This window comes from Tasmannia lanceolata, unplaced genomic scaffold (assembly GCF_043159265.1).
Source record: "Tasmannia lanceolata isolate RefF3 unplaced genomic scaffold, GAP_Taslan_0.1 ptg000013l, whole genome shotgun sequence".
Classification (NCBI taxonomy): domain Eukaryota; kingdom Viridiplantae; phylum Streptophyta; class Magnoliopsida; order Canellales; family Winteraceae; genus Tasmannia; species Tasmannia lanceolata.
Window position 1 is genome coordinate 45,544,938 of NW_027518690.1, and position 144,179 is coordinate 45,689,116.

The 144,179-nt window shown below is 39.1% G+C and overlaps 3 protein-coding genes, 1 long non-coding RNA gene and 2 pseudogenes across 6 annotated transcripts; 3 read left to right on the forward strand and 3 right to left on the reverse strand.

Annotated features, from left to right (window-relative positions):
- Positions 1–15,057: 15,057 nt before the first annotated feature.
- Positions 15,058–17,352, forward strand: LOC143889251 (gibberellin 2-beta-dioxygenase 1-like). The gene is made up of 3 exons (XM_077393425.1): positions 15,058–15,521; positions 15,914–16,259; positions 16,898–17,352. The coding sequence occupies exons 1-3, from the start codon at positions 15,124–15,126 to the stop codon at positions 17,141–17,143; spliced, it is 990 nt and encodes a 329-aa protein (XP_077249540.1). The 5' UTR covers positions 15,058–15,123; the 3' UTR covers positions 17,144–17,352.
- A 33,847-nt stretch (positions 17,353–51,199) lies between these two features.
- LOC143890278 (uncharacterized) lies at positions 51,200–72,276 on the forward strand. The gene is made up of 3 exons (XR_013255151.1): positions 51,200–52,359; positions 59,561–59,769; positions 71,353–72,276. It is a non-coding gene; the product is annotated as an uncharacterized LOC143890278 (long non-coding RNA).
- Positions 72,277–74,604: 2,328 nt separating this feature from the next.
- LOC143891318 (universal stress protein PHOS32 pseudogene) lies at positions 74,605–75,354 on the reverse strand (annotated as a pseudogene).
- A 150-nt stretch (positions 75,355–75,504) lies between these two features.
- LOC143891319 (uncharacterized) lies at positions 75,505–108,400 on the forward strand (annotated as a pseudogene). Its single transcript, XR_013255290.1, has 12 exons — positions 75,505–75,660; positions 75,761–75,880; positions 99,803–99,943; positions 100,144–100,205; positions 101,250–101,315; positions 101,541–101,648; positions 102,720–102,786; positions 103,980–104,064; positions 104,546–104,705; positions 105,752–105,853; positions 106,608–106,830; positions 107,606–108,400. The product of XR_013255290.1 is annotated as an uncharacterized LOC143891319 (transcript).
- A 2,530-nt stretch (positions 108,401–110,930) lies between these two features.
- LOC143889252 (interactor of constitutive active ROPs 4-like) lies at positions 110,931–113,088 on the reverse strand. Its single transcript, XM_077393426.1, has 3 exons — positions 112,871–113,088; positions 112,146–112,302; positions 110,931–112,038 (listed from the first exon to the last, which is right to left on the reverse strand). Exons 1-3 carry the CDS (start codon positions 112,882–112,884, stop codon positions 111,181–111,183), a joined length of 1,029 nt encoding a protein of 342 aa, XP_077249541.1. The 5' UTR covers positions 112,885–113,088; the 3' UTR covers positions 110,931–111,180.
- An 8,204-nt stretch (positions 113,089–121,292) lies between these two features.
- LOC143890279 (E3 ubiquitin-protein ligase GW2-like) lies at positions 121,293–140,412 on the reverse strand. 2 transcript variants are annotated; one of them, XM_077394910.1, is made up of 10 exons: positions 140,144–140,412; positions 139,438–139,972; positions 138,674–138,725; positions 138,529–138,574; positions 138,315–138,396; positions 138,038–138,197; positions 137,844–137,946; positions 131,722–131,788; positions 122,274–122,823; positions 121,293–121,432 (listed from the first exon to the last, which is right to left on the reverse strand). In XM_077394910.1, the coding sequence occupies exons 2-9, from the start codon at positions 139,627–139,629 to the stop codon at positions 122,287–122,289; spliced, it is 1,239 nt and encodes a 412-aa protein (XP_077251025.1). In that variant the 5' UTR covers positions 139,630–139,972; positions 140,144–140,412; the 3' UTR covers positions 121,293–121,432; positions 122,274–122,286. The 2 variants fall into 2 exon arrangements, with proteins under 2 accessions (XP_077251025.1, XP_077251024.1); XM_077394909.1 differs by lacking the exon at positions 121,293–121,432 and having other exon boundaries at positions 121,935–122,823.
- Between the last annotated feature and the right edge of the window lie 3,767 nt (positions 140,413–144,179).

Below are 144,179 nucleotides of genomic sequence, written 5' to 3' on the forward strand. Positions count from 1 at the left end.
TTTGGTAATTGTTATCTAGATCAAATCATTGAATTTAAATTCCTCATTTTTTGTGAGAATTGCTCAAAATAATTATTTCAAATCAGTGTATAAGAACTTAAATTTCTTATTTAAGTTTTAGATTGTATGTATTCATAATGGTGTCATTTATTAGAAGACTTGTTTGAAAATAAACGTACACATTAGAGCTCCTTTGAATTTGTTTTCTTTGAACTATGCATTGCTTATTATAGCATTTAGGGGTATCTCATTCATTTATGGTTAGAGTACTCTTAGTATGTGCTATTTAAATTAATCGAGAAGGGTTCATACTGTGTTGAAAGCTTTGCCTTACATTTATGATGGTTCAACACTCTCCTTTCAGATCTTATGTGGACTTGTGCTCTATTTTGATGGTACTAATTGAAATTTTGTATTTCATTTACTTGCTAATAAGTAGGCCTTAATATTTATTTGATTGGATGATTAACAGGGGATATTTGTAACATTGTTTTATGAGTGGTTACTTACCTTATGAATGGTTACTTACCTAATCACAAAGAGATAATTGTATGAATATATTTTGTTAGATAGAGAGTGTTAAAATAAATTTGTTAGGGACGGTTTGGATACATCCGTTAGAGCATTTTTTTTTTTTTTGGTAAGGTGTGTTTGTATTAGGATAAATGGAATTTAAATATCTTCAGTATAGAATTTCGTTTATTCGAGTATTTGCATTGAAGAAGGCACGTTTTGACATTACAACCTTGCCCTGATCACACACTGTCACTTTGTTTTACTTATTCAGTTTCGGTGTTTGCATCAGTTCATCATGCCTTGTAAATTCAGTTTATTATTATTTTTTTTTGTTGAATGAATAGCTATATAGTTATAGAGATGTTAATGTCAAAATGGTAGAAAAGAATGATAGATCTGTTCGGTGATATGCATATTTAAGACTCCTATGAGTTAAAATAATTATCCGTAGTACTTATTCCCATGTGTTGCATTGTATGTGTTTCAGACAAAGAGATGACCTCAAGCTATTGATTTATCTTACATGTTTATTCAATTGTGGATCAAATGTATTGCATGATGGCTGTATTTTATAATATTTGAAGTAATAGTAGATTGATTATGCTTTAGTGTTCGAACAACTTATTTGAAACATATAAAGTAGTACTAGGCCCAAAATTTGTGCAAGATCATTTTTTTTATCTTAACTCGTGGATCAACGGCGATGAAGGCGCTAGCCCAAGCCCATCCTTAGGGGACTTGCTCAGTCCAAGTAGCACTCTCCTCTTTCATTTAAAAGACTTGCCCAGTCTTTTAGATGTATACCCTTGAACATTAGAAACCCATTCATTGCAAGGACAATGAAAGAGTTATCTAGAACCCTCTTGTAGGAGACAAGCTATGTCTCGTGCAGAAAAGTCAACCCCCTTTTGAGACAAGTTTTGTCTCATTGGTCATAATATTCTCAGAGTTTAGGAGACTTGCCTAGTCTCGATGACACCCTTATTTGTCCTCTCTTCTACAGGAGACATGTCATATCTCATAAGCGTCAGCTGTCATTGTTCTTTTAGGAGACTAGCCTAGTCTCATTTGCACTCCCCTACTGGGGTTGTGCACTAGGAGTCTATCCTTAGCAAGAATGTCTTTTCCATTAGCATAGGAGTCTGTCCTTAGCTAGAGAGTCAGTCATTCTTTCAGGAGTCAGTCCTATCATCATAGGGGTTAGGATTCTGTCCAACCTCTCGTCAAGTCATATGATTGTATCCAGTTCTTTGCGAGGTATAGGATGCTATCCAACCCTTGCAGAGCTGTGATTCTGTTCTTTTCCCCCGCAAAGCATATGATGATGTCCAACCTTTGCGGGATATCAGGAGTCTGTCCTACCCTTATGACGATAGGATTCTGTCCTCTTAAGTCAAAAACATAAAAAACATTTCAAAAACCAAAAATCTTAAAAATCTTGAGTCATTAGGAGTAGTTAGGAAATCTGTTCCGAACTACGTTGGCTTGATCCTCTTTCACGAGGTACGTAGTGCAGCTTAGGATCTTTATCCCAAGTCCAGCCAAACCTTTAAAAATAAACATTTCAAATCTTCCAAAAATACAAAAATTCTTCAAAACCTTTTCAAAAAGATCTTCCCCTAGAGTTAGGAGTCTGTCTTAGCTGTTTTGGGTGTTTTTAGAGTTATGAGTCTGTCTTGATTTGTATTGATATGGTGTGTCCTGTCGTGTGAGTGTCCCTAGAGTTAGAAGGCCTCGAGTTGATCGGTTAGACATTTAGTCAAACCGATGGCTAGACTAGGAAGCATATAGTCAGCCCATGGTTTTCTTTAGGATGCACAGCCTAGTTACACATAGGATATATGGCTTACCTGCATTAGTTTAAGGCTAATCAACTTGCATTAGTTAGGGCATATAGAGAGTCCTAAAAATTACAATTCACATAAACTTAAGCAATTGTACAAAAAAAACTTTAAAAATCAGTCGAGTCTAGTGGATTGAGTCTAGGATAGCGGTTCTAGATTGTTAAGCATAGTAGTTTAGAATAGGGCATCGAACTACGTTGACTCCGATTCTTCCCGAGGCCGGGATACGTAGAGCAGCTGGGATGGACGGCCATCTTGGTCCGAGTCAGGTCGCATTAGAGTTAGGACTCATTTTTGTCCAGTCATGTATAGAATTGAATTGTGTTGTGTGTTTTGCTGTGTTTTCTTACTTTCATGTACAGATCCTATACCTTTAGCTGTAGCACGCATGTGTTTGCACACCAGAATTCAGACACCAATTAGGTATGACACTCATAACCTAGTTATTCTTAGGCGACACTTCTTTCATTTTTTTTATGTGTGCTTATTATTCATCTCCGAGACATGCATGATTAGATAGACGTCTTCTCGGAGATATTCGTTCCTATTTCATATGACTTTCGCCCAAAACTCTTCAAAATCAATAATAAATGGCATAAGAGACCAAGTGCTTGCACTTGGGCGGACGAGGTGCTCTTTAGACCTTCCAAATTCGTAATCAGGCACGAACCCTCTTTTTATAATCTCTGGTTATCCGTTGCAACAGAGCATAGTATGGGATCCTTGGCCCACTTCCTTGGATGACGACTCTTCTTTGTTTAAGGTACGCCTCGAATCTGGGCTAGTCCCCGAATCGAGAGGTATCTCACCTTTTATCGCCACTCATGTTATGAGGGGCACATTCTTTCGAGAATTCCCTGGTAGAGCTCTCCATTCACGTGGATGATCCATAGAGACTTCGCGCGTGGGGCACGTCCCGCCGCCTCTCTCTCGGATCGGGGTCCACACTTGGCCTTGGTAAACCTGATCGAACCCTCTCCTCTTCTCGCTGTCCTTTATATTGACTGGTCAAAGAATCTGACTTGGGTGTCGAAGTGGTCGTCCGGGACCCACCCCGGACCCCCCTGACCCCCTTTGTTTGTGATTGCAGACCCCGCGGAGGCTCTCTACCGACCGTGCGATCGCAGACCCGGATTCCGACGCCATCATTAAGAATCTAACTTCACATGCCTATTAGACATCCTTTTTATGAAAATGCGACTCTACAATTTAATAAATGCTTTGTAGCCTTCTTGACCGGCACTTGATAGATCCAAGGCTTCGTTCATCCGATCAAGGTATTCTCAACGGCATTAGGCCGCCCATATAATTTCTCTTCCTTATAATATCTGGTTCACTCATTTGGTGGGCCCACTTGTCATGTAGCTACTAAAACATACTGATGTGTTTTCTATTTGAATGTAGAACGTTGCTCATATTTGCTTTTAGGTGTCAATTTGTAATTCTTCGATTAGTATTTTTTTTTCGTTGTTCTAGCCATCATGATTTGGCCATCAAACTAAATTATTTCCATTTTAGGTGTTCTATTCATTGTGTAATTAGTTTTTTATTTTTTGTTCTGTAACTTTGGATATTCCATTTCTAGTGTATCTTCTGATTCTTTTATAAAATTTGCCATTTCAAAAAAAAAAAGAATGTTGTTAGGGTTTAGTGGGGAAATTATTTCTTTTTAATTTTTCCCTATTTCTCTTAATTTTCATTAGATAAGAGTGTTTTGGTCATTTTCATGATATAAGGGTATTTTGAGATTTTTTCTATTTTTTGGAATATTTTCTAATTTTTATTTATTTTATATTTTTAGAAATTCTTCTTCTTTTTTAAATGTTATTTCCCTCAAGATGATGTGAACAAATGAGGAAATGAAGTACGATTTCTAGACGTAACAAATCCAAGCATAAATAGAACAGATGAGGACAAGTGAAGTGCCATTTCTAGAGGTAACAAATCCAAGCATAAGTAGAAATGAGCTTAGTCGAGATTATACAGTGCTTGTGGGGTTTGTTTGAGCCTAGATAGTGACTTCTTAAGATTACAAATGTGGTAAGCAAGAATCAATGAATCCCTATGATTGCATCGTAAATATCTAATTTGTCTTATACAACGTCATACATGAAAGAATTTTATATATCAAGTTAAAAGGGAGGGCATTGATTTGATACAACTATGGACAATCATTCAAATGGTTGTGGGCTTCCCTATTGGACTACATATTCTATAGTATCTCAGGCCTTCAAGTTGATTGATGCCTTTTGGTACAAGTTGAGCCTTGTAGCGATCAATAAAGCCATTAGCATGACGTTTAATATGATAAACCTATTTACAGCTAATAAAGCTCATCCTAGGATGAAGATGAACAAGAGATCGTGGTATTTCGTTTGCGGGCGTTAAACTCATCACACGTAGCTTGGCACCATCTAATATCTTTACTAGCAATCCTAAACAAGAAGATTTAGTTTCTAAAGTTGTTTAGTAGAGCAACATTATTCAGAGGAATAGAGGATAGCAAGTTGGCACAAGTACTAAGCTTGAAGGCTCCATTTTTTTTAGCTGAGGGACCACGTTGCCACTTGGGAGGTGGTGGCGTGGTCATTTTGAGGGGGAAAGTGGGGTATTAGTAATACTAATTTAGGTTGGGTTGAGATTGGTGAGTAGAGAGCCATTCTTTAAGTTGAAGTTGGTATTTCAAAAATTGCATTTGGAAAACTTGAAACGATAGCAAAATTAGGGGAGTCTATATGGTTTTCCGGAACTATTTTGTTCAATTTTCCCCAAACATTCCACAGAACACAACCCTCTCTCAATTATCCAGGATAAAATATGTTACCCAATTCCTCTTGTTTATTTAGAATAATAAATCCGAGGTAAATTATGTTTTGGTCCCAAGTAGGGCCTGCCTAAATATGGGACTAGGTGGGACACATCCGGGTATGCGACAAGATTAAAAGTCCAGCAGAATGCATTTTATCAGAGCTTTTGGCCTATTAGTTAGGTACAAATGCGTTATCAGAGCTTATTGGTTGTTTGGGACTTGCTCACTGCCGATTAACCCCAATAGGATTTCAGTTTAGGAGCTGCCTTTCTCCAATAGCTTAAGATTTTGGAGAAGTTGGTAAGTTAACATGGTATCAGAGCCGCTTGTTGTCGTTTTTTTCCCTACTCCATCCTTTTTTTTTTGTCCTATTTTAGTTGAGGTACCTCTTCGAGGTGCATTTTTGGAGAAGTTGATAAGTTAACATGGTTTTAGAGCAAAGGTCCTAAAATCAAACCTCCTGGATGGCAAAATTTCACATGCAATGGCCAAATTCAAAAGAGGGGGTCACATGTGCCACATGTAGGCCAACCTAAGAAAGAGGGGCCACACGTGAGGGGAGTGTTAAAAGTATAAGAGTGTTAAAAGTGTAAAAGATTAAAGAAGCTTTTGGAAAAGTTGGTAAGTTAACAATGGTCAGATAGATGACAAATATTTGTTTAGATAATAAAGGTTAACTAAGATAAGGATAGCATGTTTGAAATTTCAGTTCATTTTTTATTGCTTGCTTTCAAGTCATACATCATTTCCGTTTGAAAGTAAGCAGTCAAAGTTCTAAGTGTGACCTCAATGATTATCCAATCTCATTTAACAAAGGCATTGAAATCAAGTTTATCCCTTGCCAGTGTAGCCACTACCTAGGATCCCATTCCAATCTGCCGGAGAGAGAGAGAGAGAGAGAGAGAGAGAGAGAGAGAGCCTAATAAAGCCCAAGCCTTATCCGAGGTAGATAATGATAAGCTGAACTTCTTATCAAAGTGGGACCAAAGTACATACACGGAATCTCTGGTGTAATCGCGTGGCACCGACACTTATCCTAAATGGGGTGGGTGGCCATTCTCATCTTCTGAGTTCTCACAAGTAGTCACAAGTTCACATGTGACAACAACTTCGTTATCGCAATTTGGTAAAACGTGTCTCGAAAAGAGAGAATAGTGTAACACGTGTTTGGTGACTGCTCATAATGCATGTCCATGGCAGGGTTTAAAATTTCGGTTTCGGTAACCGTTTCGGACATTCAGAAAAACCAAAATTTTGTAACGTTTTTTATTTTAGAATAAAAATTGCATTTTCTCAAAATTTCGAACCGAAATTTCGGAAAAGTGGCAAAATATTTAATTTCGCCAAATACCGGTTTCGGTCCCCACCGAAGTCCGAAATTTTGGATTTCGGTCGAAATTTAAAACCTAACCCATGGTACATAACCAGGATAATTAATACACTTTTACACCACATGTCAAAAAACCAGGGATAAACTTAAGATGGGCATGTCGAACATGGAACCCTAACCATACACGTGGCATTCGGATATTGGGATGAGGTTTTGGGTCCACCATGAGAATTTCGTGAACGTCCAAGTCCCTCCCACGGTGAACAGATCTCATCTGTTGAATGAGGACTAGAATATCAAGGGTCAATTTTCATTTGAAAAGATGTTAGGATCTAAGGAAAAGAAAATTATGGAAACAAGTTAACAATTTTCTTTGAAAAACAGAGAAAAATTATGCTTTTGGGAAAAAAATCCACGGAAAAAAGCATTTCCGAGGAAAAAAATTTCTAAGAATTTTATACCTTGTTAGAATATGTGAGATCCACCGTTGGATTAGGTGTAGATCTCACCATTAGATATTCTTGTGGGAGATTAGGTAAGTTGGCTAATGAGGCAACCCACTAGAATAGGCAGTTAGATTTAATTAGTAAGTATATTAGATTAGAATATTCCATCATTATCTCTTTCCATAGTCGCTTGATCTCTTTCTATGTTTATCATGTGTGTGCTCAATATAAGCACACCTTGAGCTCTATTGTAAATAATCCAAGACTAGTGAAAATCTCCAAAATTCTTCATGGTATCAAAGTAAGAAGATCCAATCCGGGCCTGACCACAACAGTGTTGATTTCGTTCTCCGGCGAACGGCCGCTATAGTCGTCGGTCGTCCGCCCGGTCTCGTTCGATCTCATTGATTTTTCTTTAACTTTAATTCAACCATTGCTTTATTTCTTTATTTTATCCTGCACCCCAAAACACCATCAGCCCTTGTTGACCTCAACAATTCTTCTTTGAATCCCAAACCCAGAAGAGTATGCCCACCTATTCTCTGTCTTTTAGGGCCAAGTGTTGCAAAAAAAAAAAAAAAGGAAAACAATTGATAGGACTGCCTCTCATGGGATGATCTCTTCCTTCAAGTCCATCTTTCTCCGCCACCATCATTGCAAACCCTCAATTTTTTTTTATTTTTTTTTTGAGAAATGATGATATGAGGCATGTGAAAAGAGAAGGGGATGGAGATCATTTAGATGCCTAAAAAAAAATCTGCAACTTCCCATAGAAATGAGTGGGTTTGACTGCTTGGTGATGGCACCCCATTCCTTTATCATTTACCTTTTTCCAATCCATATGATTTTGATGGTGGCACCTATTCCAATTCCATTTCTTTTTCTACTTCCCTCTTGCCTTATCATATGCAAAAAATGCATATCCCCATATTTCATATGCACACATCTTCTTGATAATAATAAAAAAAAAAAATTCCTTCCAATGTCCCAATTTTTCTTTTGCAAAGTTTCGTATTTGCCGTAAGCCATTAATTGCCACCAATCTCTTCTTCTTTTTTTCTCTTCTTTGTTGCCCATTCCAGCATTTGTCCATGGTCCAACATTAGTCCATCGTGACCCATTTCTTGCCCATTCCGGCATTGGTCCATAAGGACCCATTTCTTGCCCATTTCGGCATTGTTCTATAGTGTCCCATTTCTTGCCCATTCCGACATTGGTCCATAGTGATCCATTTCTTACCCATTCCGGCAATCTTGCCCATTCTGGCATTGGTCCATAGTGACCATTTTCTTGCCAATTCCAGCGTGGGTCCATAGTGACCCACCTTTTCTTGCCCATTCCGGCATTGGTCCATAGTGACCCACCATTTCTTCCCCATTCCGACATTGGTCCATAGTGACTCATTATTACTTGCCCATCGAGGCTTGAGGCTTCTCTAGGATCTATGATCCATTGGCTTTATAAGCCCTCTTGGCGGCATATCAACAAGCCGCGCTTCATCAACAACATCAGGATATTATAACATTAAGGGATATTCATCATCAAAATTCGTCAGCGTGCTCAAATCATAGGATTCTATTTTCCTATGGGAATTTCAAGTGGAGGTTTTTATTTTTCATATTGGGAATTTTTATTGTAATCAAACGTATATCGATTTTCAATCCATATACGTTTGAGAGGGCATGTTAGAATATGTGAGATCCACCGTTGGATTAGGTGTAGATCTCACCTTAGATCTTCTTGTGGGAGATTAGGCAAGTTGGTTAATGAGGCAACCCACTAAAATAGGCAGCTAGATTTAATTAGTAAGTAGATTAGATTAGAATATTCCATCATTATCTCTTTCCATAGTCTGCTTGATCTCTTTCTATGTTTATCATGTATGTGCTCAATATAAGCACACCTTGAACTCTACTGTAAATCATCCAAGATTAGTGAAAATCTCCAAAATTTGAAAGAATTTCTATTATTCTTGGATGCATTTACAAGAAGATCAATGTGTGCTTATATAGAGCACTTACATGATAAACATGGAATGGAATCAAGATAATTATAGAAGGAAATAATCTTAATCAAATCTACTTTCCTAATCTCTCTTGCTTGCCTCTTCTAATCCACTTGGCTAATTTATCTAATTTAGCCAACTTACCCAATTTACCTCCAAGATGATCCAACGGTGAGATCTTAACCCCATCCAACCGTTGGATCCCATATATTCTAACATACCCTAAATCCAAACAGAAGTGGGAACTGATTAATACACAATCACCTATGCCACGTGTCAATGGTTTGTGAGATTTTATCTTTTTACGTATTCCCACAGATATTCTAGCAAGTAGCAACCTTACCCTGTAATTAACATGTTGTACCGGGATTTGCTAGGGACAATCGCAGAAGGCATTTCACGGATTGGCTGTTGCATGCAAGTGCAGCCACCTTAGATGTATTAAATGAAAAAAGACAAAATTTTAGCCAATGTGACTGCACTCTCATTCTACAGCCATTCTGCAAAATGCCTTCTGCGGTGCTCCCTAGCAAATTCTTTTGCGCAAATGTACTAGTTTTAAGTTTATAGACATGGTTTTATATTTCGGTTTTGGTATGAGAAATTTAGAAATTTCGGCCCAAATCCTCTACACCATTAAAAAATAATATTTTAGTTAATTACAAATTTCTGCCAAAATTACCGAAATTTAATAATATATAATTTGAAAATTTGAGATTTTTGGGTTGAATTTCCTTAAATTTCGGACGAAATTTTGAAATTTTGGCCGAAACCCAGTAATGTTTCGGGGGTTGCCAATTTCAGTTTTGGTAGAGGTCGAAATTTAAAACCACGCTTGTAGATATATGTACAGGTTATAATTGGTGAATTTTGGGTCCCACAAAATCGAGACCCTTGGTCCTGGGGCTTTGATCATAGATCAAGGTGGGGGAGACTGCAATATGGCTTAATTAAGGCCGTCGTTTCGATCAACAGACCGATCATGTCCATGTGGCATACTTAGGCCCAAAAGTGGCTGTTACGATTTTCTTAACACCGGCCATTAATTAGATATGTATCTACCTATGTAGCTTCGTATATAACTATGGGTTTTGTTAACTAGTCGAGGCACTTATTAAGGTACATTGAAAATGTAAATCTACACATTGTTTGAGAAACAAGACTCAAAAGCCATGTAAAACACTTAATCCCATGTATAAGTAGAAGTATATATAAACGTATAAATATAAATGTGGATGGACCGAAAACTAAAAACCTGGGCCAACCTGGAGGCATGGTTTTAAATTTCGGCCGAATTTTAAAACCGAAATGAATTAAATATTCTTTTTAAATTTTAAACAAGTTTCAGCCCGAAATTTCGGATTCCGGTGGGTCCGAAATAGGTACCGAAACCGAAATTTAAAAGCTTGGTTGGAGGCCATTATTGTGCCCGCATGCAAAACTACGCCGACAAGGAAAGGAGCGAATGGGCAAGGTCCACGGCATCTAATACCCACCAAAAATTCTTGCCACGCTCTCCGTCTTCCACGTGTCCCACCAATCGCACGCGAACAACTGTATCCTCACCCACGTGTCTTGTATATATATATGGGCTGAGGAGTATAGAATAATACTACTCCTGATACCTGTGCCATAGTGTTGCTATTAGTGGGCCCCACCAATGAGTCACTCTCAACTAAAGCTTCTTGACCAATTACATCACGATGAGGCCATCAAGGTTTCATTTATAATAACTTTAAAATGGCTTATGTTTTTCAATGACCCAAGCTGTATTATTTGTTGGGCCCCACTATGAAGACCCGTATATTGTTAAAGTATAAAAGATTAAATGATCTTTTGGATTAATTGGTTGTTTCACATGTCATCAGAGCAAAGGTCCTGAGTGGAAACATCCTTGATGTCCAAAATCCTAATGCAACGGTCAACCCAATAGTGGGCCACATGTGCCATGTGTAGGCCAACCCAAAGAAAGAAGGGGCCACACGTGAGGGGGGGAGCAATTGGTTGTTTCACACATATCTCCCTTTCAAATAATCCTAGCTAGGGCTGCAACAGGGTCGGGTCGGGTTTTTCAAAACCCTAGCCCAATCCTGGATCCCATTATCTCAGGCCTGACCCGCCCTGACCCTGAGTCAGGGCCGGAAAACCTCAACCCATTACTCGCCCTACAGGGTATTGTGCTGGCCCTGGCCCGCCCTGATTGGGCAGGCCGGCCGGGCTGGGCCAGCCCTAATTGACCCTAGTGCAAATACCTGTTAAGAGTGCTAAAAATAAAGTAACCACTTATCATATGGAACAAAATGATTATTAAACAGAGAAAGGGAACAAATTAAGACAATATGAATTCAACAACATGCGGGCAACAGAGACAATTAATAATAATAATCTAAAGAAACATCAATCCAAGATAATAGAAAACATTAGCAAAAGAAACATGTACAGATGGTTTAATTCTATAATAGAAAACTCAGGGTCGGGCCGGGTCAGGGTACCCGAGGCATTAACCCAAAACCCGCCCGACCTGAGTCAGGGTGAAAAAAAAAAATGAACCCTGACCCACCCTCAAGGTTAGAAAATCCAGGGTCGGGCCGGGCCAGGGCTGACAGGGCCAAACTTGCACCCCTAATCCTAGCCCTTTGAATTGTGTACTTTAAATGGATTAAAAAGAATTTCTGTTTTTTTCTTTTTCTCCGTCCCATCTAAGCTGAGGATCGTAGCTCAATGTTAGAATTTGAGCACCTCCCAATAAAAAAATTGAGTTAGACTCTATTAAATTGTCTGATGGAAGAGAATTTTAGGGCATAACTGATCCATGATGGGCCTCATAATATTCATCTCTTTCTTTCTTTAATTATTTATACAATGATAATTTTATTATTATAACATATCCATTTTGTAGGTGAGATAATTAAATGATACGTATAATTTTTTATATAATCATGTTCTCCCATTTGTTGACAAATACTGCATCCAAGTATCGGTGGTCCAAAATTTACACTACGTATCGCTTTTCTCTCTACAAATATTTGATTCTTCAAGAGTATTCATTATCAATTATTTGTAGGGCCTTGGTATAATACAAAAGGAAATACCCCCGCAAGTCCGAAACATAACAGACACTCTAATACTCTATATAAGTGGACCTATTGTTAGTGTGATCTTGACTGTTGATCTACAAGGCCCCACCGTGGAGACCTTGATCACAGCCTAAAAGTCACTCTTCGGTAGATCCTAACTGTACGATTGAAGGGCTTGAGTCTGGATTGTTGCTCAAATTTTGATAAATTTTATACAAACTTTCCATTGGTGAGCACCTAATTAGGCAATACGGATAATTAGTAGTGAGGCCCACCAGATGAAATATCTAGATCATGTTACTATTGCATAGATGGACCCAATCACAAGTATCTCAAAATATTTATGGAGTTCGGCGGGCCACTACCAATTTAGAAATGAATAAAATAAGGCTTTTATAATTATAATACTCTATGCTTGTAATTATTGGTAGTATACTATTTTAGTTTTGGAAAAATTGCCAATGGATGACACCAAAATACGAGAATTGCCAAAGAGGGACACACTTTTGAAAAATTGTTAGAGAGGGACTAAATGGGGGTTATCGAGTCTCTAAAAGGGGGTTATCAACCTTCTAAATGGGGTTATCAAACTCTCAAAAGGGGGTTATCAACCCTCTGTAACAATTTTTCAAAATTGTGTCCCCCGTATGTGCTTTTAGCCTTTTATCATCAATGTCTTTATTGGGCCCAATACTTCAACCTTGAGCCCCTGTCCCACATAGCACACATGGATCATGGTGGACCTGGTTATAACGACATTGAAAAAATATAAAATTAAAGGAGATATAGGCCATGTTTGATAGCCATGAAATTCATTTTCATGAAATATTACATTACCTAAGGGCGATGATATTTTCACTCCCCCTCATTAACTCTTTTTTTATGTCAAATCACATTAAAAGGAGAGCGAAGGCCCTTCCCTAATGTTGAAAGAGGAATAGGGAGATTAGGTGAGTGCGAGAGCATAAGTGAGGAGACGATAAGGAACACAGAAACCTTTTTCCTTTTCCCCGTTTTTCAGTCACTTCTTAAGTCTCCTCACTCGTGCCCTGTAAATTCTCTCCCTCTCCCACTCCTTATAAACTACCATGGAAAAAACTTTCATAGCTACACAAAACATGGCCAAAAATTGCAGTTGAGTGACGTTGTTTTTTGCCGGCTTCATTTTTTTTTTTTTTTTTTTTCAAATGGTAGATAAATTCATCAGAAACAGACCGAGATGGTCAAATACATAGGAAACAAAACAAAAGAACATTGGTTTAATTGTTTGTTAGATAAGGTACTTAGTATTTACTAGTGAGGATTTGCATTTTAAGGTTTTAAATAACTTCTTTTTAGTAAGAACCTAATGTGCACAGAGATTACACTTATATGGTTTTAAATAACCTAGGTGCGTTCACATGACAACCTTATACATGTCTGCTATATAAGGTATTTAATATCTATAGATATTAATTCATTATAAAATTTTATATAACCTAGGGCCGTGGATATATACATGGTTTCAAATTTCGACCGAAATCAACCGACACCGTAACCACACAAAACCGAAATGGTCATTTATTTCGGCTGAAATTTTGGAATTTCGGTTTTTCCAAAATTTGACACAAAAAATCTGTTTTTTTAAATAATAATTTAATATTTCACCGAAATTTCGGTAATTTCTGCCAAAATTTAATAATGAATAAAATATTGTTCTTCTGTTTTGTACCAGATTTCGACCGAAATTTCGAAACCGGTACGAAACCGAAATTTTAAACTTTGGATATATATGACGATACAGAATGGGAAATGATAAATGCGCCTTGGCATACTCAGCAGCAGTGTCTCAATGACTGCAAAGGGACTTATGTACTTCACGTAAGGATTCAACGGATTATTGCCACGTATACTGCAGCTGGATGTCTCTTTGTGATGAAAAGTGGCGCATTTATCATTTCCCTACGGAATTTCACTTTTAAATACTATAGATAGATATATAGATGTACCTCAAAATGTTCAGTAGTAAATGATTTCATTGGTGCTCTGCTTCTTTTACGTAAAGTGGGCGTAAAGCGAATTTTACGCCTTTAATTTTACTTCCAAAGAAACAGAGCCTTGGTTTTTCTTAAACCTCTTTGGTAATCAAACTTATTCTTTTCTCTAAACCATTCGTTTTCTTAAACCTCTTTGGTAATCAAACTTATTCTTTTCTCTAAACCATTCTTTATTTTAAAATTCAGTGAGCCGTACTTAATACTAAGGAACTGTTTGTTTAAGATTATGACAACCGATTGTGAGTCCAAAACCAATTATAGGACTCAAATTTACATTTAAATTTGAGTCAAATAATAGGTTTAGCACCCACAATCGGTTGTCATAATCTTAAACAAATAGGGCCTAAGTATTCAGAGATTATCATTGTCATCTTCATTGGTGTTCTGTCTCTTTGGACGTAAAAGGAGTGTAAAATGAATTTTTCACCTTTGATTTTACGTCCAAAGAAAAAGAAACAGAGCCTGAGTAGCTCATACACATCTTTGCTAATAAAACTCATTCTTTTCTCTAAATTGTAATTAGTCGAACATTGTTTGTACTAAAATATTAGGGAATCTCTTGGATTGACAATTTTGCTTAAGGAAATAATTAGTTTTTTAAGCTGTTTTTAATTGATGGTTAGGGAAATTATAATTTGCCAAACATTGTTTGTACTAAAATTCAGTGGGATGTCCTTTCAAGAGAAATTCAATACAATAAAATAAAATGCTAGGGAATCTTCTTAAATTTACAATCTTGCTTAAAATGATTAATTTTTAAAGCTATTTTTAGACAAATCAATCCATCATTTTCAAACAAAGGTTCCACTTAATATTTTCTCTATCCCTTTTTCTAATCATCCTTTCTTTTTTTATTTATTAAAGGAGTAATAGTTTTCAGCAGACATATGGCCAGGTGCCTTCTCTTTATCGTTCTGCTCATGCATTGCCACCCACTCACTGCTATTTAAACACTCCATTCTCCAAAACACATCACCACAATTTCTCTATTTTCCTTCAAGAATCCTCTGTTTTCATTGAAGAGGCCTCTGTTTTTCTGTAGCTCTATTCTTAAGAAACTATGGTAGTTTTATCTGGACCCACGTTAGAGCAGATTTCCTTGATAAGAAATCACAAACCCACCTTTTGTTCTCATATTCCTACCATAGACCTCTCAAAACCAGATTCAAAAAACCTTATTGTCAAGGCTTGTGAAGAGTTTGGATTTTTCAAAGTGATCAACCATAGTATTCCATCGGAATTCATGGACAGATTGGAAACTCAAGCTACAAATTTTTTCTCTTTACCTACGGCTGAGAAAGAAAAAGTAGGCCTTGCAAGTCCATTTGGGTATGCAAATAAGAGAATTGGGCCTAATGGAGATATGGGTTGGGTTGAATATATCCTTATATCACTCAATGAGAAATTTATTTCTCAGAAATCTTTAGACTTTTTTGGAGAAAAGTCAGAAACATTTGGGTAAGAACCAATACGACCCATCTTCTTTTTCTTGCAAAAACAAACCCAATTGCATTTTTTCAGAGATTTGGATTGCAGGAAAAAAAAATTCTTGAGGAAAACTATTTCCTAGGAAATTTTTTTTCTTCAATAATTTTGATGGAAATGATAAATTTTTGGGATATCATTATAATAGGTCTCCCTAAATAAAACTTGAACTGGGGTGGTTCAATACTTCAAGTCACTTTTTTTCATGTGTAATCAAACATGGATAAGCATGAAAATTTGGAAAAAAAATCTTACAAAACTTTTTCATAACCATGTTTAGTGTTCTGTTTCTTATAAGAATATTACATGGTGGTTTGATATAATATAATGATTTTAACCTTTTCTTTTGGTGGGCTTTATTACAGGTCTTGTTTGAGCGATTACATATCGGCTGTGAAGAAATTGGCTTGTGAAGTTCTTGAGCTGTTAGCTGAAGAGTTAGAGATAAAACCAAGGAACAGTTTTAGTAAGCTTTTGATGGATGAAGAGAGTGACTCCGTATTTAGGCTTAATCACTACCAAACATGTCCAGAACTTCAAGGTCTGAATTGTAATCTGATTGGATTCGGAGAACACACTGATCCACAAGTCATTTCAGTTCTGAGATCAAATGACACAACTGGCTTACAAATCTCTCTAAGGGATGGGAGTTGGGTTTCAGTCCCACCTGACCAAAGCTCCTTTTTCATCTTTGTTGGTGATTCCTTGCAGGTAAAGTTTTTTACTAACTTATTTTCCATGGAAATGAAAAAGTGGGTCATAGCAGTTTGATATCTGGTCTTTGGAACTTATTTTCCATATAAATTTTACTTAAGCCCCTGTTTGGATTGCAAGAAAAGCATTTCTGATGGAAAAAATTTTCCCAAGAGAAAATTTTCTTCAGAACATAGAGGGAAATGATATGATTATTTAAGTAAATATTGAATATGTTTGTTTCAAATTATCTTTCTTCAGTTTGTCAAAAAAGTTGGAAATTATAGAAATGTTTTTTCTTTCCAAACTTTTCCAAAAATTTCATGCAATCCAAACAGGGCCTGGTTAATTTATCTGATGGGTTTTTTACGAAGTAATTTCACCTATGAAGTAAATTAAACTTCCAAAAGCTTTTCTTCTACATTCCTTTTTCTTTTTTTCTTTTTAGCAAAGTTACCTAAAAATCTAAAATGTACATTTAAAAAGGCCAAAAGATTTTACCACTTGCATGGCTTGGAATTTTCAATGGTTTTTTTCTCAATTTCTTTAATGAATTTATGTGGGTTTTTTTTTTTTTTTATCACTTTCTTTAATGGATTTATGTGGGTTTCTTTATATTTATCCATAACTTTATCCTCCCACGTTCTTCTCTGCAGGTTCTAACAAATGGAAGGTTCAGGAGTGTTAAGCATAGGGTTTTGACCAACAGCCATAAATCTAGGGTTTCCATGATCTATTTTGGAGCACCAGCACTGAGAGAAGAGATAGTACCTTTGCCTATGCTCATGGCAGAAGGAGAAGAAAGCTTGTACAAAGAGTTCACGTGGTGTGAATACAAGAACACTGCCTATAAATCTAGGTTGGCTGACGATAGGCTTGGTTTCTTTCTAAAACAGGGCTGATGCACTAAATATTTTACTTAGAAAGTCAAACTAGGTTGGAAAAGTTGACCAAACTAGCGCAATATTGACAGCTAAAAGGCATATATGCTTTTAGTATCAGTGTAACTAACTACCCCATAGATGGAGTGTCTCTGTCAACTATGAATGTAATATGGTGGATGTAAATCTTGCTTCTGTATGCGAGAAGGGATTATAATAAAAGAAAAGTTTGAGAAAGTCTATGAGATTGACACATTTACTTCTTTATATGCTCCATGAAGTCTGAAATAGAATGTGGAATAGTAGAGATAAGAAACAAGTCTAAGAAGAGAATGACAAATGGATGAAATAAGCACACTTAAAAAGATTGACACATTTTGAATCTCTACCTATTTTGGGAAATGTCCCTTTTTTCTTATTGGGACAGCTCCCTCTAGTGTAAAGTAGTAGTCATAAATACACTATACAAGGTTTTAAATTTCGGTTTCCAGGGTAATTTCGGTCCTCACCGAAACCGAAATTTTAGCTGAGATCCTTAAATTTCAGCTGAAATTTAGTAGTAAGGGCCCGATTGGATACCTGATATTTTGTATTTGGAATTGAGTTTTGAATACAAAATGAATAGATCGGGCTAGCTCATGTTGAAGGGGACAGAGAGGGAAGGGGGTACTTCCTACTGGAGGGGAGAGGTTGAGGAGCAAAGAGGGGAGAGGAAACTGCTAGATCAGTGGATTCCCAATTACTTATCTTCACAGCATATTTGGAAATCTGATTTTTTTCACTGTCAGTCGTTGATTTTGACATCAAAGAATTTGACATGGATCTAAATCACAACACAAAAAGGGCTGCAAATGTGACAAATCCAAATCCAAATCCAAATCTTCTCGTCATCCAAACGGGCCCTAAAGGCTCTCGAAATGTTGTTTTTTGGGCCGAAATTCGTTAAATTTTGAAAGTTTCGGTCCTCACCGAAATCCGAAAATTTGGATTTCAGCCGCAATTTAAAACCTTGTACACTAGTGGGGACTGTCCCATGTGAGAAAAGGTAGCGAATAGATCACTTCCTGCTATTTTTATAATAAATGGGACAATGCATAGAATTAAAAAAGTGTGTCTGTGTTTCGGCCGTTTGATCAAAGTCGAAAGATGGAAATATGGGAATGAAAATTTCGTACATAAGTAAGAAACCTAAAATGTACCATGCTTCTTTCTGTTTTCACAAAAAAAAAAAAAAACATAATTTGCGCCGGCGCGCGAGCACATGTGTGTGTTTCGGCCGTTTGATCAAAGTCGAATGATGCAAATGGAAGTCTGTCCTCAAAATTGAAATATGGGAATGAAAAATTGGTATTTAAGTAAGAAATCTAAAATGCATCATGCTTTTCTCTCTTTTCACAATAAAATTAAAAATAAAATAAAAAACATAAAACATAAACACATAACACAAAAGTTTATGTGGTTATGCAATGTGCCTACGCTCACAGTTAGTATGAGAAGTTTTTTACCATCTACGAAATTAGGCTTATAAGCTTTTCTGCCATCCACAACTTTCAAAACCCGAAGTTAAACATGTTTTCTTAACCCTAAAATGAAGTCCCATATTAAATTGCACAAACCTTTAAATAATAAAAGACAAGATGAGTTAGTGCAATTATCAAAATATGATAGTGCGAGCAAAAATATCCCACCCGATAGTACAGCAAATCTAGCTGTCGGCGCGGGCCCGACTAGTTTGGATAATTTGTTTGGTACAATCCTGATCCCTGACCTCCCAGTGAGAGGGTTAGTGTACAACACTGTTGATCACTGTGAGCAAATGAAAGCAAGCCATCTATCACAACACTTTGGTTTTTTTGGCCTTTAAAACAAAGTGTCCAAATTTGCTGGGACAGGTGATATGACCATTGTACCATGGCACAATAACCTATGTATGATTCCCTTAAAGGGAAATGACATTTCATGCCCTTTCCTAGCATTTCCACCCCGTGCTCTTTGTCTCTGACTTCATTTCTCAGAAAGAAAAGACGTATAAATAAGGGAGTGTAATAGTATCACCTTTAGGAAAAGGCAAACAAAAAAGGGTGGAAATATAATTTTCCACACTCAAAATACGTACGTGAAGAAATTAAGAAAGTAGCACGGTAGTAGGGGAGTGATACGGTAGTAGGGGAGTGATAAATCGACTCCCCATGTGGAGAGAGATATAGACACATGGGGAGTCGATTTATCACTCCTAACCTCAATGATAATCTCAAAAGAAAATATTATTTCTACCCCTTCATTGCATTTTAATTCCTAATCGGCCACAAATCCAATCCGGTCGTGCACAGAAAAGTAAAACTAGAATACAAGCCATAAGATGAACACCTTCGACCAAGATGACTACATCCACAGGGGAGAACACAAAGCTTGAGAAAGAAAATTACAAGGATTACGATGGATAATATTTCCAAACCCACAAGCTGGAACCCTTACCCTTTCTTCTTAACCAAGAGTGTACACAAGAGAAACCTGGGAAAAACCCAGAATATCCAAGAGAATAACCCGTGAAGAAGCTCTCTCTCTCTCTCTCTCTCTCTCTCTCTCGCCTCCTCTTTGCAGCTGCCACACAAAGAGCTTCCCACCTAGAGAAACTTTCCTCCCTCTTGTCTATTTATATCTTAGGTTTTATAAAACCTTAAAAAATCCTACTTTCAAGTTTGGCCTTCCCACCACAATTAGAAAACCTAATTATATTACGTTACTAGTGGTTGTGGAAACGGGAAAGCAAGGTAACTTTCCTAACAAAATTGTTTTCTCGAGGAAATTTAGATGGAAATGCTGTGTTCATGGATAATTTAGATAGATAATATCATAAATTGAAGGTCCCTCTGCGTATTAATTGAATAGGATTAGTTCAACTTATCTTTTTAGTGTGTAAAAAAAGGTAGGGACTTCTAAAAATATATTTCATTTCCAAACTTTTCCATAAAATACCTAGAATCCTAACTGGGATTTGCTAGTGACCATAGATGGGTGGTGCACTCTCATGCAACAGCAGCCCACGAAATGCCTTTTGCGATTGTCACTAGCAAATCCGATCCTAACAGGGCCTCAGGAAAAGATAAATAAAAGATGGTGGAAATATTATTTGCCTTGCTCAAAATAGATGTGGAAGCAGTTGGGTATTAAGCTACTATATAGCATACTGATAGTATGCTAATGTAGCAAATCGTTTTATGCTGGAATCAACCAACAAGGTATACGAGATTCTTTTAGATTGCTCTACTACATCCTTAGATAATTTTTAACTTATATTTTAGAAAGTCATCATTACCTTTAGACGGGCAATTCATCATCCATGCAAGGGCATGCATTATATTTTGGTTGAGTAATCTTATAATCATTAAAATAAGACTCTTAGATGGATGAAACAAAGGCCTACTCTTAGATGGTTGAGTAATCTTATAATCATTATACACCACAAGTACCGAGGATATTATCCTTTGCATGAAAATAGTTGACTTTTGCATATGTTGGGGCTTGATTGGCCTTTTTTTTATGGGAATTGCTAGCGTCCATCACAAAAGACATTTCGCTGCTGGTTTGTCGCATGCCAGACTAGCCACCTCGTTGTGGACCCCGATCCGAGAAAGAAGAGGAAACGAGTCTCTACATCGTCTCGATCTCCACATGAAAGAAAGCTCTACCAAGGAACTCTCGAAACGGATGCCACCCTCATAGCATAGTACGAGTGGCGATAAATGAAATACCTCTTGATCCAAGCATAAATCCCTAAACCAAGAGGTACCTGAAATAAACTCAGAGTTATCATCCATGGATAGGCCATGGAACCTCAAAATCAAATCCTCGGTGCAATGGATAACCAGAAATATATATGACCTCGTGCCTGATTACGAATGGAGAAGGTCCGAAGAGCACCCACAATTCGTCCGAGTGCAAGCACTTGGTCTCTTATGCCATTTATTATTAACCTCGAGTTTTGGGCAAAAATCATGTGAAATGAGAACAATCCTCAGGAGTCGTCTACCTAAGCATGCATTTCCTAAGGATGAATCAAAAGTGAGTACTCTAAGAGTGGCTAGCCTTACCATAATAAAATAACACATTTTATCTAAGATGGATTTTCAGCAATGGTCTGTATAGCTATCGCCTGGTGAAAAGTAGTTTCACCATGATTTTAGTTTGGGCGAAAAGTAGTTTCCCCGTTGATTTGGAAGATTGGGCGAAAAGTAGTTTCCCCGTTTGAAAGTTTGGGCGAAAAGTAGTTTCCCCTTTGATTTGAAAGATTTGGCGAAAAGTAGTTTCCCCGTTGTTTGAAAGTTTGGGCAAAAAGTAGTTTCCCCTTTAATTGGAAGATTGGGCGAGAAGTAGTTTCCCCTTTGATTGGCAGATTGGGCGAAAAGTAGTTTCCCCTTTGATTGGAAGATTGGGCGAAAAGTAGTTTCCCCATGATTTGAAAGATTGGGCGAAAAGTAGTTTCCCCGTTGATTTTAAGATTGGGCGAGAAGTAGTTTCCCTTTTGAATTGGAAGATTGGGCGAGAAGTAGTTTCCCCTTTGATTTGAAAGTTTGGGCGAAAAGTAGTTTCCCCATGATTTAAAGATTTGGCGAAAAGTAGTTTTCCCGTTCGATTGAAAGATTGGGCGAAAAGTAGTTTCCCCGTTGATTGAAAAATTGGGCGAGAAGTAGTTTCCCCATTGTTTTGAAGATTGGGCGAGAAGTAGTTTCCCCTTTGAATTGGAAGATTGAGCGAAAAGTAGTTTTCCCGTTGATCGAAAAATTGGGCGAGAAGTAGTTTCCCCATTGTTTTGAAGATTGGGCGAGAAGTAGTTTCCCCGTTGATTGAAAAAATGGGCGAGAAGTAGTTTCCCCATTGTTTGGAAGATTGGGCGAAAGTAGTTTCCCCGTGTTTGGAAGATTGGGCGAAAAGTAGTTTCCCCTTTTAATTGGAAGTTTTGGGTGAAAAGTAGTTTCCCCGTTGATTTTAAGATTGGGCGAGAAGTAGTTTCCCCTTTGAATTGGAAGATTGGGCGAAAAGTAATTTCCCCGTTGATTGAAAAATTGGGCGAAAAGTAGTTTCCCTTTTTAATTGAAAGATCGGGCGAGAAGTAGTTTTCCCGTTGACTGTAAGATTGGGCGAAAAGTAGTTTCCCCGTGATTATGAAGATTGTGAGAGAAGAGTAGTTTCTCAAAGATAGAGTTTTTGAAGAGAAAAGTAATTTCTCAATGATTTGAAGTTTTTTTGAAGAGAAAAGTAGTTTCTCGATTATTTGAAGATTTTTGGAAGAGCAAAGTAGTTTCTCAATTATTTGAAGTTTTTGGAAGAGAAAAGTAGTTTCTCAAAGGTAGAGTTTTTGAAGAGAAAAGTAGTTTCTCAATGATTTGAAGTTTTTTTGAAGAGAAAAGTAGTTTCTCGATTATTTGAAGATTTTTAGAAGAGAAAAGTAGTTTCTCAATTATTTGAAGTTTTTTGAAGAGAAAAGTAGTTTCTCAAAGGCAGAGTTTTTTTTGGAGAAAAGTAGTTTCTCAGGTATATAGAGTTTTTTTTGGAGAAAAGTAGTTTCTCAGGTATATAGAGTTTTTGGAGAAAAGTAGTTTCTCAGAGATAGAGATTTTTGGAGAAAAGTAGTTTCTCGTGTTTATGATGTTTGTTGGAAAAGTAGTTTCCTTTTGGTTTTGATTGTTTGAGAGAAGTAGTTTCTTTTGATTTAGAATGTTTATCGAAAAAGTAGTTTCCCCATTGTTTGGAATATGCGTGAAGTGGAAAGTAGTTTCACCAATATGGTTTGTTTTGCCAAGTTTAGAGTTTAAAGAGAAGCCATCTCATTGATATGTCATGATATGTTTTCTTGAGTTAAGAGTCGGAGAGAGGTTATCTCACAAATGCTTGCAGGTCTTGAGTCTTTTGAAAAGTCTTTTTGCCGGTTTACCTTTGTGTTTCAAAATCAAAACCCAAAAATTTGCTTTGTTTTGTTTTCGGGTCGGCCAAAAGGTGTTGTCTGTTCAGCTTTGCCATTCGTGTGACAAGCACACTCTGCCAAAGAGGAGCATCTGTAGACACCCCATTTTGACCGAACTCTTTTACTTTTTGTTTTAAATAATTGCCCTACTAAACTAGTGATCTAAGGTCCCAAATCGTGCCCTAGGTTAGCTTAGGGTCCCACCAAGGTCCCTATGAAATTTAGTCAAGATCCGTGCACATTTGCCTAGTGAACGAGCTAAGGCAGTGTCGTGGTGCAAGTTCAGAAGGGCGGAGGTGAAATACGTCATTTCCCATGTAAAAGAGGGCATTCTTGGGAATTTATGTTGCTTCCCTCGCAAGCAATCTTTTGTGGCCATTAGATCAGATCAGAGGGTTAGGAATCATGTATAGCTGAATGAATTTTCGCCCTGTTTTCTCATTTGGCCACCCCTGCTAACAAAAATGAATAGTTACAAATATACCAAAGGGGCTGTCTCGGAAGAAAAGAGGGGTGTAAATTTTTTATTTTCCTCATATAACCCATCGGATTAGGGTTTGAGAAGGAGGTGGCTTCCATTTTCGTCCAAGAGAGAGACTCCTCATTTGGACGAGAATCACAGAGAAAAAGAGGAGACGGGAGTGCGGCCACCATCTTCGCCCCATCTTCTCCGGGCACCCATCAGCCACCTCCACCCCCATCAGCTCCCTCCCTATTGCCATCAGCCACCATCTACACTACCACCTCCATCAAACCTTCGAAACCCCTCTTCATCGTCTCCCAAACCCACTCCGAAATCCTACCCTCATCTCCATTAACTCCGGCCGGCCACAAATTCCATCTTCTCCGGCACCGCTACAGGCCAAATCCACTTTTTCCACCTCCACCACTTCATCACCCACCTCCACTCCTCAAAACCCCCAAATCTGTTGTTACCTCCACCCTTTTCTCTTCCCACTACCCCATTCCCATTTCCAGCCACCGTCAGCCACCTCTGTTTCTACCGCCACCATCTTCAACTCCACCTAGAATTTAAACCCTATTACATCGACCACCATCGCTTCCCCATCTCAGAGACCCCATTCCCCATCTCCATTCTACCATTAGATTAAACCCATTTCCCTTTTATCCCCATCGAAACCCTCTTGCCACCATTGCAGCCGTCATCTCCCTCCATGAAACCCACTTCATTTCGTCACTTTCTAACCCTCTTCTCAGACCTCCATTTCCCCCAATAGCCAACACTCCCTAAATCCGATCATCTCCCCTATCAAACCCTATTTTGACCATTAAACCCACCTCAAACCCATCTCAGTTACCCAGCAAACCCTCCATCAACATCTTCTACATTTGTTTACGCCATTAAATCCGGTCATCCTCACCGATTCCGGCCGGAATCCGGCAAAGCCACACCACCTTCACACCCACACCGACCATAACCTTCATCTCCGACCAAATCTGCGCCACCATCTTCTTCTTCATTTTTCTCTTCTTCTCTAAAACCCACCTCAAACCCATTTTTCTTAACCCCAACCCAACCGAGCTCCACCATCCATCTCCTATCCTCAGTTCAAACCCATTCCACCAAACCCATGCCAATTTCCCCCAAACCCACTCCTCAAACCTTAAGATCTGAGAATCATTTTTCCTTGTTCGAAAATTAGGCTTCTAGATCAGAGTATATTTCCATTTCGTTTAGAAAAAAAAAGAGTGCAAGGGAGATTTCAAAGCTATGTGTTCATGGATCTTTGAGGAAAGGAGAAGCTAATTCTGTCATCATATTCCTCTCGCTGTGGATTTGTCATCGCTGCAATCACACTCGGCATTGTTTCGTATCTCTGGTTTATCATTTGCTGTCATTTAGGGGTCCAGGTAATTTACTTACCTACTTTTAGTCCGCATGCATATATAAAAGGTCAATTTCATATTCAAGCTCATAGTAAATTTCTTAATTGCCTCGGATTTAGAATTTCTTTCTATGTTTCCTCTATTAAATTCTTGAGGGCGGCTTTAAACTTAATGCTTGCCTGATAGAAGAGATAGCCTTGTGCTGTTCTTGGAGCATTATATTGCAGCCTTTGTGTGGGCATCATGTTAGATTGGATGTATGAATGACATTATGGGCTTTGTATTCATGTCCTGTACATGTACAGAGAGCATAGTTCATGTCTAAATTGTGGCCATGCTAGAAGGGATTGCTGAATTGCAAATGATTTGTGAGGATCATTTATATGGTTGCAAGCTCAGGTTGGTAAATGATTAGGTTAGGACAAGAGCTTGGTGTTTTATAGGCAGCTTTTGACTTTTTAACCTGACCGTACTGTGTTTTGGCGAATTTCAATGGTTGTGTTCGGTGGTGAATTAGGTTCCTTGTAATATTGGAAGTAAGGCCGTAGGGATATCGTATGTACAGCGAGCTGCTAGGAATTCGCATATGCATTAGTAACCAATTCATGGAAGCCATTGGTCCCAACAAACAATTTTGTTGTTGCTATTGATAATTGCTGAAATCCTTGATTCTAACTCTCATTTCCTTCAAGGTGCATTCTCCAATTGATTCCAAACAAAATTTGATTAGCATGTTGGAGTAGTCACTCTCGAGTCACTTATGTTCTAATTTTACTTCCATATATCTCTACATGGTGAATGGACATCTTATTCTTATCCTAGGATCATATTCCTTTTCATTTCCTTTTTAGGACCTCCTTCGATTTTGGGATTTACCTTGCTTTTTCGAAACTTCCATCGGTTCTCGGAGTTTCATTGATTTTTGGAAATATCTCTTGGGTTTTGGCGACGACGGAATATTTCTTGAGCCAACCCCTTGCCCTTCTTATCATTTTTCCCATCTTAGGGTCTTCACAGGGTTTGAGGGATTTCCTTTCTTTCCGGGACTATTCTTCGCACGTTCCTCGGGATCCTTTTCGAGTTTTGGGATCGCCATCGATTTTGGGAACACTTCTCTCAGGTTTAGGTGGCGACGATGGAAGTTTTTTGAGCCAATCTCTTCCCTTCCTGCCTTAGAGTCTTCGCAGTTTAATGGATTCTCCCCACTTAGAGTGTTTAGCCAGTTAGGACCCTTCCTAAGTGACTGAGTGTTTAGCAGTTTTTCTTATAGAGTTTTTGTTGGTCCCTTTTGTGTAGGAAGCTTTCCATCTATCGTTTGTTTAGGGTTTTCTCTCGCGGGTTAGATATCGTCTCCTTTGGAGATTGATTAGGGTTCGTTAGTTTCATTTTCGTCTCTTCGAGATTGTTCTTTTCTTTGGGATTTTAGTCCCCCCTGTTTTGATTTCTTTCCCCTTAGGCTTTAGGGATCTCGTTTCCCTCTAAATTACTCTAACGCGATATGGTGGGTAAGGAGGCTCTTCTATCGGATTCCCTTTAGCTAAAAGGTGTTAACACACTTTTAAACGTCAAAAATATAAAAGCACTTCAAAAAACATTTGAAAACATCAAAAACCCTTAAAAAAATCTAAAGTGTTGAGTGTTTCTTTTAGAAGCGTAGTTGGAAAGTTCGTTTCGAACTACGTTGGCTTGATCCTCTCTCACGAGGTACGTAGTGCAGCTTGGGATCTTTATCCCAAGTCCAGCCAAACTTTTGTAAATAAACTTTGAAAATCTTTCAAAAACCTTTTAAAACCTTATTTTTCAAAGATCTTCCTCTAGAGTTAGGAGTTTGTCCTAGATAGAGAGTTTTAGAGTTAGGAGTTTGTCTTTTGTTGTGTGCTTGTTGTGTATTTGTGTTAGAGTTAGGAGTTTGTCCTGGCTAGGAGCGCTTCCGTCCGGTCAGTTGGCAATTCACATCGCCGACTGATGACTAGGTCTAAGATGCGTTAGTGATCCCATTGTTTTCCTTAGGACGCACAGCCTAGTTACACATAGGTTGTAGGAACCACCTGCATTAGCTTAGGGCTAACCTGCATTTAGTTAGGGCATATAGGGTGTCCTAAAATCTACAATTCACTGGAATTTAAATAATCGTTCAAGAAGCTTTAATAATTAGTCCGGTCTTTCAGATCGAGTCTAGGATAGAGGTCTAGGTGTCTTAGGCATCATAGCTTAGAATAGGCGCGAAGAACTACGTTGCCTTGATTCTCGTGGAGGCGGGGATACGTAGGCTTCTTTGGATGAATACCAGACCATCCGAGGACTCGGGCTAAATCGTTTAGAGTTTTAGGATTTGTCGTGTTGTTATTGTATATTTCGCTATGTTTTCTTACTTTCATGCGCAGACCTTATACCTTTAGCTGTAGCATGCATGTGTTTGCCCACCAGAACTTAGACACCTATTAGGCATGTCACTCATAACCTAGTTGTCATTAGGTGACACATCTTTTATTTTATTTTGTGTGTGCTTATTATTTTATCCCCTGGTCATGCATGATTAGGTAGACGTCTTCTCAGGGATATTTTGTTCCTATTTCACATGATTTTTACCCAAACTTCTTTGGAGTTAATGAAAATGGCATAAGAGACCAAGTGTTCCCACTCGGGCGAATTGGGGGTGCTCTTCGGACCTTCCCCATTCGTCATCAGGCACGAATCTTCTGTATCTCTGGTTATCCGTTGCAGACAGAGCATTTGTTTTTAGTTTCAAGGCACATCCATGGATGGCGACTCTGAGTTATTTCCAGATATATCTTAGTTTCGAGCCCTGGCTCCGAATCAGGATGTATCTCTTTCTTTTCATATCGCCACTCATGCTATGCTGTGAGGGTGGCAACAGTTTCGAGAGTTCCGTAGTAGAGCTCTCCTTCACGTTGTGGATGATCCAGAGGGTGTTAGGGACACGTTCCCCCACCGTCCTCGGATCGGGGTCCACAAAATCTGATTCTCTCTTGCTATTTTGATGGGAATATTTGGAGAACCGGTCTTTGCAGGTCGTGTTTGCTGAATACATTTTCTTCTTTTCATTTTTCTCATTCTCCACACGTGCATGTGATGCATAATGCATGGTGTTAATCAAATCTTTTATTTTTTATTTTTTATTTTCATCATTTTATTTATAGTATTTTTTAGGTGCGTCAAAACTTGTTTATTTAGCTTGATTTTAGTGTTTTCACAAAGGTTTTTAGATTACATATCTAAAGAGCCCAAGATTACGTGAATTGGACTTGATTTGGCTAAGTTATTGGCAGTTTTAGGATATGGTAAGTATCTATTATGGAATTACTATTTTAGGATTGTCTTAGAAATATTTCTTACTTTTATTTATGTTGCTTTAGATAGAAGATAAAGAATAATTGTTAGGCAAGTATTTAGGGTTGCTATTCTTAGGTTTTGGATCTTTATATTATGTAATGGCATGAGGAAAGAAAGATATAGATTGAATAAAGTTTTTTGTGTGAATAATATTAGCAAAAGTTGTTTGTTAGCTTCTTGTATGATTAATACGATATTATCTGGGGAGTGATAAATCGATATATCTAAATCGACCCCATGTGTCTCTCTCCTCTTTCTCTCTAACCCAGAGGAGATAAATAAACACGTGGGGGGGGGTCGATTTAAGATATTTGGGAGTCAATTTATCACTGCTCTATTATTTTAGTTATATTTTGCTTAATGCTAATTTAGTCTCCATAGTTCAAAATAAATATTAGTTTCTAATTGTATTCCTCATAGTACTGCATCAATGAAAATTTTCATTTGGAAAAAAAAACTAAAATAGTAGAAAAGTCTTAGTAATTTAGAAAGGCTGCCGATATTGGCACTACCATGTTTTGCTAAATGAAAAAACTCACCTTGTCTTTTATTATTAAATCCACATTCAAAAGTTATTAACACTCCAAAAAAGCTCAATGACGGCAGTTAAATAAGAAAAGACATGGTGGGTTTGTGCAATTATCAAAACACGATAGTACCAATATTAGCAGCCCTTTCGGAAAGGCCACTGATATAATGATATTAGCACTATTATGTTTAATAATGATGCCAATTCATATCGTCTGTTATTATTGAACCTGCCGTCAAAGGGCGACGATATTTTCAAACACCCCTCCCTGCAGTGCGCACTCGCCCCCACGTCTAATTAAAACAAACAAAAAATAAGACAAGGTGAGTTTGCCTCATTATCAAGTGTTTGGAAAAATGTACTCTCGGTCCTCAATTTTGCCTATTGAAGAATGAAGTACGAGCAGTACATTGTGTCTTCAAGTGACAAAAGGGGGAGGTCGTCCTGTCATTGTCACATTTCAATGTTGCCAATTTATGCCAAAATAGGGAAATAATAAGGAAAAATTATTTAAAAAATGCAAAGTTTTGTTGAAATTACGAATCAAGGGTACACTTTTTGAAATCATGAAAGATGAGCTGTCAGGTACTTTTACAGTGGTTTTAGGACAAGAATACCCTTCTTGCTTTTCCCTCCACCTTTTAGGCTCTATTCCCAATGCACTTTTCCATTACCATGGCCATTAAAAAAAAACTCCATTGCCACTAGAAAAAAACTCCATTGCCATTGCTATTTGAAAAAAAACTCCATTGGTTCTCTTTAGTTTTTCATATTCAATGAAAACTACCCCTATAACCAATCTAATTAAACAAAATCCTACTCTAAGGAGTAATTAAGGGATGATGTCAACTTCCCCCGGGGATGCTCTTGCATCTATTTCCTATTTGACTCTCTATTAGTATCCAATACCATCATTATTGCTACTGCAGAGAATGAGGATTATAAAGGGAGGAGGCTCAAGCCTTTTTAGGTAAAGGATGGACTTGGATAGTGTGTTGATGCTTTAGGAAGGGTTTCATGTTGTAGACACCCCATTTTGACCGTGCCCTAAACCTTTCAATTTTATGCAAAACCCCATCAAATCACTGAGCTAGGGTCTCAAATTTCACTCTAGACTAGCTTAGGGTCCCATGTAGGTCCCCGTAAAATTTCGTCGAAATCCGAGCTCGTTTGCCTAGTGAACAAGCTAAGACAGTGTCGTGGTACAAGTTCAGAAAAGGGGGGTGAATTATCCTGGAGGAGGCCGACCAAGGTCCGAATAGGACACGATCTGTCCGCACACTTCATCAACTTTTTGCGCAACCGCGGGCTAATCATTTTTTGTAGTGCCAATATCAGCACTCAAAATTACCTATAAATACTTATTTAAGTCTCATTTAAAAAAAAAAAGAAAAAAAAAAGGCCGAGAGAGAAATCCCCAAAATTTTACTGTAATTTCCCTTTTTCCGATCACTCCTTATCTTCTCCGATCGCCTCTCCGGCAACTTGCCAGAGCTCCGGTCGGATATTTTTCTCCGATCGCTTCTATAAGCCTTCCTACCTTTGCTTTCTTCCTTTTCTATCATTATTTCTCCAAATTACAAACCCTAGTAGAGAGATTTTTCATTTTTGCCCAAATTTCTCAGATCTGAATGTTTTCCGGTCAGTTCTCCGGCCAGATTGTTTTTCTGGCAAGCTCAAGTTTTATTCTTTGCTTTTCTCAGTAATAGCTCCTCCTTTTAACATTTCCTAGAAACGGTTGAAACCCTAGCTTTGCTAAAATCTTAGATTCAATTCATTTCTTTAAGAAATCCTAGTCCAAAGTTCTTCGTTTATGAGATCTTTATCTTCGGCAAGTTTTTCTGAGTTTTGATCTCAAGCTATTTAGTGGACTCTTCATCAATACGTGCAGTTCTTTGTCAAGAAATTTCAGCAAAAGGTGATCTGAGACCGCTGTTTTTGGAGGAAGAAGGTGATTTCTGTTCAAGGCTCGGTATTTTCAAAAGTATTGTGAATTGATTTTATTTTATTTTTATTTTTTATTATTTTATTTTTCTTTTCTTTCTCTCTAATTAGGTACGTATCTAAGTATATACTTCAATATTTCAGAATTTTCGATTATTGTGTGTTTCTTCTATCTCACATCTGAAATTCTTAATTTTTACATATTATTGTTGTCTCATAGATTCAGATGCGATTGAATATCTAGAGTAATTTATGAGATTCACAAAGTTAATCAGAGCAAAATAAATAAATTCATGTTAAGATTATTTTAATTTTGAAATTGTCTGTTGTAGACACCCCATTTTGACAAGGCCCTAAAGTCCCCAAAATTGAATATCCAATAAAATTCCCAAATTTCGAGTCCCAAGACATCCCAAAATTAATCTCCGCAAATTCCTGGGGACTGAGCCCAAAATGAGAAGAAGGTTTGAGTCTTGGAGCATCTTATTGTGCGTATTTGTGAGTACAAACTCCCCAAGAGGTTGTTAGTATTCTCGAGAGTCCCCCGGCAAAATTTCAGGGCAATCGGGCAAAAAAATGAAGAAAAAGACAGGCGAAGTATGTGCGATAATCAAAGCTGGGTTGTAGTGGGGTGAATTATCAAAGCAATGGTTGTAGGGCGGTAAACATATCATTTTCCCTTATAAAAATTTAAAAAAAAAAAAAGAATCAGGGTGAGAAAAAGGGGGTAGGATTTTCTTTTTTTAAAAATAAAAAGAACGAAGAGATGGAGAAGGGTCAAAACCCATCTCCATCATGGGCCCCTCCCTCCCTTTTTTTCCGTCTCACACCTCCCTTTTCAACATCTTTAAAGGGATTTGTTTTTTTTTTTTTTTAAAAAGGAGAACGAATCAAAACCCATCTCCATCATGGGCCCCTCCCTCCCTTTTTTTCTTCTCCCACCTCACCATCAGCCATGATAAAAAAAAAACCGACTTCGAAACAGTGAGGGAGAGAGAGATCTTCAGAGGGGAGGGGGAGAGAGAGAGAGATCACCAGAGGGGAGAGAGAGAGAGAGAGAGAGAGAGGAGAGATCTGGAGAGAGAGAGAGAGAGGCAGAGAGAGAGAGGGGTTCTTAATCTCCTTCACCGGCGATCTTGCCGGAGATCTAACCGTCACCCTGCACCTACCTTCACATCTTCACCATTAGATCCATCTTTTTTTACAGATCTTTGAGATCATCTCCCAAAACCATTTCCTCCACCATCATTCTCCCCTATTTTCTCCACCATCATCCCCATCTCCTCCACCCCACCTCCAGCGGGCCCCACACAAGCACGACTCTGTCAACACCTTCCTGGATCTCTTGTGGCGTAAGTTCATTTTTTTTTATTTTTTTATTTTTTTAATTATTCATTCTTTGCACTACACGGGTCCCACAGCGGGTCCCACATCAGCGGGTCCCACAGCGAGTCCCATATCAGTAGGTCCCACAGCGGGTCCCACATCAGCGGGTCCCACAGCGGGTCCCACATCAGCGGGTCCCACATCGGCGGGTCCCACAGCAGGTCACACATCAGCGGGTCCCACAACAGCGGGTCCCACATCAGCGGGTCCTACTATGAATAGTAGTTTTGAATAGTACTTATAAATAGTAATTATGAATAGTAGTTTTGAATAGTACTTATAAATAGTAATTATGAATAGTAATTTTGAATAGTACCTATAAATAGTAATTATGAATAGTATTTTTGAATAGTAATCTTGTATAGTAATTATAAATAGTAATTATAACAGTCTTCAGCACAGGAGTCAGTCCTTCAGTCAGTCCAGGAATTTTTCCTGTCATCATAGGGGTTAGGATTCTGTCCATCCTCCCATCAAGTTGTGATCTTTACCCGCTCCTGCAAGGTATAGGATGCTGTCCAACCCTTGCCGAGTTATTTTCCTGTTCGTTCCCCCGCAAAGTATAGGATGATGTCCAACCTTTGCGGGATTCCAGAAGTCTCCCTACCCTTATGATGATAGGATTTTATTCTCTGATGTCAAAAAACAACAAAAAAAAAACATTTCAAAAATACTTGAAAACAACAAAAACATTCCAAAAACACTTGAAAATTCAAAAACATCTCAAAACAATTCAAAATCCAAAAACATTTTAAAAATCAAAAATCTCAAAAAATCTTGAGTTATTTGCAGAGTAGTTAGGAATTCAGTCCGAACTACGTTGGCTTGATCCCTTTCAACAGGGTACGTAGTGCAGCTTGGGATCCACATCCCAGGTCCAGCCAAACCTTTAAAAATAAACATTTCAAATATTCCAAAAAAATACAAAAAAACTTCAAAACCTTTTCAAAAAAGATCTTCCCCTAGAGTTAGGAGTCTGTCCTAGATATTTAGGGTGTTTTAGAGTTAGGAGTCGGTCCTGATTTGTATTGATATGGTGTGTCCTGTCGTGTGAGTGTCCCTAGAGTTATGAGGCCTCAAGTCGATCGGTTAGACATTTAGTCGAACCGATGGCTAGACTAGGAAGCATATAGTCAACCCATGGTTTTCCTTAGAATGCACAGCCTAGATACACATAGGATATAGGGCTCACCTGCATTAGCTTAAGGCTAATCAACTTGCATTAGTTAGGGCATATAGAGTCCTAAAAATTACAATCCACTTGAATTTAAGCAATCGCACAAAAAGCTTTAAACATCAGTCGAGTCTAGTGGATCGAGTCTAGGATAGCGGTCCTAGAGTTTTAGGCATCGTAGTTTAGAATAGGGCACCGAACTACGTTGGCTCTGATTCTTCCCGAGGCCGGGATACGTAGTGCAGCTAGGATGGATGGCCATCCTGGTCCGAGTCAAGTATTGCATTAGAGTCTAGGGTTTGTCGTGTCGGGTCATGTGTCGAGTCGTGTTGTGTTGTGTGTTTTGCTGTGTTTTCTTATTTTTATGTACAGATCCTATACCTTTAGCTGTAGCATGCATGTGCTTGTCCACCAGAACTTAGACACCAATTAGGCATGGCACTCATAACCTAGCTATTCTTAGGCGACATATCTTTCATTTCTTTTGTGTGTGCTTCTTATTCATCTCCGAGACATGCATGATTAGCTAGACGTTATCTCGGAGATATTCGTTCCCATTTCGCATGATTTTCGCCCAAAACTCTTCAAAATTAATAATAAATGGCATAAGAGACCAGGTGCTAGCACTTGGGCGAATTGGGGGCGCCTAATCCCTTCCCCATTCGTCATCAGGCACGAACCCTATTTTATATCTCTGGTTATTCGTTGCAACAGAGCACAGCATGGGATCCAGGGCCCACTTCCTTGGATGGCGACTCTTCTTTGTTTAAGGTACGCCTCGAATCTGGGCTAGTCCCCGAATCGAGAGGTATCTCACTTTACATCGCCGCTCATGCTGTGAGGGGCACTCTTTCGAGAGTTCCTTGGTGGGGCTCTCCTTCACGTGGACGATCTAGAGAGACTCGCGCGGGGGCCCGTCCTCCACGCCCGTCCCGGATCTGGTTCCACAGACTGGCGACTCTGCTGGGGATTTCTTGAAACATTGCCTAACTCTGTAAAAATGCCATTGTTACTAATTTTGAGGAAATTTGGGCTAAAATCGAGTTAAATGGGAACTTTATCGTTAGAAATCCAGGGGCACCAAGTAGGTGCGTAAATAAAACAAGGGATTCACACACTGCACATCATGCATTGTCATATTCTTTATTTCTTTCATTATTTTCCTTATTGGCCTCAGGGAATAGATATGACGCGCACCAGATGGGAGCCGTTGTATCTATTTCCTAGCTATGCGCCGGAGCTGCAGCCGTAGACACTGGGTGTGCTGGTGTTCTACAGCAGCCGATGAGCAATGAACATACTCTGTATAATGCTGGGTGTGCTGGCGTTATACATCAAGGGTATGGTCATAGGCATAGTACCCTGCAGAAATGCCTGGGCCCTACTTTCATTTCATTATATTATGTATATATATTAGTTGCTCCCTTTAGAACCAAAATTAGGGAACCCTTGCTAGGACACTATATATATGTACTCATATAGGACGAACATATGTTGCTTACACATGTGAAGCCTAGAGTTAGGAGCCTTGTCCGATTTGTAGACTAGGGTAGCTCACCTTGTGTGGCTACAGCGTTGTCTAGTACACTCACAGACATTTTTGAGTCGAGACCTCCTTGGCTCCGCTAGATTAGATTAGGGTTGGTGCCCCTGGTTAGGATGTATATATATGTATACATATTTGTTATTAGATTAGGGTTTACTTCCTAGTTAAGTTTTCCTTCATAATCTAATCAATTATTCTTCTCTATCCATTCTGTCGATTATCATCAGATGCTTGGCTCTCTTAGCCATGATCTATCTCCCATGAGTCTGATCCTTTGATTGATCCTGATCAGACCGTGTTCCACATGTCGATTGTGAGTCTATCTTGCCACTATCATTATCGGAGTGTGTGTTCTTGCTAAGGCCCCTGCTTTATCTTGACCATGACGGCATACTCTTCATATTTAGTTGCTGAGACCCTCCTAGTATGGCCGTTATGCTGCCGAATTTTCTCCAAATACCTTGAATGTGGTCATCATCCTTTTAGGCTTATTGACAAACCATGTACTTGCCGTACCACATCTTCATGTACAGTTGTTATGCTGTCGGATTTTTATCCAAGGGAAGGATGTCTTTGTGCTGCCTTTTGTCTCAACTTGCACATTACATTGCCATGCGATTTCTTCTCATTGAACCTAGTGTTTGTGATGTCCATGACAGGAATCTTATTTGTGATGTCCATGACAGGAATCTTACCCGGTTGGTTAATCATAGCTCTCGAAAGATTCACCTTTTCAAAACCCATTTGGCCTCGCCCATCTTCAAGGCTTAACCGCAATTCTGCTCCACTCATTTCACCTCTCACATTGCCCAGATGGCTGAGTATACTGAAAGTCTTGTCTTGAGAGAAATGAGAGAGATGACGATGATATCCATGACCTGATAGACAGGGATCTCCTCATTCTTCTTGAACTCAAATGCTTCCGAGAACCCTACACCTAACCGTGTTGCACCTTCTACACCCACCATGGGAACCACTCTACCCTTTCAACCCTTCATGGATCTCGCCACCTTTACCTGTACCACATCTGGGCTGAAAAATGATTGAAAAAAAAATAAAAATAAAAATAAATGTCAGAACTTGAACTCCTTGAAAACATCATACCAGAGAAAGCCTTGCCATTGTCAGGTGCTAAAGAACAATTTGAGAGGCCCTCCCTTCTGAGATTCTAACTCCAGGATTACTCTTTCCAATCATTATCGCCATTAATGAAGGCACGTTGTCCTTGAACTTTCAGCGCCAATCCGTTGCCTCCGATAAAGTGTCTCATCTTTGAAATTTGTTTTGAAGTGTGTATACCAACCCTCCTGTCAAAGTTGGTAAGTCTAACCATGTCAGTATCAATTCTAAGTATGTTGTGTTTACCGGTCTCTCTCATTGTGAGCCAATGTCCAATCTTTTGCTGAATTTGATGGAGAGCCTATCGTGGCGCATCAAAAATCATTGTATGTACTTCAAACATTCAATGAAAAGAACATTTGATTCCAGTGTCGTCAATATTCTTGTATATGTTCACTCTTGGATCTAATGTTAATAAACAAATTAAGACACCCTCCTCGAATGAGGATGCCGATGAAATTCTCCTCGAGATTTGAAAGATAATCAAACGAGAGGAAGAGCGTCGAGCAAAGCCACTTGAAGATGAAATTGATACCGTGAATAGTGGTATCGAAATCCGAAACTCGGGAAATAAGGATTGGCAAAATCTCCCGAAGAGTGCAAAGAGTCGATAAACCTATTTAGAGGGTTCAAGGAAGTGTTGCTTGGTCCTATGAGGATAAATCAGAAGCGTGCCTTGGCACTGTTCAACGTGAGTCACCCTCAGCTTCAGACATCAGGTCGAAAGAAAAAAAAATTCAAATGAAGAATACCAGACATCAAATGCAATGAATGAAAAATTGAGAGAAGACTTTCAGACAACAAAGTCATGAGCATAGAACATGAACCCCAAGAAGAATGCTTGGGCTATAAATTGTGATGGAATTTCCAGTTAAAACATTCCAGGTGTAGGGGCATTCCCCACATCCAAGCAAAAAAATTAAAATCAGAATGAACAAAGAAAAATAAGATAGAATCCAGAGAAGAAAGGAGAAGGGAGCATGCCCCACGTCAACTCCTCAAGAACGTCAGAATCGCAGGAAGCAGAGTCGATAAATGGATTGAAAATTTCAAAATCATCTTCAGCATTCATAGAAGACCCAGAGCCGTAGAATCCCGAATATCAGTGCGAGATCCCAAAGAAAAAGTGGGAATTCAATCAGTCTAGCTTGCACAGTGCAGATGAAGTCTTGCCAGGAAATGCCGCCAGACTCCTCAAAAAAAAAAGAGAAAGGAAAAAAGTTCAAAGCCATTGAACCTTAACCATTCAAGAAGCTTGTATGCCAAAACATCAGAAGGCCATCCTTGGACGCCTGAGCCTTAAACGCCAAAAATCCCAAGTTCAAAAAAAAAATCCTTTTGCGAACACCTTCGAGCCTCAACAAAATCAAACATTCTTTTCAAACACCCGCAAATTAGGGGCATTTCGGCCCGAACTACGTCTGACCTGATCCCCAACTCTTCGGGGGTACGTAGGCAACCTGATCAATTCAGGTTCGGTCAACCTTTGGGATAAAAATCAAATTATTCCCTTTCAACCTTTGGGATAAAAGTCAAATTATTCCCTTTCAACCTATGGGATAAAAGTCCATTTATTCCCTTTCAACCTTTGGGATAAAAGTCCATTTATTCCCTTTCAACCTTTGAGCTTAAAAGCCAAATCATTCTGTTCCAAATCTCAGTGAACTACGCGAACCTGATCCTCCATTATTGGGGTACTGAGGCAACCTGGCCAATCCAAGTCTAGTCGAAACTTTGAAATCCAAAAGAAATATCCAACCGTTTTGAACCCCAGCCCACTTAGAAAGTCCTTCTGGTGAACAAGCAGAGGTTCAAAGTCAAGAACAAAAAATGATGGAGTCTGAAGACCCGCTAGACTGAAAACCCGGGAGGGCAGTCTAGGCAAAATTTAGGGTCATTCACCCGCTAAGTTGACAACTGAAAAGTCAGCTTAGGCAAAAGTTAGGGTATCGAGCCCGCTGGATTGAAAACCCGAAAGGGCGAACCAGGCAAAAGTTAGGGCAAGCGGTCCGTCAGATTGAAAACCTGAAAAGGCAATCTGGTCAATGGCAATGACTTCCAGCAAAAAGTGAATCATTGAGGTGGAGAAACAGTCTTCAACCAGGGTAAAATCTCGGAGTCCAAGTAGTGCCAGCAAGCTTACTTTAACATTCCTCTAAACTGAGGGCATCGAAACCGAGCAATCCAAAAGGGATAATAACCATGACATAAACACCGAAAAAGGAGAGTTGTGCATCTTGACACGGTCTTCGAAATACTCTAAGAGTGGCTAAGCCATACCCTTAAAAAATGACACATCAGATCCAAGAGTGAGTCAAAAGCGAGTCGAGTCCTTGGAACAATGAGAATCTTCTTTGATTGAGTCCTTGGAAATCTGTTCCTCCTTCATATTTGTGTTCCCTCTCCTTGCGAAGTCCAAACTGTCAGATGCTGGAAGAATGGGAGCGTGTCATCCAAAATGCGATGAAAATTCAGAGTAAATCCTGGTTTAGGTATCAGAAGGGGCGGGAGACATCTTGTTCAAACCTACCAGAGACCTTAAGCCTCCAAAAGTGAGCAATGCGAAAGAAGGGATTTTCAGACTCAGCCATCATGGTTATTGTCCTATTCTCTCCATACAAAAGAACTTTGCATCCTTGAGCCTTCATGAAATGAAGCATCTTTTCTTCAACCATCATTGTCCTGCCTCCTTAAAACTCCTGTCATGGAAACACAATATACTAGGGGCATCTTTTATGACTTGCGTCATAAAAGATATCAAGCACAAAAGGCAATCAGTGCCAATGTCTTCAGTAAGTTGAGATAAGAGATGTACGAGTATATCTCGAGCCAAACTTCAAACTTCTCAGACAAGTGCACTCTCTGAAAGGTCAACTTCCCCAGAAAATCAATTTCCTCAGTGGAGTCTAGAATTTGCTCGCGCAGCCTTCCATCCCCGGCAAAATTCAGTTCTCTCAGAAAAAATGGTCAATACTCAAAACCTCAGCAAGTTACCTGTGTCTGGTTCTCAACAGAGATCGCACACTCCTAACGTTCTCGGCAAGAGACGATCAATCTTGTAATGGACTCGATCACAATCTCGATTTCTTGAATCAAAATTGTTCCTTCTTGAGTTTCGTGTTCTTGGTTCCTAGAGTGGTTTGATCATGATGATTGTCTAATTATACCGCTTTGTTGATCTGCCTAGATGCTGTCTTCTCAGATCCCAATTTAGGTTTGATCATGATAACTGTCTAATCATTCCGCCGTGTTGATCTGTCAAGATGCTATCTTCCCAGATCCCAATTTAGGTTTGATCATGATAACTGTCTAATCATTCCGCCGTGGTGATCTGTCAAGATGCTATCTTCCCAGATCCCAATTTAGGTTTGATCATGATAACTGTCTAATCATTCCGCCGTGTTGATCTGTCAAGATGCTATCTTCCCAGATCCCAATTTAGGTTTGATCATGATAGCTGTCTAATCATTCCGCCGTGTTGATCTGTCAAGATGCTATCTTCCCAGATCCCAATTTAGGTTTGATCATGATAGCTGTCTAATCACTCCGCCGTGTTGATCTGTCAAGATGCTATCTTCCCAGATCCCAATTTAGGTTTGATCATGATAACTGTCTAATCATTCCGCCATGTTGATCTGTCAAGATGCTATCTTCCCAGATCCCAATTTCGGTTTGATCATGATAACTGTCTAATCATTCCGCCATGTTGATCTGTCAAGATGCTATCTTCCCAGATCCCAATTTAGGTTTGATCATGATAACTGTCTAATCATTCCGCCCTGATCATCTGCCAAGATGCTATCTTCTCAGATCCCAATTTAGGTTTGATCATGATAACTGTCTAATCATTCCGCCCTGTTGATCTGTCAAGATGCTATCTTCCCAGATCCCAATTTAGGTTTGATCATGATAACTGTCTAATCATTCCGCCCTGATCATCTGCCAAGATGCTATCTTCTCAGATCCCAATTCAGGTTTGCATATCTTCGACCTTTCGGTTCATTCGCACCTAGGTCAATCCTTTGAGTTTTGACTCATTCGCAGTCTCGCTCATATCCTCGACCTTTCGGTTCATTCGCAACCAGGTCATAGGTTTGATCATGATAACTGTCTAATCATTCCGCCCTGTTCATCTGCCAAGATGCTATCTTCTCAGATCCCAATTCAGGTTTGCTTATCTTCGACCTTTCGGTTCATTCGCAGCAAGGTCAATCCTTTGAGTCTTGACTCATTCGCAGTCTCGCTCATATCCTCGACCTTTCGGTTCATTCGCAACCAGGTCATAGGTTTGATCATGATAACTGTCTAATCATTCCGCCCTGTTCATCTGCCAAGATGCTATCTTCTCAGATCCCAATTCAGGTTTGCATATCTTCGACCTTTCGGTTCATTCGCAACCAGGTCAATCCTTTGAGTTTTGACTCATTCGCAGTCTAGCTCGTATTTTCGACCTTTTGGTTCATTCGCAACCAAGTCAAAATCTTAGGCTTCCAACTCATTCGCAGTCAGGTCTATTTTCTAAACTCTTGACTCATTCGCAGTCAAATTAATCTCTTTGACTTCAGTTCGTTCGCAACCAAGTCATCATTCCGGCCTTTTTGGTTCATTCGCAATCGAGTCCAAATCTTAGACTCTTCGGCACGTTCGCTGCCAAAGTTCTCGCTGATTTCTTGATTCATTCGCAATCAAGATAATCTCCCGGACTTCGACTCCTTCGCAGTCGAGTCAATCTTTCAATTCTTAACTCATTCACAGCTAAAACCAAATTCCAGCCTTTTGGTTCATTCGCAACCAAGCTAAAATCTTAGACTCTTCGGCTCATTCGCTGCCGAGTTTCTTGCTGATTTCTTGATTCATTCGCAATCAAGCTAATCTCCCTGACTCTGACTCATTCGCAGTCGAGTCAATCCCTCACTTTATAGTTCATTCGCAACTAGGCCAGTATCCCTGATTTTGGCTCCTTTGCAGTCAAGTCAACCCTTCGCTTTTCGGTTCGCTCGCAACCAAGCAAATTTTGACCTTCCGACTCATTCGCAGTCAAGTCAATTATCGGCTTCTGGTTCAATCGCTACCAAACCAATATCTTTCCCGGCTCTCTCGCAGCCAAATCAATCCTTTAAAGTTTTGCAAGAGAGGCTATCTCATCCATATATCCACTATTGAGTTACGAGTTCAAGAGAGGCTATCTCACCAGCGTTTGTGGAGTCAGAGTCCGGTGAAAGGCTATTTCACCATGTTATCTTTGTGAGTATCATTTTCAAAAATCCAAAAAAAAAAAACAAAAACAAAAAATCCAAAATTTAAAAAAAAAAAAAAAAAAAAAAAAAACCCTCTGATTTTGGGCCAGTCAAAATGTGTTGTCTGTTCAGCTTTGACATTCGCGCGACAAGCACGCTCTGCCAAAGAGGGGCATCTGTAGACACCCCATTTTGACAAGGCCCTAAAGTCCCCAAAATTGAATATCCAATAAAATTCCCAAATTTCGAGTCCCAAGACATCCCAAAATTAATCTCCGCAAATTCCTGGGGACTGAGCCCAAAATGAGAAGAAGGTTTGAGTCTTGGAGCATCTTATTGTGCGTATTTGTGAGTACAAACTCCCCAAGAGGTTGTTAGTATTCTCGAGAGTCCCCCGGCAAAATTTCAGGGCAATCGGGCAAAAAAATGAAGAAAAAGACAGGCGAAGTATGTGCGATAATCAAAGCTGGGTTGTAGTGGGGTGAATTATCAAAGCAATGGTTGTAGGGCGGTAAACATATCATTTTCCCTTATAAAAATTTAAAAAAAAAAAAAGAATCAGGGTGAGAAAAAGGGGGTAGGATTTTCTTTTTTTTAAAAATAAAAAGAACGAAGAGATGGAGAAGGGTCAAAACCCATCTCCATCATGGGCCCCTCCCTCCCTTTTTTTCCGTCTCACACCTCCCTTTTCAACATCTTTAAAGGGATTTGTTTTTTTTTTTTTTTAAAAAGGAGAACGAATCAAAACCCATCTCCATCATGGGCCCCTCCCTCCCTTTTTTTCTTCTCCCACCTCACCATCAGCCATGATAAAAAAAAAACCGACTTCGAAACAGTGAGGGAGAGAGAGATCTTCAGAGGGGAGGGGGAGAGAGAGAGAGATCACCAGAGGGGAGAGAGAGAGAGAGAGAGAGAGAGGAGAGATCTGGAGAGAGAGAGAGAGAGGCAGAGAGAGAGAGGGGTTCTTAATCTCCTTCACCGGCGATCTTGCCGGAGATCTAACCGTCACCCTGCACCTACCTTCACATCTTCACCATTAGATCCATCTTTTTTTACAGATCTTTGAGATCATCTCCCAAAACCATTTCCTCCACCATCATTCTCCCCTATTTTCTCCACCATCATCCCCATCTCCTCCACCCCACCTCCAGCGGGCCCCACACAAGCACGACTCTGTCAACACCTTCCTGGATCTCTTGTGGCGTAAGTTCATTTTTTTTTATTTTTTTATTTTTTTAATTATTCATTCTTTGCACTACACGGGTCCCACAGCGGGTCCCACATCAGCGGGTCCCACAGCGAGTCCCATATCAGTAGGTCCCACAGCGGGTCCCACATCAGCGGGTCCCACAGCGGGTCCCACATCAGCGGGTCCCACATCGGCGGGTCCCACAGCAGGTCACACATCAGCGGGTCCCACAACAGCGGGTCCCACATCAGCGGGTCCTACTATGAATAGTAGTTTTGAATAGTACTTATAAATAGTAATTATGAATAGTAGTTTTGAATAGTACTTATAAATAGTAATTATGAATAGTAATTTTGAATAGTACCTATAAATAGTAATTATGAATAGTATTTTTGAATAGTAATCTTGTATAGTAATTATAAATAGTAATTATAACAGTCTTCAGCACAGGAGTCAGTCCTTCAGTCAGTCCAGGAATTTTTCCTGTCATCATAGGGGTTAGGATTCTGTCCATCCTCCCATCAAGTTGTGATCTTTACCCGCTCCTGCAAGGTATAGGATGCTGTCCAACCCTTGCCGAGTTATTTTCCTGTTCGTTCCCCCGCAAAGTATAGGATGATGTCCAACCTTTGCGGGATTCCAGAAGTCTCCCTACCCTTATGATGATAGGATTTTATTCTCTGATGTCAAAAAACAACAAAAAAAAAACATTTCAAAAATACTTGAAAACAACAAAAACATTCCAAAAACACTTGAAAATTCAAAAACATCTCAAAACAATTCAAAATCCAAAAACATTTTAAAAATCAAAAATCTCAAAAAATCTTGAGTTATTTGCAGAGTAGTTAGGAATTCAGTCCGAACTACGTTGGCTTGATCCCTTTCAACAGGGTACGTAGTGCAGCTTGGGATCCACATCCCAGGTCCAGCCAAACCTTTAAAAATAAACATTTCAAATATTCCAAAAAAATACAAAAAAACTTCAAAACCTTTTCAAAAAAGATCTTCCCCTAGAGTTAGGAGTCTGTCCTAGATATTTAGGGTGTTTTAGAGTTAGGAGTCGGTCCTGATTTGTATTGATATGGTGTGTCCTGTCGTGTGAGTGTCCCTAGAGTTATGAGGCCTCAAGTCGATCGGTTAGACATTTAGTCGAACCGATGGCTAGACTAGGAAGCATATAGTCAACCCATGGTTTTCCTTAGAATGCACAGCCTAGATACACATAGGATATAGGGCTCACCTGCATTAGCTTAAGGCTAATCAACTTGCATTAGTTAGGGCATATAGAGTCCTAAAAATTACAATCCACTTGAATTTAAGCAATCGCACAAAAAGCTTTAAACATCAGTCGAGTCTAGTGGATCGAGTCTAGGATAGCGGTCCTAGAGTTTTAGGCATCGTAGTTTAGAATAGGGCACCGAACTACGTTGGCTCTGATTCTTCCCGAGGCCGGGATACGTAGTGCAGCTAGGATGGATGGCCATCCTGGTCCGAGTCAAGTATTGCATTAGAGTCTAGGGTTTGTCGTGTCGGGTCATGTGTCGAGTCGTGTTGTGTTGTGTGTTTTGCTGTGTTTTCTTATTTTTATGTACAGATCCTATACCTTTAGCTGTAGCATGCATGTGCTTGTCCACCAGAACTTAGACACCAATTAGGCATGGCACTCATAACCTAGCTATTCTTAGGCGACATATCTTTCATTTCTTTTGTGTGTGCTTCTTATTCATCTCCGAGACATGCATGATTAGCTAGACGTTATCTCGGAGATATTCGTTCCCATTTCGCATGATTTTCGCCCAAAACTCTTCAAAATTAATAATAAATGGCATAAGAGACCAGGTGCTAGCACTTGGGCGAATTGGGGGCGCCTAATCCCTTCCCCATTCGTCATCAGGCACGAACCCTATTTTATATCTCTGGTTATTCGTTGCAACAGAGCACAGCATGGGATCCAGGGCCCACTTCCTTGGATGGCGACTCTTCTTTGTTTAAGGTACGCCTCGAATCTGGGCTAGTCCCCGAATCGAGAGGTATCTCACTTTACATCGCCGCTCATGCTGTGAGGGGCACTCTTTCGAGAGTTCCTTGGTGGGGCTCTCCTTCACGTGGACGATCTAGAGAGACTCGCGCGGGGGCCCGTCCTCCACGCCGCCCGTCCCGGATCGGGGTCCACATCTGTTCAAGTGATGATCTCTTTAATTTTCCCTAATTCTTTTAGTTACTCATTGTAGCCTACACTACATTTACCTTTGAATGCTTCACTGTTTATTGTGAGAACATGTTTAAGCAGTTAAAGAATGATTTTTAAGTGATAAAGATAATGATTTCAAAGGAAATTTAGAGTAGATTTTGTTACATTTGTTGATGGAATTTCAGAACGTGCTCTGTTGTATTTATTGTTGGAATTTAGACCACTTTATATTCGTTGGTAAGACTCAGAATGCATGCTGTTGTATTCTTGTATAGGATTTCAAGACATCCGTTATTGAGTCACAATTGGCTGAATGTATAAAATATGTTACTGTGCATATAGAACTAAAAAAAAAAAATGGATTGAAGTTGAATATGTGAGGGCTATCTCAAACTAGAAAATTCCTCAAGTGATGATTTCTAATGATGCTTCCAATTCTTATGGTTAGTGACTGTTACCTGAAATAATTGAGGATGAATTTCATGATAATTCCTGTGATTGCCTTCTCTTCTTGGTATGTTTGATAATGAAATTCATGTTGATTGTCAAGGAACTAATTTCTATGTTGAAAGATTTCCCTTTGGGGTTCTTACCATTGTTTGGTTCATTTATCATTTGACTTAGAGCTTCTCATATTGGATCTTTTAGATTTTTTTTTTAGGAAAGTAGGGCTATAGTTGGGCTGTTTCTGAAGTTTGTGTTATTTTTTTTTAGAAATGTTTGTGTAATCTACCATCAATACCTTTGGATCCATGTCTAGAGTAATCTGAGCCCATGGTAATCATTGCCTCATCATTACCATCTTATTTGCTATATCAGACCTCAATGTTTTATATAATAGATTAAACTTGAATCAGTGGATATGAATAGAATCAATGATTGTAGTTGCTTACAAAGTTCTTTTAGATTCTAAAGTAACCACTGTATATGATTTGTCTTGAGTGACCTCTGCATATGATTTGTTTTAAGTGGATTCAGGTATATGCTTTGGTGGTTGGATTGGCATATATGTGTTAGCCTGTTAAGATTTGGAGCTAATGTCTTGATTAATTTATCCTTGCTATTCTCTTAACTCATCTATGAGAACTGTTGGAATCCTCTATTGTGTTTGATAATAAGAACCACACCTTTATATAATATGGAGGTAAGGGTGTCTCAGGATTTGTGTCCTTATTGTTGTGGAAATTGCATCATATTTTGTATACTGGAAAAAATGTGATACTAGGGGTGTTTATTCTCTGATAAGTTGCATTTCATCTCAAGATCCCAACCATGATTTCGATTTAAATTACATGAACCAAATTCGTTTTCCTATTTCAGCAGATTTTCTTGTGGATTTCTTGTGAGAATATAGTGAATTTTTTTTTTACATTGGTGCTACATTGTTCTTGAAAATATCAAAGTTATTTTGGCACCTTTTATTTACTCAATATTCTTTCCAAGCATCAATGGTTTCATAGTCATTGGTAAGGTATGGTGGTGCCACCAAATAGCAGTATTTTACGCGCTAATAGAGAAAACCTGTAGATACAGTTACTGTATGGTCACAGAGGCATCATCTCTTGAAGTCATATGAGAGGATTGGTCTGTATATTATTATACTTTGACACGAGTATTATTACAACCAATGTGAAGTGAATTCAGTGGAGTTGGTATCAAAACGTAATAGCGCAGACCTAGGATTTATTTCTTTGGTTTCATTTACATTATGATTTTTTTTCATTTTAGATGCAGGTATTTGAACATCATGGCGTACTGACTTGATATTTTCTGTTCAAATCAAGTATCACCTTGAATGTGTGTAAACAAGTCTGCATATTTGGACAAGTATAACGTATAAACCTATAATATATGTGCATATATATTAATTTCAAGTTATGAGGAAAAATCATATTATCTGATTCATAAAGTGTAAGTTTATAATATTTAGACGATGTGAATTTCATCATGATGAGATTATTAGCAACTTGCTTTCTTCCAAGTCAATAAGAACCGATCTATAGACATGATTCTATTCCTTTTATCATATCTTGAACTCATTTCATGGAAATTATAGACATACACTTGGGGTATATGTTACTGTAAATTTAGTTTATTGCATATCCTCTCTAAAATGTAAATCCAATATTTGTTCCCTGATTGGGTTTATTTGACATTGTCTTGGTCAATTACTTCTCAATGTTCCTTTTGCTCATTTTATTCACATTTTTATTCAAGTAATATGCTTTTAATCCATTCTATTAAGATTTAGATAATTTTTAGACCTACTTGGCCTCACCTTGCTTATCTATTTCTTAGAGACTATCTAAATTATTGAGATTAGATCTCTTATCATTGCAAAAGGGCGATGAAGGCGCTAGCCCAAGCCCATCATTAGGAGACTTGCTCAGTCCAAGTAGCACTCCTCTCTTTTATTTAAAAGACTTGCTCAGTCTTTTAGATGTATATCCCTTAAGACATTAGGTTTCCCTCTATCATTGCAAGGGCAATGAAAGAGTCATCTAGAGCCCCCTTTAAGAGACAAGCTATGTCTCATGTAGAAAAGAGTTATACCCTTTTGGAGACAGGCTTTGTCTCATTAACAAGTCACATCCTTTGGAGACAAGCTTTGTCTCATTAGTAAGTCATTTATAAGAGACTATCCAAGTCTCAAGTAGAGCGCCTCCTTTAGGTTAAGGACCGACTTGGTCTGTTAGATATCTTACCCAATTTGTCATTTGCAGGGGCAGTGATAAGGTTACTTGGAGCCCCTCTCTTTTTGGAGACTTGCTTAGTCTCATTGACACCCCTCCTTGTCTCCCCTTTTCTCTAGAAGACATGCTTTGTCTATATAGCACCCCCTCTCTTAGAGTCACCAATTTATGAGTCAGTCTTAGTATAGGAGTCGGTCCTTCAGTTTCCGGAGTCAGTCCTATCATCATAGGGGTTAGGATTCTTTCCAACCTCTCATCAAATCATATGATTTTTATCCACTCTTGCAAGGTATAGGATGTTGTCCAACCCTTGCAGAGTCGTGATTCTGTCATTTTCCCCCGCAAAGCATAGGATGCTGTCCAACCTTTGCGGGATATCAGGAGTTTGTCCTACCCTTATGATGATAAGATTCTGTCCTCTTGTATAAAAAACACTTGAAAAACATATGAAAAGCCAAAAATCTCAAAAATCTTGAGTCCCTAGGAGTAGTTAGGAAATCTTTTTCCGAACTACGTTGGCTTGATCCATTTCCACAGGGTACGTAATGCAGCTTGGGATTCACATCCCAAGTCCAGCCAAACCTTTAAAAATAAACATTTCAAACCTTCCAAAAATACAAAAATTCTTCAAAACCTTTTCAAAAAAGTAAGGAATCTGTCCTAGATATTTGGGGTGTTTTAGAGTTAGGAGGCTGTCCTGATTTGTATCGATATGGTGTGTCCTGTCGTGTGAGTGTCCCTAGAGTTAGGAGGCCGCGAGTTGATCGGTTAGACATTTAGCCGAACTGATAGCTAGACTAGGAAGCATATAGTCAGCCCATGGTTTTCATTAGGATGCACAACCTATATACACATAGGATATAGGGCCCACCTGCATTAGCTTAAGGCTAATCAACTTGCATTAGTTAAGGCATATAGAGAGTCCTAAAAATTACAATTCACTTGAATTTAAGCAATCGTACAAAAAGCTTTAAAAATCAGTCGAGTCTAGTGGATCGAGTCTAGGATAGCGGTTCTAGATGGTTAGGCATCGTAGTTTAGAATAGGTCATCGAACTACGTCGACTCTGATTCTTCCCGAGGCCGGGATACGTAGAGCAGCTGGGATGGACGGCCATCTTGGTCCGAGTCAAGTCTTGCATTAGAGTTTTAGGATTCTTCTTGTCCAGTCATGTATCGAATTGAATTGTGTTGTATGTTTTGCTATGTTTTCTTACTTTCATGTACATACCCTATATCTTTAGCCGTAGCATGCATTTGCTTGCACACCAGAACTTAGACACCAATTAGGTATGGCACTCATAACCTAGCTATTCTTAGGTGACACTTATTTCATTTCTTTTATGTGTGCTTACTTTTCATCTCCGAGAGATGCATGATTAGGTAGACGTCTTCTCGGAGATATGTGTTCCCATTTCACATGACTTTCGCCCAAAACTCTTCAAAATCAATAAGTAAATGGCATAAGAGACCAGGTGTTTGCACTTGGGCGGATGAGGTGCTCTTCGGACCTTCCAAGTTCGTAACCAGGGACAAACCTTCTTTTATATCTCTAGTTATCCGTTGCAAAGCATAGTATGGGATCCAGGGCCCACTTCCTTGGATGGCGACTCTTCTTTGTTTAAGGTACGCCTCGAATCCGGGCTAGTCCCCGAATTGAGAGGTATCTCACCTTATATCGCCACTCATGCTGTGAGAGGCACTTCTTTCGAGAGTTCCTTGGTAGAGCTCTCCATTCACGTGGATGATCTGTAGAGAGATACTTCTTCGTGGGGGCTCGTCCCCCGCCTCTCTCGGATCGGGGTCCACACATGTATATAGATCATCCTACCTTCAATAGGTGTGCAACTTGGGTTAGGTCAAATCCATACATAGCCAATGAGTTTAACCCGATTTCGGCTCAGATTGGATTGACCTTCCCTTGGGTTGGTTGGGTTAAGGTTGATACCTTGGCCAACCAGACCCAACCCAACCCCGGCCATGTCCCCCTAATTTTATTATAATTTTATTGCAACCTGATCCCGACTTGGCCCCAAACCCAATGTCCATTTTTTTCTATTTTTGGCACATGCCAACTCAACCAGTTTAGAAAATTGGGTTAGACAGGTTGAGTAAGGGTTGACCCTCTTCAACCCAATGTTCAGGGTAGGGTTGAGGTAATGCAACTTCAGATTGGGTTAGGGTTGGTTTGATGCAGGTAAAGTTGTTGATTGTGTTATTTGTAGTTGTAAGAGCTAATTTGTGGGATTGGTTGCTAAACCTCTTAAGGCCCTTTGTTATCAAGTCAAATTAGACCTGAAAGTCAGATCATTTTCTCTTTACTGATCATAGTACTAATAATCATGGTTTTAAATTTCGACCGGATTTCGAATTTCGATGGAGACTGAAACCGAAATTCCATTTTTTGCCATTTACCAAATTTCGGATTGAAATTTCGATTAAATGCCATTATTTATTAAAAAAAAGTGTTACAAAATTTCGGCCGAAATTTCGAACAAATTACAAAATTTCGAACCAAAATTTTGGTTTTCGGTGGGGTTCAAAACAGTTACCGAAACCGAAATTTTAAACCATGCTAATAATAGGTACCCCTTGTATTGTATCTAGGATTAATCTATTTAAGTAGTGTCACTAGAGTGGCTTCATTAATCAAACCCGAGCTTGTGATAAACTACATACATAATCCTCCATTTTGTAATTTTTTCTAGAGGTTACTTTGGCTTCTTGATAGGCCAATGCTTAGTGGTCCGACGTATAAATAGTAGTTCCAAGTATTTACATATTGATTATGAGTGTTTAAACTACTAATGATACACTCATGATCACTTTTACAACCAATGAAATACTATTACAATGTATGAGCTACTATTTACACTCTTGGAACCATAATTTACACTCTTGGAACCACTATTTAATCAATCGAAACCACTAAATTGTGGTTCCGAGGTCTACATAATGGTTCCAATTGTATACTGTAGACACCCCATTTTGACCGGACCATTTTCTCCAAAATCGAATAAAATCCCAATCCCGAAGTTGAGTCGAGATCCCGGAACCGAATCTCAAAATTTTCGAAAAATCAAGCCCGAAAACCCTAAAAATGCCCATTTCCATATATTTTGGAAATCGTTTGAAGGCCTGGGTGATCTCTGAACCCCATTGGCATCCTCCGTTCAAATTGCCCTGATCCTCCAGCTCATTTTCGCAAAAATTTGAAAGAGTTACAAAACACTCCTGAGTTTTGGTATTGGCACCTCTCTATACAAATTTCTCAAGTGTGGATGATGCTAACTCGACCTCTCCTTGATATTTTACTAACTTACCTTGTCTCTTAGTGTTTAGACCGTGATTAAATGGGTACATTTTCGAATTAAAATTTGTCAAGGGACAAGCTGAGTTTGTGTGATTATCAAAGCGAGGGTGAGATTGTTTCATTTGCAAATGGAAGGGGGTTGATTTAAACAAGGAAGGTGTGGCAATACCAAGCCCTGGTATTAAAAGGAGAAAGATATATATATATATATATATATATTTTTTTTTTTTATTACTTGGGGCAGCCCACTCAAGTGCAAAAGGAAGAAGTAAAATACACTAGATGTGGGGCTGCCTATGAGAGAGAAGGGGGGGGCGTAATATATCATTTCCCATTTCCAAGAGGGCATTATTGGACATTTCCATTGCTTCCTATGCAAGCCACAAGCATAGGCCATTAGATTAAAGAGATGAGGTGTAGGGCTTGGATCAACTAGGCACTCTAGGTTTTAGGGTTTCTAGGATAGAATTAGGGCAAGAGGGATAAGGAATCAAGGGCCATAGGATCAAGAAAGGAAGGAAATGGATGGCTGAGATTAGAGGAGGGTGGCAACCCTAGCTATAAAAATAGCAAGTCTCGTGGGAAACAGGGGAGGAGTTTTTTCTAAAAAAAAAGAGAAAAGGGGTAGCAGAGGAGTGAAAGAGGGAGAAATAGAGAGAGAGCTGGGCAACCAAAACCCTCTTCCTTGCCTAATACCACCACCATCTTCAACCTTCTCCACCAACTCCAACAGCCACTACCCTTCTCCGACCACCAGCCACCACTGGCCACCATAACCTCATTTTCTTCCCTTGTCCAACCTCCATTTCCACCATTTATTTCACCAAGCTACCACCGGCCATCTTCTCCGGCCTCTCTTCACCTCCATCCTCAACTTCTCCACCACCATCATTCGGCACCACCATCACCATCACCTTAACCCCAAAACCCTCTCCTTAAAGCCCATCTTCTCCGGCCGTCCTTGCCGGAATCCGGCCTCAAACCCTTTACAAACCCATCTCCGGCCACTACTCCTCCAGCCGACCCCTCCCTCGGCCATCATCCACCACCACCAACCATACCTCCACCAACAGCAACCACCATCTCCTCCACCCCACCTCCAACTTCTTCTTCTTCATTTATTTTTTTAAAAAAAAAGAAAAAAAGAAAAAAACAGAGCAACAAAGAGAAAAGAGAGAGAGAGAGAGAGAGAGAGAGAGAGAGAGAGGAAGGTCAATCATCTTCCCCAACCTCCCTGTCGTCTCCACCCGGAATCCGGCCGGCCAATCTTCACCCTCACCCCCTATTTCCACCTCTGCTCACCATCTCCGATCAACCCCTTCTTCTACCCCCAAACCCTCTTCCCTCAGCCACCGTACTCCATTACCGAACCCAAACCCTCTTCCCTCAGCCACCGTGCTCCATTACCGAACCCAAAACCTCTTCCTCTTCCTCTTCCACCCTTCTCCAGCCATCATCTCCACCACCACCGTCATCCACCAACAACCCAAATCCTATCATCATCCACCCCACTCGCTGTCGAAACCCTCTCCAATTCCACCTCCACCATCGCCATTTCCACCACCGCCACCGTCCTAGCGGCCACCAACTCCCTCCCTTTCTAAATTTCAGACCCTATTGGAATCCTATTTCCGATTCATCCTTCCCTTTTACCTCGTCTCATACAGCTGTGGAAAGTTCCATTTGGGTTTTGATGTAAAAGCAGAGAGGAAGGCATTCCAACTGGATTTTAAAGGGGATTCCTTCAGCCCAGGTAATTCCAGTTAAACTTTTTTTTTCCCATGGTGGTCATGTTTTTAGTATTACATATCTTCATATTTTCTTCGATGTCCTTTCCATGATTCGAATTGGCTTCAATCGTGGTTTTGACCTTCATGATCTGTGAATGCTAGCTCATTAAGTAGTCATTCGTATTCCCTGTGCCAAGCTGATTTTCAGAAAATTGTGTGAAAATTGTGATGGCTTCTCATTCTTATCTGCTTTTCTTCCTTCATAACAATAAGAATCTGAATGGGATTGAGGCAATGATCAAATCAGGGTACTTTTAGTAGCTAATCTTAGCAATATTATGTTTTGATCATTGTACAGGATCAACCTGTTTTGATTTTTTTAATTGTTTTCTTATGGATTTCGAGAATTGAAATAGTTTTGATGATTGTTAGTCCAATGGTTTGAGCTGGGTGTAGTACAAAGAATCAATCAGAGTAATAAATCTGTTACCCCCATTCTCATAGAGGATTTGTATGCACTGTTTGCAGCATTCGACTCTTATAATGGGCAAAGGACAATGTGCGTTTGTGCCATGGGTTGAATACGATTGGGGTAATATCATTCCCTGGGCAACCAATATTTGCACTATTATCTCCTAACAATGGTACTGCTGTGGCTCTCATCCCCTACATGTAACAGTTACATTACATGCATGGAATGTTACGGGCATAATCAATTTCGATTGAATTAATGTATGACGAAGCCGGTAGCGCCGTTATTAAAATGCGATAATGCCAAAGTTGGTTTCCAATTATTGATATTGTCGCTATCCTATTTTAGCAACTGCACAAAATTATGTTGTTCTTTTTCTTATTATGTGGCTGTAATTTCTTTTGGGGCTGTGAAGATCATGGATGATAAAATTGTAGGCCCTTTCATGCAATGGGTTTGGGATCTTGGGAATTAAACTCTCTTAACTGAATAGGAAACCGAGGGCTACCAAAGGGGGCCCATCATGGATGTAATTTCCAAGATAATTTTCCTAAACTTCAGTGCCCCCCTTTTTGATTTATTGAAGGCACTCGTGTGGTTAGTCATAAGAGTAATTGGGTCATCTTGAAATCCTCAAGGGTATTGTCAAGTCATGCCGACATGGTGCTCTCATAATCAATTGATTGTTTGTAGAGTTTGAGTAAGCAATTACCCATTTCCATCTTTCCTTCTTCCTCTTCTCGAGATCTCTAAGGGGATTGAGGTTCCTTTGGTTTCTAGTTTTCGGGTCAGGCAATGACAGAATGTTTCCTGAGCCAACCCCTTTCCCTTCTTATCCCCTTTCTTGTCCTAGGATTTTCTAGAGGGTTTAGGTATTCCACCTTCTTCAGGATCATTGCTTCTTACAGGGTTAGGGGTTTCTTTCCTTTCCTCAGTTTCGGGTCTTCTCTTCATACATTCCTCGGGATTCTCTTTGCATTTCGAGATCCCATCAATTTTGGGAGTACATCGTCGGGTTGAGGCGATGACGGACGGCAACCTCTTGAGCCAAAACCCCCTTTCGATCAAAAGGGATAAAAATACATAAAAATCAAATAACAAAAATCCAAAAAAACATAAAAAACACTCAAAGGCGTATTTCGAAAAGCAATTCGAACTACGTTGGCTTGATCCCTTTCTACAGGGTACGTAGGCAGCTTGGGATCGTCATCCCAAGTTCAGTCAAACTTTTCAATAAAATCATTTAAACCCTTCAAAAACAAAAAATCATTCAAGCATCCAAAAAATATTTCAAACCTTTCACAACAATACAAAAACCAAAATGGGCAAGGATGGTGATTGCCAGGTCACTCGGAGCCTTCTTTTCATTTCGTTTTCGATTTTAATCGTGGCTTTTCGGTTTTATCGGTTTTCCGACGTTTTATCGGGCTTTGGGATGGGCGGTGACGTAGCGTGGCCCCTTCACAGGGATTGTCCTCGCTGAGCCCAACGATAGGCTATGACGATTGTGAGACTTATCCGATTTTTAGCGGATCAGGATCGCTGAGCTTGATTCATTAGAATCGCTCCCTGAGCCTATCGTACGCTCCCTTTTCTTTTTCCTGGCATTCTTAGTCCTCATGTACCGATGATTTTCCGATTCGTTTCTTTCCCTGTATCTTTTAGCTCATTGTGTGTTTATCTTTGACTTCTTATGTGCTACTGTTAGCTTGCTTACTTTCCTAGCATGAGATTGATTATTATTTTCTTAGCATTATCTCTTACATAGGCTCGCATGTTAGTGTGTTTATTCTATTGTTTCGGTAGTTTACTGCTGTGCTTGTCTGTCCTCTCACCTGCTTAGTTGTAGCATTTATTCATCTTATCTTGATTATCCGCTTAGCCGTAGCTGTGCGTGTGGATGTTACTGCTTTCCTAGATGTGATGGGTTAGGATTAGATGCGGTGAGTTAGGATTTGGATGTTTATTTTCTTTTGCCCATCCCCGGGTCATGCATGCTTAGATAGACATTTTCTCAGGGATACTCGTTCCCATTTCACATGATTTTAGCCCAAAACTCTTCAAAATTAATTAAAAATGGCATATGAGACCAGGTGCTTGCACTTGGGCGAATTGGGGGCGCTTAACACCTTCCCCATTCGTCATCAGGCACGGACTTTTGTATCTCTGGTTATCCGTTGCAACAGAGTATTTCATGGGATCCATGGCCTACTTCCCTGGATGTCGACTCTTCTTTGTTATAGGTACATCTGGGTTCTGGGCTAGTCCTTGAATCGAGAGGTATCTCATTTGTATCGCCACCCATGCTGTGAGTGGCATCATTTCGAAAGTTCCTTGGTAGAGCTCTCCTTCACATTGTGGAGATCTTGGAGGACCGGACGCGGGACCTCGTGTCCCACGCCCACATTCGTCCTCGGGATCTGGGGTCCACATATACATATTGATTATGAGTACTTAAAGCACTATTAAAACACTCATGATTACTTTTACAACCAACCAAATACTATTACAATGTATGAACCACTATTTACACTCTTGGAACCATAATTTACACTCTTAGAACCACTATTTATCAGTCGAAATCACTAAATTGTGATTCCGATGTCTACATAATGGCTCCAAGTGTATATATACTGATTATGACTACTTAAACCACTAATAATACACTCACGGTCACTTTTACAACCAATGAAATACTATTACGATGTATGAACCACTATTTACACTCTTGAACCATAATTTACACTCTTGGGACCACTATTTAATCAATTGAAACCACTAAATTGTGGTTCCGAGGTCTACATAATGGTTCCAAGTGCATACATACGGATTATTAGTACTTAAACCACTATTAATACACTCATGATCACTTTTACAACCAATGAAATAATATTGCAATATATGAACCACTATTTACACTCTTAGAAACACTATTTAATCAATCGAAACCACTAAATTATGGTTTTAAGGTCTACATAATGGTTCCAAGTGTATACATACTGATTATGAGTGTTTAAATCACTATTAATACACTCATGATCACTTTTCAACCAATAAAATACTATTACAATGTATGAACCACTATTTTCACTCTTGTAGCCATAATTTACACTCTTGGACCACTATTTAATCAATCGAAACCACTAAATTGTGGTTTCGAGATCTACATAATGGTTCCAACTGTATACATGGTTGTTCTGAGTGTTTAAATAGAGTATCTGATCTTTAATAACATTTAGAACCATTAAACTATTTAGAACCATTGAACAATTGAACCATTGAGAGAGAGAGAGAAGTCAAAACAAACATGTAACCAAACAAAGAGACCACTGTAAAGAGGATGAAAATAAACCATATCACTGTAAACAGAAAAAACATGCGAAGAAAATGTAAAACCTAAGCAAATGGAGGACAATGGACCTACCAGAGCATATGTTTATCACCTAGAGCATACTAAAGAGAACCAATGGAGTTTTTTTTTCAAATGACAATGGCAATGGAGTTTTTTTTCTAATGGCAATGGAGTTTTTTTTTTTGTAATGGCCATGGCAATGGAAATGGAGTTTTTACCATTTGGAAGGCTTAGAGAAGAAGAAGATAAAAGGAGAAAATGGTAGGTGAAATGCATTGGGAATAGAGCCTAAAAGGTGGAGGGAAAAGCAAGAAGGGTATTCTTGTCCTAAAACCACTCTAAAAGTACCTGACAACCCCTCTTTCATGATTTCAAAAAGTGTACCCTTGATTCATAATTTCAGCAAAAGTTTGCATTTTTTAAATAATTTTCCCAAATAACAAACAAATAAAGAGGAATGCTAAAGTCACAGGAGCCCTTGCAAAAAAGGGTAGAAGGGCTCTCCCCATTGGTCCTTCTACCCTTTTTCTGCGAGGGCTCTTGTGAGTCTAGCATTCCACACAAATAAAATGAAAAACTAGTAGCCAGAAGGTACAAAGCAAGCTCCTTGTAAATAATGCAGTAAAGTTGATTTTTTTTTAAGTACAAAATGATTGTTTTTTGCCTCCTCACAAAGCAAGCTCCTTGTGAGTCTAGCATTCCTCACAAATAAAATGAAAAACTAGTAGCTCCTTGTAAATAATGCAGTAAATTTGATTTTTATAAGTACAAAATGATTGTTTTTAGCCTCCTTTCCTCCTTTTGTATCAAACCCAACTTACATGTTACAGTAGCATAAGAAAAATATAGGTGACAGATAATATATTGAAATTTATTTAACTTTTATATTTTTCCAACACTTTTCTATGCACCATATGTACATACTGCCTCTCTTTGATAATTGCACTCCTTTAGGAGTCCTTTGTTTTACACTTAATTACTTGTTAGAGGCTGTTATAACTTATAACTTATAAGTACCAAAAAGCTAACGTCAATAAAGTGTAAAAAAATAAGGGAAGGAGTGGCATTATCAACACTACGGAGTGCTAGTATTAATTCCCACGTACGTACACAGTTCTACAAGTATAAGGTAAATTAACTGCGGCTAAGATCTTTCTATTAATAAAAGAAACCAACAAATATTGGTAAAAGCTCATAACTATTTTCGAACACAAAATCCCATAACTCCCTTAGTATTACACCTATTTGCTATTAATTGACTATTTTTGGCTCACATTACTTATTGGATGGATATTTTCAAACTTACTTACAAGTATAGTAATGGCCTTATAAAATCTAAAGGCCAGTGATAAATCGACCCCCCAAATATCTTAAATCCACCCCCTAAATGTCTTTCTCTCTCCTCTGGGTTAGACAGAGGAGAGACATAGACACATAGGGGGTCGATTTAAGATATATGGGGGTTGATTTATCACTAGTTGTAGACACCCCATTTTGACCGAACCCCAAATAACCCTGTTTGAATTAAAACCCTTAAATCATTTGGAGTGTTAGGTTTTAGTTAGGAGAGTTCGATTTCAAACTACGTTGGCTTGATCCTCTTCCACGAGGTACATAGTGCAGCTTGGGATCCATATCCCAAGTCCAGCCAAACTTTGTAAATAAATCATTCAAACTCTTTTAAAAAGTACAAAAATATTTCATAAACCTGTTTTTGGAAAATCTTCCTCTAGAGTTAGGACTTTGTCATAGATAGAGAGTTTTAGAGTCAGGGCTTAGTCTTTATTTTATTGTGTGCTTGTTTGTGCTTGTTTTAGAGTTAGGGGTTTGTCCTAGAGTTATAGGAGCGCCTCCGTCTGGTCAGTCGGCGATTCACATCGCCGACTGATGACTAGAATAGGATGCGTTAGTCCGCCCTTTGTTTTTCTTAAGAAGCACAGCCTAGTTACACATAGGTTGTAGGAACCACTTGCATTAGCTTAGGGCTAATCTGCATTTACTTAGGGCATATAGGGTGTCCTAAAATCCACAATCCACTGGAATTTAAATAATTGCACAAGAAGCTTTAATAATTAGTCTGATCTCTTAGATCGAGTCTAGGATAGAGGTCTAGATGTCTTAGGCATCATAGCTTAGAATAGGTGAGAAGAACTACGTTGCCTTGATTCTCGTAGAGGCGGGGATACGTAGGCTTCTTTGGATGAACATCAGACCATCCAAGGACTCGGGCTAAATCATTTAAAGTCTTAGGATTTGTTGTGTTATCATATTGTGTATTTTGTTGTGTTTTCTTACTTTCATGCTCAGACTTTATACCTTTAACTGTAGCATGCATGTGTTTGTCCACCAGAACTTAGACATCAGTTAGGCATGTCACTCATAACCTAGTTGTGACTAGGCGACACTTCTTCAATTTATTTTGTATGTGCTTAATATTTCATCCCTGGGTCATGCATGATTAGGTAGACGTCTTCTCGGGGATATTTTATTCCCATTTCACATGATTTTGCCCAAAATTCTTTGGAGTTAATGAAAATGGCATAAGAGACCAAGTGCTTGCACTCGGACGAATTGGGAGTGCTCTTCGGTCCTTCTCCATTCATAATCAGGCACGAGCCCATATATATATTTCTGGTTATCCATTGCATAGAGGATTTGATTTTGGGGTTCCATGGCCTATCCATGGATGGCGACTTTGAGTTATTTTTAGGTACATCTTGGTTTCGAGCTTTGGCTCCGGATCAAGATGTATCTCATTCGTTATGTATCGCCACTCGTGCTATGCTGTGAGAGTAGCACTTATTTTGAGAGTTCCTTGGTAGAGCTCTCCTTCACGTTGTGGAGATCTTTGAGGATTGTAGGGGGATCTCGGGTCCCTCGGCACTAATTCTCCAGGATCGAGGTCCACACTAGTCAATCTAAAATTATCAACTATTTTATTGAGGAAACTGTGTGTGCTCGAGCGCATATAGCTTATATGCTCTCTAGTGCACAAAACTCATCCGGGTCCAAAGCATTCATTTGAAAGGCCCTCCCATAAATAGGGTGTGTACAAAAAATCAGACCCATAGGATCATCCTAGCCTATCCAAAAGTGGAGGAAAAAATAGAGAGACATTGTTTGTCCACAAATCTGCCCATTTTTCACTCCGCTTTTGGAGGGATTAGGATAATCCATAGGATCTGATTTTTTTGTGGAAACCCTATCTAGGTAAGGGCCTTTCAAATGAATGGTTTGGATCACCACAAAAATGTGGGCCCATGCTATTTTGTGCACAAACAGTTTTCTCTATTTTATTTTGAATAACTAGTATGTTAACAACTCATTAGAATGACTCTACAATTGGCATCATTTCGAAGTTTTCGAGAAGAAATTGATCATTTCTTTATAAATTTTTTAGGACATGTTGGAATTCCCATCAAACATTAACGCACTGTTTGGGAAGAAAATCAATGAAGATTTGAAAGACAGGATCCAGCCACGTGGAGGATTGATCCGAGTTTCAAGGCGGGCGGAAGAGATGTGAGCAGGTTAACCGTGATCAAATGATCATATTTAACTTCAAAACCATTCAGGAATTGATAATTGCACTCCATCCTTTCAATAATGGTACTCCAATCCTTACTTTGTACTTTATTAATTAGCTTTTACAAGCCTTTTCAATTCCCATTTCTTTCAAAATCAATCAAAAATAACTAATAAAGTTATTTAATTAGTACTTTTTACAAGCTTTTTCAAATCCCAAATTGCATTCAACAACAAATCAAAACGTAATTAATAAAGTGTGGAGTGATATACATTATAAGAAAAAAGAGTAAGGATATCATTTCCCTATTTATATATAGAGGAATGCTAAACGCAAGGGTGCCCTTGCAAAAAAGGAGGTGTAAGGGCTCTCCACTGTGCACATCACCATCTTGTTTGACTTTGACATTATTAATGCACTTGGGTGTGATGCACCCAATGGGTGCACCCTTTCACTTCCTTTTTGCAAGGGCGTTGTTGAGTCTAGCATTCCTATTATATATAATAAGACACATATACAAATAATTGTTTGTATAATTGTTTGTCGTACCTGGCTCCTACGTTGTCGGGTATCATAAAATTAATATTATCATATATGTGTTTGACCTTATTAAGTGTACATTAAATTAGAGTTCATTACTTGGAAATTGAGATTCATGTCAACGAGTGATGAATAAATTGAGTAAGATTCACAAGGGTTGGTGATAAGTGGCAACATGCAGTTGATATTGTGGCGGAAGATAGAACATCTTAGAACAATGTTCTTAAGGATGTGTCAATTGATAGTGGAAATGAAACGGCTGAACTCGCACCGACCTAAGGGCCCATTTGGATACCTCGTATTTTGTATTTGGATTTGGAATTGAGTTTTGAATACAAAATGAATAGATCCGCCAGTCCATCTAGAGGGAGAGAGAGAGAGAGAGAGAGAGAGAGAGAGAGAGAGGGAAGGGGGTACTTCCTAGTGGAGGGGAGAGGTTGAGGAGCAAAGAGGGTGAATGAACTGCTAGATCTGTGGATTTCCAATTTCTTATTTCCACAGCATATTTGGAAATTTGCTTTTTTTCACTGTCAGTTGCTAATTTAGAAATTGAAGGATTTGATCCGGATCCAAATCACAGTGCAAAAAGGGCTACAAATGTGAGAAATCCAAATCAAATTCTTCTAGGCATCCAAACGGGCCCTAATTGTTGATTGACACAATGAGAGATCCGTATAGAATGTTTTGACACCTAATAAGTAACGCTTGTAGAGTGGTGCTAAAAAAAAAAGTATGTGAACTACTGTAGACACCCCATTTTGACCGGACCCTAAAGTCCCCAGTGTAGACACCCCATTTTGACAAGGCCCTAAATTCCCAAAAAATTAAATAAGAGCTTCAAAAAATCCAATGAAATTCCCAAACTCCTGAAGGCCTGGGCCTAGAATGAGGGGAAGGCCTGAGTCTTTAAGCATCTCATTGCGCATATTCCTGGGTACAAATTCCCCAGGAGGTTGTCAGTATTCTCGAGAATCCCCCTGCAAAATTTCAGGACAATCGGGCGAAAATTGAAGAATAAGACAGGCGAAGTATGTGCGATAATCAAAGCTGGGTTGTGGTAGGGTGAATTATCAAAGCATGGTTGTGTGGATATCCCCCCTTTTTCCAAAAAAAGACAAGATATTTTGTTTGGCAAAACGGTGATTTGCCATCCTTGGAGGGGCAATGTTGGAATTCCAACAATACTTAGGGTGTAAGCAAGCTTTATTGGCCATTGGATCAAATCAAGAGGTTAGGATCATTTGAGGAGAAGGGAATCTTTCGCCCTATTTTCTACCTGGGCCCCCCCTGGTAGTATAAAGGAATGGTCAAAATGCATGAGGAGGGGCTGTCCAGGTAAAGAAGAGGGGGTCGAATTTATCATCCATTTTCTTTAAAAGAACCCAAATCGATTAGGGTTGAAAAGGGGGGTTTTTCATTTTTGCAAGAGGGTGAGGGAGAAATCAAAAGGTAAGGGAGAAGCAGAGGGAGCCCAGCCGCCAGCACCATCTTCCCCTCCGGCCAGCCCAAGCATCTCCGGCCGGCCACCTCCACCTCCCCCCTTTATTTTCGCCCCAACCACCTCCTCCTCCATTTTCTCCACCACCTCCCCCATCTTCACCCTCTCCACCACCACGGCCAGCCGGAATCCGGCGAGGCCAAACCCATCTCCGGCAACCCACCGAAATCCAAGCCACCATCCCCCTCATTCCATCCCCTCCATTTTCCACCTTCAAACTCCTCTCCCCCCCCCCCATCTCTACCCAAAACCCAGCTCCAAACTCACCTCCGGCCGAACCCCCTCTGCAACTCCTCCACCCCCCAAAACCAAAAAAAAAGAAAAGAAGAAGAGGTCAAGGCAGCAGAGAGAGAGAGAGAGAGAGAGAGAGAGAGAGGAGGGAGTGCTCCGGCAACCTACCTTGCCGGAATCCGGCAACGTCACTCCGGCCGCTCCACCGAGCCATCATCCCCAACCTCTTTCCACCTCCTCCAACCACCGAAACTCATCGAAACCCTCTCCTCCACCTCGTTATTTTTCCTAATCCCCATTAAACCCCAAACCTCCATCCCAAATCTGCAAACCCATATCCACCTTCTTCCACCTCCATTCTACCACCGCCACCTCCTCTGTTCATCTGCCGTTCACCCATCTCCTTCACCGCCCATTTCCACCGATTAAACCCAAACCCATTTCGGAAAAACCCCATTCTTCCACCAACCTCCATTAAACCGCCTCTACCCTTTTTTATTTTTAAAAACCCATCTTCTGTGCACAGAAAAGAGAAGAAGAGGGGAAATTGCAGAGGAGCTTCGACTCTGTCATCACCTCCATCGCCTTCTCCGGCCGGGTTGCCGGAGCTCCGTTCAACATCACCACCTTCTTCTATCTCCATCCTCACCCACAAAATCCATTTGGAGATTTTCTTCTATTTTCTCCGGTCACACCTCCATTTCAACTTCTCCTCCGACAAGCTGTGCCGGAGTCCGGACCCACCGCCGGCCAACCCACTCCGGCCAGCCACCAACCACCACCCCATCCATTTCCTCTTCTCCAGCCGTACCTCCACCAAGCCCCTTCCACCGAGCCCCCATAACCCCCATCTCTGCCCAAACCCTTGTCGGTTTTTACCCAAAACCCTTTTTATAAGACCCAAATCTCCCTCCCTTTGCAAAAATCAGAGCTACAGAGAGAGATTTGAGAGGATTTTAAAGAAGAGAGATCAAAGTCATTTTACACAGATAATTGAATGAGATTTTCTGAGTGATTATAAGGGCATCATATCAGGTATGCTTATATTGATGGTTTGCTTTTAATAGAAAGAACTGAATGAATATCATAAGCTCTGTTTTGATATAATTTGTTTCTTTTAAGCATTATAAGCTGTATGAAAAGGTAGTAAATAAGGTGAGAATTTTTTTTTTCATGAGAATCATTTGCGACTATCTGAGAATGTATTGGAGATCATTTTGAATTTTTAGTTTTGAACTTATGCTTAGAAAATCAAGCTGAACACTAATGCAAAAATATTTAGTTTCAAGTGATGATTTGTTTGTATCCAAGCTTAGTGTTTTGTGAGTTGGTTGATTATCTTAGCCGTATAGAAATTATTTTGGACTCATTAATAGACCAATTATCTGTCCAATTCATGTTTGCTCATTCTTTTGCCTATGATAATTTTATTTTAGAAATCTTCATGGCTTTTATGTTTGTCTCCAATAAACTATCCCTGGATGTTTACATGATCTGTTTCTTGCTCTTTCGTGAGTGTGAACTCATAATGTGTTGAACTATCAATCTGTTTAATGGCCACCAAATTCTATTTGTTTAAAGTTGAATTAGTAGCATACTTTGTAGCAACTTAGTTGGTATTTTGTCTATGGTTGTCATTAATTAACATATCCATTTGGACTCTTGCATTTGATTTGTCATTTGACTAAGGATCAAGGTCGTTCGATTTTTATACTAGGTCTTCTTCAAGCTCCTTCATTGATCCTATCGGAAAACCACCTCACAGGCTCAATCCCCGCATCAATTGCCAACCTCTCTTTTGGGAGACTTGCTTAGTCTCATTGACACCCCTCCTTGTCTCCCCTCTTTCATTTAAAAGACTTGCCCAGTCTTTTTAGATATGCGTTCCTTAAACCTTAGGTCCCTCTCATTGCAAGGGCAATGAAAGAGCTATCTAGAGCCCTCCTTAGGAGACAGGCCGTGTCTCATTTATCCTAGTGGTTATCATTCTTGTAGAGAGACATGCTTTGTCTCGTAGAAAAGTTTATCCTCAGGGAGACAGGCTATGTCTCGTATGGTAAAATTCAAACCCTTTGGAGACAGGCTTTGTCTCATTGGTCATAGTTGTCCTCCATCTCTTTTAAGAGACATGCCTTGTCTCATTAGCCCATCCTTCTTAGAATTCCTAATTTCAGAGTTAGTCTTTAGCATAGGAATCTGTTCTTAGCTAGAGAGTCAGTCCTTCATTTTCAAGAGTCAGTCCTTTCATCATAGGGGTTAGGGTCTTTCTAACCTCTCGTCAAATCATGTGTTTTTCTATCCGCTCTTGCAAGGTATAGGATGCTGTCCAACCCTTGCAGAGTCGTGATTTTGTCCAATTCCCCCGCAAAGCATAGGATGCTGTCCAACCTTTGCGGGATATCAGGAGTCTGTCGTACCCTTACGATGATAGGGTTCTGTCCTCTTGTGTCAAAAATTCCAAAAAAAACATTTCAAAAATACTTGAAAATTCAAAAACATCTAAAAATCAAAAATCTCAAAATCTCGAGTCATTAGGAGTAATCAAATCCGAACTACGGATGGCTTGATCCCTAGCTGAGGGGTACGTAGGCAGCTCAGGCGTGCTGCTGGCATCCTGAGTTCAGTCACCATCTTTGTAAATATTTCTCACAACTTTCACAATTTTCACAACTTCAAAACCTTCCAAAACTACAAAATTTCTTCAAAATGACCTTGCAAATCGGTTTCAAAAGATCTTCCCATAGAGTTAGGAGTCAGTCCTAGACTTTTGGGGTGTCTTAGAGTTAGGAGTCTGTCCTGATCTTGTGGATTTGTCATGTCTGGTCGTGTGAGTGTCCCTAGAGTTAGGAGGCCTCAGGTCGTGGTCGGTTAGACACTTAGTTGAGCCGATGGCTAGACTAGAACGCGCTTAGAGAGCCCATGGTTTTCCTTAGGACGCACAACCTAGTCACACATAGGGTGTAGGGTCCACTTGCATTAGTTAGGGCATATAGGGAGTCCTAAAAATTACCATTCACTCGAACTTAAGTAATGGCGCAAGAAGCTTTAAAAACTTGTCAGGTCTAGTTGATCGAGTCTAGGATAGCAGTCCTAGAAGGTTAGGCATTGTAGTTTAGCATAGGTCGCCGAACTACGTTGGCTCTGATTCTTCCCGAGGCCGGGATACGTAGTGCAGCTAAGATGGATGGCCATCTTGGTCCGAGTCAATTATCGCATTAGAGTTTAGAGTTTGTCGTGTGGAGTCGTGTTGTGTTGTGTGTTTTGCTGTGTTTTCTTACTTTCATGTACAGATCCTATACTCTTAGCTGTAGTATGCATGTGTTTGTCCACCAGAACTTAGACACCAATCAGGCATGACACTCATAACCTAGCTATTCTTAGGTGTCATATCTTTCATTTCTTTTTGTGTGTGCTTCTTATTCATCTCCGAGATATGCATGATTAGCTAGACGTTATCTCGGGGATCTTCGTTCCCATTTCACATGATTTTCGCCCAAAACTCTTCAAAGTTAATAATAAATGGCATAAGAGACCAGTTGCTTGCACTTGGGCGAATTGGGGGCGCCTAACCCCTTCCCCATTCGTCATCAGGCACGGACCCTTTGTATCTCTGGTTATCTGTTGCGACAGAACACAGCATGGGATCCAGGGCCTACTTCCTTGGATGGCGACTCTTTCTTTATTCGATGTGCGTCTCGAATCCGGGCTGGTCCCCGAATCGAGAGGTATCTCACTTCACATCGCCGCTCATGCTGTGAGGGGCACTCTTTCGAGAGTTCCTTGGCGGAGCTCTCCTTCACGTGGATGATCCCGAGACGCGCGTGGGGGCACGTCCCCCCGCCTCTCTCGGATCGAGTTCCACACCCAGTTTCCCCAAATACGAATAAATCTCAAAATCCGAGTCTCGAAGCCAAATTCAGGGTCCCCCAGAATCAAATCTCAGGTTCGCACCAAGCCGAATTCCCTAATGTCATAGGATGGAGCCTTAACCTTAATTAAATAAGTTCCCGAGGAATCAAACCCAAATGCGAAGAAACCCCAAAATCTTATTGACCCACAGTGTTCACTAACTGGTACAAATTCCCCCGCAGGTTGTTAATATCCTCGAGAGTGTCCCTGCAAAATTTCATGGCAATCGGGCGAAAAATGTAAAGAAAGACAGGCGAAGTTTGTGCAATAATCAAAACTGGGTTGTGAGAGGGCGTGAATTATCAAAGCTTGGTTGTGTAGATATCACCCTCCTTTTTTTTATAAAAGGCAAGATATTTTGTTTGGTAAAATGGTGATTTGCCATCTTTAGAAGGGTGATGTTGTAATTCTGATATTACTTAAGGTGTAAGCAAGCTTTATTGGCCATTGGATCAAATCAAGGGGTCAAGATCATCTGAAAAGAAGAAAATTTCCGCCCCGTTTTCTACCTGGACCACCCCTTTATAAATTAAAAAGAGTAGTCGTAAATCACTGTGGGGCTGTCCAGGAAGTATAAAGGGGGTTTTTTTTATCATTTTCCCTTTATAAGCTTCGATTAGGGCTCGAATAGGTAGGAGCTCATTTTCGTTTGAGAGAAAAACAGAAAGAAAGAGAGAGAGAGAGAGAGAGAGAGAGAGAGAGAGAGAGAGAGAGAGAATGGAGAGATAAGGAAAGAGGCCGATCGTCTTCTCCGACCATCCCTCTTGCCGTCGGCAAGCATCCCCGACTCCACCCTCAGCTATCATCTCTCCTATCCTCTTCTCCATCTCCATCATCCACCACCACCCTTTTCTTCAACCTTAAACCCATATCTGCAACTCCCGAGCTCCGGCCTCCTTCTCCGACAACCTTGCCGGATTCCGGCCCAACCTCCTCCACCTAGATCCACCTCCTTCACTACCATTAACCCCCATTAAATCCGGGCACCCTCTCTCAAGTTCCCAAAACCCATTTCAAACCCCATTAAAACCCACCATTATCTAAACCCTCTCCTCATTTCTCCTCCATTAATCCGGCCGAACCCCCAGCTCTACCTAAAAAAAACCCATATCCACCAAACCCACCTTCTTCTCCGGCAACCTTGCCGGATTCCGGCCGAAGCCCCCTTCCACCGTTTTTCTCTTCTTCCACCATTACTACCCTCAAAACCTTCATCAGAAACCCCCATTTTCACCTCCTTTGTCATTAAACCCTTTTCTACTTATATTGAAACTCTATCCACCATTTCTGCTACCTAAAACCCTTGAATCCTCTTTTTACCCTCCTCCATCAAACCCATTTCGTTTTCCCCATTTCCACCCCAGATTTAAACCCTAGACCAACCATCGCATCTTCCGACCTGGCTGCACCCCAAATCCGACGGATCTCCGAAGCATTTCCCGCCTTCCGGTCATCTTCTCTCTATCTATCTTCACTACTCAAGTAATGCCTTTAACCTTTCAAGAGTTGATGACTGGGAGTGTTTTTTTTTTTACATAAATATGATTCTCTGTGGGATCTGCAATGGATGTTCTAATTAATTGTGTTAATTTTGTTTTGATTATCCATTTAATAGCATGGCCGTGATGTTGTGTGGGATTCATGGTAATCTTCCATGGCTTCATAATAAATTTTTTTTTAGCATGATCTTATTTGAAGTTTCTGATGATTCCCTCACAATCTGTGATAAGCTTTCTGTCATGGTCATTGAATGGTGTGTGGTTAAAATTTTCTCTAAAAACTTGGGTAATTCCTCCAGAGCTTGTGATGTTTTCCCTAGAAATTATAATCCCTCTCTGTGTTGGTGAAATGTTTGACATTGTGCATTTTGCTGTCCTAAAAATATGGCATATTAGTTCATGGATTTGAGGCTAATTTGATTTTGGAGTTAATTCAGAGATTAAAATCTGAAGTGAATGGATTATATGAGTTCGTTTGTGTTAAATGAAAGATGGAAATCAGATGGTTGCTTTTCTCCGTATGGTAGGTATGTGAACCATCTGATTTCATTAATTGGTTCCAGGTCGTGGATATAGAAAGATGATTCAATTGATTTCCTAATTGATATTCTTATAGATTTGACCTTGCTATATATATCAGATGGTCATTTCCCTGTTGAATAAATTGGTTGTCTTTACCTCTTGATTGAAAAATGTGGTAATGCTAAGCGAATGATCGAGATTAGATAGTTCTTCATTATCTCATGTCATGGGTCAGGCATATGAATTACTTGATCTCATTTATCTACCCCATGTCGGGGGGATAAAAAGGGATCAAAACTATATGATTATGCTTATTGTGCTTATCTTCATCGGGCATGCCTTGTTTCCATTCTGATTTCCTCATTTCAAATGCTGGAAGAGTGGTCTAGACTATATAGTTCTGTTCGTCATAATTGATCAGGTTTTAGTACTGTTCTGACCTATAGTTTAGATTTGCTGTCACTTGTTTACTGAAAATTGTCATGATGAAAATATCATCATTTTGGTTGCACCAAGGAATCCTACTAGATATTTGGAAACCTTTAATGCTAATGATTACACAAGGTTACGATCTAAGCTTTTCAACCCAGCTGGTGTAGTAGGAATGTTTTGATTGGATGATCTCTCGTATTCTATATCTGTTTGGGTCAATTTTGTGGGTTTTAAGATGGTGGACAAGTATTGAGGAATATGCTTTTTCATAATTTATGCCACACAGGTCAAAACCTTCCAAAATTCGCATGCTTTTGTTTTCATTTGATTCGATTACGTTTAGTCTCGGTTGATGAGGAGCCTCATACCTTCCGTTTGTCCTTCTTTCTCTTGTGGGTTTTGGGCAAATGTTTAGATTCCGTTTTAACTTCTAGAGCTTCCTTTGTTTCTGGGACCTCCGTTAGGGTTCGGTTTGCTTCCAATCATTTGATATCTTCTTCGATTTTTCAGGATCTTCCCCTCATTCAAGGCTATGACGGAATGCTTCTTGAGCCAACCCCTTCCCTTCCTGCCTTAGAGTTTTCGCAGGTTAAGGGATTTCTTCCTCTTTAGAGTCTGTCATAAAGAGTTTAGGAGTCTGTCCTACCACCCTAGAGTTTAGGAGTCTGTCCTACCCTTTTAAAGTTTAGGAGTCTGTCCTACCCTTTTAAAATTCATCAGTCTGTCCTACCTCTATAGAATATAGGATTCTGTCCAACCTTCATAGAGTTTAGGATTCCGTCCTTCCATCTTTGAGAGTCAATCTTTCAGGAGTCTGTCCTATCATCATAGGGGTTAGGATTCTGTCCATCCTCTCATCAAGTCATGTGATTTTTATCTGCTCTTGCAAGGTATAAGATGCTGTCCAACCCTTGCAGAGTCGTGATTCTGTCCAATTCCCCCGCAAAGCATAAGATGTTGTCCAACCTTTGCGGGATATCAGGAGTATGTCCTACCCTTATGATGATAAGATTTTGTCCTCTTGTGTCAAAAATAACAAAAACGCTTCAAAACATCAAAAATCTTGAGTCATTAAGAGTGTAGTTAGGAAAATTCAGTCCGAACTATGGATGGCTTGATCCCTAGCTGAGGGGTACGTAGGCAGCTCAGGCTTGCAGCTGGCATCCTGAGTTCAGTCATAACTTCAAAAACTTTCCTAAGCTTCAAAACCTTTCAAACCTTCCTAAAATACAAAAATTCTTCAAAATAACCTTGCAAACCATTTTCAAAAGATCTTCCCATAGAGTTAGGAGTATGTCCTAGACGTTTAGGGTGTCTTAGAGTTAGGAGTCTATCCTGTTTGTGTTGATGCTGAGTCTTGTCGTGTGAGTGTCCTTAGAGTTAGGAGGCCTCGAGTCGTGGTCAGCTAGACACTTAGTCGATCCGATGGCTAGACTAGAACGCACTTAGATAGCCCATGATTTTTCTTAGGATGCATAGCCTAGTCACACATAGGGTGTAGGGTCCACTTGCATTAGTTAGGGCATATAGGGAGTCCTAAAAAAATTACCATTCACTTGAACTTAAGTAATAGCAAGAAGCTTTAAAAACTAGTCGAGTCTAGTTGATCGAGTCTAGGATAGCGGTCCTAGAGGGTTAGGCATTGTAGTTTAGCATAGGTCGTCGAACTACGTTGACTCTGATTCTTCCCTAGGCCGGGATACGTAGTGCAGCCAGGATTGATGGCCATCTTAGTCCGAGTCAAGTATCGCATTAGAGTCTAGGATTTGTCGTGTGGAGTCGTGTGTGGAGTCGTGTTGTGTTGTGTGTTTTGCTGTGTTTTCTTACTTTCATGTACAGACCTTATACCTTTAGCTTTAGCTTTAGCATGCATGTGTTTGCCCATCAGAACTTAGACACCAATTAGGCATGACACTTATAACCTAGCTATTCTTAGGTGTCATGTCTTTCATTTCTTTTGTGTGTGCTTCTTATTCATCTCCGAGACATGCATGATTAGCTAGACATTATCTCGGGGATATTCGTTCCCATTTCGCATGATTTTTGCCCATAACTCTTCAAAGTTAATAATAAATGGCATAAGAGACCAGGTGCTTGCACTTGGGCGAATTGGGGGCGCCTAACCCCTTCCCCATTCGTCATCAGGCACGGACCTTTTGTATCTCTGGTTATCTGTTGCGACAGAGCACAGCATGGGATCCAGGGCCTACTTCCTTGGATGGCGACTCTTTCTTTGTTTAAGGTACATCTCGAATCCAGGCTAATCCCCGAATCGAGAGGTATCTCACTTTACATCGTCACTCATGCTGTGAGGGGCACTCTTTCGAGAGTTCCTTGGTGGAGCCCTCCTTCACGTGGATGATCTAGAGACTTTCTAGGGTCTCGTCCCCCCGCCTCTCTCGGATCAGGGGTCCACAACTACTAGATTCAGACCAAAATCTCGGGGGGTGAGGATAAGTGTATTGAGTCATGCGGGTGGGAACTTGGCATTATGTTAGGCTTTGCTTTCCAATCTTCCTTGGATTTATTATAAGAGGTTGACAAAAAAAATGTACTTTGTTTGCAGAACTCATGACAGTGGGAACATGGCATTTTGCTAGGGTTAGCTTGCCAAGTCATCCATCATTTTTGGTAACATTAGAAGGATTGAAATTTCGGTTTCGGCTATAAATTTCACTCCCAACTAAATCGGTCAAAATTTCGATATTTGCCCAAAATTCAAAACCATGGGTAAGAAGCAAAAAAATAGGAGATGATAGACTGAAGGGCGCCATTGCAAAAAATTAAGTTACAAGGGTGCTCCTAATGATCCTTATAAGCAAAGTGCATTTATGGTTATAGTTGTCAACCTCATTTCCATTTTTTTTGTGCCCTTATAAATGCACTTTCATGCTATGTACCAATGAGGGTGCCCTTTGTTAGCCCAAGGGTTCCCCATGGGTTCATGCAATCACCTTATTTTGATGATTAACAAACACAAATTGATTAGTCTTTTATTAACTAATTGTTTGCCTTGAGTGTTGTGCCATGGACAGGAAATTCACAGGTCAATCCGTGCTAGTACATACCATTGATGGCATATGCTTGAAGATGAACCAAACACGTGTCAAAGGAGCTAGAGCATACAAATGATCAATCATACCTTGGAGGATCAACCAAGGAGAAGCTCAACATTAGTCATCTCAAAGCATTTAACAAACAAAGAAAGATCGATGAAGACCAAAGCTTGGAGATCAACAACTTGAAGGAGTGATCCATGCAAGAGACCAAGACTTGAAGATGAGCTTTAAAGTTGAAGATGTGAGTAATGAGTCTTGTATTAGATTGTATAATTTAATCCCACTTAGGTATCCCTTGTTGAGGCATAATCAAGTCACTAATAAGGTCCCAAACAATATTAGAATATAAGGAAAATAACCGTGGACCAAAGCCCTAGTGCCATAAATAGCTTAGAATTGCAAAAGATTCAAATCAGCACACTTAGCACTTGAATTTTGAGATTAGGTCATAAATCCTATCATAACTGATCCTAAATATTTTTAAATATTTTTGAAAATATTTTTAACAGAAAGCGCTCATCATTTCCGTTCAAATCGAGTATAAGAACGTCGAAATCTGACGGAAAACAAGTGAGATATGAATTTTACAAAACCGAGTCTGAAATCTGGAAAATGTCAAAAATGCCCTGAAATAGATCCGTTGGGAAGTTGCCCAGAATTACAGAAATGCCCTTGTAACGGCTAGTTTTGGGTTTTCTCTATATATATGAGTTCCCTAAGCATGCGAACCAATCTCTCTCATTCCTAAACTTGTTGTAAACATATTAGAGAGTGGAAAACACCCTTGTGCCTCAATTTGGAAATATCTAAAGGGATTAGACCTAGGCTTATCTTTGTAATTATCTTTGAGAGACTCTTATGAGCTTTACATTGTATCAAGCCTTCAAGAGGCTAAAGAGTGTGCTTCAATCTTCTTCTTCATTGTAAACTTAGCAACAAAGGGCGCCGTATTTAAGACCCTTGGAGCTTGGACGCTCGGATTGTACAAGGCGAAAGGAACGCCGTATTTAAGTTTTTTGGAAGATAGTGGATTCCTCAAGGAGACAAAACTTGAGAAGAGTGGAGTAGGTCTTGGGGTTAAGACCGAACCACTATAAATCTTCGCGTCTCTGTGGACCCCGATCCGAGAGGGGCGGGGGGACGTGCCCCTAGACGAGTCTCAGGATCATCCAAGTGAAGGAGAGCTCCACCAAGGAACTCTCGAAAGAGTGCCCCTCACAGCATGAGTGGCGATGTAAAGTGAGATACCTCTCGATTCGGGGACTAGCCCGGATTCGAGACGCACCTTAAACAAAGAAAGAGTCGTCATCCAAGGAAGTGGGCCCTGGATCCCATGTTGTGCTCTGTCGCAACAGATAACCAGAGATACAAAAAGGTCCGTGCCTGATGAAGAATGGGGAAGGGGTTAGGCGCCCCCAGTTCGCCTAAGTGTAAGCACCTGGTCTCTTATGCCATTTATTATTAACTTTGAAGAGTTTTGGGTGAAAATCATGCAAAATGGGAATGAATATCCCCGAGATAACGTCTATCTAATCATGCATGTCTCGGAAATGAATAATAAGCACACACAAAAGAAATGAAAGACATGTCACCTAAGAATAGCTACGTTATGAGTGCCATGCCTAATTGGTGTCTAAGTTCTGATAGGCAAACACATGCATGCTAAAGCTAAAGGTATAGGGTCTGTACATAAAAGTAAGAAAACACAGCAGAACATACAATATGACAAACCCTAGACTCTAATGCGATACTTAACTCGGACCAAGATGGCCATCCATCCTGGCTGCACTACGTATCCCGGCCTCGGGTAGAATCAGAGTCAACGTAGTTCGGCGACCTATGCTAAACTACAATGCCTAACCCTCTAGGACCGCTATCCTAGACTCGATAAACTAGACCTAACTAGTTTTTAAAGCTTCTTGCGCCATTACTTAAGTTCAAGTGAATGGTAATTTTTAGGACTCCCTATATGCCCTAACTAATGCAAGTGGACCCTACAACCTATGTGTGACTAGGCGCATTCTAGTCCTAAGGAAAACCATGGGCTATCTAAACGCATTCTAGTCTAGCCATCGGCCCGACTAAGTGTCTAACCGACCATGACTCGAGGCCTCCTAACTCTGAGGACACTCACACGACAAGACTCAGCATATCAACACAAACAAGACAGACTCCTAACTCTAAGACACCCCAAACGCCTAGGACAGACTCCTAACTCTATGGGAAGATCTTTTGAAAATTATTGGTAAGGTTATTTTGAAGAATTTTTATAGTTTCGGAAGGTTTGAAAGGTTTTGAAGCTATGGAAATTTTTGAAGTTGTGAAGTTATGACTGAACTCAGGATGTCAGCTGAACGCCTGAGCTGCCTACGTACCCCTCAGCTAGGGATCAAGCCATCCGTAGTTCGGACCAGATTTCCCTAACTACTCCTAATGACTCGAGATTTTTGAGATTTTTTGGTTTTTTCAGATGTTTTTAATATTTTTTGACTCAAGATGATAGAATCTTACCATTATAAGGGTAGGATAGACTCCAGACATCCCGCAAAGGTTGGACAGCATCCTATACTTTGCGAGGGGAATGAACAGCATCACGACTCTGCAAGGGTTGGACAGCATCCTATACCTTACAAGAGCGAATAAAAATCACATGACTTGATGAGGGGATGGACAGAATCCTAACCCCTATGATGATAGGACAGACTCCTGAAAGATTGACTCTCAAAGATGGAAGGACGGAACCTAAACTCTATGAAGGTTGGACAGAATCCTATATTCTATAGAGGTAGGACAGACTGATGAATTTTAAAAGGGTAGGATAGACTCCTAAACTTTAAAAGGGTAGGACAGACTCCTAAACTCTAGGGTGGTAGGACAGACTCCTAAACTCTCTATGACAGACTCTAAAGAGGAAGAAATCCCTTAACCCGCGAAAACTCTAAGGCAAGAAGGGAAGGGGTTAGCTTAAGAAGTATTCCGTCATAGCCCAAACCCAAATAAATTGCTAACATAGCGGGTCATCGTTAAGCCAATCAAAATTAAAGATGAACCCGAAGAGAAAGGACAAGACGATGAACTGGAACATCCACAATCTGACTATGACCAAAAAGATGGGACAAGTTATCAATACAGAACAAATGAAGTTGAGCTTAACCACTTTTAGCTAAGAGAAAATAGAAATGAGCACATAGTGCGACATATTTCTAGCCTTAGAATTCATACTTACCATTATACTTCCATAGAGGCATTACCCCCAAGGTTCCAAGAGAAGTTCGCATCAGCTTTCTGTTCGCAGGAGGCATCGTGATACTCCTGATCCTCCTCCGGCACCGGATGCAACTCCGCAACCTTATCAACACTTTTGACCACATCCGCAGCCACGAAATCCGATTCCTTCTCATCAGGATATCTAACCACAACAACAGGGCAAATACAGTGATGCACACAATAATCACTAACACTCCCAAGCCTCCCCTTATTAGGCCTTCTCGAAGCCCCAAAGCCTCGACTCCCCATAATAACAGCACTCAATCCTAGCCTCTCAACCTCCAAACAAAGCCTCTCCTTCATATCATGATCTTTAACTATATGGATCTTGAAAGGGATGCTTGAATCAACCGAAGGCTGAGCCAGATCTGTGGCTTTGGTTGTGGTAAAAGCATCAAAATCGTCTTCAAGTTTTTGCTGAGATTCTTCATCGGTGTCTATAGACAGATCGATGGAACCCCAATCGGCGCTGTAGAGGACGCTTGTGGGTCCGACGAGGAGGAGGATGACGGCATCACCGGGACGGAGGTAGTTTTGGACCGCCCATTTAACGGCGAAGGCGGACTCGCTGCTCAGATCGACGGCGATCGTGATCTTGCGTTGGGCCCCTGCGGTTGGGGTGAAGGAGGAGTGAAAGCGTGGGGATGAGGGTTGGATTGTCGTGGCCGTCGCCGGACGGGCAGATTCCGATGGTTTTTGTTGGGAAAGCATGCGAGAAAATTGACTCGGTTTTTTTTTGTTTTGTTTTTTTGGTTTCTTGGTGGTGTTATTGAGAGAGAGGGTTTGGGAGGTGGAGAATGGTCAGAAATAGAGATAAATGGAGAGGGTTTGGTGGTAGAAAATGGTGGATCGTGGTGGAAAATGGTGTGGATGAAATCTACAAAGGGTTTGAGAATAGTGGTGAATAGAGGAGGTGGTGATGGTGGTTGTGGTTGCTGGTATGGGATGGAGATGGTGGTTGAAGAGGGTTTGATGGATGGGGCTGTGAAGAAGAGGACGGTTGAGATGGGTTTTAAGGTTCTAAGAGGATGGAGGTAGTGGCGGCCATGGAGGAGGAGGAGAAGGGCGACTGGGTTCCGGTGGGTTTCTTGGGATTTATGGGTTTGGGCTTTGCTAGATGTGGGTTTTGATGGAGGTTAGAAATAGAAAAAGAGCAAAAGCAGAGGAGGTTGAAGATGGCGGTGGAAGATGGTGGCTCCGGTGGGAAGGTGGTGGCGAGGTGGAGATGATAGAGGAGGTGAAAATTTGGTGAATAAATGTTTTGAGCTCCGGCGGATTGCAGGAATTAATGGAGATTGGGGTAGGGTTGTGATAGAGATGGGATGGAAAAAATGAAGGTGGAATCGGGGGGTGCTTGCCGACGGTAAGGGAGATGGCCGGAGGAGATGAAGTTGAAAGGGGTCGAGCTTGGGCTGGCCGGAGATGGAAGGACGGCCGGCGGCTCCTTCTTCTCCCTTCTCTCTGTTTTTTTCTTTGGAATGAGGCCTCTCTCCTCTCTCACAATGCTCTCTTTGATTTTTATACTTAGGGGTTTCTTCTTTTCTATTTTTTTTAATCGTAGCCATCCATTTATTGCTTATTTCCTCTTGGTTGCTTTCAGCCCTGATCTACTTCCCCAACAACAATTCCATTTTAGAAACCCTAAAACCTAGAATGTTCTAACTAATTTAAACCCTACACCTCATCTCTTTAATCTAATGGTCTATGTGTGTGGCTTGTAGAGAAAGCCATGTTAACTTTACAAAGGCACCCAAAGGATGAGGTATTTTACCCTCCTGCCATCATCCCCTTCTTGTTTTTCTTTCCATCAATGAGCACCCTCACTTGATTGTTTCACCCCTCTCTTCTGCAATAAAGAGAGATAACATGAACACTACCCTGCTTTGATAGTTGCGCTAACATGTTTCATTTTCTTTACACTGATTGACCCGCGGGTCGACATGGGCAATCTCTAGCCTCTATAATGCACCCCCTTTTTGTATCGAACGAGGAAAATGATATGAGCACTGCCAGTTTTGATAATGGCACAAACTCGGCTCGCCTTATTCTACATTTTTCGTCCGATTGCCATGAAATTTTGCAGGAGTATCCCTGAGAATACTAACAACCTCTTGGGGAATTTGTACCCAGGAATACGACAATAAGATGCCCAAAACTTGAGCCCTCTTCTCATTTTGGGCCCAGTCCTTCAGGAATTTTTGAGATTAATTTCGGGATATTTTGGGACTCGGAATTTGAGAATTTTATTCGATTTTTGAAGTTCTATTCGATTTTGGGGACTTTAGGGTCCGGTCAAAATGGGGTGTCTACAATCTCTTATGTGGTATTTATCTCTCTCACCCTCACTCTTATTTGTGCTTGCATTTATACACTTAGAATTGAGTGAGTAATTAGCAATGGTAATTAACTTGCTTATCTAGTACCTTGCTAATTAGCCCATTTAATCTTGTTAATTAAGTTTGCATGAGCCTCCACCAAGTGTTTGATAAAAGGCCTTAAAGAAACCATTCATCTAATTCCTTTACCTTGTTGTGGGATTTACAATCTTTAATCAATCATCAAGTATTTTCATAGAAAGATTAAAAATGGAATAATCAATTAAGGTTTTCAAAAGCCATCTAACAAGTGTTTGACAAAAGGTCTAAGAGAGGATATTCATTTAAGATTTTGAAACTAATCTTACAAAAGTTTTTAAAGAGGATAAATTTTTTTAAAGACACCCAATTCACCCCCCTCTTGGGTTGCCTAGTGGGATTTCACTTGGTATCAAAGATAAAGGCTCTTATATAGATTTTTGAACTTTCAAATTTCTTCAAGAGAAAAGATCTATATTGGTAACCTAATAGCTTCTAGACTTCCTTGTTTTGATGAAACCATCTATGGATCTTGGTCGATCCATATGAGGTCTTATCTCAAGAGTCTAGATAGTGAATTATTGAAAGTGATTGAAAATGATTTTATCTTAAACTCCAAATCTAAGAGAATTAGTGAACATGATAAAAGATTATATTGCTTGAACTCAAAAGCTATGAATGCCATATGTTGTGCCTTATCTACTCATATGTTTGAGAAAATAGCTAATTGTAAAAATGCCAAAGAAATATGGACCTCACTTGAAAATATTTTTAATGTTAAATGTTTTATGGCATTAGAAAACAACAATGAAGAAAATAATAATTTTAATATGGATGAGCCTCTTACAATTGAAGAACTTCTTGATGGATGTGAGAAACTAAATAACGCCTTAAATCTTGAAGTCTCCAAGAATCAAAAACTTAAAAACTCTCTCAACTCAATTTCTAAGGAATTTGAAAACCTTGAAAATGACTATCAAAATTTGCTAACTGAAGAAAATAAGTTGATTAAAGATAACAATATTCTTGAAAAGAGAAATTTTGAATTAATGGAGGAACTCAAAATCTTGATGGAAAAAGAAGATGAAGTAAAAACATCCCCATCTCATGAAATAAATCACTTGAAAATAGAAATTGAAGAAATGAGATTGAAAAATAAAAATCTTGAGTTGGAAAACAAATTCCTACAAGAAATGAATGCTAAACATGTTTGTGTGCCTATGCATTCTTGTAATTGTTCATCTAGATCCTCATCTACCTATTCTTATGATTCATGTGATTATTGTGATAGATTATGTCATCACAAATCTATGTGTAGACTTAGGTTTGTGAAATCTTGCAAGTATGTGTGGATTAGATAAGATGATCTATTTCATAGAACAAACTTGCATGGACCAAAGATGGTTTGGGTTCCAAAACTCCCTACTTGATCTATTTATGACTTAGTAGATGTAGGGATGTGCTTCAATGTTTATATCATATGAAAATAGTTGTTTGGATACAAAAATGTCTATCTTGCATGAATGCCATGTATCCATATTTTGTGCTTAAATGTTTATCTTTTTGAAAATCCAAAGTCTATATGCTTAAAACTTGATTTGTATTAGACTTTGACACATTGCACTAAATTGTTATATCTATTGGAAAAGGTTCCCTAGATATCTCACTTGATGTCTAGTTTATGTTTGAGTTAAAATTGTCAAATCCCATGGAATGTATACTTCTAGATACAATATGCTTGATTCCCATGTATCTAGTTAATCTTGAGCTTAAATGCCATATCGCTTAAGTTTATTTGGATACTAGATGTCACATTAATATTTTCTTGCCTCTAGCCTCATATGTGTTTTAAAGATCACATTTTTTTTTAAGAAACAACTTATAGCTACATTAGACTTATATTGTTTAATTCTTGTGTATCTATATATACTACTCTAAGTGCACTCAGTAAGACTTAGGTCATTTTTCACTTAGTAGTCATCCACATGTAAAACCACAACAGAGCAGTTAATGTGAAAACCATGATTGATTTTATATGAATATCAACCTCTTCATTGCCCATGAGTTAAAGTTAAACTCATAAGAGTAAATCTTTCATATTTGAACTCTAATTTGGATAAAAATGGCATTTACTAAATTAGTATATACTGGAATTAATTTATTTATTTTTTCTAGCAAAATTATGTGCTTAAATGTCATGTCTAAAAAAATTATTTCAAATCCTTTCTTAGACAACTTTTTATGCCCTAGGTGAGAAAATGTATTTGAAAATCTCTGTGCACCTAGTTATCCTTTACACTATCACTAGACTTTTCTATTATACCTAAATGGTTATCATTATATGTAAAGTCTTTGATGAGTTGTAAGTATATGTATTTCCAAAGGTTTTAATTGGATATTTTTTCATGACTAATGTGAATCTTGCTCTTTACAAGTAATATAAATTATTCATATAGTCTTGAAAATCCTTTTTGGAATGCATATGTCTAAGGTATTAACTTGATATTTATCCTTAGAGTCCTTGGATCCATCCCTAGAATCTTATAGAATATATTTTGTAGGAAAAATTAAAAATGATCTAGATTCAATGTATTTAAGTAAAATTGAAAACATCTTGTGAATCTAGTATCTTATTTTGGCATATTTCACCTTGGTGGTTGATACCCTATACCTTGTGATGGAACATGTGTCTCCCACGCATTTTGGTTTTTCGATGGGCTTATGCACTTTGTGCCTAATGCCTTGTCTTTATATTGGTGGTTTGTGGATGTAAATGCAAATATTTGGACCATGCACCTTATATGTCATGTTCTTTATGTCTAAACATGGTAGACTATCCATGGATGTTTTGATATAAATTATATCTTCCTCATGATTACCCATAGTGGTATACTCTCACTCATGAGCCATGGATGTCTCTCTTAGACATTGTACTTTATTGTCCATTCTTCTATGTCTAAATCCTATATAATTGATCCAAATTGGTATATTTAAATAATCTATAGTTATCACCCATGTTGGTAGTATCTACATAATTGAGATGTCAAACCTTAACCTTAAAAGCTACTCAATTGGAGCCCATAGCCCACTTTGACCAAAGGGGGAGTCGGTACCTTCACAATAATTAAAATACTTAATCAATTGGTTTTGTGCCACCATCTCAATCATGAATAAGTATATGTATTTGTGTAATCTCCCTAACTTGTTTGTATGCTATATACTTAGGGAAGAAAATTTGAAATTGTAGAAAATAATATCACAATTAGGGAGAGCATGAGCTAAAAATTGTAACTCTTTTGTGATATGCTTGTTTATCATGATGAGCTAGACTATGGCTATCATTTTGATCATGATAAACCGACACTTAGAGAGTAAGTGTCATTGTAGCCCAAGGGTTGAATCTAACTTGGTACCTTTTGAAAAATATATCCAAAAACCCTTGGTAACTTTGTATTGGACATCCCTTTGGATTCATACTTTGTATGAGTCTCTAACAAAGGGGGTACTATATATGTAATATATGTCCTTCTCATCTTATCATATGTTTAATATGTATACTTTATTACATATGATAAGTGCACTCATTTGGAGCATGGTTGCTCCATATGGGTTGTTTTGGCATTGTCTTGTGCTTGTATATGTAGTTTGAGTTCAAGAAAAGTAAGCTCCTTGCCTAGATTTTAAGGTCATATCCTATTAGGCTTCATACTTATTGTGGATAATCGAATGTGCTATCATCTATTCCAATGATAGGTTTTGTTGGCCATGTACTCACTTTCATTCCTTTGGCCTATTGTGTCATATCATGCCTTGCCATATAGGTTTCACCTAAGGCCAATGACATAGACCTAGGGGGAGAGCTAATCTTTGCTATCTTCATGTTTATATGGGTCATTGTGAGATGCTCACATTGTCTATTCAAACATATCCCCTCTAATTGAGCTAAGAATTGCATATCATTTTAGATATTCATTTATAGAAGTGAACTGAAATTGCTAATGTTAGTTCCTATGGATTTGATTGCTTATCATGTGTCATTTTACTTCATGATAAGTTTGTCTGTTATGCTATATTATGATCAAATGCTCATTTCTATGCATGTCAATTTCAGAGAACGTTTTTAACTTGAAAATATCTATTCTTGCTTATCATGATGGGTTCAACATTATTTCATCCATCTCTTCATGATAAGATTCTAATAGGAATTCAAAAAATTCGGGGGCTTATCATGCTAGATCTAAATCTTGCTATTTTTCTTTCATGATAAGTAAAATATAAGTCTTTACTTGCTAATCTAATATTGTATTATGGGTCATAGGGTAGATTTATATTGGATTTATATATATCCCAAGATATATCCTAAAATTTGTACTAAATTGGTATGTCTCTTTGTTTTTCTAACATAGGCTTGATTTGTATTAGTTTATTCATCTCTTATGTTGTTATGCTCTTATCATGCCATATGTACTTTGATTTTAATTGGTAAATCATGATAAGAAGCTAGGGAAGCATCTAGTTTGATTAAAAATCTTTGATGCATTACTTTTGTACTTAATTATGTATCCTTCCTTTTTGCTTATGCCAAAAGGGGTAGAAGTATGAAATTGATTAGATTGTCCATAATCCATATGCATGTATGCTAAAACTTGTTAAATTTATCTTATGCATATGTTGAGGGGGAGTAGTCAGACTCATCCTTCTTATTTAATCCTCATAAGAGGATCCTCCCACCTCTCTAATCAATTTGGTTTGTCATCATCAAAAAAGGGCAGATTGTTAACCCAAGGGTTCCCCATGGGTTCATTCAATCACCTTATTTTGATGATTAATAAACACAAATTGATTAGTCTTTTATCGACTAATTGTTTGCCTTGAGTGTTGTGCTATGGACAGAAAATTCACAGGTCAATCCGTGCTAGCACACACCATTGATGGCATATGCTTGAAGATGAACCAAACACGTGTCAAAGGAGCTAGAGCATACAAAGGATCAATCATACCTTGGAGGATCAACCAAGGAGAAGCTCAACATTAGTCATCTCAAAGTATTGAACAAACAAAGAAAGATCGATGAAGACCAAAGCTTGGAGATCAACAACTTGAAGGAGTGATCCATGCAAGAGACCAAGACTTGAAGATGAGCTTTAAAGTTGAAGATGTGAGTAATGAGTCTTGTGTTAGATTGTATAATTTAATCCCACTTAGGTATCCCTTGTTGAGGCATAATCAAGTCACTAATAAGGTCCCAAACAATATTAGAATATAAGAAAAAGACTCGTGGACCAAAGCCCTAGTGCCATAAATAGCTTAGAATTGCAAAAGATTCAAATCGGTACACTTAGCACTTGAATTTTGAGATCAGATCATAAATCCTATCATAACTTATCCTAAATATTTTTAAATATTTTTGAAAATATTTTTAACAGAAAGCGCTCATCATTTTCGTTCAAATCGAGTATAAGAACATCGAAATCCGACGGGAAACGAGTAAGATATGAATTTTACAAAACCGAGTCTGAAATCTGGAAAATGTCAAAAATGCCCTGAAATAGATCCGTTGGGAAGTTGCCCAGAATTATAGAAATGCCCTTGTAATGGCTAGTTTTGGATTTTCTCTATATATATGAGTTCCCTAAGCATGTGAACCAATCTCTCTCATTCCTAAACTTGTTGTAAACATATTAGAGAGTGGAAAACACCCTTGTGCCTCAATTTGGGAATATCTAAAGGGATTAGACCTAGGCTTATCTTTGTAATTATCTTTGAGAGACTCTTGTGAGCTTTACATTGTATCAAGCCTTCAAGAGGCTAAAGAGTGTGCTTCAATCTTCTTCTTCATTGTAAACTTAGCAACAAAGGGCGCCGTATTTAAGACCCTTGGAGCTTGGACGCTCGGATTGTACAAGGCGAAAGGAACACCGTATTTAAGTTCCTTGGAAGATAGTTGATTCCTCAAGGAGACAAAACTTGAGAAGAGTGGAGTAGGTCTTGGGGTTAAGACCGAACCACTATAAATCTTCGCGTCTCTTGTGTCGTATTTATCTCTCTCACCCTCACTCTTATTTGTGCTTGCAATTATACACTTAGAATTGAGTGAGTAGTTAGCAATGGTAATTAACTTGCTTATCTAGTACCTTGCTAATTAGCCCATTTAATCTTATTAATTAAGTTTACATGAGCCTTCCACCAAGTGTTTGATAAAAGGCCTAAAAGAAACCATTCATCTAATTCCTTTACCTTGTTGTGGGATTCACAATCTTTAATCAATCATCAAGTATTTTCATAGAAAGATTAAAAAGGAAATAATCAACTAGGATTTTCAAAAGCCATCTAACAAGTGTTTGACAAAAGGTCTAAGAGAGGATATTCATTTAAGATTTTGAAACTAATCTTACAAAAGTTTTTAAAGATGAAATTTTTTTTTAAAGACACTCAATTCACCCCCATCTTGGGTTGCCTAGTGGAATTTCACCCTTGTAACTTTGTTTTTTGCAAGGGCGCTCTTCATTCTAACATTCTTCAATAAGTATACCCTGATTCTCTTATTTTGATAATATAGCATTCTATTCTTTAATTATTTGCATGTTTCCATGCATTCACAATTTGCAATATATATTATATTTCTCAACAAGTGTTTTTGCTAAGGACCATTGCAAAAAGAATTATGTGCACAAAACCCCACCTTTAATATTATTATATTTAAACAAAATTTCTTTTGGAAAAATTATTAAAATAATGCAAAGTTTTGGTTATATTGTGAACAAAGGGTAGACGTTTCAATTTTATAGAAAATGGGCTGTCAGTGAGAGAATATGGTTTTTAGGACAAATATACCCCCTTGCTTTTTCCCACCACTTTTTGTGTTTCTAATCGCTATGTTATTCACCTACCCATTTGAAGTTTTTCTTTCTTCTTCCCTAAGCTTTCTTCCTTCCAACGTGAAAAGTCCATTGCCATAGTGAAAAAGCTTCATTGCCATACTGGCTGCTCTCTCATGAAACTCCACCCACGAAATGCCTTCATGCGAAAGTCCCTACCAAATCCCATATAATAGTTAGACAGACGGTAGAGGATCCGAGGGAAAAAAATATAGTGGGGCCTGCTTATTTCAGTGATCTAAACCATTTAGTTGCTGGGCCCTTTCATGTAGTGCCATAAAATCTTCTCTACAGGATGATCATAACCCTCTGATTTGTTAAGGCTATTTTTATGGGATCCATTCATTCTAACCCTCTATAATCCTAATGGTTCAGATCATCTTACGGAGACCAATTTGGAAGCAAGTCCTATGTATCTACACCAGGGCCCAAACAAATAAATGGTTTATGTTCACTGGGCCCCACCTGTGTCCCACCTAAGAAATATGAGATCCATAAGTTTGATTAGATTATCCTAGACCCTTAATCAAACAAGTGGTTCATCTAAGTTTGTTCCAAAAGATCACATCTTATACCCCGGAACCACTAGGGAACAACATTTTATACCATGTAACCACTAGGAAACCACATTTTATACCACAGAACCACTAGGGAACCACATCTTATACCATGGAACTACTAGGGAACCACATTTTCTACCCCGAAACCACTAGGGAACCACAATTTCTACCTCGGAACCACTAGGGAACCACACTTATACCCCATAACCACTAGAGAACCACATCTTATACCATGGAACCACTAGAGAACCACATCTTATACCACGGAACCACTAGGGAACTACATTTTCTACCCCGCAACCACTAGGGAACCACATTTTATACTTCGGAACCACAAGGGAACCACATTTTATACCCTGGAACCACTAGCGAACCACATTTTATACCCCGGAACCACTAGGAAACCACATTTTATACCCCAGAATCACTAGGGAACCACATCTTATACCACGGAACCACTAGGGAACCACATCTTATACTACGAAAGCACTAGGGAACCACATTTTCTACCCCGGAACCACTAGGGAACCACATTTTCTACCCCAGAACCAATAGGGAACCACATTTTATAACCCGGAACCACTAGGGAACCACATTTTATACCTCAGAACCACTAGGGAACCACATTTTATGCCTCGGAACCACTAGGGAACCACATTTTATACCTTGGAACCTCTAGGGAATCACATTTTATACCCCGAAACCACTAGGGAACCACATCTTATCACCCGGAACCACTAGGGAACCACATTTTATAACTCGGACCACTAGGGAACCACATTTTATACCCTGGAACCACAAGGGAACCACATCTTATACCTCGGAACCACTAGGGAACCACATCTTATACCCCAGAACCACTAGGGAACCACATTTTATACCTCGGAACCACTAGGAAACCACATTTTATACCCCGGAACCACTAGGGAACCACATCTTATACCACGGAACCACTAGGGAACTACATTTTCTACCCCAGAACCATTATGGAACCACATTTTATACCCTGGAACCACTAGGGGACCACATTTTATACCTCAGAACCACTAGGGAACCACATTTTATACCCTGAAACCACTAAAGAACCATATTTTATACCCCAGAACCACTAGGGAACCAAATTTTATACCTCGGAACCACTAGGGAACCACATTTTATACCCCAGAACCACTAAGGAACCACATCTTATACCACAGAACCACTAAGGAACCACATCTTATACTATGGAACCACTAAGAAACCATATTTTCTACCACGGAACCACTAGAGAACCATATTTTATACCCGAAAACCAATAGGGAACCACATTTTAGACCCCGAAACCACTAGGGAACCACATTTTATACCTCAGAACCATTAGGGAACTACATTTTATACCTCAGAACCACTAGGGAACCACATTTAATACCCCGGAACCACTACGGAACCACTTCTTATACTCCGGAACCCCTAGGGAACGATATCTTGTACCCCGGAACCACTAAGGAACCACATTTTCTACCCCGGAACCACTAAGGAACAACATTTTCTACCCCGAAACCACTAAGGAACCACATTTTATACCCCGGAACCACATCTTATACCACGGAACCGCTAAGGAACCACATTTTATACCCCAGAACCACTAGGGAAACAGATTTTATACCCCCGAACCACTATGGAACCACATTTTCTACCCCGAAACCACTAGGGAACCACATTTTCTACGCCGGAACCACTAGGGAACCACATGTTATACCCCGGAACCACTAGGGAACCCTGCCTTAAAATCCGAGTCGGAAGTCCGACAAATGGCAAATCTACTGGTTTCCATCGGAAATCCGAAGGTTGGTTCGGACTTCCGACTCGGAAGTTTGAAACAAACGTCGGAAATCCAACGGAAACCAGTAGAAATAGAACTTTATCACGTTGGCAATGGAGATTTTTTTTCAAAACTACAATGGCAATGAAGCTTTATCACGTTGCAAATGGAGTTTTTTTTTTCAACACTACAATGGCAGTGGAGCTTAGAAACGTTGGCAATGGAGTTATTTTTTCAAAACTATAATGGCAATGGAGCTTGGAAACGTTGTCAATGGAGTTTCACGTTAGAAGGCCTATAAAAGCTTTAGGGAAGAAGAAAACAAAAAGGTGATATGAGTAGGTGAGAAACATAGGGATTATAGCCTCTAAAAAGGGTGGGAAAAGCAAGGGGATATAGTTGTCCCGAAACCAAAATTTTCTTACCTGACAGCCCGTACTTTATGAATTTGAAATGTCTACCCTTGATTGACAATAGAACTAAAACTTTGCATTTTTTTAATAATATTTTCTTTTTTTAAAAAAAAAATGCATTGAAGTAAAAGCATCATCAAATAAAAAAAAGGGAAGGACATGTAGGGGTACTTGAAAAAGAATATGGCTACATAAAGGGCCAAATGTACTCTTTGAGTGAGAATTCGTCTCACCCAAAAATGACCCCCCACCAATGCATGTAGAGAGAAGCTCCTTGTTTCTCCCATCTTTCTCAACGAAGAATCTCATTGCCACAGACAGTTTATTCAGTATAGTACTGATTGAAAGCAACTATACATGGAATCAACGGCCGAAAAGCCACGGAACCAACCCTAACCTCTCATCTGATGTAGTTGTTTTTTACGTGAGGGAATGTGCAACTATTCTACCACTATTATAACCACCACCTTTTCAAATGAATCTGTATATTAAGAAGTGACGTAGGACACTAGGTCACTAATTATTTCGGTTTTTTCCTTTTTTAGAAAGTAGGTGATAAGAAGTGACGTAGCAAGGTGGTCATGGGACAACACAAGTGGCGAAAAACTACTTGGGGGACAGTTTATGGAGTCTTTAAGATGGCTGAAACCAGAAGTTTGGTCAAGGATCTCGATCAGCAGAAAGATTGCTGTTGTGAGGGTGACTATGGCATGATGGGTTGGATTTGAGAATATATATATATATATATATATATATATGAGGAAAGTGTTGGTGAGCTTAAGCTCATCAAACTTATGGTGAGCTTAAGCGCCCAATCACATTGGGGCCTACTTTGTTAGGATGATCCAAAGCATTCATTTGAAAGGCCCTTACATAGATGGGGTGTGTACCAAAAATCAGCTCCATAGGATCATCCTAACCCATCCATTTATGGAGGTCAAAATGGACAGACATTATTTGTCCACAAATCTGCCCATTTTTGTCCTCCACAAATGGAGAGGTTAGGATGATATATATATATATATATATATATATATATATATATATATATATATATATATATATATATATATATAGAGGAAAGTGTTGGTGAGCTTAAGCGCCCAATCACATTGGGGCCTACTTTGTTAGGATGATCCAAAGCATTCATTTGAAAGGCCCTTACATAGATGGGGTGTGTACCAAAAATCAGCTCCATAGGATCATCCTAACCCCTCCATTTGTGGAGGACAAAAATGGGCAGATTTGTGGACAAATAATGTCTGTCCATTTTGACCTCCACAAATGGATGGGTTAGGATGATCCTATGGAGCTGATTTTTGGTACACACCCCATCTATGTAAGGGCCTTTCAAATGAATGCTTTGGATCATCCTAACAAAGTAGGCCCCAATGTGATTGGGCGCTTAAGCTCACCATAAGTTTGGTGAGCTTAAGCTCACCAACACTTTCCTCATATGTATATATAGGAGAAGACCTGCTGATTAGGGGCTAAAAAACACAATGGATGAAAATATGGTGGGTCAAGGAAGTACCTTTTTTTTCTCAGTGTAAAACAAAATGAGGGCTGCAGGTTGAAAGATGGGTGATGAACCTTGGTGTTTTTGAGAGCAAAGGTTGGGAATGAGTGTTTTGGTTCTAAAAGATTAGAAGAAGAAGGTTAGTGGCTGTTAGGATGAACAGAAGGTCTAGGCAAGAGGTTGAAGAAGCTGATTTTTTTTTTTGGGTGGTAGATGGTGGTATAGATGGAGGGTGAGGTTTTTGGATGGAGTTTGGTAGGATAAAGATCAGGAAAACTTGCTTGTGCGGGAAATCCGCATCATAAATCCAAGCCTTCTTGATGTTGGTGTTTGCCGGCAGACGCAAGCGGGATCAATCCGAGGAGAGGCCTCGCTCTGATACCAACTAACGCATCGGATCAAATGTGAAATCGCACCCGAAGCGTATGATCCGATAATTGCCCTATAATCTACTAGGAAAAAGAAGAACCCTAGAATCCACTAGGAAAGGGGACAACAGAGTGATAGAGAGACAAAAATCTTTGATATTATTCCATTCATTCCTTAAACTCTAATAGTACAACCTCTTAAACAAGAGAAAGGCAATCCTTTAACTTAGGAAACTTCTCCTAGAATACTACCACATAAAGAAAGTAAATATAATTAGAAGTGTAATCCTACGCGCACGAGTCAGAAATGGCAGACATACTCTGTCTTTCTCTCTCTATTACAACGCCATTCATAGGTAGCAAAGTGAAAGTATACATTCTACCTCAATTACCCGGGATCAAAGAGTTTATCGATGCCTTAATTTGTAGTCGAATCAAGTCCAACCTTCTACGAGACAGATGGAAGTACCTGGTTCGATGGAACGGACTTCAATTCGAGGTGAAAGCGGAAAGTTCATTTGTACAGATCTATTCTACATCGGGCCTAAATTTATGCTTGTTCTATTTATTTTGTCTAAACTCGAGGTCGAGTTTCTTTCAAGTGGGAGGGACTGACCAAGTACACTAGGTTACTAATTATTTTGATTTTATCCTTTTAGAAAGTAGGTGATAAGTTTCTTCATTTATTAGGATTTTGTTTCCTAAGTGTGGTAGGATTACACTTCTAATTATATTAACTTTCTTTATGTGGTTGTATTCTAGGAGAAGTTTCCTAAGCTAAAGGATTGTCTTTCTCTTATTTAAGAGGTTGTAATATTAGAGTTTAAGGAATGAATGGAATAATATCAAAGACTTTTGTCTCTCTCTCTTCTCCCCTTTCCTAGTGGATTCTAGGGTTCTTCTTCTTCTTCCCAGTGAATTTTAGGGCAATTATAGAATCGTACGCTTCGGGTGCAATTCCACATTTGATCCGCTGCATTAAGAAGGCAAGGCATCAAGTGACAATTAGTTTATCCTCAATGTTATTCTTCCTGTTGAAAGTGAAGGTTCATGATAGGAATACCATGAATTTTATTTCTACACAATAAGAAAGTTGATATTGTCACTCCCCTTTGGTTTGATAGATATATCTAGGGCAATATATTTTCGCCCCCCTGCAGTATGATTCGCCCCCCTGATAGTGTGAAGTGGGCAACTTCAACGCTTTTTGAGGTCAAATCACGTTAAAAGAGAAGGGGGGTGAGGGGCAAAAATATCGTCGCCCTATGTTAATTGGTTGTTAGGAACTTAGGATATGACAGCTTCTTGCGAATTGTGACAATCGGTGAAAAAAATATTATGGTCTAGAAAGATGGCCGGAAGAAATCATGTGTGTTTCTATCAAAAAAGGGGGGGGGGGGGGGGGGGGGGGGCATCATTTGTCCCGAAATCTTGGCCTCGTTCGAACAACATGAAAAAAATATCCCATGGAATATTTAGCGGGCTAACCGTGAGAGATGGTGGGAGAGGGAGAGACTTGAGAGGTGGGAGTGAGAGCATGAAAAACGAATTTTAAATAGGTATTTTCTTTTCACTAATTTTATAGATTCCCACCTTCTCAATTCCATCGTTCTCCTTCCTTCTCAGTCTCTCTCACAAATATTCCCTAGAATAATTTTCCATGGTTGCCAAACATGGGCCCAAGTGTTTAATTCTAGGAAAAGGACATTATGAGAATACTCTCATAGGGGCACGAGAATATATATGTCCTAAATCAAACCCTCCCAATTGATATTCGAATACGACTTTGATAGGGCAGTGTGAGTTTCATTTATCCCGAAATTCACATGCAGGGAAAAAGGCATATGCAATGTTTCAGTGTGTGCGCCCGCGAGTGAATGAGACAGACACTCAAGAAAGAGAAAGAAATGCTTTCTATTGAAATATTTAAAACTAAAGATGATGGGTGATAAATGTGTATGCGAACACATGAAATTAGTATAAATTGTTGTTATGGGTGTTTGATAGTCTTCAAAATTCTGTCTTAAGCAGGTGAGCTATTGATTGTTCCTAATGTGGTTTAGTGAAGTTCTAATTGAAATCCAAAAGCTTTGAAAATGAATTTGAAATTCTTAATTTTAATGACAGTTTTCCTTGTGTCATTAAATTAGGGGGTTTTATAGAGTGATGCTTATAGGGATGTTCTCCATGGGAATAGATATTCTTTAATAAGTTGTTCCTAGATTGGTTATCTTGCTTGGACAAATTTATCTAGAAATTTTGTTGTCTGCTTTCACCAATTTTGTCCTAACTAATATTTTATATCACGCCCCGACCACACTGTGTAGATATTGTTCAGTTTTGGGTCATCTACCCTCTATGGTTTTGTTGAGATGCTGAAAATGCGTCTACATAGGGAGAGGAGAAATTCACATATATAGCCCAGTAACTTTTCCTCCCTTTCCGATGTGGGATCTTTCAATCTACCCCCCTTAGGGCCCCAATGTTCTCGCTGGCACACCGTACTGGATGAGAGGTCCCGCTCTAATACCGTTATGTCACGCCCTGACCACACTGTGTAGATATTGTCCGGTTCTGGGTCATCTACCCTCCCCGGTTTTGTTTTCCAGCAGCACTAACCGTGCCCGACCCACTCCATGGGCCCCGCTTCTTGAAGATGCTGAAAACGCATTTACTTAGAGAGAGGAGAAATTCACATATATAGTCCAGTAACTTTTCCTCCCTTTCCAATGTGGGATCTTTCATTTTATCCAAGGAAAAATGTCAATGAAGTGGGACATCGTACTATATTCTTGTGACTAATTTGAGGGGTGTCATGCTAAGTATCTGTCTACGATCATGAAAAACTTTTCTTTATTCTTTACAGTGGCTATCAATTTGATTCCTACTGTACGTAATCGGTCATATCTATAAGGATAATACTAGAACAATCAGTAGGTGTTGGACCCAACAGAATGGACCGTCGTGAAAAATTATGCAGCTTTTCAATATAAAACTCTATGGAAGGAGCTAGGGAGATGGGCCTGTGTAGATCTCTTTGCTAGAAATAAGAAGAGACAACAAAATATAAACTTTTATATATCAAATGACTTACAAAATATGTCTCCATAAGTAATATATGTTCTTCTCATATTCATCTCTTAATCTCTACACTGCTCATGTTTTCCCTTTTTTTTTTTCTTTGCGCAAATGGATCACACACACACGCGCACGCTCTGCTTTATCCTTTCACTCATTTTATTGAAAAATAATTGACCCACTGGTCTTTCTACTCTCGATCTGTACTCCCAGAAAGCTTACTCTCCTTTCTACTGAGCAAGCTCCATTCATACGCACGCCCACAAACATACACACACATACATAAACATTTTTCAGGAGTCATAACCACACTAATCACTTTGGTTGTAGTTCTCATGAGACTTTTAATTAACATAGCAACTACACATATAGAATTAGGAATAAGACTCTTTAGATAAACTAATGTAATATGATGAACTCTAGAGAACTTAAAAAGACTTCTCCTATTTCAGTACACCATAAGTAACTTAGAAAACTGCATTGATACTTCACTTTCCAAGATATATTAATTTACCAAGTTTCTAGAATCAGGAATTACTTCATAGAACATTATATTGTGTAACATAGAATACTATCCTTATAAATTAAGTCTTAACAATCTTAATGAATATTTTGTCTTTAGTTCTTTGATCCTGTGAACCATCAATGGTTTTCTTATATTATGCATGACAGTGGGGCTTAATATAAGTCATTTTTTAGATGCCTTCTTGAGAAGTAGCTTTCTATATAAATTAGGTAAGTGATGTAGTAGGATAATTACATCGTAGAGCTTTTGGGGCCTCTTTGGGTGGCACCAGAATTGTTTCTTATTTCCAAATATGATTATTTTAATTAGTTTAATTTTTCCCAAATGAGACCTTAAGGTCTGTTTGGAAGCCATTAATTATTTTTATTTTTTTTTGTTTGTAAGGAAGCTGGGGTTGAACGTCTGACCTCCAATATGAAGAACAACGCCTTGACCGTTGAACTATAGGGTCAATCCCAATTATATAATTTCTAAGACTATTATAAACATTATTTGCAAATAATCATATATATTTAACTTCAGAACTCAGAAGCATTTGTAATATGATTATAAGCAAATAATTTTTAGATATATCCAAAGAGACCCTGTTTTTTGTTTGGGAAATGTTGTCAGCACTACTGCATTTTGATGAGGGCACTCCTCACTTTATTAAAAATACGGTATGGCCCGCACCATAAGATGATCTAAACCGTCCATTAGATGGGCCACAGCCTAAATAATTTGTCCCCTAAAGATTATTTCCATAGGTTGATCCTAACCCTCCGATCTGAATGTTAGATTGTTGATCCTAACCCTCTATAGATCGGAAGGTTAGGATCAACCTATGTAAATGATTTTTGGGGCACAACCTATTTAGGCTGTGGCCCATCTAATGGACGGTTTGGATCATCATATGGTGCGATCCATACTGTACTTTTAATAAAATGAGGAGTGCCCTCATCAAAATACAGTAGTGCTGATAACATTTACCTTTTGTTTTTCTAAGACTATTAATTATGTGTTTTTAGTGAGATAAGCATTACACAGTAGTGAGATACTGAGTTAAGAGCTATCTAATACATCTGGGCAAATTTTTAACAAGATTACAGTACATCTCTCTACAGGATAGAGAAAATTGGTGAAGTAGATTAATATCGTGAGATTAACCCATCATCACTACTCTCTCATGAAGTTTTACTTAGAAAATGATTGACCCAGACATCCAATAATTTTTAATCTACTTTCTTAAGTTTCAAAAGAGTCTATAAAGGAAGATATGTGGTCAAAGGTATGAGCTGAACTAGGAAATTGAAATGATCTTTCAACTAATTACGACAGCTTAGGTCTTGGATTCTCTTCATTCCCTTCAGAACTTGCTTTTTGCATGGCCTTTGATTCTTTGTCTCTATCCTTGGAAGTTTAAGATTCTTTTCGCTTAAAGCCAAAACCAAAAGTTGTTAGAAGATAATTTTTTGACTTAGTAGGAATTAGGAAGCTGATATACCACCTATAAATTTTATAGATTTACTCTCCACCTATGTCATTTGGAACTGGTGGATACGTTTTTACTTTAGACACCTAATTTAGTGTTTACTAAAGTGAGGAGTGCCATTATCAAAATAACCGACTTGTACTATTTTATTAATAATTTGAAATGGAGAAGGATCATGTTCCAATCATATTAATCTTGTAGTTATTAAAGGATTATATACCCTAAATAGATAGAATTTGAATGATAATAATTTTAGGGAGCTGATATTTCCGCTCCCATTTTAGACCAATCCACTCTAAGTTACTTTTTCACCCTAGCAAATGACAAGAACACCCTTGTGGCATGTTCTGTTATCTTCACATGCCAAATTTGCCCCTGATTGCTTCGAGCAATGGCCAACGTCATAAGCCACAAAAACGTAACAAAAACGTATCGAGGGCAGCGCGTATCGAACGGTTAGGATCATGCTATCGAGAAGGTTTTCCGGTATGGACTATCAACGGTGGGACCAACAAATGAACGGCTTAGATTATCCAAATAAGTATTGAGGGCAGCTAGGGGCGATGCCAGAAATTTTGCACAAGGGGGGCAAAAATTATAGTAATTTTTTATCTATCTTAAAATTAAGATAGAAAAAATTTCTATCTAAAATTTTGCACAAGGGAGCAAAAATTATAGTAAATTTTGCACAAAGAAGGGAGATAAAAATGGTAACATTAAAATTTTAAACTTGTTTTCTATCTTAGGGATGATTGGAAAGAGGGGCATATTTTTAAAAAAGGGGTAAGTATAAAAAATATTAAAAAATAAAAGTATATATTTTTTTTTCCAAAAAATAAGGGGGGCAATTGTCCCCTTTTCCGTACAAGTGGCATCGCCCCTGAGAGCAGCGCGTATCATTTAAACCTCGGGTATAAAAAACCCTAATTTCGTTAGTATTCGTCTAAAACTGATTACTCTTTTTTCATGGAAATTCCTATTTTTGTTTCACTGAATTCTTTAATTCGTCTCTTCATCATTTTTTCTCATTCTCGATGTGTGTTTATTTATATGTATTTCTTTTTAATATTTATTTATATGTGTGTTTCTGACCATGAAAGCTATACTGAGAATGATTATATGTTGTGATTTTATTTTGATGGGCCATGGCTTTCATGAGCAGAGCACATAAACTACCATGTTCGTCCTTTGCCCTCTCTATCTCGCTATGTTCGTCCTTTTGATTTTCTAATTTGGTCTAACAAAAATGAAGCAAAGTTTTTCAACGGAAGGAATTTCGGAGCTCACCGAGATCATCGAGCTCGTTAGCACTAATAGATTAGAACAAATTGTAGAACTCTATCAACCATCTATTCCTTCATATGTCAATTTCAATGGTAATTTGTCTTCACTTTTTTGTACTCGTAAACCCTAGTTTTTTTTTTCGTAAATAAGCTGTACATTTTTCAGTTTAAGGGTTTAGGGCTTTTCATATTTCATGTTTTAAAAGGATAACTTTTCTCATAATATCTTAGGACAAAGGGTCCAATTTGAGTTGCTATATATAATCAGTTGGAGTTTTGATTTTCGTAAATAAGTTGTACATTTCAGTTTTAGGTTTTAGGTTTCATTCTTCTCTTGCTTATAAATATCACCTATGAAAATGAAATGAAGACAGATGTTTTAGGATTGGCTCAAACAGCGAGTGAAAATAGGTGGCTCTCTTATGAACTTTAGCATACAAAGACATGACTATTGAGTGAGATTAAGCTGCTTGTTGATTTTTATACATGCGTGTACTTTCTGTTGATGTATGAAAATCTGTGGCTGCTAACACTGGTTAGTTGTACAAGAATTTTGTTTACTTTTGCACAAAACTTTCCTATTTACCTTTTTGATGCATGAAATAATGATACCCCACCAACAACCAACCAACCAACAATTTCATCTGCTTTTTTGTCTTTTACTGGAAATAAATAAACATATTATTTTTGTTGATGCATGAAAATATATTTGGCATGTACTAAAAGAAATAACGATCTCTTCTAGATTTTCTAATAGGATACCCCACCAAAAACGGGTTGATGCAGTCATTGTTAAGATATCAGGGGCAAATTTAACATCAATGTGTTTTTGTGGCTTATGACGTTGACCATCTGCTTAAAGCAATCAGGGGCAAATTTGGCATGTGAAAATAATAGAACATACTACAAGGGTGTTCTTGTCATTTGCTAGGGTGAAAAAGTAACTTGGAGTGGATTGGTCTAAAAGAGGAGCGGAAATATCAGCTCCCTAATTTTATCCACATTAAAATTAAACTCCATCTAAACTCTAAAATCTAATCTCTTGACTGAATTATTGCGTAGCAGAATGGTCCAACTGCCTAATAAGCGTTGCAAATGGGCTTGGGTCTATTAGGTTTGTTTCTGGCCTAAGAGAGAGGATTTCCAATTGGGCCTAAATTTGTGACCATACTTGACCTCAGTAGGGATGACCCTATCTAGCTTTTTGGGCCGAAGTTGTGTCTACCCTGCCTTTACCCTAAACAAGTAAAAACAAGCCCAGACCATTTTCTATTGAGGGCTGATATCCACACTGCCATATGTTGATAATGGCACTACTCTCTTGGTTTTACAGCTTTTTAATTAGCTTTTCACCGCTTTTACAATAATGAAGATGCTATCGGCATCCAATCAAAAAAGGATAAAACAAAGTGAGCAGTTCCATTATCAATATATGATCGTGTGGGTATCAGTCCCCTTTCCATTTGGGTCTATAGTTTGTGGCCAGACCCAACTCATGTCTGGACGGACATAAGAATCATATCAATGGCTCCAGATAACTTGTAATCCTTTCTCTGATCACCAATAAAAACTGTGTGATTACGGTAGAGCGATTCTAAATCCATAATCAAAGAACGAACTGAACTAGTACTTGAAAAAGGGATTTGTAGGGGTTAGAAACTTAGGATCACTCGTTGATAAATGGTGGTTGCTACTATTGTAAGATGTGGCGCTTGACCACCAAATCAACAGTTAAGGACTTATCATCACACTTAAGGACTTAAGGTACATGTACATTAGACACGCCAATGGCAAAATATTGATCAGTGCCTAAGGACATGTTCGACAAATGTTCTCATTTTCCCACTGGAAGAGTGGGCAAAACGCACAAAACTGAGAGAATGAGAATAGCCCAAATCGAAACCACGTGGCTTTAACAAAAATGGATGAAAACTCATTCTCTCTTGCCATTCTGCGGAGATACCGAGAAATGAGTATAAACAAGTCTGATTTGTCAAAGGAGACCTTCCCAAGAGAAAAATATGAGAAGACATGAGGAGAATGGCAGGGGAACGCGCACCGACTGATCTTTGGAGCTGTTTTATGTTATGTGTGAGTACAAATGATTAAGTAACACTAAGAGCCCAACATATCCCTACCAAATTTGCTGATCATGTAACTCCTAAGTATTGATCATTTAGATCTCTTAGACTTAGTTTTTGTTGTTCATATGTTCTAAGCCTTGATTCTCCCTCTCTCATATGTTCCGAATTATGAATGGCTTTTGTGCCTATGAATGTATCATCTTTCTCTTTATCAAATAAACCCGTAGGGGTCCCCGCCAAACCCCACCTTACCCATACAAAAAATAAAAAGTAAACGATTTTAACACGGCCCCTAACAACTTAAGCATTTTGGAATAATTGGTTGTATCACATGGTATCAGAGCTATCGCCTGGGAGCGTTAGGATCGTTAGGTGTTAGGTGTTAGGTGTTTGGTGTTTGGGTGTTTTGGGTCGTGACCCATGTTTAGTAGAGCCCAAGTTGTCGTTATTTAATCATTTATCCTTCAAAAAGTAGAACCCAGTCTGTCTGTAGTAGAATCACATGGTCGATGCCCGGGGGAGATCACAATGGCAAGATCTTCAAGGATTAGACCAATGATCCTGTCATAATGTCATATAGAACTTACGATTCCCTCTGGACCCCACATTTTATGCAACAATAATGAAAGAAAATGGAAACGACTCCCCTTTGTTTGTCTTTTCCTGAAGATGGTCATTTTCAGGAAAAGACAAATGATGATTTCTCCAATATCCACTTTGGGCCATCGTTACCACATGGATATGATCGGATCCATCGATCTGACTAACTACTACAAGTGAAGCTAATTTCTATTAATTCCATCCTGATCAGATAATTCTAGCCATTGATCCATCAAGCCTCCTCCAAGATGAAACAAAAATCTAACGGGTGTCGTCTTAAACCTAGACCTGCCAAACGGACTGGGTGGGTTGGGTCAACCCGCAGGTCATGAGGGTGCAGGTCAAACGGTTTGTGTCAAAAAATGACCCGCATTCCTACGGGTCACAACTTTGGTGACCCGTGCCCGCTGTGGCTGGGTTGGGTCATTCCCCGCAATTTTTCCAAAAAAATTTTCAAATGTATTTTCCAACCCATTTTGTCAGGCCTTATTCAATATTCAACCTATTCTCAACCTCAGGGGCACGCACCATATAAAATAATCTACTGTACAGAGGTGAAGAATGGACCGATTAAAAAAGTTCAAATTTAGGGAACAAAATTATTTACAAATTTAGTACAAATCCATTTATGTAAGAACATGAAGGGTAGTGATATTCACACCCCCCCCCCCCCCCCCCCAAAAAAAAAAAAAAAAAAAAAAAAACAGATATCGTTAGGATATACAAACGGGTGGAGGAGCCTTAACTTCAAAAGGCTTAAAAGATAACATTTTCTGTTTAAGGGGGGAAATATCCATTAGAGGGAGCAGGGGGAGTATCATTGCCCTAGCATGAATTACTTATAGCAACTCAAAACGAGACTCAAAGCAAATCTGAAATCCCTTTTGTTTTGGCTTTTGATCCTAACCCTTGATCTCTTTTCCTTTTTAAATAAAAATAAAAGAGATTTTTACGCGCACCCATGGGTTGACCTGACCCAACCCATGTTTTTGCGGGTTGGGTGACCTGCGGTTCGATTTTGACGGGTCACTAAATCTCCGACCCGTGCCCGTAAATTTGTGGATGGGTTGGGTTGGGTCGACCCGCCAGCATTGGTCGATTTTGCAAGGTCAGCTTAAACCCTGAGAGAAAGCCGGGGTCACTGAAAGTGTGAAAACGCACATGCTTTTTGAATTCCAGAGAGGCCTTCCCACTATTCCTTTCATCGCACCGCCTATAGGATAATTCGCACCCTTGTAAAGGAGGATATGTGGCAGACTGTAACGTTTTTTAACATCACAGTGGCGCGAATTATCATACAGGGGGTGCGAATTTATCATCGCCCCATTTTTTATTGTCCTCCAGATTTCGGCCAGATTTACATACAGACAGAGAGAATGGGAGACGAGCCTTCTCTTACTCGCTGGTCTTTCCAGGTTTTATTCTATTTTTACTCTCTCTCTCTCTCTCAATTTCTCTTCCTCTTACTCTTAAGCTCTTTTTCTTTCTTTTCTCTGAATGAATTCTGTTGCTCGTTTCATTTTCTAGTGTTTCTCATGCAATGCCATGCAACTTTTGAGCAGAATTAGACTCATTTTCTTTTTTGTTAAGTGCTTTTGTTTCGGAGGCATAGATTGAATCAATTCTTTGATTGACTTCTCCGTGCTTTTCTTTTTTGTTTTTTGTTTTTAGGTAATTTTAGTGATGTTATATTGTTTTTACTATTTTCATGCTGCCTTTATTTTCTCTCTATTGTTAGTAATAGACTTGGAGTATTTCTATTGAAGTTTCTTTCTCCTAATTCAGTAATTTTGGGGAGATTCTGATATCTACGCTTAATCTGCACGTTCCCCTCACATCTTTAAGCATCGATTTTCCTTCATTTTCCTTTCAAATTTCTACAATTGTTTGCATTGACTGAATGTTATGCATTTGATTGAATGTATGTATGTATGTATTGATGGATGGATGGATAATTCTCACTGTTCCATATTTGTTTTGCGTAACTTAAAAACTGGATGTGGCTATCAGTCATGTTCAGCTGTTTCTTTATGTTTCTTTATGCTGTTTACTTTTTAATTAGTTTTATCTATTGATTTTAACCTCTTTCTTTTGATTCAGTTTGTTGGAATTTAATTATTTCTTTGAGTTTCTATATCATTTTAAGGTGGGATATTTTTCTTGTTTCAGTGGCGATCTCTTCCTGTTTCTGTGATTCTAGATCATGTTTAGCTTGTATCTGTAGATGGATTTCTTGAGAATGACTTTCTTCCTTGTGCCATTCCTTTTTAGGATTTTAAGACGTTTTATGATACAAAGTTTGGCAGAAAAAGAGAATGTAAGAAGCGTGATGAATCAGCTCATCAAACTGATCATAGAGCAGTTGGTAATGGGTATTCCTCAAATATAACAACCAATGAGAATGGGAATATCAAGACCACTTCTGATATGACCATTTTTTAGCAGTTTCAATCCCAGGTAGACTTCAATTGGCACAAGGGATTGCGATAGTTAGATCTTCTTGTTTTTAATATAGTGGGTACATGCATTTAAAATATTTTAATACATAATTTGGTTTATTTTCAGGAGAGTAGAAACTCAACACAGCTTCCTGGAGATCTTTCAGGGGGGAGAAACCAAGATAGGCCGTGAGTCTGCTGAAACAACTCTTTAACTTTGATTGCTGTTGAGTAATGCTAGCTGCATTAATTTAAGGCAAAACCGTGATAGGATACGTTAGCAATGCCCACCAGTAATAGTTATTGAACATTTTTCTTATGCTTTAACTAAGGATAAAATAGTATGCGTGTTATTCACACATTATGTAAAGGATCAATGATTTTTATCTTGATTCTTGATCCAATCCATTATGAAAGAGTACTTTGATTAATTTCAAAGGGCATATATGACATCGGTTCAATGATGCATTTTTTCTCTAGGAAAGGAAAAGCCTGCTTCATTTCTTTATAAAAAATATATTGTTTGACATGACATCAATAATCTATTGTCTGTTCAGATACATGCTATGCATGTATGTTGGACGCTCATGTGGATGTGGAAATTGCGCAACCATTCACTTTACCTTCTTCTAGAGTTTAGTGATAATGTACATAGTTCACTATAGTTTTATTTTTTCATATGTTTTGATAAGCTTCTCAAATAATTAGTATTTTGCTATTTGGAAAGCTAATTAGCAATTCGTTTACTGGCCCTTGGGGTGTCTTATCCCTCTTTTTATCTCTGCACACTCTTTTCCACTTTTTACAATGGCATTGTCCTATCAGTGCCTTGTTTTTCTGCTGCATTCAACAGATTCTACTCTGTTACAGACAAGCATTAACTCTCTTTGTTTCTGAAGTTCCCTTCTTTTTTCTTGCATAAGAATTGTACTTTTCCTTTACCTCTCTGCTCTTTTTTCCTTAATTTTAATGTTTCCTTTAACACCTCCTCCAATGTTTCAAAATTATTATATCGTGTCTGATATAATCATGTAATGTAGATTTATCTTCTTTTTTGTCTGAAAATGGGACTTCTCTTGTGCCTTGCAATTTGATAAAGATAGCTTGTCATCCCGTGATTCCTGAAAATTAAAACCATAAAAGTGGCATGTATCATTGAGTCATGTGATGGGAACCTGTATCATTGAGTCATGTGATGGGAACCTGTTTAATTTTATGCTATTTGTTTTGCAGGCAAAGGTCTTTGCTTCCTGCATTTGAATCTGCAGAAATGCGCACCTTAGCAGAGAGTTTAAGTAGGTAAGCTAAGATGGGCATTCCACCTTTGCCGTGCCTGATTTTGGGTTTCAGAAGATGACTTTATATTTGTTGTGCGTGTCTTACTTTGGGAGCACAGCATTGCTAAATTCTCCTCAAGGCATATAATCTCAACTCCCATTGTAATTCGCCTCAAAAGTTGGCTATCTTAAGAAACAAATCTGTATAATTTGCTATTTATCTGAAATCTCTTTGGCCTCCTTAAAGGGATATAATTCGTGGGAATCCAGACGTGAAGTGGGATAGCATCAAGGGGTTGGAGAATGCAAAATGCCTTCTTAAAGAAGCAGTTGTCATGCCTATAAAGTATCCCAGGTAGGTACTGTTATTTTAATACCTGATGGATAATGCTACTGAACAAGCTTGAAGTAATTCTATAAATCTTCCTTTGTGATTGGGTAGTTTGTTAGCTGCAAGAAGACTGTTGTCAATGCCTGTTATAGTTTGTTAAGGGCATAATGCATTATCTGATCTCTATAACCCTCTTATTTATCCCCTTGATTAGTTTGCTTTCTTCCAAGACGAGGGTGTTCAACAAGAAGATACCCATGGACATTCCCCACTGCCTTGGCATGGGCACATCTTGCTTATCTACTTGCTGCCTTGGTTTTTATATTCCTTTTCTTTTGCTTTTCTGTTTAGTTGGGTTTGGAAAGGACATGGGGGATGGATTTTATAGGTTTTCTTTTTTCCCTCCTGCCTCATGTGTAACAGAGAGATGAGAGGGTGCTACCATCTTCTGACAGTCTCCCTTCAATCTGTACTTTTTAGTTGTTTTTTCAGCTGTTTCAATTTTCCATAAGAACCCAAAAAAAAAAAAACTACTTCTGCCAGACAATGATAGAAAGGTTCACTAAGATTACTCTGAAATAGTATGCACATTTGCAATATAACAACCTGTTTCATTAATGGAGTTTAAACTTTAAACACTTTTCTTTTCCATTTCCCTTATTTGCCTTCCTTGAAGAGTGTGATTAGACGGAAAGAGAGATAGATAAAGGCTTGACATGAGGACTGATCTCAACTCAACTCAACTCAACAAAGCCTTTGTCCCAAACTAGTTGGGGTCAGCTAGATGAATCCTTTAGAAAAAATTCATGTTTTCTATAGGATTCATTTCATAGAAGAGTGGCAAAGTATACGGCCGGCTGCCAACCTGACGCCAACCCTCCTCCTTTATCCTGGCTTGGGACAGGCTGTGAAAATCATGAGGCCTGATAATATTAATAATTCTTAAAAGAGAATGCAGATAGAATGTAGATTGTGTATGCTTTGGTTCTTCATGTTCAGCTTCGTGCAGTGGATGTAGGCAGGTTGTAAGTGAATTTTGAAGTTTCCATTTTGCATAGAAGCTGAAGTTCTTCTCCATACATGTATTGTTTTTAGGTACTTTACAGGTCTTTTATCACCATGGAAAGGTATTTTGCATTTTGGCCCTCCACGGACAGGAAAGGTTTGTACTTTGTACTTGACAATAAATGCCATTGATGAAATTGAACTCTATTATTGTTGTTCATCAGTATTGTCATGTGTGGAAGTTTTTTTTTCCATTCTCCTTACTATTTATAAATTATTTGTTTGGGTCTTACTAGTTCCTAAGGTTTATTCTAAAAATTTAATATCAAATGCCAGTATATGTAAACTTTTACACCCATGATATATACTAACATTTCCCGAAGGAGGTATGCTAATAACAGGGAACTCATTTTACAAAAACAAGAACATGTTTCCATAAACAGGGAATGGGCTTTGTCATTATGGAAACATATGTTACAGGTTTCCCCTGGAATTAATTTTTGACCCATCTCTACGTACTTCTATCCATTGTTTAAAAATACATTGGAGCCAATCATCTACTCACCCGAATCTGCTCGATTTTACCTTGGTCGGGTTCTTATCTAAGTCATAGATTTTCCCTCACAAGTTAATCAAAAACTTCTTTGACTCACCCAAGATAAAGAATTTTTTATCATGTCAAACATGAGTTTTTGAACACTGCTTATATCAAACGGGCATGGAGGCCCCAATGTAACTATAATTCTTACATTCTACAGCATAAAGGGAATAATGTTGATAGTTGTGTCTTCTCTATAGCATAGTCACCAGAACAAAAAGCCAAATGCATGGAGTTAGGTGTGAAATAAAGACTAGTGACACGAACTTAAAGGAGGGGACTTTAAAAGCAAGAAATAAACAGGAAAAACTCATGCCATTAAAAAAAAAGGAGGAAAAACTCATGAAACGCTGGGGAATGAGATAACTTTCCCAGAACTTGCTTTTCATAGAATGTGTATATTTCCCTTCCATTGTGTATGTTTTCCCTTGTTTTCTTGGAATCTTCCCTGTGTTTTCCATCTCATGAGAAGCTGAATTAGAATTTTCCCGTACAAATATGTTTTCCACTTTGGAACTGGTCTCCCTGCGATTATGGCTTGTAGTATTTTTGCCAAGTGTTAAAAATTTGTTTCTGGTTTTTTATTTTTATCATTTTTTTTCTTTGAAAGACAACAAAATTTTATTGATACTGCAAAAAACGGATTACAATAATATGGATGAGTCATCCCCCAGATGTAAGCAGCAGCCTAATGATTTTCTTTCTTTGCATATCTGGTTTAGTTATTTTAATCTGTGACTTCCATACTGCAGACTATGCTTGAAAAGGCTGTTGCAACTGAGTGCAAAACTACCTTTTTCAATATCTCAACATCATCAATTGTCAGCAAATGGCGTGGTACGTCATGGTTGAACCGGTATTTTATTCTTTAAATCATTTGTTTTCTGTCAACTCATTTGTAGTTGCTGAGTGAGGAAAGGAGATTTTTCCCTGCATGGAGAACAAGTTGTGTTTACCTTGCTTTCCGAAGATTTTCGAAAATAGGAATCTTTAGTTATTTCTAACTCTTAATTAGGGTTTTTTCAGGTCAAGCCATTTCCTATAGTGACGCGTTAAAATTAATCAAATAATAGCTGGGAATACATTGATGTAAGATGATATATACGAAACATGCAATGGGTCTTATAATACATGCATAAACTATATTTCTTATCATTTGGTATTCAAATGAAGTACTTTTATTCCTTATTTGAGTAATCTTTGGAGTAATTTACACAAAATGTCAAGAATTTTATTCAAGAATTAACTTACTTTCCTGATGTTATCAGATTGCGAATAGTATTATAGCATATTCCTTTAATTTTTTGTTACATTGCAGGAGATTCTGAGAAGTTGGTAAAAGTATTATTTGAGCTTGCTAGGCACCATCCCCATCAACCATATTTCTTGATGAGATTGTTGCAATCATTAGCCAACGTGGTGAAGGGCGTAGTGAGCATGAAGCGAGCCGACGTTTGAAGACAGAGTTACTTATACAGGTAATTTTTTCGATTTTATCAAAACCTTAAGGTCATGTATGGCAGCCAGGAACTTTTTTTTCATGATAAATCGGTGTCTCCAAGTGGTGAGAGAGGGGTAGTGCAGGTGAAGTGGCTACAAATCAGGAAACTAGTCTCCAAGAGATGAGAAGTGGCTAAAATCCCGGAAACAAAAAACTATACTCAAAAGAGAATTGACTTTTTCCTGATTTTTAGCCACTTCTGAAGCTCATCTCAATCGTGCCCTCTCAATTCTCTTTCCTTCTCCCAGGGTGGGTGAAGTGGCTAAAAATCAGGAAACAAAAAACTCTACTCAAAATAGGATTTACTTTTTCCTGATTTTAGCCACTTCTCAGGCTCATATCAATTGTGCCCTCTCAATTCTCTCTCCTTCTCCCAATGCACTACCCCTCTCTCACCACTTGGAGACACCAATTTATCATGGGGGAAAAAAAATCATGGTAGCCAAACATGCCCTAAAAGTTATAAAAGAAAATCATGTTCACAACAATCTCATGTTCTTTAGAAGGCAACCTCATTGTCTGATTTAATTTTTAGTGGTTCGGAAAAGGTTTATATATAGAGAGATTGACTAGGAAGGGCCCCAAATTTAACCAAAGTCTAATGAAATGGAGGAAGTTCTCTAAGATCCCTCCTTTCTAACCAGCTGGCAGTGCAACCAGGGATACCCATCTCTGAAAAGTAATGGTTAGGAAACATGTTTCTGAGAATTACCTAGTCTTTTGCTATTTTATAGGAATCATCATGGCTTTAATTTAACATTATAATGAACCTCCATGATGGGGTGAAATTCGTCATTGCCTATTGTATCATGTCGAGGGAATCTGTAGAGATGCAAGAAATCTCTCAACATTTATCCCCAAACCTTGTCTTTTTTTTCCCAACCACGGACTGCTAACAAAGAAAAAGAATGGCCTTCTTTTAGTCACCCTTTTTTTTGAATGGTACCTTTTAGTTAACCTTATCATTGCCTGTTGAGATGCTTCATTGTTTTCTTAAAATTGATCTCTTGGATTAGATTGCAGATGGATGGCTTGACAGGGACAGATGAGCTCGTTTTTGTTTTAGCAGCAACAAATCTGCCCTGGGAACTGGATGCAGCTATGCTCCGCTGACTCGAGAAGCGAGTATCCTTTCTTTTTATCAATCAACGTATATAATGTCATAGACTTTATCATCAATTGAATGCCATATACTGATAACTGTTACTTTTTTAAAACAATTTTATGTCCTCAATTTAGCAATTAAAGAAGAAAGATATCCCTGAGTTTAGAATTCTACTTGTTAAAACATGGAGTCTGGAAACCCGACTGGATATTTAGCATATTTTTCAAGTATTAGGAGCTAAATTTTACTTGCACACAAAGAAGTTCTTGAAAACAGATTTTTAGAATTCAAATTCTCGTGAGCTACATCTATGACGTCCCTTTGGAATTTATGAAGCTGCAGTTTTTTATTATTTTTAAGGGTTAATTACGGACAGAAAATTTTGATATTCACTTTAAGTTGCAAAATGCTTGCAAGTGTCAATGGAAAATAGACTAACGGCGTGCTATCTAAAAATTATAAAGCAGCATTGAAACCGCATACCTTAGTGAGCGAGCTTAAACAGCCAAAAAAAAAAAAAAATCATGGTGATTAGCTGATCCAGTTAGTGTGGTGGCAAGATCATTGCACCGGCACAAAACTTGTTGGGTTCCCTCTCGACTACTTCATCCGACTCTAATTATGCTACATTTAGGTGGTCAGAGACAACATCATTTAGGGTTTCATACCAGGAAAAAAAACTGTAGAACTATGGTTGGAAAATTTGGAGAGATCTTGTTGGTAAAAACAGCTCACTTTTTTTTCGTACAACAGTTTGCCTTGACTTGGTATAAGATCCTTGTACCTCTTCCAGAACCAGAAGCAAGAAGAGCTATGTTTGAGGAACTCTTGCCATCAGTCCCTGGTGAAGATGAGCTTCCATATGACTTGATGTTGGAAAGGACAGATGGTTATTCAGGTTCTGATACCTGTTTACTTTGCGAAGAGGCAGCAATGTCGCCTCTGAGACGGTTAATGGCACTTTTGGAAGACAACCAGGAAGTGGTACCTAATGAAGGTACACGATTTGCTTGATTATTTCATCTCGTAGATAGAGAAGTACAAATCCCCTTATCGTTTACTTCTTTACCTTTCAAAAAAAAACCAAAGAAATAGGAAATCCCACTGAAATTGGAAAGAAATAATAAGTGAACTACACTATTCTTCTGGTTCTCAAGTGCAGCACTATCACTCAGTTTGAGATAATATCCATCACACCATCAATCATTAGTAGCTGAACCCATTGTTTCTGTAGGTATTAGACATAGCAGAATTTGACACATCTTTTTTTAAAGAGATATCATATGAAAAGGGCAGTTTTTTTTTGTTTTTTTTTTTTGAAAATCAACTTTATTAATCTCCAAAGAAAACATGCCGGAGACAAGATGTCACCATGCCGGGCAGCGAATCAGTCAACTGCCCGATTACATAAAATCAAAGTAAATGGCAACAATGAAAAGAAAAAACTAGCCAACCCCCTCCCCCATTACAGAGTCCAGAATATTGATGCTCATCGACTCCAATCGTGCACCTTGCTTGGCCAACGCATCCGCCATTTCATTTGCCAAACGTCTTCTATGCTGAATTGTTGGCTGAACCAAGCTTTTGTTAGACACCAATTCCTAAGATTTGATTTCTTTTGATATAGTATTGGTGCAACCAACTTTTCTTTGTCATAGTGGCATGATTGATTCTGTAACACAGCAACCTTTGGTAGTTTCTGAAAAAAAAAAAGTGAGTTTGACATATTCAGCAGCAAGTTATTGCCTAAGCTATATGCACATGACCTGCAGATTTGCCAGTAGTTGGTCCCATCAAGCATGAAGACATTGTAACGGCATTGAGGAACACAAGGCCATCGGCTCATCTTCATGCCTCACGTTACGATAAGTTTAATGCAGATTATGGCAGTCAAATTGTTCACTTGAATTCATGCAACAACTCTTTCCATGCTTATATTGTTTATTAGTATATATCGTTGTTCCAAAAAATAAAAATGGAATCTGATTTTTTTTAGTTTACCATATCACTAGGTGTTCAAGAATTAACAGATTTTAAAATCTTGCTTAGAAACTTTCAAGCATTTTGTTTATCATTATTGGTTCTTATTAATTCAAGAGGATTTTAAGGATTGTTACTATGGTTTTTTGTTGTGAGGACGTGTCTCTTGCCTCTATAAATTGGCATCAGTGATAAGATCCCCCGCTATCCACCGGCAATCCGTTGAAGCGTGAGTTCTATTGCATATTTGTAGGGCAAGATCTCGAATATTTATCGGGCAAGATCTATTGCAGGGTCACTGAGAAGCTGAATCTTGAGCACAAAATAAAAGTTTCATACAAGAAATTCAGTTTGAATTGGAACCATTTTCTGATCCTACAGGTTTGGACTTGCTCATCCTCGAAAAGGAAGATCAAATCTCCCTGGTGTTTAGAAATCACTATGAAAGTTGTGTTGATATGACATTAGATATGTGGTGATAACCAGCGACATGTTTGACAATATACCATGGACCAATGCAAATAGATAGCTGGTATGACATGATGCATGGTTATACTATGATATCTGCTTACCACTAATATAAACATTTTAAAGCCATGTTACCTGTGATATTTTGTCATTTTCAGGTAAAAGTTTGTTCTGCTAATCCCCTTGTAATGGTTTAGTATTGCAGTCTTAATACCTTACTAATGTATTACATGTATTATATGCGAGTTGGGTTGTATTGACCATTCTGAGGTTGAGAGTCGGGTTGGGTTCAGGTTGACCTGAACTAGACCAACCCGCCCTGAGTTGCACCCCTAATACCAAAAGATCATTTTTTTGAGAACATGGTCATAATGTTTCTTTAAAATATTGGAGCTAATCAGCCTTATAAATGTAGCTACTATGGATGGGGCATACTCTAAATCCGCATGCAGGAGGTCCTAATTGCTGTTTGAGTAACTCTGCTGTTGAATATGAATGTTGATTAATACCCTAACTAGCCGTCCATTTGCAGGCCAAAGGACATATTTGATATGCCATGTTTACCTCCAAGCTTAAAGCAAATCATCCTGATTTAATGATTTACAGTTTTTATGTCCAACATTTTAATCCGGACACACCCTACTCCACTCTAATTACAAGTTAGAAAACAAACATCACCCCATCTCTCTCATGATGAAGCCACGCTAAAGACATGCTCTTACCGTGTTGTTATTCTTTTTCTGCATCGGAAACAAAGAGGAATGATAGATACAAGGGAGCCCTTGCAAAAGGGCTCTTCATTGAATCCACGGCATTTTCAGTTACATTTTAAAGTCGGTTGAAAAAGAAAATTCAGTTACGTTTGATGCAATGGATCCAATCATGAGCCCTTCTGCGGCTCTTTATGCAAGGGCTCCCTTGTATCTATCATTCCTCCATAAACAAATCAAAATGAGTTTGATCTTCTAACAGAATTTGTATATGGTGTAAGACCTTATAGTACCGTATTTTTCCAAAAGACCATACTATAGGATGATCCAAACCGTACATGTGATGGACCGCAACGTAAATTTGTTGGTCTCAAAAAATCATTTCTATAGGTTAATTCCAACCCTCAGGTCTATAGAGGAACTGCATATTATGGAAATGGGATTGGATCATCCTTTGGAAATGACTTTTGGGGAACAACCTATTTATGTTGTGTTCTATCACATGAGCAGTTTGGATCATCCTATGATGTGGTCCGTACTTTTTGAAAAATACGGGATTATAAGGGCTTACACCATATAAAATCTCCTTATAACATATTTGAAGAACAGTGGCGTAAGTAGTGAACATGGAAGAGACAGGCATTGGATTTACCAGGAACTTACCTCATTGAATAGAAGTGAGCAAGGTTTTAAATTTTGGGTCTCGGTGGAGAAGGAAACCAAAATCGTGTGAACCCAAAACATTACAAAATTCAACTGAAATTTTGAAATTTTGATCGAAATTTCGGTTTAAAATGTAAGGAAAATCCCTAAAAATATGGGATTTTGACGTTAATTAATACTCCCGAAATTTCGGAATGCATTTCAGTTTCAGTGAGGACCGAAATGCATTCCCAAACCGAAATTTAAAACCTGGGTGGTAAGTAGTGTTTGGTTTTCGTCGTGGAGTAGTGGTCTGGGTCTCCCCACACACACACACACAGAGAGAGAGAGAGAGAGAGAGAGAGAGAGAGAGAGAGAGAGAGAGAGAGAGAGAGAGAGAGAGAGAGAGAGAGAGAGAGAGAGAGAGAGAGAGAGAGAGAGAGAGAGAGAGAGAGAGAGAGAGTTCCATTTTTTTGGTGGATTTTCGCATGGATTTCTTAGGAAGGGGACAAGTGTGACACATCAACAGCAATGGAATGATTAAACAGGAGAGACATCCCGAATAGTCTCACTGAATGTCAATACTATATTGGCAACAAAAAAACTGAGGATTGTTGAAATGACACCCAAATGCCAAGCAAAACCCTTTGCTCTGTTTGGTTGATGATAGATGTTGGGAGGATTAGGAGAAGAAGTCAAAGGGGAGATCAAAAGCAGATCAAAGCAGAGCAGTCAACCAATGGATTAGTGAGGGATTTAGAAAATGTTGTTTGGTTGCATTGAAGATGTCTAGGAGATCTCTAAATTAAGCCAGAGATTTGATCTCCCCGAGAATTTCTCCCCAAATTTCTTCGATTTGGCAAAATTTCTCAAGGAGATTTGGAGGCTGCCACATCAGCCGACGAAAGCCCAACAACGGTGGTGGTCAAAGTTCCCTAATTTGCTAAAAAGGCAAGCAAACAACCTTCAACAATTCAAGACAAGATCATCGCCCGCTATTCTCCTCAAAAATAGGGAACCAAACAGAGCATAAGCTATCCAAGGCCAAGGTTATATTTTTGGTTTCGGGGGTATTTTTGGACCTAGCCGAAACTGAAATTTCAGCCAAAATCCCAAAATTTCGGTAAAGACACACAAAATGTTGATTTTTGGGGCTGAAATTTGGGAAAGGAATAAAAATTAATTTTTTATTTCAAATTTTGCCGAAATTGATGAAATATCCCAAATTTCGGCCGAAATTTGGTACATTTCGCCAATTTCGGTTTCGGTCTTGACAATTTAAAACCTTGATCCAGGCTTTTGTGCAACCAAACGCACTCAGCATCCCATACACATTTAGTAGAAAATATATCAGTATTTGACGACCAAGCACCAATAAACCAACAATGTAAAGGGATCAGTGCCGTTCAAGCAAGAAAACACCGCATCAAAAGCTTATCTACCAGCAACCTAACCCAACCCAAATCCAATTACACAGCTTCATCCAGTAGCAAGTTCTCACCAACCATGCCCACCAAAGACCACAGAAAAGTAAAGAGTGGCAATACCTACTTTTGCCCCTTCTTTTTCCACAAATCCCCAAAAACCCTCATCCCTCCACCCTTCCTTTTCCCTCCACCCAAACCATCATCAAAACCGTCCGCCATAGGCGATCCAAACCCACTATAACCGTCCGATTCAAATCCCATCATGGACCCACACCTCTCCCTCACTCCCCCATTCATCTCAACTCCTCCAGAAAGAACGGCTGCAGCCGCATCAGCCGCTTTCCTCCACTGCTCAGTCTGCACCTTCATCCTTCCCATCTCCGTCTCCAAAACCAGCTTAGCTCCTTCAGCGGCTTCAAGCTCCAGCTTCACCCGAGCCGCTCTAGCCACGGCTTCATCCAGCTCCTCCCCCATTCGACTCAGCTTCAATCCAGCTTCCTCCTCCCTGGCTCGAGCCATAGATACCTCGGCTTCTACCTCCAGCACCTTCCTTTTCAGCTCATCATTCTCACTACTAAACCTCTCCAACTTGGCCTTAAGCTCGACTACTTCGACGTTCTCCGGCTCCGGCTCCGGCTCGGCTAAAGCTTCTTTGAATTCATCAATCGGCTCGGCGTCTTTTTCCACCTTTGGCTCCACTGGCATTATCACTGCCGGAACTTCAAACACGTCGGTTTCAGGCGAGTTCTCGTTGATAAAGGTCTCCGTTTGATGAGATTTTGTCTGGGAATCATTGGTTTCATCTTTTTGTTGAGGAATTTTTTCTTCCGGGATTTGTTTTTTCGTCATTTCTAATTCTTCTTGAGCTTCTCTCTTTGCAGCCTCAGCTGAAGCCACCTGTTCTTTTAGCTTTTTGAGTTCTTCTTGAGTTTGGCTCAGCTGGGATTCGAGGTCAGCAATGCGAGGCCCACGTTTCTTCTATTAGATTATAAATTAAAAGAGCAGACTTAGGTGGTAGAAAACTAGAAACTAGAAAGAATGAGAAAGATGGGTAGAATTTGAAATTTGAAACTGTATTATTATACCTCTGTTAAAGGACCTCGGGGAGATCGACGGTCGCTGAGTTTGGAGCTCCGATCGATAATGGGTCGATTCGTGGAATGATGGCCGTCCGATTCGGAGCTCGAGGTCCTCAATTGGAGAGGAACCCGAGGAGATTGTCTCTGTGGCATTTCTGAACCTCTGAAATGACAATGCAGAATTTGAAATTTCAGATTCCCTCTAAATTGAATTGCTTATGTTATAAATTTTCAAGGGATGTGATTTTTTTCGCCCCTCTGTAGCATAATGCGCCCCCAGTGAACACTTTTTTGACGTCAAATCAAGTCATATGGGGGCCGCATTACGGGGTGAAAAAATCATCGCCCATTTTCAAAGGGCGTTTTTATCCTTATTTTAAGAGATTTGCTGGGGAATTTCGGGCATGGCTCACTTTCAACAGATTTTGGCTTATTGAATTTATTCATCTGACGTGGTTGTTCTCTAATGCAAAACTCAACTACGAAATGCTTTTCCACAAAATTCCTTAGCAATCCCCTTATTTTGAACAAGGAGTAAGATTACCAGCTCAGCACGGGATCTACAAGTACGATTTGGTCTTCTGGTGGAGAGATCTATCATTAATGTGGCCCCACATCAATGCAGAGTACCTCCATCAATCAGAACCCACCCACGTGATGGCCCCTTAACTTTGATAAAAAGATGAATCAAGGAAAAAACAGATAATATAGGAATGGAAGTGGAATTTTACCTTGATCTCGGCATTTTCTATTTCTCTATCCAGATTTTCAGTAGTTTGCAGGGCTACCTGGCGTAAAATGCTTTTCCTTGTTAGAAAGAAACTTTTGGGCCATCTTTGGCAACCATGAAATTTTTATTTTTCCATGCAACCATCTTTGGCAGCCAATGTTAAGGAAGGGCAGTAGGAGAAACCTGAGTAGAGGCCAAGAAAAACAAAGAAGGAAAAAAATAACTCGACCCAAATGCCATTTAATTTTTTTGGCCACTTTCCACCCATTCCTCATTCAGGCCCTCACAAATTTCTCTTACAACCCTCCTTTATCCTCTCTTAACCATGGTTTTTAGGTAATTTAAAACCTTGCTCTTAACACATGATCAAACGTTTCGTGGGAAAAATTTTCATGGTTGCCTTAGAAAAGAAAAAAAAAGTATGAAAACCAGATTTCAAACATCGTTTTCAGGACATACCTGCGAAGTTCCCCTGTAGTAGTCAGTGCGCGTGCCTGCAACAAGATGCCAAGTAAAAATCTGTAATCTGAGATATAGAAATGGGGATATCAGAAAAGCAATAAGAAAGCACCCAAAAAGAGATATAATCTCCACCGTCCAAACGAGACCGAAGAAACCAATTGAACCAAAAGTTGATCAATCAATCCAATCCGTACGATAGGTGGATCTTTGATCTAATTGGACCCATCCGATCAGTGGTTATAATGGAGCTTAGAGCGAGAGTCACAGTTTTAACAAACCCCCGCGAGTCACCTTTTTTTGAAGCACATTCGGCCAACAACAGAGCAATAAAGACCTAGCTTTTTTATCCGCAAAAGACTGACATCTTTAATAAAGGTGAAAAAGATTTTTGAAAAAATATCAAACCGATCGATTTTCGAACATTTCTACAATTTTTGTTTAACAGACATTCTTTCAAGATACCTGAAATTTTATTACGAAATTAAAAAGGATTTGTTAGGCGATTTAGTGGAAAGCCATTTCGCAGCTAACTTTTGCACCAGAGAACAGCCACAGAGGTTCACTTTTTTGTAGATTTTGTCTTATCCATTTAATTCATCTGATGTGGTTGTTCTCTCCCCTAAAAGGCAGCTGCGAAATGGCTTTCCACGAAACTACCTAGACAATCCCAAATTTTTTAAAAATTGAACCGAAACTCACCGATATTAGATCACCGAAACAAGAAACTTCAGTATCTTAAGAAAACATCTGATCTAAGAACGGTTACAAGCCAAAAAAAATTGTGTCTCAGATCGAGATCTACACTTTAAATCCATTTATATAGACTGATATAAACTATAACCAGGAGAATCGCTCACATTCTAAGCTAAAAATGAAAATCACGATGCGTAAGATATTCAAAGATAAAATCTACTTGAACAAGAAATTAATTTGTCGTTCTACAACTAAAGCACAAAACAGTGAAAGAAACGTGAAGAAGAATAGGCCGGAAACTTACCGAAACAAGAAATTTCAGTCTCCTTCTACCAGATCTAGAAATCGCTCTGAGAGCTCCATTTGCAAGAACTTGGAAGCATCTGAATAAAATAAAACACGAGAGAGAGAGAGAGAGAGAGAGAGAGAGAGAGAGAGCAGAGAGTGAATCGAGTGATTTATAGGGGACAGTGATTCTAAAAAAAAGTGAATGATAAATTCGCACTCCCTGTGGGATAATTCGCGCCACTCTAAAGGAGCGTATGTGGGAGACTTTAACGGCCATTAAAATGGTGCGAGTTATCATGGAGGGGTGCGAATTTATCAATGCCATTTTCAAAATGGTTGGTCAGGAGAAATGTATTTTTCCCTTTTACTTTTTAATTAAAGTAGATTTGACACGGCTTTAGAATCCACACAAAAAGACGAATACAAAATTTTGAAATCACTTTCCTTGAAAATCCAACCTTTCGTCTTTACATTTTTACCATTCTTAGTCTTGCATGCAGAGCACGAGGATGCGGTTTTTGGCTTTTAGCAATCCAAATTCCAATGGCATTGTTGAGGGTATTTTAGGAAGAAAAAATTTATGAAATATTTCTCGTGGACCCGAGCTATTTATGTAGGGAAGATCTTCCGAATCTGCCTTCTGAAATAGGGCACTAGGCATGTAAAAGATCCTGGCCGTTCATGCATCTGGGCCATCTGGCCTCACCTTTACGATCATTCTTAGCAATTGATAATGGGTCCCACACGGAGACCTGTGTATAATCTCAACCATTCATCTCGTCTACGTAGAAAGCCCATTTTTTAAAGGTTCTTAGGATTTCCTAGCGACCATGACAGAAAGTATTTCGGAGCCATATCAGATTTTGTCTTATTCATTTAATTCATTTGATGTGGCCCCTCTAATGCAACAGCTAGTCCGCGGAATGCCTAGCAATTGGGGTGTCAATGGATCATCCGAATCCGAACTTTAATGAACGGGATATAAGCATACCAAGAGGGTCCATGGGCATATTTCGGATTCCCAATCATATGATCCGAAAATTTTTGAATCGGATCCAGGCATGCTGCAAAACTCCTTAGGGACACTCACGATCCGAAATCATCTTGCAGAAATACCCTCAAAATCATTACAACATCAATGTTAAGTGGGGGTATTCTCATCAAAATAGTCATAGCCTTTTAGTAGTTAGCGGTTTCCATCTTTATTGAATGAAATCTCCTTTTCGAAATAAATCTCCTCTTCCTTCCCGTGTAAGTATCCCCTCCCCATTTGTGGAACGAACATCTCATCTTCGTATTGGTAACCATAACCCATCTACTCCAACGACATTAATTAATGTTATGTCCCTAGTCATTGCTCTCACCATCGATATCGCTGGTCATTGCTCTCACCCTCGCCATCGCAGCACCCTTGCCTTCCCAGCATCCGAGCAGTAAGCACGGAAAACTCCTGCTAAGTTTTTCTATTATCTTCTTAGAATACTGGATAGTGGACACATATTTTTCCCTGTTTTTAGTCACTTCTTTGAAGTCAATCACTGCTTTTCATTATGGTGGATCGTGATCGTGGACACTCCGATGGACAGTCCGATTTAAAATGGATCATGATCGTGACGTGAAAAATAGGATCCGAAGAACAATCCGAATCCGATCCGACCGATAAGGAATTTGAATGGATCGTGACCGTGACATAGGTGGATCCAATCCGAAGTGTATCCGTTGACACCCCTACCTAGCAAATCTCCCTTTTCAATATCCATCTTCCTTACATAAAGAGACGGAGGCTTGGCGTGGACCGAACCAACCCCCATATATCTAATATAATCATAAAATATATATTAAGAATTCTTATTTAGTCTCTATCTCTTGCTTGCTTCGTAGTGTCTTTCTTGCTAGTATTAATTAGGGCTCCGTACTCTAGTATGCTACCCTTTAAAGTGAAGTTACGTGACATGGCATCTTAATTAGGGTAAGTGAACTGATGGTGAAGCGGGGTGAAAAATGGTTTGTTTGGTTGTCAAATCTAAGGAAAAATGGTATTGGGTACCTTGTCAAAATTAAGGATGGGAGCCATTATCAAAACTCATCCATTCCTTTTCAACTCCCTGTAGGCTTGTTTAGATGAAGGGATTTTGATTTTTCGTTTTTTTGAAAGAACTTTTACTAGAAAATAAAATATTCAAAGTTTAGTTAACAACAATGTTAGAATATGTGAGATCTCACCAATAGGTTAGATTAGGCAACTATGGTTTGATTAGGTAGAATAAAATCACATCTTTTCAGCTTTCATCACCATTCAGACACCGAAACAAGAGGAAAAAACATCATGAATGTAGACTTGTATCCCACAAATCAAATTCTCATGAACAAGAAAGCATAGAGGTAGACCGCCTCCACTGAGAAACAGTTTCACAACCCTTGAAGAAAGTCCCGAGAATGAAGATAGCGAATACAACAGTAACAACTCCTCATCAATGGCAAAATACTCGGGGAGCGAAAGAAACTCTGAGGAAGAAATGAAGACTAGCACAGTTAGAGAGTGAAGTGCCGACTGAAATGTAGATTCAACAGCCTCAGAAACAGAGAGCACTCTAAAGAAAGTGAGGATGAAAAATCTATAGACTCCTTCAATCTCAACAAATGATACCACAAAAGGTTCCAAAGAAGTTCGAAGGAACAAAGTATCATGGGCGGATGAGAGTCATCTGACGTAGAGCGCAATCGGCGGACGCCAACTTTATTCTTCGAATTGAGTTCCAGAGGCGCTGTAATTTTCAGATTTATAATTTTTTAGGTATTCTTTGTTAATGAGAAGCTTGTCCTTAACACAAGCTAATCCTATAGAGATCATTTTAAGGGCACGGTTTATTTAGGGCAATGATAAATTCGCACCCCCGGTAGGATGATTAACACCCTTTTTAAGAGGCAGACTTTTACACTTTTTAATGTCAATTCACGTTAAAAAAAAGGTTCGAATAATCCTATGGGGTTGCGAATATATCATCACCATCTATTTATCTTAGAACAGGATAAATGAATGGTCTTGATCATCCGATCATCCAACCATGTGGTCCCTACTGTAATTTTAAAAAATTATATGCAAACATCATGTAAAAACTTAGTATTAGACCTGTAATAAGCTGCTAAAGTTGTCCGAGGCTCTGTTCGTTTCAGATTATGACAACAGATGGTCAGGCCTAAACCAACCTATTTGTAATTTTGAGTCTTTTTGACTCGGTTGTCATAATTAATCTAAAATTAATCGGGCATAAGCACTAATATAAGGCCATGTTTCTTTGAGAGTGTGACAAGCGATTGTGAGCCCCAAACCTATCATCAGACTCAAATGTAAATTTAATTTTGAGTCCAATAATAGGTTTTGGGCTTACAATTCGTTGTCACAATCTCAAACAAACGGGCACTAACGGATTTGCTAGGGACCATTACAAAAGGCATTTCTCGGAACAGCTGTTGCATGAGGGTGCAGCCACATGGGATCAGATTTTGTCACACGGGCTCATATTTAATTATTCATTTAATTCATACGAGTTGGTTGCACTCTCATGCAGCAGCCGTTCCGAAAAATGCCTTCTGCGATAGTCACGAGCAAATACCTTAATTGTAAATATTAATATAATCACGTATTGTATTTGTATTAGCACTTGCTTATTATAATAAGTTAATTATCATTGTTATATTATGGTAAAAGGGAATCTAAGAGTTTGCATATGGAGCTTACCTGTGCAAACTCCCCAAAAATACGGTAGAGCCAATACCGTTGGATGATCCAAACCTTCCATTTGGATCACCACTGTGTAAGTAGGCAGTTGCCCACAAATCATTTCCATATGATGATCCTAACCCTCTGGTCTATAGAGGGACTGCACATTACGGAAACTTCTACAGATCGGAGAGTTGGGATAATCATATGGAAATGTTTTTTGGGGCACAACCTAATTACGTTGTGGCCCATAAAATGGACGGTTTGGATCATCTAATGGTATGTGTGGTACCTTACTTTTTGAAAAATACAGATTTACACAGCCACACATCATATAAAATCTCAAAACGAGTAGTCATAAAAAAAAAAACAGATAGATCATAGGGTTAGAATCATCTATGGAAATGATTTTTGAGGCACAACCTAATTACGTTGCGGCGATCCAAATGGATGGTTTGGATCATCCTACGGTGTTGGCTGTACCGTGTTTTTGGAGAGTTAGCATAGGTAGGCTCCCTTTGCAAACTATTAGATTCCCTTTTCCCATATATTATATTACACTTAAAGAAATATTATTTCCCTTCTCGAACTGATATTAACAACGAGTAAGAGTGTTTAAACAAGTGGTGTCATCGTCACTACTTGGGCTGCAACTCGGGTCGGGAGGGTTGGGTTTTGAAGAACCCAACCCTACCCGAGAAATATCTCGGGTCTAGTCAGGTCGGGTTTTTTTACGAAAAACCCACGATTCCCAAACCCGGCCCTACCCATGATAAATCTCGGGTCGGGTTTTTTTACGTTGACGCAATTTTTTAAGGAAAACTCTTGTTTGGCAAGGCAACTGAAGTAGAAAAACTCAAACATGGCAAACTCTTTAGTGCATTAACTAATAACTAGTCCAAAGAGAATAAATTGATGCATTACCAAATGAAAATGATTGTACTCATATGAGAAAAACAACAAACTATTTAGTGCATTAACTATTTAGTTGAAACTTGAAACCCTAGAGCTAAAGGAGGAAACGAACAGAAGATGGAAAGAGTCTCTGTGATTGCGTGCGTGTGAGTTTTACTTTTAAGTTTTCACTTTTAAAGTAACAAAGTTTTAGAAAAAAAAAATACATAATATAACTTAAGTAACTCAGGTCGGGTCGGGCCCCTCCAAACCCGGCTCGACCCGAGATTCATGCGAGCTTTCGGATCGTAGACCCGGCTTGACCCGAAATCCGAGAAACATGAACCCAACCCAAGTTATTTTCGGGTCGGGTCGATGCGGGTCGGGTTTTATCAGACCCAAGTTGCAGCCCTAGTCACTACAAGAAATGGATACATCATTTCCTTATTAATAAAAAAAAAGGTGAAATACACAGCTAGGAACAAGAAACATACTATGGGTAGAAGCTTGCAATTTGCGTTCTTTCTCTCTCTTTTTTACCATTTACTCCACAAGAATTATCAGACGGAGCTTGCTTTTGTGCACCATTAGCCACCTATGTTTTTCATCTTTAAATAGGATATACAGTTCTGTTTTTTTTTTTTATGGGTTACAGTTCTGTTTTATAGACAACTTTAAACTAGTATTATAAGAAAGGAAAAAGTAAAACAAGAACAAGTATTTTTGCAACGGGTGGGAGAACAACTCGAGGTAGAATCGAACAGAATACTTCTCGTTCAAACTTCGAAGCTTTAGCCAATTTTAGTATCACCTAGTTTTTGCAAGTTTCTGACACGTCTGAGCGCATGTCCGTCATTGTAACTCAACCACTCATTTATTTAATCATATTTTATCTCTACATAATGGAGGTTCGGGAATCAAACATCAAATTCCATAACGGAACCAGCTCCGTTTGGTTGCCAGAATTTTTTTGGTTCTTGGGACTTTTGTGGAATTTCCGCAGGAAACCCACGCTTGGTTGCTGTGCCCAAAATAATCCCAGGAACCAAAAAACCCCGCACGAAACCCTATCCTGGGGAAAAAAAATATTCCCAGGAACCAAATAATTGCAGAAGAATTTATTTTTTCTTCCCAACAATTCAAGCAACCAAACAAAGCATAGTCCGGTGAACTAAACATGGGATTTTTATTTTACCGGGATACTTCCAGGGAGTTTTTTTTTCCACCAATCTCCCAGGGAGTTTTTTGTTCCACAGAAATCCCAAGAACCAAAAAAATTCCAGCAATCGAGTATAAGTCATAATCTTTAGTCATATTCTTTTCAATCGGGATTGGAAGTGCCCTTTAGTCATATGCTTTTCATCAAAATCAGAAACCTAAGCTAAATATTATCACGCAATTTTCTGCTAGGCTGGGTTTCCCGCCCTAGACATCCTCATTAAGAATCCTTAGATCCGAAACCCAAAGGGGCTGTTTGGATACAAGGATTTTATAATATAGGAGAATCCTTGATGTTGCAAGCTAAAACCTGAACCGTAGAAGCTAAAACCTGGAACGTACATTATCAGGATTGTAAAATCTAGGTTTTAGCTTACAAAATCCAAGTTTTAGCCTGTAAAATCTAGGCTTTAGCTTATAAAATCCAGGTTTTCTCGTAAAATTTAGGATTTTACAATCCACCTACTTCAATTTCTCATCATCTAACAATACCTAATCAATTTTTTTATGTCTCCCATAAGAAAATTAGTAGAAATCTGCAAGAAGATACGCGGGCTTCATATGGTTGAATAAGAAGACTCATTAATGGACATTTGTTTTCAGCAAACTTGAATGAAAAGCATGGAGGCCATGACAATGCATGTGAAAAGGAGCAGCTAAGCTCAAGACACTGCATGTGAAGAATGCAACCGTGGAGATATGCTCACTCATCTGTCACCCCCACCATCCTACAATCTATCCACCAACCCTAAACGAGACTCATTAATCTGCGGGCCCCTTCGATTGACACATGTCGTACCAATCCATCGTCCAAATAAATTGATCCATCAGTTCCCATTAGCATAATTAACTGATTTAAGAAAACAAAATATATGTCCTACGTTTTACAAGAACGTTAACAGAGTTACATGCAAAATGTAGAAAATACTTACGGATTTGTTAGGCAATTTCGCATAAAGCCAGTTGCAGCTCACTTTCGCAGAAGAGAACAGCCATACAGGCTCACTTTTTAGCAGATTTTGTCTTATTCATTTAATTCATTGGAGGTGGTTGTTCTCTACTCACAAGTGAGGGGATTTGCTAGGCAATTTCACAGAAAGCCATTTGTCATGTTTAATTCATATAGGGCCAATTAACCTCAGATGTTAAACTCAAAAGGGAAAATCAACTGCTTTCCTTGGCAGAACCCTAAATATGATAGATCAAGGGCCTGGGATCATCTGATCAACGTGTTCACAATCCGACCGTACCCAAATTGCACCCGCGAAGTGGAGCCCAGTAAGTGTCCTTCAGGAAGCGCAGAAAAGGGACTTTTTAGCATTTTCCAAGTAAATTTAGGTTGTAAATCTTCTCAATCACCGAACAAGGGACAGCAATAATATGTGATCTCAACCGTGCAATGACCTCCAGATGGACAGTTAAAAACATAAAAGATTGACAATCTACGGTCAGGGAGAGAAAATATGCTGGTTGAAGATTTAGCTTGCCAAACCAACCACCTACCTTCAGCCCTGTTTGGATTGCAGAAATTTTCTGGGAGGTTTGGAAAGGAAAAACTTTTCCAAAGTTTCCGGTTTTTCAAGTCCTTTTGTTACACATGAAAAAAAAAAAACACAAGTTGAACCAGCTGCGGTTCAAATTTTACTTAGAGGGGCCTTCAATTTACTATTATCTCTCTAAATAAACTATAACCATGCAGTGTTCCTCTCGAAACCGTGGAAAGGTGAATTTTCTGTTTTTCGACGGATATGTAGTGATATGGAAAGCATTTCTGCCAATTACACCTCTATTTGAATACAACATTATTACCTTCATCCCTAAAATAGATATGACCTGTTATGTGAAGTTCAAGAGCAGAAGGTAACCCTACAATTATTTCAAATTCCATTCCCCTATCCACCTATCAAACTCTAACATCCATGTTCTATTTTCCTTAACTTTTTTTTTGCCTTTTTTTACATGTGTATATGGAAAACTGAAAAAGATAAAAAAAGGGATGGACAAAAAGGAATAACAACAAAAGAACAAGGACTATAGGAACAAATAACAACAACAAAAACAAAGGAACAGGGACTATAGAAACCACAACAAAAGATGAAGAAAATGAAGCAACTGCGTTATTACTAACCTGCCAAAGTGTGCTAAAGCCAGGCCAGTCCTTGTGGGGTCGGCCTCGCACGAGCCTCCGCTAGCGAAACAGCCATGGCCAGCATCATCTGCTCCTCGAAACTCTCAGGCAGAATGGGGCCCGCGGGAGCAGTGGGCTGAAAATGGTCCCCACCACCATCATTGAGCATCATAGTCCCTGTCTCCACAGTGACATCTGAACTGGCATAGCTGGTCCCCGCCTCTGCCACTTCAGATCCCTGATCCATGGCCCACTCCCCTTCTTCCCTCGTTACTGATCTTCCACTGTCTGGTGAGACCTCGATCCAGTTCTCGGCTGGATAATTCTCTCCAACTCTCTCCTCCCCATACACTGGGACATTAGAAGAAGCAGTGGAGGAGTCCCCTTCGATGTGTTGACGCTCAGCCAGGGTAGCGATAGCGCAAGCAAGCCCACCGGAAGGGGAAGACTCGGCTGGCGTTATGGCCGGAGTGATATAGTCATTTTCTAAGCCGGATGTTTCTGATGGAGCTGCATCCCCATGAGCAATATTTCTAGGAGTGCCATGCTCCTGTTCAAAAAGAATTTTAGATCAGAAAGCCCAGATAATCAGAAAGGAGTAAAAACATAAGGATAAATTTACTCAATTTCTCCAGGAATAATATTAAAGAGCAAGAATGATAAAAAATGACAACAATTTTACAAGTTGGCATAAATTCATTAGAAAGCCCAGCTTTCCTAGGCCAAGCTACAAGCTACGGAATGCCAATACTTGATAAAACAATGGGCACTAGTTTGAAATTTACTGTGAGAAAAAAATCTCTGGTACTAAGACTAAACCACCAGGTGAGAAGTACAAAGATGGTTGCAGTTGACCAATTCAATCGAGGCCAGAACAACCAAAAAGAAACTAATGACTTCATTTACATATCTAACTAGCAGTGGTCCCAAATTGGAAACCTCCCATGATAGTATACACAAACATGTTTTCATTGGGCCTGCTAGCCATTTTCTGACTACAGATGCATATATCATGTAGCTAGGTCTCCCCTAAGCAACCACGAATAGGGTCTCACAATGTCGATTAGGGAGCTTCATTATTTTCTCAAAACTGGTAAGGCACTTAATGCTTTCAAAACAAGGGTTATTCCCGATAATAGAGTGGGGGGCATTTTCTGTTGTCTTTCCACCTTTCTTTAAAAGGAAAATAATAACTAATTTGGAAGTTAAAAACAATTAAATAACGGAGTCGGGTAAAATTTGCTAGTCAAACCAGTATCAAAGCAGGACTCAACGATAAATCTGTTTATATAATGCATCCAGGAGTTTGAATCGTCTCGATTCATTAACTTTCAGTGTTTTTAATGAAATCATGATCACGATCTGCTCCGACCCCAACTAGTTTGGGACAAAGGCTTTGTTGAGTTGAGAGTCGAGTTATGCTCACAATCTGCTACAGGCCAAACTTACAAATTCAAGACACAGAACGATAAGAATAGATGTTAATCAGCAAAGAGACATATAACAGCTGATCAATAAAGAGTTAAATCCAAATAGCTACTCTTATAAGGTGCTTGCAAAATGGTTTAAGTTTTGCAATGAGTCAAGAATTGAATAAACTCATATGCCTAATGTCATGGGCTTCGCAATTGCGTTAGCTAAAACCGCGTGGCACTTGCACTTAGCACCCCAACGTTTAGCACAAGTCAGCCTTCTATCCAACTACTGATCCATAACGTGGAGAATGATTACAACTTTCCAAGGTGATCCACAAATAAGGGGTAACTTTCCAGACCCCTTTCAACACACTTCTTTCTCTTAGAGAATTCTAAGAATTTTACAAGTACATTCCCTGTAAAATATATAACCCTCTTCTAAGATATTTACATTCCTCAAAATATCTACTTCTAGACGTGTCTACACTTTTGCGCATGTCTACAAGGTTCTAGAATTCTCTACGTTATTCTAGAGGTTTCTAATGAACCTCTAGCACAAAGTGGAGAGTGTAGGTGAACTTGGGAAAATTTCTCTTAGTTTGTGACAACCCCCACCTAAAATGGCGATGTCCTTGCCGCATCTTCATTGTGGTACATTTGAGTTTAGGTGGCAACTCCAGCTTGTAAGAGACTTTGCCAACCCTCTTTAGGACCTTGAAGGGGCCTCCATACTTTCGCACCAAACTCTTATGCACCTTTTTGAATGTTTTAAAGTGTTAAGATAGGAGATTCACTAAGTACTAGGTCACCCACTTTGTATACCATCGGCCATCTCTTTTTGTCTGCCGACGTCATGCGTCTGACAGCTTTATTTAGGTAGCTTTGGACTATATTGGTCTTGTCATTATTTACAAATTCTTAGGCAACCAAGCTTTTGCCCGTGTACCCAACTAAGACAATGAGAGGGGGAAGTAGTTGTCTCCCTGTAGAAAGCTCAAAGGGGCTATGTTGGGTTGGCTCACTCCTCTGTAAGTTCTATGTGGATTGGGCCACATCTAGCAGCTTGGGCCAGTCACACTGGTTGTCTGACAAAGTGCCTCAAGTAGAGCTCAAGAAGCACATTGATATGGAACATCTGTCCATCGGTTGTGGTTGGAATCTTATGGAGAAATAGATGTCTCAGCCTAGCAACTTGAACCACTCCGTCCAAAACCTGCCAATGAGTCGGGGATCTCGATCACTCACTATGGTTCGAGGCACTCCACAATACTTCAGTATGTTCATTAGGAAGAGCTGGGCGAAGAGCTAGGCGGCCTCATCTGCAGTGCAATCTTGTAAAGTAGCAATGAAAGTCACATACTCAGAGAATCGATCCACCACCACCATGAAAGATCCAAATCCCTCAATTTTGGCAAGCATGTGATGAAGTTTCTGGATACACTCTCCCATGAGCCTTGTGGGATAGAGAGTGGCTCCAAGAGTCCTATGGGATGTTGTTGCTCTACCTTGTCTTGTTGGCAGACAAGACATCTCCGAACATAGGCTTCTATATCATCCCGCATTTGCGGCCAAAAGTAGGCCACCTCCAACAGAGCCCTCGTTCGCTTCTGCCCTGAATGCCCTAGCCATTGGGAACCATGGATCAACTTCTTCCTCAAATTATCCCACTTGGGCACAGATAGGTGTCTTCCCTTAGTGTACAGTAGGCTCTTTGCGATAGGATCCTTTTCTACTCCTTCCTCGATCAAATGGAAAAATCAGATGCATCGATGTGCACCCCTTATGGCTTGCATGGGTTCTAGCAAGCTCAAAATTGGTTCTTCCATTACGATTGCTTCAAATCGTCAAAGGCACGTTGTTGTTCCCCACCTCATTGCCAAACCATATTCTTATTCAGGACGGTGGTAAGAGGTGCAGGTCGACCTGAATGGCCCTTGATGAATTGCTTGTAGTAGTACACAAAGCAAAGAAAGGATCTCAACTTGGTGACCTTAGTAGGGGGCTCCCAATCCTTGATGGAATGAACCTTGGCGTCACCCATATGAAGAGTCCCTCTACTAATCTTGTGTACCAGCAACAATACTTCTTGCTGCACAAATAAGCATATTTACTTCTTCGGGTACAGCTCAATGCCCCTTAGTAACTTGAAGACCTTCAAACAAGTGATCCAAGTGAAGAATCCAATAGTTTTGTTGTAGACTACAATGTCATAGAGATAGACGACTATAATCGGTCCAGATAAGGGTGGAACAATTTGTTCATGAGTGCAAATTTTGTTGGAGCATTGGTGAGGCCGAAAGGCATTACCAAGAATTTGAATTCTCCATAGCGACTAAGACATGTAGTCTTTTCCTTATCACCTTTGGCAATCCGCACCTGATGGTAGCCTTACTGCAAGTCCAACTTAGAGAAATAACAAGTGTTCCCTAGTTGATCGAAAAGATCAGCAATCAAGGAAATTAGATACTTGTTTTTTATTGTCACTTTATTCAACGCTCGGCAATCAATGCATAATCGAAATGAGTCATCATTCTTCTTTTGTAACAATCGTGGTGCTTCATATGGGGCCTTTGAAGGTAGGATGTATCCAGCATCCAACAACTCCCTTAGTTGTTTCTTCAATTCCTCCCAACTCGGGTGGGGCCATCTGGTATTTGCTTGGGGTACCAAAATATTAGTTCAATCTTGCGATCTACTTCCCCCCTTGGTGGAATCTTTATAGACAATCTTGTGATCTACTTCCCTCCTTGGTAGGGGTGCAACTCGGGTCGGGTTGAGGCCAACCCGAGGGTCGATTCCTTCAACCTTAACCCGACCAGGGCCTCAACTCGAGGGCGGCCTACCCTAACCCTAACCCGAGAAGAAGGGGAGTGCGATTTTCATTTTTTCTTGAAAAAAATGCAGGAAAAGAAGAAGGCATGAAGAAGGAAAACAGAAATAAAATAAAAAAATAGAAGGAAAACTCATACCTTTCTTCTCCATCCAGTCCTCTTCTCCCATGAAACATGAATTTCTTCCACACCAAGTCTCATTCTTCTTCTCGATCGGGAATTTATAGGGATTCATGGAGACTTTCTAGATAACTAGATAGAGAGGCGGGAGAGAGGCGGGAGTTAGGGATTCTTTTGCCATTGTTTTACAAGGGAGATTCATCGGATTTACAGAGGGAGAAAGCGGCCGGGGAGTTGCAAACTTTTCAGACGATTGGGGTAGAGCCGACTCTTAGACAAATTAGGGTTTAGGTGAGAGAGAGAGAGAGAGAGAGAGAGAGAGAGAGAGGAATTTCATGTGCATTGGGAAGAGGTGCATTGGAAAGAGGGTTCTGTCATTTCATTATTGAAAATGAGCGCAAAGGCAAAGACATTTAATAACCAGCATGAGAAAGCGCCAAAAGAAAAGAAAGACAGGAAGTTACTGTATTCTTTTAGAATATTAAAATATTAAAAAATAATAAAGAATTTCGGGTTACACGTTGGGTCGGGTTGCCTCACGCTCAACCCTAACCTGACCCAAACTTTTCCGGGTTACGAGTTTCCAGACCGAACCCAACCCGACCCGAGGATTCGCAAACCCAACCCAAGAAAAATTCGGGTTGGGTTCAGGTTGAGCCCGACCCAAGTTGCACCCCTACTCCTTGATAGAATCTTTATAGGCAAATCTGCATGCATTACATCTTTGAATCTTCAAAGATAGCTTTCACCTCTAGTAGCACCTCCCTCTTGGTACCCTGCCCTTCTTCAGCCCCCATCATGGCAGCAAGGCCAAGGTATAACTGATTTCACACTTCTTGAACCCTTTTCCCAAGCTGCATGGCTAAGAACATAGCATTGTTCACTTTATCCCCTTGAGAGTTGTATGGACCATGCATGGAGACTTCTCCTCTATGCATAACAATATATGTGGGGTATGGGAACACATTCACTTGCCTTAGAAAATCCACTCCCAATACCACTTGAAAGTCATAAATGAGAGCAACAGTCAAGTCCACTTTCCCCTTCCATCCTCCCATGTGCAGCTCCACCCAATGAGCCACACTCTAGACTGATTTGGCTTTCTAACTGATGGGCTTGAGCCACACAGATGCCTTCATACGCTTCAAGTAAGGACGCTTGGCCTTTCCCTACTGAGAAAAAGTTGTGGGTGGCACCTGTATCAACCGTTGCTGCGTGGTCTTCCCATTGATGTCAACTTGGACATACATGAGTCCTTTCGCTAAACCCTTTGGTTCTTCTACTGAGTTAAATATGGCACTTAACTGCTGTAATGATCCCACATGTTTCCTTAACAGGGTCCTCTTCCACTGACTTGGCTATGAGAGCATTGAGGGCTTTCTTCTTTGAGCAACCCTTACATGGTGTGGCCCCGTGGCTATGAAGCAACTAAGTTCACATGGCATAAACTTGCCTCCATCCTCCTATCAGTTGTCTTTGTTAGACTTGTGTGGGGGATTGTTTGTCTGTGCCTTCCTTACCCATATCCTTTTCTCCCTCCACCTTTGCCTTGGCCACTCCTGGAAGACGTGGACTTTAGAAGAATCGGTCTTCTTGAACTACACCGGTCATAGTTTGAAAATTCTCTCATGTCATCGTGGACTCCCCCTAGTCAACTCCCTTTCGCCTTGGCCGCATTCCACGTTTTGCCTTACAAAGTCAATAAAAACTCCTTTTTGATTCTCCTGAGTTATGACTACATCCATGGAGTACTCAGCTGCATCAACTGACTACTCGATCACGTCTTGACGAGTTGACTAGGATTTTCTTTAGCCGTGTTATGACCCGCATCCACATTTTGAAACACTGCTGCCAGCTTTTTGACTGCAGCCATGGCCAAGGCAAGGTCTTGTAGACACCTCTTTAATTCTTCCGCATCCACATTTTGAAACACTGCTGCCAGCTTTTTGACTGCAGCCATGGCCAAGGCAAGGTCTTGTAGACACCTCTTTAATTCTTGCTCAACCCATGGATGCAACCCATCCATAAAGTTGAGCAATTCCTTCGCAGGGATATCAAGCACTTCAACATGAGTACAACTCCACATAATCAAGGATTGAAACGCCCTAGACCGTATTATAACTGGGGGCATGTTTGAGAAATTTATCTCTAGGATCGTAATTGGAATCCCAGGAATTTAGAAGGGTAATTTCGTCAATTTATCTGGATCTAGGGTTTCAGCTAATATAGATATTCATAAATTCTCATGAGTGGTTGTGTTTTTCCAGAGGAAACCCTATAAGAGGTAGGGGTGCAACTCAGGTCGAGTTGGATCGGGTTGAGACCAACCCTAGCACGACCGAGCTAGCATTTCCTCAACCCTAACCCGACCCAACCCGAGCCTCGGGTCGAGGATGATCAACCCTAACCCAACCCATCAAACTTGTTTTCCAAAAATCGGGTTAGGTTCAGGTTCACCTAGGGCCTAAAAGAAAAAAACATAACCCAGAGAATATCAAGATAAAATTAGAAGCCGGAGGTCGGGTTCGGGTCGGGTTGCCAAGGCCTCAACCCTAACCCAACCCGAAATTAAATGGGGTTGGCTTTTCTCAACTCTAACTCAACCCAACCCCAGAAAATGTCATCCCAACCCGAAATTAAATTGGGTTGAACCTGTCATATTCGGGTTGAGCCCAACTCCAGTTGCACCACTAACCTAGTAAGAGGAGAGAGTGACGGCCGGAGGAGATTTCTAAGCATAGGAGAACCAATTTTGAGGTAAGGAGTTGGATTCAATCCTTGATGTTTGATTAACCTCATCAATTGTATGTAGAATAGGCAATTTAAGTTTTGAGTATTGAAGCGTTGCCCGATGAGATTCCGACGACTTGCTCGGGCTCAGGGGATCCTTTCATTGCAAAGATTTTGACAAGATTCGCTTGGGCCAACTCCATGAAGGCGAGTGTCAAAATCAGAGCTCTAGGGTGTTTTCCAAACTGAAAGTTGGGTTTTAGGAGAAAAATCGTGCAAGAAGGGAAAAATCGGAAGTTTCCAGTAAAGTCGATCGTGGATCGGACAGTCATCCATCCAACAATATTGTTTGCAATAGTACCTTGGACGGAGGACCGTGAGCTAGCAATCGTCCGTCCAAGATACTGTTGCAAACAGTACCTCGGACGGTTGACCGTGGGCGACAGACAGTCGACCGTCACAAGGCCTCTGCCGTTTTGCAGGTTCGCCTTCCGGGCCTTCCAGGTCCCACACCTTCCAATTGATGCTGGACATTGGCACGTGGTCTCGTTGGATCAGACATGTAACTACTTGTGGGGAGGTGACACTTATATATGACTATTATGCGCGCTTGTTTTAGTTCGTCTTCCTACTTGCCTATGGGGCTGGACATGGGAACTAAACAAGAAACCAACACACCTGCCCGTTGGGGCTTGACACTAGCACGGGACCACGTAAGAGCGATCATCTTTACCTGTCAGTGGGGTTGTGGCATCGGTCGTGGTCTAGGCTATTGGGTACAAGTGATTGGGCACAAGTGAATGTTCACAAGTAATTTGTTGCGTGATTCCGCATGAAAATTTGTTACTGTGTTCAGTATATCTTCAAGATATCTGTTCAAATACTCTTCTCTTGTCTCATGGTAAATTATTTTGCACGTTTAGAATGTTCTATCATGTTTGATGCACATGATCTGCCTACTCAAGTAAAGTGGTTACTTGTTGAGCGTTAAGGTCACTCTGCTATTATCTTATGTTTTTCAAATTCCGAGTATCGAATTGGAGTGCATCACAGGATTCTGGGCGTGAATGAGGACTTACCCAATAGGACATCTGTCAGAATAATTTATTTCATTAAGACAGTTGTGAGAGTTTTAATGTTAACTTTATTTATCCTTGGTGAACTATTATGAATGACAACTTTATGGAGAATTATTTTATATTCATTAATGACTTAATTAATGATATTATAGGCTCTGCATGCAGTTGATACAGGTGATGTTTGATTGGATAGCCTTGCACACACATTTTGAATTGTTAATTTCTAGTTTCACTCATAGTTTTCGGACAAGCCTTCGGTAGGAGGGAAACACGTTTCCCCATAAACGTATTTCCAAAACATGAAAAAATAGGGATACCATTTCCGAAATGCATAGGAAACATATGGGAAATGCGTGGGAAACATAAGAGAAACTTATCTGAAAGATTTGTGACAATCGCAGAAAACATTTTGCAGAAATCACACAAAAAATTGTGGAATACATATCAAAAAGGAAAATAATAGCATCTACAGTTCTACACTCTACAATAGTAAAAGATAATAAATAAAAAACTATGCTAAAAATAAAATTTGTAAAAAGCATATATAACTTATTTATGTATGCCTCTAATTTAAATAAAAAAATATGCAAATTATAATTGCATGTATTTATGCATAAAAGCTAGAAATTTGAAATAAATAAATTCGAAATCTACAAAAATACATATTTTGTGTTTTTCTTGTATTTCATATGTGTATATGTATTTCCCTTGATGTTTCTCTATCATCTTTGAAACGTTGCTAACGTGTTTCCTAAGATGTTTCTCAGTGAGTTTCTCATATGATTTACTATTGCTTTCCTGTTTCTCATTTACCCTCTAATTTTTTTTCACTGTGTTTCCCGTGTTTCACATTTTGATTCCTGAATTCGTTTCTCATCTTGTTAAGTATGGTTTCGCCTTTTTACATTCAGATTGCAAGAGTAGATCTCAAGAACAAGTGTTATAGTTACTTTTATTGGACTCAACAAAGCATTCCCATAATACACTAGAAACAGAATAAAGCCCTTCATGTTTTGAATTCTTTATTCCATGACAGCCTGACATAACAATGATTCAAGAAGATTGTACGTTAGCATGGAGTGACATAACAACGATTCAAGATGATTATACGTTACCATGGCGTGACATAACAATGATTCAAGAAGATTATACGTTAGCATGGAGTGACATAACAATGATTCAAAAAGATTATACGTTAGCATGGAGTGCTCAAACTCCCTTTCCTCGGTATAGTTCAAATAAAAATTCAGATTTCATCCGTTAGGACTATCACCTGAATAGAACGCCAGATTGCTTCCATCATCATTATCTCCTCCAGATCCAGGTCAAATCCGTCCTCCCTGAATTCATAGTCAAATTTTAGCACAGTGCTCACAAGATACTAACCAACTCAAAGCATGTAAACAATATCAAATGCACAAGTCGGCTGTAAACACAAAAGTTTAAAAAACATAATAACTGAAGTTGTGCTCAGAAAATCACACTGCACCACTGTGCTGGAATGCACATTTTATACACACACACACAGCGGAACAAAAGCACCTGCAAGGCTGTAACCTTTTCTTAAGAGAGTGTCTAGCAAAAATACAATAATTACATTAAGAACCAGAATGAACTACAAGAACAGGAGTGTGATTACACATTTGCAAGTAAGTTTACGATAGAATGGCTAAACTAACTTCATAGCACAACTGGAGCTGCATTTCAACATCATTGTCATACAAAACTTCACCACCATGGCAGAGTTATCAGACCAGAAATCTTAAACAAATTGTAAGGAAAAAAATGCACGGATATTTTAGCATTTCTTACAAAGCTTGTTTGATGAAAAATTGATGATTAAATCAAGAACGGGAGAAGTTAGAACAACAGGACCATGTTAATAGGTTGATACAAATCTGAGTATCAGACACAGTGAAGTAACTCAGTTTGGATAAGTGCGCAAGTCCAACAGCTAGAAGTGTAACATTAATACACCATTTAATGAGCTAATAAGCACTGCAGCTGTTTGCACTTATTTACTATCAAGCAAACAGAAATGAAATAAAAGGATAAGGAAATGGTTATTAATAAGCATGCTTGGATTTTCAAGGGAGCCCAATTTCTATTCAACAAGATGATTGCTTTAACTATATCTTGGGTGAAAACTTTAGAATGTTTTAGATTTGTATAGGCATACGATTTGTGGCACGGTTGGAAAGAGATATGCTGCGCAACGAGTAATGATCCTAAAGTAACCCAAGTTTGGTCTCCGCCTTCTCAAGTAATTCTCAAATAGAATTTTGATAAATCCAGTTTGGGGAACCCGGTTACCTCAGGTATTGGAGGTTTGCTAAGGAACGCGGATGGGGTTATGATATGGCATTTAGTGGTCCTATAGGTGTAGCGGATTACAATGAAGCGAAGGTTCAAGCCGTTTACCAATGAATCAAGTTGCTTCAAAATGAAGATCTAAACAGGGTGATGGTCGAAGGGGACTCCCTCAATGTCATTAGATGGCTTAGGGACTCACATACGGTTCCTTGGAGATTTGATGCACTATTTGATGAGATTCAAGATAGAATTGGTTCCGCTTCGATTTCCTTCAACCATATAAGGCGGTCAGCGAATGGTGAGGCCGACAATCTTGCTAGAGAAGGAGTTCCTATGGAGAGAGTTGAGCTCTTCAATTTTCTTCCTCTTTAGATGTTTTGAATTCATGTAATTTTATTTGGTTCATAGGCACTCATCTCTCTTGTAATTCCAAGGACCTTCTCGGTCTCGTTTTCTTTTAGGTCACGTTTGGATACCTCATGGTTTTGTATTTGGATTTGAGTTTTGGATACAAAATGCATCAATCATCCCTGATGCTCGTGTCGGGAGAGAGGGAGGGACGTCAGGCTGCTGCAACAAGGTCGAGGAGCAGCGAGGGTGAAGTTAATTGCCACAAATAATGTCTTGCAGAACAGATTTGAAAATCGGATTTTTTTTCATTGTTGTAGCTGATTTGGAAATCTAAGGATCTGATCCAGTTCCAAATCTCAACTGCAAATGTAAGAAATCCAAATCTAAATCTTGTGGGTATCCAAATTTGGATTTGGATTTGGATTTCTCACATTTGGAGTTGAGATTTGGAACTGGATCAGATACTTGGATTTCCAAATCAGCTACAACAGTGAAAAAAATCTGTTCTGCAGACATTATTTGGAAATCAATATTTGTGGCAATCACCTTCACCCACGCACCCACGCTCCTCTCCCTCGGATCTGTAGATATTTGGGGCACATCATTAGTATTTTCAGTTTAATAGGATTAGGGTTTTTAACCCTCGGATCTGTTTTAAATTGGGATTTTGGATAATTCTCTAAGTATTAAATTGGGATGGAGATTCTTCAAAGTAGGGAATCTTCAAAAGTGATTCGTTACTAGCATGGTTTGTAAAGGTCTGTACAGGGATTTGGCAAAAACATATAAAAAAAAAAAAAAACAGCAAAATTTCTTAAAACAAAAACGGGTGATCCACGGGTCCACCCGGCCTGTACGGGTTGGGTCCAGGTGCACCAAATTGTGACCCACGTCCGCGGCCTTTAACCTCCTCCACCTTTTTCCTTTCCCTTTTTTTATTTCTTCCCTTCACCCACGTCTCTCTCTCTCCTCTCTACTTTTCCTTCTCCCCCTTTTTCGCCCTTCTACTTTCCCCTCTTTTCTTTCTCCTTTGCCTCACCAGCCTTTATCCCTTTGTTTTCTTCCCACTTCTTATCTCTTTTCCCCTTTCTTACCTCCTATAAAGTACCCTAAACACTCCACCTTTTCACCTTCGAATCCAGCCCTATATCCCCATCAAAACCCCACCTGCTTACCCATTGTCTGAAAGACTGAAACCATAAATCAGCCTCATTGAGACCTTTTGGGCCTACTTTAGGAATTGATATGTTATTTTTCATATTTGTTTTCTAGCTTTAGATATTTGCACCCTACTTGAGCTGATTTGTCTTTATAATTTGCTTTAGTAGTTACGGAATCACCATGATGCACTTTAATGGAATAGATTACTTTCTCATTGATGTTTTTCTTTCAATGGTGAAGATTTTATATAATAGAAAAAGGACCGAGTCAGACCGAAAAATATCGAGAATCTCCATCATGGGACAGAGAATGCCTCCAATTATGGCAGAAGGAAGTGTCAAAGAGCTCCACACGAAAAGAAGAGATTATAAGAACCAAATGAGCATAATAATACTTTGGAGAAGAAAAAGCATCCAGCAAGAACGAGTTGGTTAGGAATGCGAAGAGCAGGAAAAGAAAACGAGCAAATGATAAAAAAAAAAGAGGAAGGAACTCTCTTCTAGGGATGCCTTCTCAGGCTTCTCTGGGTCGATTTGGGAATGGCTAGTAAAATAATAGGGCATCTTCTCTGCTCTTCAATGGCACATTTTGTCCTTTACTGGTTTTCCCCAAAGAAAACAGTGCCTACAACAAGAGACATTGTTCATCTCAAAGGAAAAGGGTTACTCGGCAAGAACAAACCCATTTGCCCTTGATTGAATCTCTAAATAAAACAAACTGAGGCCTCATCCTTCTTCATTTGTTTTAGTAATTAAAGAAAAATAAACAGGAATCTCGTCTGATAATGCCAACTAAATACCTATAAAAAATCTCCACTGGTATTATCCATATCCTTGGAAACACCCATTCAATCATAAAAAAAAAAAGCCCTAAATCAGCCCAAACTTCCCACCTAACATGTTCAGGAAGAGTTTTCCCTTTTATTTCTTCAATATAAACGAAAATACATTTCATAAATTAAAATGAGATCTGAGAAAAAAAACAAGTTGAATCTCTTCGGTAACCTAACCAAAAATTGCAGACATTGGAGATCCATACATCTTCAATCTCTTCTTTTGCACTAGTTAAAAAGATGAAAAGCTGAAGTCGGTAAAACAACTTTATCATGTGACAAGCCGTTTAACTCTGATTCTAGGAATCAGAATACCACCTCCCACAGGGGGTAACAAATGACGCCATTTATTCCGTTGTACATTCTGCTCAGAATGAACTATTCCATTCCCTAAATACAACCAAACACTGGTATCGCTTGATTTAGAATTAGATCCCAATTCCTAATTCCAATTCCGGCGATCCAAACGCACCCTAAGGGAATCGCCCTCTAGCACCACTTTGTTTAGATCAACATTTTCAAGTAGCTTTATTTCTTGATGGACGGTATGCACTTCAGCTTCATTAGCATCTGCAACACCAATAGGGCCCATGAATGCCCACCTCACTGACCCAAGCTCATCCCTTAGCACCCCTTCCAATGCTCACTGGCTCTGAGTTCCCCATGCTGGACCGATCAAAGTTCAACTTTAATAGACCCTGAGAGGGGGGAACCCATTCTTCAATGATCTCTTGTACCTGAACAGCATCATGGCAAATCCCCAGTCATCCATACGATAAATCGTAGGCAGATACAAATCTAAAAGTAGGGAGAGTTCTCACCCATGCAATTGTCAAGGCAATGGACCTATTATATAGGAAATGCCCTTTTTTATATCCCTTAAATATACGTGCATTTCGTTCTTTCCACAACATCCATATTATTGCTAATAGAGAAAGATTCCAAAGAATTTTCCCCTTTTTTCCATGGGGCAGTAGGCTACCTTTCAAGAAGTTCTAAAAGTTTGGTAGGAAATACTGATGAAATTCAAACCTGGATAATACCCTACCCCACACATCTCTAGCCACCCAGCAATGAATGAATATGTGGCCCACCGTTTCCCAGCCTCCAAACATTTTGTCATGGATGTTTGAACTCAATAGTTATAAATTTCAATGCATGATCTTGTCATAAAAGGTTGTCATGGTTTGTTTAAATTGTTAGGAAACTTATGCTAGCTTCCCAATTGAACTTGTCCCCATTATCACTCCTTTAAGTTCAACGGATCTAATTTGTGAATGCTTGGATTGCATTACAAGTTACTGGGGGCATCACTTCCAGGCAATTTCATAGTAGGAGATTCCTTGAATGCAACTAAAATTGATTCAAATGTAGAACAATATTCCTTGGAAGATAGTAGAGAATCTCCTTCATGGGACAGACAATACCTCCAATTTTGCTCATCCATGTAAAAAGTGGGGCAAATTCAAATGTGGACTCCCTTTCAAGAAGTGATGTCAGTAGGCAAAATTTGCTTCTTAGTGATTCCCATCATCATCATGATGAAGTAGGTACTGACTACAAAATTTCGAACAACTAAGATTTACATCAATACTGATTGCAAAATTGCGAACAACTAAGATTTACATCGAGATACCGACTACATAAGATGAAAGTGCAAACTGATTTCCATGTTTGTTACTGTTATTCTGAAAGCTCTCTGCCAATTCTCATCCTGTTTGAGTCCTTGTAAGTAATCTCTTCATCACTTCTCTCTACTTTGATTTCCATCAAGTGGGATAGCAAGTTCTTTAGGCCTTCAAAAACACAGATCTTGACCTTCATCAGAAGCATTGATTACCACCGGCAAAAGTAATACACTGAGTTTATGCTGTTTACAAATTCAATGACTAGCATAGATAAGAACACCGTTCTGTATTTTTCTACTTGAAACCTGGGATGCTCTTCTCATGTTGTACAATTAAGGATCCCCCGAGGCAGTTGACTTTAAAGTTTCCATGTCAGCCGAGACTCCTTTGTGAGCCCTCAGGCATTCAAGGAGTACATCTTAAACACTTTGAAATTGTGATACATTGATTCTTCCAAATGGAAAAAGTACCCGTGTTGGACACGTGTCAGATTATAATACTTCAAGATTCTTTGCAACACTTCTAGATCTCTTTTATCATTTTTGTTTTTGCTATAATATATCTCAATTTTACAATTACTCATGTTTGGAGTTTTATCCGTCTCAAGAGTAAGTTCATTATATCGAAATAAAACATTATATTGATGTATCAAAAATCCCAATAGATTATCTGTTATAAATGTAAATTTACTAATTCAATATTGATGAAGCCACAAAGCCTAATTTTTTAAATTTTCCAAATCCAACAACACTCATACCCCGTACACATGCAACATAGCTTCGAAACTTTGCGCCCACTTAAACAAGTTGTGTGTGTGTGTGTGGGGGGGGGGGGGGGGGGGGGGAATCACCAAGCCAAAGAAAATGAATCTGCACCCTAAACCTCATCCTCTAACACCTAAGCATCTCTGCGATGACAGATCTCCAATCCCTCCAGAGTTTAGAGATCTAGCAAACATCATACATAAGGCTTAAATATATATTCCAGACGACTGGAAATTTGTTGCCACAATTAAATGAACATTCATGCAAAAGAAGCTACAAAAGAAACTGCATAACAATTTGTTAACAAATAAAAAATAGAAATCAACACAGTCGGATCACTGTAAACCTGTTCTGCCTCAATTGTGAAGGGTGTCTAATTGCCGGCACAGCACACAAGTCTTGTGAAGGAATGATCCCGTCACCTTGTGAATGGAAGTTAAATGATGGCACTGTAAAACAATTACACCATACCATCAGAAAAATAACAATAAAAAGTTATTAAAACATATGAAAATTTTGAAGGGTTAGAGTAGCAACAACCTGCAAGTGAGCTACTTGATATATCCTGGTATTCGACTTCCCCTGGAGTTACAATTCTGCTCGAAGAGCTTATCTCCTGTCTTTTTAGCATTCTTTCTTCTTCATCTTGACGCTCCTGCAGCCTCATCCTGATTTTTGCCTCAATAACTCTTTGTTCTTCCTGCACAGAGCAGAAATATACGTAAATTCTAGAACTCCATGACCTGCCCTGACACCAATGAAACATTTTCACATTTCCCAATAATGGAAATGACCATTTATTAAAAGCACATCTTACAATTTGTTCCATGCCCTTTTCCTCTTTTGTCTTCACCCCACGATATTCCACAGCATAATTTGAAGTTTTGCAAAATGGACACCTTAGAATGCTAAGGTAAATCGAGGACAAAATACACGAACAGAATAGCTACGATAGTACATACGTAGTTACAAGACAACACATTAGTATTTACTAGATAATGGATTTAAATTCACCAAAAGAGAAAGGATACTGTGTAGGACGTGTAGAATGGGGCGGCTTCATCTGGAGAAAGCACTCTGTCATGGAGCACCGTGTTAAAGAACATTAACACATGAAAAGACATTTTCTGAATACATATGGTAGTCAGGATGCTGAAGAAAAAATGAAAAGTATACCTGTACATATGCCTTTCATGCAACATCTTGAACGATTGAGACTGGGATAGTACTAAAAGAAGAGAACGGGCATCAGAGTTATTTAGATAAAGTATTAGAAAAAACTCACAGGGAAAGACAATACTTCTCAATACTTGCGTCCTCAAGAAAAATGGACACGAGATTTTATATCTCAAAGAATAAAGAAAATAAAAGAAAAGAAACGCTTGCATAGACACATGCCCTAATTTGAACTTAAAGAACCAAACAAAACCTTTGGAAAACTTGACCCACATAGAAAACTACAGACGAATCTGATAAAGCACTTTTCTACATAGTGATAATAAAGACATAAATCGAAAAAGAATAGAAGAAGAAGAAGAAGACGGGTAAATTCGAGGAAACACAAACTCTCAACTGATATTGATAATTTTCTATGTTTCTTCTCTAACAATCAAGCCTTTCTTTATACTATTTCTACCCTAATTAACTCCACATAAATACTCCTTAAGTCAAGCAATTACAACATATAATTATGCCCCAAATAAAGCAATCAAAGCCAAGCACATAAAGATCTTAAAAACAACAAATCATAGCAAGAACAGGATAAGGGAAATAAAAAGAGACAGAGAAACAAAAAGAAAACTAAGGCCCTGTTCATTTAAGATTACAACAACCGATTGTGATTGTCAAACTGATTATTGGAGTCCCATAATTGGTTTGGTGCTCACAATCAGTTGTTATAATCTTAAACGAACAGGGGCTGAGATAACGAATTCACTTACCAGAAAGCAAATGGGGCATTCCTCGTGATCAACGGTACAGTCTTCATCTCCTGGGTAGCAAGGAGCCAGCTTGGAATCTAAAATGAGCTTTCTAAGCTTCTTATGATCCACATCCCTGTGATGATACAACCCCTGAGGACGCGTATACTTATCATCGACTACCTGCCGTCTTCTACTCAACTTATTCCCCATCACCTACCTATATCTCTTTCACTTTCTTTATTCTTCAAATCCCAATTTCAAACACAAACACCATCTCTCCAACCAAAACTCCACAATAGAAACCAAAAAAGAGAACAAGATATTTAACGGTGTCTCAAATCTTAGAAACACATTAAATTAATCTATGCTTCAATTCTAGGGTTACAATCTAAGAGACTCCTCAGAACCACTGAAACCAAATCAGATATAGATATCTCTAACCAAATTTCACCAGTAAAAAAAAAGAAAGAAAGAAAGAAACCCTAATTCCTCTCTGAATACACACCAAAATCCTTCACTAAACCTCCCTTCACTTCCATGAATAACTGAAAATCTGCAAATCGACGGAAAAAAAAATTTTCATAAGCAGCATCTGAAAACAGCGATCCCTCTCAAAAATCACAACCTTGACCATGAAAAAGAACCCAAAAAATCAAAAGAAAAGTTAAAAACATGAAAACCCTAATTCTTCTGAGATCTCGATAGAGAATATCCGAGGCCGTACCTTTTTTTAGGATGAGGGTTAGGGTTTCGGACAAAATCAGAGATCCATGACGTTCCGTACGATTCGGAACACGAGATTATAGGAAATGATTAGAGAGATCGACAGATTTGCCGACAAAACCAGAAGAGAGAGCAGAAAGTTTCAGAACAGGAACGAGATTAGGGTTTTTTCTTTTCTTTTTTGGTTCTCTCTCTCTCTCTCTCTCTCTACGTAGTGTTTCTCTTACTCCTCACCTCTAGCGCGGACTTTTAAAAAAAAAAGAGTGGAAAGGGGATGAGGCTCAAAAGAGAGCACAGAAGCAGTACAGTAAGGGTAGAGCCGGCAAAAGAAACGGCTAAAAAAAGTGCCCCGTATGCGCATTAATTACGATAATACCCTCTCTCATCTTACTATTTTGGGAAAATTACATTTACTCCCCCCTCTAGTTTCTGACACATCCACTTCCACCCCTATAGTTAGGGGTGGCCAACCGGTTCGGTTCTCGGTTCCTTTTTTTTCAGTTCTCGGTTCTCGGTTCTATGAACCGTAAGAACCGAACCGAACCGTATTACAAAGTAGGACCGGACCGAAAAAAAAAAGGGTTCGGTCCGATCCGGTTCTTCGGTTCTAATGACTAATTATTAATTATTAATTATAATTTATAAAACTTTTAATTAAAGTTATAATATAAGTTACTTTCTTATTATAAGAATAGTATTAACTATTACTTATTAATATTATAAGTAATTTATATTATTAAGTATATCTATAATAGAAATATAAAAATATTATATATATATATATATATATATATATATATATATATATATATATTCAAAGTTCGGTTCTTCGGTTCCGGTTCGGTTCTAGCCACCCCTACCTATAGTTTAAAACGTGACAAATACACCCCGTAGTTTCAATTTGTTTAAGGTAGGCCCCCTCAGCTGAAGGTTCGTCCATAGATTGAAGGGTTAGGATGATCCGATGGAGCTGATTTTTTGGGCACACCCTATCTATGTCAGGGCCCATCAAATGAACGCTTTGGATCATCCAAACAATGTGGGCCCACATTCTTTGGATCATCCAAACAATGTGGGCCCACATTATTTGGATGATTTTTTGGTAGTGTTTGGATTCGGGTATGGGCCCACATTATTTGGATGATCCAAAGCGTTCATTTGATGGGTCCTGATATAGATAGGGTGTGCCCAAAATATCAGCTCCATCGGATCATCCTAACCCTTCAATCTATGGACGAACCTTTCAGCTGAGGGGGCAAACCTTAAACAAATTGAAACTACGGGGGTGTATTTGTCACGTTTTAAACAATTGGGGTGGAAGTGGATATGTCAGGAGGGGGTGTAAATGTAATTTTCCCTACTATTTTTTAGGTGAGTAAAGTTATCTACTTGACCTAGTAGGTAAACTTATCTACTCCGGAAACACAGTGGGCCCACATTGTTTGGATGATTTTTTTATTTTATTTTTTAAAGGGATTTTTTGGATGATCTTAACCATTCATTTGATACGCCCTCACATACATAGGATGTGCCAATCACCTCTCCATAAGATCATCCTAACCCTTGGAACTGTGGAGGTAAAAATGGACAGATTTGTGAAGGTTTATACCTGTCCATTTTAACCTCTAAAAATCGAGGGGTTGGGATGATCCTATAGAGCTGATTTTTTTTGGCACGGCCTTTCAAATGAATGGCGTGCATCATCCAAACAATGTGGGCCCCCACTGTATTTTAAACTGACGGAGTAGATAAGTTATCTAGTCGATCGAGTAGATACACTTTTCTCTTCTAAGGTTTGGGTCATCCAAGGCATAGCAGAGGAGTAAAAACGAATGGTTTAGATCATCCATTCGTGTGGACCAACTGTAATCTTTACTATCAAGTGCGTACCCATATAGAAACCCAAATTCTTACTCTTCACTTAAATAAATACTATTTAACTTTTGAGAATAATAACAGTACTTAGTTTTTGAGAAAATTTTAATATAAGGGATTTGCCTTTAGTTTCTTGTTACTCCATCCCTGCACTATATGGGGTGGTTATAAGCTTAAATACAGAGGGAAGTACCTGAGCGCCTTGCCCCACTCTTCCGATTATGGGGTGACTAGTGGACGCTTTGTGGTACTTAATAGTCTTGATGAAGAGATGTTTGGTCGTCCTTCATTCCCAGCAAAATGGAAATCGACGTTATTTAGGTTATCAGTCTGAATTGGATACACCCATCGCATCTTATTTGCATCAAGTGCTCACTGGCACAATTGGCGAGAGTTATTGATAGAACAACTACCATACCACCGGAAGAGAGCCCCCTTTTTCAGTAGATGAGATTGGCAAAAGGTGTTGATACGTCCTCTATCCACATAGAAAGCTTACCCTCTTCCACACATTACCGGTGTATGCTACAGCTACTATCACTTTGGCATAGAAAAGGAAGGCTTTGAGGGCTCCGTTTCAAGGAGCTTCGCTTGTCGATTGGTTCTGCCGTGGGGGACTTCCCATACAACTGATTAGCTAGCAGCTGCAGCTGATAACTTATCCGCAGCATACTTCCCGTAAGGCATTTCTCAGACCAGCTATTGCATGAGAAGCCAAAACTGATTATTTTTACAATAAGTTCGCAAAAGATCTTCCTATTTTCTATTATTTGATTACATGTGAAGAAAAAAATTAGCTTGAAGCACAATCATTCAAGTTTGATTTATATGGACCTTCAATTTATAATAATGTCCCTCTAAATAATCCATAACTATACCATTTGCCTCTAAACTGTGGAAACAAAAAAATTTCAAAAGGAATTTTTTCGGAACATGTTTTTTCATACAATCCAAACAGGCTATAAAAGAAGGAACATATGCTACAACGCCGTATTCCATATATATTATCTAAGATGATCAAAACATCCACACACACACACATACACACACAGATATATATATATATATATATATATATATGAGAAAACGGTTCCTACACATATGTGTAGAGAGTTCTCTACACACTAGCTTAAAATACAGTGGGGGCCCACATTGTTTGGGTGATCCAAGCCATCCATTTTAAAGGCCCTCACATAGATAGGGTGTCTACAAAAAATCAGATCCATAGGATCATCCCAACCCTACGATTTGTGGAGGTAAAATGGATGTCTTTAAACCTTCACAAATTAGCCCATTTTTTGCCTCCATAGTTCGAATGGTTAGGATGATCCTCTGGATCTGATTTTTTGTGGACACCCTATCTATGTGAGGGCCTTAAAAATGAATGGTTTGGATCACCCAAATAATGTGGCCCCCACTGTATTTTAAGCTAGTGTGTAGATAACTTATCTACACATATGTGTAGGAACCGTTTTCTCTATATATATATATATATATGAGGAAAAGGAGTGTGCGGTTGAGCTCACCTAAGCTTAGGTGCGGTCGAGGGCCCAAACACATGGATCCCACATTTTTTTTGCTGATCAAAACCATTCATTTACAAGGCCCCATTATAGATAGCATGTGTACAAAAAATCAGATCCATTGGATCATCCTAACCCCTTCAAAAGTGGAGGGCAAAAATGAACAGATTTGTGGCAAACGATGTCTGTCCATTTTGACCTCCACAAACAGATGGGTTAAGATGATCCTATGGAGCTGATTTTTTGTACATACCCCATCTATGTAAGGGCCTTTCAAATGAATGCTTTGGATCAACCTAACAAAGTGGGCCCACATGAGTTTGAGGCCCTCGATATATATAGAGGAATAAGATTGTGCGGTCGACCGCACCGAGCTTAGGTGCGGTCGAGGGCCAAAAACTCATGTGGGCCCACATTGTTAGGATGGCCCAAAGCATTCATTTACAAAATGGACATACACCGTTTGCCACAAATCTGCCCATTTTTTCCCTCCACTTTTGGAGGGGTTAGGATGATCCAATGGAGCTGATTTTTTGTACACACCCTATCTATGATAGGGCCTTGCAAATGAATGGTTTTGATCACTACAAAAAGTGTGGGACCCATGTGTTTAGGCCCTCGACCGCACCAAGCTTAGGT

Excerpts from the sequence above, each read along its gene's own strand:
- LOC143889251 (XM_077393425.1), top strand. The coding sequence starts at position 15,124 with ATGGTAGTTTTATCTGGACCCACGTTAGAGCAGATTTCCTTGATAAGA. Across the intron at positions 15,522-15,913 it reads GAAAAGTCAGAAACATTTGG|GTCTTGTTTGAGCGATTACA; the intron begins GTAAGAACCAAT and ends GCTTTATTACAG. Across the intron at positions 16,260-16,897 it reads TTGTTGGTGATTCCTTGCAG|GTTCTAACAAATGGAAGGTT; the intron begins GTAAAGTTTTTT and ends TCTTCTCTGCAG.
- LOC143890279 (XM_077394910.1), bottom strand. The coding sequence starts at position 139,629 with ATGGGGAATAAGTTGAGTAGAAGACGGCAGGTAGTCGATGATAAGTAT. Across the intron at positions 138,726-139,437 it reads AATGCCCCATTTGCTTTCTG|TACTATCCCAGTCTCAATCG; the intron begins GTAAGTGAATTC and ends CTCTTCTTTTAG. Across the intron at positions 138,397-138,528 it reads CATTCTACACGTCCTACACA|GTGTCCATTTTGCAAAACTT; the intron begins GTATCCTTTCTC and ends TAGCATTCTAAG.
- LOC143889252 (XM_077393426.1), bottom strand. Across the intron at positions 112,039-112,145 it reads CCCGAGGTCCTTTAACAGAG|AAGAAACGTGGGCCTCGCAT; the intron begins GTATAATAATAC and ends ATAATCTAATAG.